The sequence below is a fragment of the Salvelinus namaycush genome, chromosome 38 (assembly GCF_016432855.1).
Source record: "Salvelinus namaycush isolate Seneca chromosome 38, SaNama_1.0, whole genome shotgun sequence".
NCBI classification, from domain to species: Eukaryota; Metazoa; Chordata; class Actinopteri; order Salmoniformes; family Salmonidae; genus Salvelinus; species Salvelinus namaycush.
This window is the reverse complement of record NC_052344.1, coordinates 11089166-11233344: the sequence shown is the minus strand read 5'-3', so window position 1 is coordinate 11233344 and position 144179 is coordinate 11089166. Positions and strand designations below refer to the sequence as shown.

Genomic DNA, 144179 nt, shown 5'->3' with positions numbered 1-144179 from the left:
TGGATGTTCTAGGGGTGACTCTAGTGGATGTTCTAGGGGTGACTCTAGTGGATGTTCTAGGGGTGACTCTAGTGGATGTTCTAGGGGTGACTCTAGTGGACGTTCTAGGGGTGGCTCTAGTGGACGTTCTAGGGGTGGCTCTAGTGGACGTTCTAGGGGTGGCTCTAGTGGACGTTCTAGGGGTGGCTCTAGTGGACGTTCTAGGGTCCGTTCCAGCAGGTATCCCAGGCTGGACTTCCAGGATAAGCATGTCAACCCTTTTCAAACTATGACCAACAGTTCTCCAGACATTCAGAACGCCAACATCACTCCAACTGTTCCTATGGTCAACAACGAACACAGTGAATCCACATCAGTACATACAACAGGTCCTGCGAGAGATTCTACATCACTTGTGCAGACCTTTACTATGACTGCACAGCAGTGTGTTTTTACGGATGTCCGTTCCACGGGAGGTACAGAATCTGGTGTTGTTGACCTAAAAGCAGCCCAGGTAACAAATGCAGACACCCATGGTATACTAGGACCTAGTGTTCCTTCCCAAGCCATAACTCAACAAACAGATCATCTTCCTGGCAATGCTGCTGTGGTTTCTCACAAACAGACCTCTACCACCCCTGAACAGCAACATGCTCCCTCTCCTTCTCTCACTGAGACACCTCAGGAAAAACCTCCTCATAAACATAAGATCTCACTCAAGGAAATACAGCACCGGCCCCAGAGTGGTTTAAGATCTAAAAATGGACCTGTAAATGGGAATAACTCAACACAAGACCCCTCTCAGTCCCAACATTCCATCACAGAGAAGATGGGCATTTTACAAGCAGGCAAAACACAACTACATCTTAACACCAAAGACTACCAGGCGAGGTCCCCTGAGAGGTTTAGTGCTGAGGACTCAACTATACAGCTGGAGATTAAGTCCACCCCCAGGTACATGACCCTGACGGCAGTTGCCACCGCTCCGCCGCCCCCCGTGGCTATTGTCCCTCCAATGGGTCCACAGCAATCCCCAGAGCCCATGGAGACAGAGAATGCAGGCAATGAGCTGCCATTTAAGATTTTGCAGGCCTGGTCCATCAACGAACAACAGGTGGAAAACCTGTGGGAATGAGCTAAAGATGATGCAAGTTCTCTATCTGTCCTAAATGAGACGGTTCAAGTTGAGAGTCTTATGGAGTATGACAAACCTGTAGATGCATCTGCAACAAGTTCAATGGCATCTACAGGAGAGGACAATGATGAGGTCCTTCAGGTCATCACACAGATGGACAAGAGATCACCTTCACCATTTGTCCACACCAACCCTCAGGCAACTGATATTGTATGCATCGGTGGTGCCCAGACAATCGTGGAAGGTAGCTCTAATGTTGCAGATGAGAGAACTCCTGATTTGTCCACAATTGCTGAAGTTCAGTTCAAGTTAAGTGCGCTGCAGAGACTGGTTACTTATCTGGAGAGTGCGACAACAGTCACAGAGGCAAAGGATGGTTGTCTAGAGGCCATATTGGAGTTGTATTGGGGCGGGGATACCTCTAACCTGCTAGAAGCTTTAAAAGGTGAAAGGGCTAAGAAAATCATGCAGGATGTGTCTGCCTGGGCCGCAGAGGATGAGAAGGCAGTGGTTTTCTTTGCAGTCAGTGGTATATCACTGGGGGAAGTGGTTGAGACATTTCCCATTCCAGTACATGTTGACACCTCTTCCCAAGTGGGTTACAGGTCATCATGGTTAAATGTCAACGAGAAGCTGAATGACATTGACAAAGATTCTGGAAGAGCTTGGTCTCTGTGGTTCATACCAGATAAAACAGAGGAGAGTTCCAAAGTGGTTGGGGGTGTCCAGATAGATGACACCTTCCACAGCAAGATGGAGACTGTGGAATTGCCTGCACGACAACCTGTTGTAGCAGAAGCAACAGACTCAGACCTCCCAACAAACACAGACCTCACGATGGACGCAGACCCCCCAACAAACAAAGACCTCCCTACAAACGCAGACTCAGAGATGGAACCCCTTTCCCAAATGATTTTAACCGTCCTCACACCAGAGGATGCTGTGAAACTGCTTGCTGAAACAGAGGCACCAGAGGCAGACCTCAAAACGGTCACAGACCTCACAACAGACTCGGACACAGAACCCCTTTCCCCAATGAATTTGACCGTCCTGACATCTGAGGATGCCATGAGACTGTTTTGCCAGATCGAGAATGGTTCTGATCTCCAACTCGCGTCCCCTGAATCCTGCTCTGAAAACAAAGATAAGACACATACAAAGCAACTAGAGAATATAGAAAGTGGCAGCTTAGATAAGTCCTGCTACTGTCCTTGTATCATTGAAACTGACAATGGGTTTGAAATGGGCCTATGCTCCAGTTGTCAGAGAGAGAAAGGATTGCAGCAGGGTACAAGATGCATAACAATCGCTCACTGCTTTACCATGTCAGATACAAATGATCAGGAGACAAAGGTCCCTAATGACTCTGGGGCGAAGGCGACTGTTGACAATGAATGCAGGGACAAGAAGCAGATGCATTCAACTGAAGAAGAGGGTGATGACAATCAATCCTGTGACAATAAGACACAGGGTGAAATGCAGCAATGTACAGGCGTCATACCGATCATTGACTTTTTTTTCTGGTCAGATACAAGTGAGGATTCAGATCAGGAGACAGAGGAGAGCTATAATGAACAACATGCTCAGATTGAGGCTCATGCTTCTAATGTTAAAAGGACAGAGCCTGAAACGGATGCCAAAGCACCATGTGAGTCAGCCCAAGAATGTACGACCCAAAGCAAAGTCAGTCCTGGTTCTGAGAATAGGGAAAGATGGCAAGAGAAGGACCAAGACTGTAGGACGAGTACATTACCACTTCCCAAGGTTGAAAACCCCTCTAAGTTAAGAGCTAACATCATAGCAGACAACTGGTGTTCACCTATAGAGGACTGTGGTTCACCTGTAGAAAAGTATGACAAAGTTGCTTACTTTGTCACCCAATACAAAACCTGCAAGTCAAAGAAAAAAGTACAACAAAAAATAGAAAAGGAGAAGACCCTCCATCCAACGTCATCTGACAGGCAAAAGCACAAGAAAAGCCATGGGAGAGCAGAGAGGGGAAGGTCACCATCCCAAACCGCTAAGTGCTCTGGGTTGAAGGCAACTGTGGATAATCAATGCAGGGACATGAAGCCACATGCGTCACACAAGAGGAGACATTCAACTGAGAGTGATGAAACTCGATGTAAAGACAAGAAGAGGGGTTCATCAACTGCGAAAGAGCGTGAGGGCTGTCAATCCAGAGACAAGAAGCCACCGAAGAGGAGACATTCAACTGAGAAAGAGAGAGAGGACAATCAAAGTAGGGACAGGATGTCACAGAAGAGGAGAAATTCAACTGAAACTGAAGGCAGGAACTCTAATTCTAAAGAGTTACAGTGCCAGTTGGTGGACAGAGAGAGGGGCAGTGGAAACTCACTCCCGTGCCCTGGGGTGAAAACCCTCCATGTACAGGGATCCTCAACTACCACCGTTCCTCTCAAACTCTTCATAAACATCCCCAAAAAGCCTTCCATAAACTCCTCACCCTCAAAACATCCTGAAGTCCCCATAGTGCCAAAGACTAAAGCCCAGAACAAAATTAGCAGACACCGTTCCCCTGCAAAGTCAGTGTCTCCTGTTGTCAAAGAGCGGCAGAGGAACGGCATCAAACACAAGCAAAAAATTCAATGCCAAAAAGTCAGATTGAAAAAGCTGTACTTACCCAAACATCTTGTCAGGAAAGGTTCTCCACCAAGCCGGAAGAGAGAGAAAGATTCTCCACCAAGCCGGAAGAGAGTGGAAGGTTCTCCACCAAAGCAGAAGAGGGTGGCGGATAGAGGAGAGCCTGGGGGTTTAGGGATAATGGTCTCTAAGAACTCTGACTCATCCAAGAAACTAAAACCTAAGGCAGAGAGTGACTTGACATCCCAACAGAAGTTGACAAAGATTCCGAATGTGTTGAAAAAGAATGAGAAAGGAAAGTTGTCAAAAAGTGAGTGTGAGTACGACTCGCCGCACCCCAAGCCAAAGCTGCCAAGGATTCCGAAGCTTCCGAGGACTCCAGAGGTTTCAAAGGATTGGCATGAGAGAGAGAACAGGAAAGAGACATCTCCCAGTGCTTCACCTGAATCACAAACGCTGAACAAATCTGCAAGAGTGGCACACAAGCCCAAACCTTTTATCAAGCATGCCAGGCCCAATGGTTACAGCCCAGGTTGTCATGCTTGCCATAATCCGGCCAGGATATCACCGCAACATGGCAAGCAACCTTTTGGGGCAAAAGTCTCTGCAAGGCAGCAGGTGTTCTCAGATTGGGAGAGCAGCTTTGTCCCGACTCCAACCCCCCAGACTCGCAGGCGATCAGGGTGTCCTCCAGAGGAAGTGGAAGGTCAACAGGCCAGTCCCCGTTCCAGCTCGGAGACCAGGATCATCCGACCCATTCTAAAACGTGTCGATGCTCCACCAAAACCCAAGCGGAACATCAGCTTTCCTTTGAATCCGAGTAACGTGCACTACTTCAAGCCCTGTGAATATGAAAATTACGTCATGTTCAACAGGTCTTACACAGATCCAGAAGATGCACAGCGTTCTGATCATGAAGAGGAAGATGTTCCTGTGAACTGCCAGAACACAAAGGAACAGCCCCCCGTTATGGAAGAGAAGCGGCAAGATATAGGGGAGCTGAAGCCTAGACCACGCAGTTTATGTGAAAATCGCTTCAAAAGGAAGTGGGAAATGCAGGAGCCTGCTGCCATTTTGATGAAGGAGAGCATTGTTCAGGCAAAGCATTGGACGAAGTCTCTCCATCGTGATCCTCCAAAATAATTCAGACACTCAGGTAAGGACACCAATCACAAGCCACTGGCAAAAGAAAATGGCATGTATTCCCTCAAGTTTTTGTGTAATATGTATAGCTAGCGTTGGCATGAAAAACGAACACACAGAATAACACACTACGGGTCAATATTTAGATACATTTGGTTGGATTTCCTGTCATTGACAAGTTCTTCTGGTTACAGCAAAAAAAAAATGGAGTTGGTTACAACAAGTCAGAGAAGCAGAAGAGGCCAAATGAAATTGAAGGTAAGTCGCAGGCTATGCTAGCCTCACATCGTAGGCTACTTTTACAATTGCACCATAGATTTCCCAGTATTTCAAACTGTTGTATATGTATATTTACTTTTAGAAAAATGTCAGACCTAGACAGTTCGATGTTGGGTTCTGATTGGAATCATCTAGATCAGTAGTTCCCAAACTTTTTATCGTCCCTTACCCTTCAAACATTCAACCTCCAGCTGCGTACCCCCTCTGGCACCAGGGTTAGCACACTCACAAATGTTGTTTTTTGCCATCATTGCCACAAACACAACATACGTTACATTTATTAAACATACGATTGAGTGTGAGTTTGTCACAACCCGGCTCGTGGGAAGTGACAAAGAGCTCTTAAAGGACTAGGGCACAAATAATAATAATAAATTATTTTGCACTTTATTTAGCCATCTTACATATAAACCCTTATTTATTCATCCAAAATTGTGAATAACTCACCACAGGTTAATGAGAAGAGTGTGCTTGAAGGGATGCACATAACTCTGCAATGTTGGGTTGTATTGGAGACAGTCTCAGTCTTAAATCATTTCCCACAGAGTCTGTGCCTGTATTTAGTTTTCATGCTAGTGAGGGCAGAGAATCCACAATCACATAGGTACGTGTTTGCAAAGGGCAGCAGTGTCTTAAGTGTCTTAACAGCGCAATTTGCCACGGCAAGAAACTCTGAGCGCAGCCCTATCCAGAAATCGTCCCCACAGTGAGTGTACGTACATACCCCAACCAGAAGCCATGGATTACAGGCAACATTTGCAATGAGCTAAAGGGTGTAGAGCTGCCGCTTTCAAGAAGCGGGACTCTAACCTGGAAGCTTATAAGAAATCCCGCTATGCCCTTTCACGAACCATCAAACAGGCAAATCGTCAATACAGGACTAAGATCGAATCGTACTACACCGGCTCCGATGCTCGTCGGATGTGGCAGGGCTTGCAAACTATTACAGACTACAAAGGGAAGCACAGCCGAGAGCAGTTCAGTGACACAAGCCTACCAGATGAGCTAAATAACTTCTATGCTCGCTTCGAGGTAAGTAACACTGAAACATGCATGAGAGCATCAGCTGTTCCGGACGACTGTGTGATCACGCTCTCCGCAGCCGATTTGAGTAAGACATTTAAACAGGTCAACGTTCACAAGGCCGCAGGGCCAGACGGATTACCAGTGCGTGTACTCCGAGCATGCGCTGAGCAACTGGCAAGTGTCTTCACTGACATTTCAACCTCTTCCTGTCTGTCTGTCATGCCAACATGTTTCAAGCAGACCACCATAGTCCCTGTGCCCAAGACCACTAAGGTAACCTGCCTAAATGACTACCGACCCGTAGCACTCACGTCGATAGCCATGAAATGCTTTGAAAGGTTGGTCATGGTTCACATCAATACCATTATCCCAGAAACACTAGACCCACTCCAATTTACATACCACACCAACAGATCCACAGATGATGCAATCTTTATTGCACTCCACACTGCCCTTTCCCACCTGGACAAAAGGAACACTTATGTGAGAATGCTATTCATTGACTACAGCTCAGCATTCACCACCATAGTGCCCTCAAAGCTCATCACTAAGCTAAGGGCCCTGGGACTAAACACATCCCTCTGCAACTAGATCCGGGACTTCCTGACGGCCGCCCCCAGGTGGTAAGGGTAGTTAACAACACATCTGCCACGCTGATCCTCAACACGGGGGCCCCTCAGGGGGGTGTGCTCAGTCCCCTCCTGTACTCCCTGTTCACTCATGACTGCATGGCCAGGCACAACTCCAACACCATCAGTAAGTTTACTGATGACACAACAGTGGTAAGCCTGATCACTGACAACGATGAGACAGCCTATAGGGAGGAGGTCAGAGACCTGACCGTGTGGTGCAAGGACAACAACCTCTCCCTCAATGTGATCAAGACAAAGGAGATGATTGTGGACTACAGGAAAAGGAGGACCGAGCACGCCCCCATTCTCATCGACGGGGATGTAGTGGAGCAGGTTGAGAGCATCAAGTTCCTTGGCGTCCACATCACCAACAAACTAACATGGTCCAAGCACATCAAGACAGTCATAAAGAAGGAACGACAAAACCTATTCCCCCTTGGGAGACTGAAAAGATTTGGCATGGGTCCTCAGATCCTCAAAAGATTTTACAGCTGCACCATCGAGAGCATCCTGACGGGTTGCATCACTGCCTAGTATGGCAACTGCTCAGCCTCCAACCGCAAGGCACTACAGAGGGTAGTGCGTACGGCCCAGCTTCCTTCCATCCAGGACCTCTATATCAGGCAGTGTCAGAGGAAGGCCCTAAAAATTGTCAACGACTCCAGCTACCCTAGTCGTAGACTGTTCTCTCTGCTACCACACGGTAAACGTTACCGGAGTGCCAAGTCTAGGTCCAAAAGACTCCTAAATAGCTTCTACCCACAAGCCATAAGACTCCTGAACAGCTAATTAAATGGCTGAAAGAGCTGTGTGTTGTTTTTGTTAATGCAGACAGAAAAGAGCTCCAGCTTCTTAGTCATAGCCTCAATTTTGTCCCGCACATTGAATATAGTTGCGGAATGTCCCTGTAATCCTAGATTCGAATCATTTCGGATAAGAAAAAACATCACCCAGATAGGCCAATCGTGTGAGAAACTCGTCATCATGCAAGCGGTCGGACAAGTGAAAATGGTCAGTAAAGACAACTTTAAGCTTGTCTCTCAATTTAAAAAAGTGTCAATACTTTGCCCCTTGATAACCAGCGCACTTCTGTATGTTATGGGCAGCGACCATGTAACACTTTTACATCATTGCATAATGCAGAAAATACACGAGAGTCCAGGAGCCTTGCTTTAACAAAGTTATCCATTTCAACTGTAGTGTCCAATGTATTTTGGAATTTTGATGCATTACAACCTGTAATTTAAATAGATTTTTATTTGTATTTCATGTAATGGGCATACACAAAATAGTCAAAATTGGTGAAATTAAAAAAATTGATATATATTTTTTTTAATTCAACAAAAAAAAGAAAAGTGGTGGGTGCATATGTATTCACCCCCTTTGCTATGAAACCCCAAAATAAGATCTGGTGCAATCAATTACCTTCAGAAGTCACATAATTCGATGGTCTTAGGTGGACTTTATTTAACTAAGTGTCACATGATCTGTCACATGATCTCATTGTATATATACACCTGTTCTGAAAGGCCCCAGATAATGCAACACCACCAAGCAAGTGGCACTATGATGACCAAGGAACTCTCCAAACAGGTCAGGGACAAAGTTGTGGAGAACAGATCAGGGTTGGGTTATAAAAAAAAAAAGAAATTTGGAACATCCCACGGAGCACCATTTTACATCCATTATTAAAAAATTGAAAGAATATGGCACCACAACAAACCTGCCAAGAGAGGGCCGCCCACAAGGAGGGCATTAATCAGAGAGGCAACAAAGAGACCAAAGATCACCCATAAGGAGATGCAAAGCTCCACAGCGGAGATTGGATTATCTGTCCATAGGACCACTTTAAGACGTACACTCCACAGAGCTTGGCTTTACGGAAGAGTGGCCAGAAAAAAGCCATTGCTTAAAGAAAGAAATAAGCTAACACATTTGGTGTTTGCCAAAAGGCATGTGGGAGACTCCCCAAACATATGGAAGAAGGTACTCTGGTCAGATGAGACTAAAATTGAGCTATTTGCCCAAGGAAAATGCTATGTCTGGCGCAAACCCAACACCTCTCATCATCCCGAGAACGTCATCCACACAGTGAAGCATGGTGGTGGCAGCAACATGCTGTGGGGATGTTTTTCATCGGCAGGGTATGGGAAACTGGTCAGAATTGAAGGAATGATGGATGGTGCTAAATACAGGGAAATTCTTGAGGGAATATTCGGTGTAACCGGATCGGGGTCAGCGATGTCTGCAGAGAGATATCCCAAGGGTTTGGAGTTCAACCTCTATCAGGACGGTCCGCAAGACAGTTTGGTTCCCCAGGACGCCTCGTAAGGCCGTCTTTACAGATTTGATCTCTCGCTCCCATGTTCCTCCAAAATGAGGAGCTCCTGGAGGGTTAAATTTGAATTAGATTTGTTGGTCCATCAGCTGATCCTGGAGGCTGGGTTCCAAGGCTTGGAAGGCTTCCTCCAACCTGGCTTCTCCTGCCTTGATGTTTGTGCCTCTGTCAGCCAGGATCTCGTAGGGTTTCCCCCGTCGGGAGATAAACCACCGTAGGGCCATGAGGGAGGCTTCAGTATCCAAACTCTCCAGTAGGTCCAGGTGGACACACCTAGTTGTCAAACACTTGAATAGAATGCCCCAGTGCTTTCCACTCGACGACCTAGCTTGATCGTCAAGGGGCCAAAGCAATCTACTCCTGTTGACCAGAAGGGTGGTTTGTGGAGGCGCAAGCGAGCAGGGGGTAAATCTGCCATTTTGGGCACAGTGGCTCCGGCCCGCCATCTCTAAACATTCCGAGTTCCGACGAACACCTTATACCTGCAGGACTCCGATGTGAGCCAGGTCAATACAGTGGTCGAATCACTCCAGTAGATGACACTTTGGATTGGCAAGGTGAGCTCGGCTCGCAAGGTAGAGGCCAACTGGGCTCCGGAAAGGGCAGCACTGAGTTCCAGCCTAGGCATTGACAACTGTTTCTTGGGTGCGACCCTGGACCTGGCCATGACAAAGGAGACATGGGTGTGACCTGCCTTATCCTCCACTCTTAGATAGGAAACCGCCCCATAAGCTCGCTCCGAAGCGTCACAGAACACATGCAGTTCCAGGCACGATCCCAGTTGGTCAGCACAAGGTTGGACATAACATCTTGGCATTTGGACTTCAGAGAGCTCCGATAACTCTGTTTCCCAACAGATCCATCGTTCCACTAGGTCAGCCGGGTGGATCGGTTCATCCCAGTCCCTCTTGGTCTGCCACAGGTCCTAGACTAAGACTTTGGCCCGGGTTGTGTATGGCAGGATATACCAAAGTGGGTTGTAATGACTGGCCAGGGTCCGATAGATGGTGCGTAGAGTGGGGGTTTCGGTACTCAGGGCTGAGCGGTGCTTGTACCCAAGGGTATCCGGTATGCAGCTCCATCTCAGTCCTAGAGTGGGCTCTTGTGGCTTAGCCCCAGACTGCGATAGCCATAGTTCACTGCTACTGGACCTGGCTTGTGGCGGGAGGTGCTGGATAACCTCCGCTCTGTTACTCGCCCACTGTCGGACCTCAAATCCCCCTTTGGACAGGAGATTCCGTACTTTATCAAGGAGTGCTTTTGCTTCAGCCGTGGATGGGATGCGCTGTAAGCAGTTATCCACATAGAAGGCATTTTCCACTGAATCCCATACTTCTGGGTCACTGTCTGGGTGCTCCCGTGCGTGTCTCTGCAGAGCATATATGGCACAGCAAGGACTGCAGTTGGTGCCAAATGGAAGTACTTGCCATTCATAGATGGTGGGCTCTGCGTCTCGTTCCATATCTAGCCAGCAGAACCGGTCTTAATGGTCATGTTGAAGGTGGTCAAGGTCACTCTGCAAAGTGAAGAGAAGCATTGATACATTCGCCGTTCTAGATGATGGGTCAGAAAGAACAATCAGTCTCCCAGCGGCCACCCGTCAGCTTAACCTGGAGGGTGGCCGCCGGGAGAATGATTGTTCTTTCTGACGAGTTTCAGAAGAAAGGTCTTTGTTTCTATCTATTTTGAGCCTGTAATCAAACCCACAAATGCTGATGCTCCAGATACTCAACTAGTCTAAAGACGGACAGTTTTATTGCTTCTTTAATCAGCACAACATTTTTCAGCTGTGCTAACATGATTGCAAAAGGGTCTTCTAATGATCAATTAGCCTTTTAAAAATGATAATCTTGGATTAGCTAACACAACGTGCCTTTGGAACACAGGAGTGATGGTTGCTGATAATGGGCCTTTACGCCTATGCAGATATTCCATAAAATAATCAGCTACAACAGTCATTTACAACATTAACAATGTCTACACTGTATTTCTTATCAATTTTATGTTATTTTAATGGAGAAAAAAAGTGTTTTTCTTTCAAAAACAAGAACATTTCTAAGTGACCCCAAACGTTTGAACGTGTGTGTGTGTGTTCACACGTTTTTGCGTATCTTGAATGGGATATGCAAAATTGGTTAACATTGAGCACCTCTGAATCCTAAAAGTTGTGGCATTCAGGTCCAAACATACACTTTCTGACCACTTGCATGTATGGGACGTTTTGTTCAAATCAAAAGGGGTGCAGTCAAAAAGTGATTGCAATCAAATGGAACGACCCATAAAGTAAAGGGAAAGCTTGGGGAAAATGTTGATGTACTATTTCAGAGTGATCCTGTGTACGTTCAATAGACTTTTCAGAGTGATCCTGTGTGCGTTCAATAGACTTTTCAGAGTGATCCTGTGTACGTTCAATAGACTTTTCAGAGTGATCCTGTGTACGTTCAATAGACTTTTCAGAGTGATCCTGTGTGCGTTCAATAGACTTTTCAGAGTGATCCTGTGTGCGTTCAATAGACTTTTCAGAGTGATCCTGTGTGCGTTCAATAGACTTTTCAGAGTGATCCTGTGTACGTTCAATAGACTTTTCAGAGTGATCCTGTGTACGTTCAATAGACTTTTCAGAGTGATCCTGTGTACGTTCAATAGACTTTTCAGAGTGATCCTGTGTACGTTCAATAGACTTTTCAGAGTGATCCTGTGTACGTTCAATAGACTTTTGAACTGAAAAGTTGCCTTACTGATCCTTCATCTGCACTTGGAAAGCCAGTAGCTGGGGGACGGCTATTTCCTACAGTGTTAATGTGAATATTTCTCACCTTCTCACTTGTGCTTGCCTCTTAGGTTCCTCTCTGAATGCAAGCCCCCTTCACGGTCACCATCCAGGTTCCTCTCTGAATGCAAGCCCCCTTCACGGTCACCATCCAACTGACTCTGAATGCAAGCCCCCTTCACGGTAACCATCCAACTGACTCTCTGAATGCAAGTCCCCTTCACGGTAACCATCCAACTGACTCTCTGAATGCAAGTCCCCTTCACGGTAACCATCCAACTGACTCTCTGAATGCAAGTCCCCTTCACGGTAACCATCCAACTGACTCTCTGAATGCAAGTCCCCTTCACGGTAACCATCCAACTGACTCTCTGAATGTAAGCCCCCCTCGTGGTCACCATTCATCCTCCAGCCAGGGGAGAAGAGTTGAGCCAGCGGCCAGGCACCATGGCTTTCCCGTGGACGAAATGAACGAGCGTTGGTCAGGAGATAGATGCGATTCGTAAGCCAATCAGTCGGCCATGACAGGATACAGTAGTTGATGCAACCTGCAAAGACAATGACATCGTGCCTATGCTGTTTTTTAAAACTTGAAACACTACAGACAGTGCCTATATTTAGGCTACATTATGCAGTTTACTTTTCTACATGTTTTAAAATTAATAAATGTCTTATTTCTCTCCCCATAATAGGCTCGGTTATCTGCGGTTGAAACAGTCAGAAGTGTGTATTATATACTATGTACATTGTTACTCTTGACACCTAACATGCTGACCAAACCGCCCGCTTGCGTGGGTACGCCATCCCGTGCAAGTTGATTTTGTTCACCCACACCTGATGCGATCAGGACACGCAGGTTGCAATATCAAAACAAACTTTGATTAGATTAATTTGTGGACGGTCAAAAAGCATTAAATATTTATGGCAATTTAGATAGCTAGCTTGCTTTTGCTAGCTAATTTGTCCTGGTATATAAACATTGGGTTGTTACTTTACCTGAAATGAACAGTTCTTCTACTCTGACAATTAATCCACAGATAAAACGGTAAACCGAATTCGTTTCTCGTCATCTCTCCTTCAGGCTTCTTTTTCTTTGGACTTTATATGGTGGTTGGCAACCAACTTTACAGCATCACTACAACCGACCAGAGTGTGGATATAAGTTAATCTTTCAATCACCCAGGTGGGTATATGCTCTTAAAAACCAATGAGGAGATGGGAGAGGCCGGACTTGCAGCACGTTGAGTGTCGCAAATAGAACCAATTTTCGCGCTCGCTGACGCACAATGATTGAATAACATGTATGTTTACATTTATTTTGCAACGCTCGCGCATGCAAAGAAAGCGGTGTGGTCAGCATGTGATTGGGTGATTGGTGTTTGGTTATTCGTATTCCTATAGTATTATTTGCCTGCATTGTTAGGGCATCATCCTAATGATGGTATTGGAAATGGTATTTTGTTTGTTTACAGCCAGAACCAAAGCTAAAGGGGAGAAACCAGACGAGTTTCTGTTGTCCCATACACAAAACATGTCAATTGTAACAGGTGTTTTTTAACACTGGTGATAAATGTATCATAGATGTCTGACATCAAATGATATTTGTATTGTTATGGCACTGAACTAATATAAATATAGAACATATGTTGTTACCTATCCTCTCAGGCTACCCAGCATCCAATGAAGATCATTGTAGTATTATTTACCCCCACCACCAGGCGAAGACCACATTTGAGACACAGTTACACCACCAGAGGGAAGCAAAGTACAATGTTCCTTTCATTTCAGTCACTTGCTTGTGCAAGGCTTCTCAGTTCTCCTATGTGTTGAGACTTGAGAGACTCACATAGGCGAATGGATCAGAACAGATAACAGAGGGGAATCTTCAGTCATATTTTCAGTTTCTACACAACACTTATTGTATATTTATTGGAGAAAGCCAAACAGAAACTGCTGCCTACAAGGACAAGAGTGGTGGAGGCCTGTTGAGAATGTACACTACCGGTCAAAAGTTTTAGAAAAACCTTTGAATAATTTGGTTTTCTTGAATTTGACTATTTTCTACATTGTAGAATAATAGTAAATACATCAAAACTACAAAAAAACACATGGAGTCAAGTGGTAACCAAAAAAAGTGTTAAACAAATATTCAAATAGTCACCATTTGCCTTGATGACATCTTTGCACACTCTTGGCATTCTCTCAACCAGCTTCATGATGTAGTCACCTGGAATGAATTTCAATTTCAACACTTTTTTTGGTTTGGTGATTCCATATGTGTTATTTCATAGTTTTGATGTCTTCACTATTATTCTACAATGTACAAAATAGTACAAATAAAGAAAAACCCTTGAATGAGTAATTGTTATAAAACTTTTGACCGGTAGTGTATAGTTAAGCAATAAGGCATGGATGGGGGGGTATATGATCCTCGTTGTGTCGTGCCTAAGAACAGCCCTTAGTCATGGTATATTGGCCATATTGTACTCTGATGAAGACAGCTTGCCTGTCGAAACGTTGGTAAATTAAATATTTTTGCATCTGAGCTCCTAGAGTGTGCGGCTCTCCTTTATTTTTAAGTTTTCTACTCCGCTAGCCAGGACCTCGCCTAAATAGGTGTTCTTTTTCTCCTTTATTGGCCATATACCACAAACCCCCGAGATGCCTTATTGCTATTATAAATTGGTTACTGACATAATTGGGCTCCCGAGTGGCTCAGTGGTCTAAGGCACTGCATCTTAGTGCTAGAGGTGTCACTACAGACCCTGGTTCGATTCCAGGCTGTATCACAACCGGCTGTGATTGGGAGTCCTACAAGGTGGTGCACAATTGGCCCAGCGTTGGCTGGGGTAGGCCGTCATTGTAAACTGACTTGCCTAGTTAAATAAAGTTTTTTTTTAAATGATTTGAGCAGTAAAAATATATGTTTTGTCATACTGGTGATATATGATCTGATATCATATACCACGGCTGTCCGCCAAACAGCGTTCAGGGCTCAAACCACCCAGTTTATAATACAAGATGTATCTCTTCAGGAGTTGAAAATTCCTAACCTTACATACAGTACCTAGCCTGTTATTTCCCCGATATTCCTATCCCATGCAACAGACACAATGGACTTTCAGAGGTTAATGACTGGTGAGGTGAGGAGAATGAACATGAGTTTTAGCACTGTGTTGGGAAGGGGCTTTTCCTCTACAGCCCAGTGCCTCTCATCTGACACCTGCTGAAATCAAAACACACAGCTCATTTACAGCCATTCAGAGGACAATGGGATGTTATGACCCCTTGCTGAGAACCTGTCTTCCTGTCACAGAGTCTGAGGAGTAAGAGGGGAGAACTGGGAGGAGGATAGAGGAGAACAGCTAGTATTACATTGGCTGACTCCATAATTCTCTCTCGTGGATTGTGTGAACACTGGCTGGATTTAACCCTCCGATCCCCCAGGCAAGGTCAGCCTCTTCCCAAACTGGGGTAGCAATGCCGTCCGGGGTACGCCTAAAAACAAATGTGATTCACATTTTCAAACAGTCAATTTAGACTTTTCAACAGGGCTATACATTTGGGTGATGTTTTTTTCTTGTCTGAGTAGCCTCGTTTCACTGCCAAAAATAAAATTAAACCATCCAATGTTCAGCGAATAACAATTTTCAGTATTATGCAATGATATGCGAGGCGACCATGTAACGCTTTTACAATAGTGCGCTGGTTATCAATTGACACGTTTTTTTTTTAAATTGAGAGATGAGCTTAAAGTTGTCTTTACTGACCATACTTTTCACCTATCTGACCGCTTGCATGCAGTGGCGGTTCTAGACCATTTCAACTGGGGGGGCCAAGCTGGGGCCAGTTGTACTGTTAGAGTGGCCAGTTACATTAGACGTCATTGTTGTCATATCGTTTTCTTCACTGCATTGCAGGCATTAGCAGGCAAAAGACCATGTTCATAATCATCATCGTTGCCACTGTCTAATAACGGATAGTTATGTAAAAATTATTTCATTCTCCACATTTAGGGGGGCCACAAGGGGGTCCAAAGTTGTTGTCACAGGGGCACTGCCCCCCCCCCCCCCAGAAGCGCTAGTGCTTGCATGATGACGAGTTTCTCACACGACTGGCCTATCTGGGCGATGTTTTTTTCGCGCCTGAATGATCCGAATCTAGGATTACAGGGACTCTCCGCAACTATATTCAATGTGCGGGACAAAATTGAGGCTATGATTAAGAAGTTGGAGCTCTTCTCTGTCTGCATTAACAAGGACAACACACAGGTCTTTCCATCATTGCATGATTTTTTGTGTGCAAATGAACTCAAGATTACGGACAATGTCAAATGTGATATAGCGAAGCACCTGAGTGAGCTGGGTGCGCAGTTACGCAGGTACATTCCCGGAACAGACGACACAAACAACTGGATTTGTTATCCCTTTGATGTCCTGCCTTAAGTCCACTTACCGATATCTGAACAAGAGAGCCTCATTGAAATTGCAACAAGCGGTTCTGTGAAAATGTAATTTAATCAGAAGCTACTACTAGATTTCTGGATAGTGCTGTGCTCAGAATATGCTGCCTTGGCAAATGGCGCTGTTAAGACACTGATGCCCTTTACAACCACGTTTGTATTTATTTTATTTCACCTTTATTTAACCAGGTAGGCAAGTTGAGAACAAGTTCTCATTTACAATTGCGACCTGGCCAAGATAAAGCAAAGCAGTTCGACACATACAACAACACAGAGTTACACATGGAGTAAAACAAACATACAGTTAATAATACAGTAGAAAAATAAGTCTATATACAATGTGAGCAAGTGAGGTGAGATAAGGGAGGTGAAGGGGAAAAAAAGGCCATGGTGGCAAAGTAAATACAATATAGCAAGTAAAACACTGGAATAGTTGATTTGCAGTGGAAGAATGTGCAAAGTAGAGATAGAAATAATGGGGTGCAAAGGAGCAAAATAAATAAATACAGTAGGGAAAGAGGTAGTTGTTTGGGCTAAATTAGAGATGAGCTATGTACAGGTGCAGTAATCTGTGAGCTGCTCTGACAGCTGGTGCTTAAAGCTAGTGAGGGAGATAAGTGTTTCCAGTTTCAGAGATTTTTGTAGTTCGTTCCAGTCATTGGCAGCAGAGAACTGGAAGGAGAGGCGGCCAAAGGAAGAATTGGTTTTGGGGATGACCAGAGAGATATACCTGCTGGAGCGCGTGCTACAGGTGGGTGCTGCTATGGTGACCAGCGAGCTGAGATAAGGGGGGACTTTACCTACCAGGGTCTTGTAGATGACCTGGAGCCAGTGGGTTTGGCGACGAGTATGAAGCAAGGGCCAGCCAACGAGAGTGTACAGGTCGCAGTGGTGGGTAGTGTATGGGGCTTTGGTGACAAAACGGATGGCACTGTGATAGACTGCATCCAATTTATTGAGTAGGGTATTGGAGGCTATTTTGTAAATGACATCACCGAAGTCGAGGATTGGTAGGATGGTCAGTTTTACAAGGGTATGTTTGGCAGCATGAGTGAAGGATGCTTTGTTGCAGAATAGGAAGCCAATTCTAGATTTAACTTTGGATTGGAGATGTTTGATGTGAGTCTGGAAGGAGAGTTTACAGTCTAACCAGACACCTAGGTATTTGTAGTTGTCCACATATTCTAAGTCAGAGCCGTCCAGAGTAGTGATGTTGGACAGGCGGGCAGGTGCAGGCAACGATCGGTTGAAGAGCATGCATTTAGTTTTATTTGTATTTAAGAGCAATTGGAGGACACGGAAGGAGAGTTGTATGGCATTGAAGCTCGCCTGGGGGTTGTTAACAGTGTCCAAAGAATGGCCAGAAATATACAGAATGGTGTCGTCTGCGTAGAGGTGGATCAGAGACTCACCAGCAGCAAGAGCGACATCATTGATGTATACAGAGAAGAGAGTCGGTCCAAGAATTGAACCCTGTGGCACCCCCATAGAGACTGCCAGAGGCCCGGACAACAGACCCTCCGATTTGACACACTGAACTCTATCAGAGAAGTAGTTGGTGAACCAGGTGAGGCAATCATTTGAGAAACCAAGGCTGTCGAGTCTGGACCGACTCTCTTCTCTGTATACATCAATGATGTCGCTCTTGCTGCTGGTGAGTCTCTGAGGATGTGGTGATTGACAGAGTCGAAAGCCTTGGCCAGGTCAATGAATACGGCTGCACAGTATTGTTTCTTTTTTTTCTTTTTTATATACTTTGTTTTTATTGTAGGAACACAAAGAAAGTACAAATAAAGTAAAATTAAAGAACAACAAAAAATATCTGGCAGTTACAGTGCACTTCATACCTTCATCATCATATCATCATATTAGTTACATTGGCATCTTTGAATTAGACCTTTTCCAAGTACGAAACCCATTTTCCCCAGTATTCCTGACCTCTCTCCTGTTGAGTTCTTAAAGCAAAGGTCATACGCTCCATGTGGTGTATTTCTTCTACAATGTCTATCCATTGTGTCACTGTGGGAGGGTCTTTTTGTAGCCATTTCCTAGTGACAGCCTTTTTACTGGCTGCCAGTAGGACCTTCAAGAGGTACTTTTCTCTAGTGTGTAAGTTATCAGGTATTTCACCCAAGTACAAAGAAATGAATGTTTGTTCTATGTCAAATCCCATTATTTTTCCAATGTTAGATCTTATTTCTCCCCAATAAGTTTCGATTGCGGGGCAGGACCAAAAGATATGAGAGTGGTCCGCCCTCAATAGACCGCATTCTCTCCAACAAGGGTGTGGTGAGCCAGTCTGTTTTGATTTCAGTTTAGGTGTTATGAAGAAACGTATAACATTCTTCCAACAGAATTCTCTCCATGATCTTGAGTTGGTGGAGCTTTGTTGAGTCTCTAATATGTTCAACCATGTTTCATCAGTTATTTCAATGTTAAGTTCCTCCTCCCATTTCTTTTTAATATAGTTTGTAGAATGTTTCTTTGAGGATTGAATACCCAAGTAGAGATTTGAAATAGTTTTTTTGTTACTCCCCAAGTTGTATGCGTTAGTGAATACTTGGATTAATTTTGGAGGTGCTCGAGGGTCAGTCACTTTTATCTCCCTTAAGAAATAGTGTCGGACTTGTAGGTATCTGTAAAAATCTTGTTTATCCAAGCCATGTTTTTTACTTAGGTCCTGGAAGTTATCTAGGTTCCCATTCCTTATAATTGTACTGAATGATGTGATGCCTTTCTGCGTCCACTGTTTAAATCTGCTGTCCTGAGTTGCAGGGATGAAGCTGGGGTCGTATGCGGGCCAACTCAGCAGTTTGATCTCTCTGTCTAAATTATTTTGCTTAACTACCCTAAACCATGTCTTCAGAGAGAAATTAATCCGGTTCTTGATATCCGTTTATCCCATTCCCTAAACTGTTTAGGTGGGATTTCTATGGGCAGTGATTGGAACAAATACAATAACCTCGGCAGGATGTTCATTTTGATTGTTATAATTCTACTACTAAGATCTAAGGGAAGTGAGTTCCACCTGTCTAGGTCATCATATATTTTCTTGTTGATGTGATCGTAATTGATGCAATAAAGTTTGGGTGTATCTTTTGGTAGGTATACTCCAAGATATTTAATGGATGAAGAGGTCCAGGTGAAGTTATACCTACTCTTCAGCTCTTCCTGTGGGGTAGAATTATATACTCGGGCTTGGGTCTTGTGTACGTTAAGCACATACCCTGAATATGTTCCAAATGTTTGTAGAACATCCATCAATCTAGGTACACTTGAGCCTGGGTCCTTAAGGAATAACAGAACGTCATCAGCATACATGCATATCTTATGTTCACTGCCTCTTATTGTTAATCCCTCTAAGGTTGGGTCCTGTCTTATTGCCTGTGCTAATGGCCCGAGGTATAAGGAGAAGAGCGTGGGTGAAAGATTACAGCCTGGTCTTGCCCCTCGCTCTAATTTTATCGTTCGTGTCAAATGTCCATTTATCTTTATTCTAGCGGTCGGACATGAATACAGTGTTTTGATGCACTGTATCACTTCTTTGTTGAAACCAAATCTTTCCATAACTTGGAATAGGTAATCCCATCCCACTGAATCAAATGCTTTTTCTGCATCTAGACTGATTAATATTGCACTTGTCTTATTCTGAGTAATGTGGTCCATGACATGTAGTGTTCTCCTTATATTGTCCTGTGTCTGCCTATTTTGTATGAAACCAGTTTGATCTCCGTCAATCAATTCTGGGATTATGTTCTCCATTCTTTTGGCTATTATTGATGCATATAGTTTATAATCTGTGTTAAGAATTGCGATAGGTCTATATGAACTGCATTCTTTCTTATCTTTACCCTCTTTTGGGATTACAGATATGATGGCCTCTCTCCATGACGGTGGGAGACCCCTCTCCCGCAGAGTCCAGTTAAAACAGGCCTTAAGTAGAGGTGCTAATTGTTCTCTGAAGGTCTTGAACCATTCTGGAGGGAAGCCATCAGTGCCAGGAGACTTGTTGACTTTTTGTTGAGATATTGCTTTATTAATTTCTTCGGTGGATATTTCTAAAGTTAGTCTATCATTTTGCTCTGTCCCAATTGAGGGGAGATCAAGTGATTTCAAAAAGTGCTCTATTGTCTGTGCATCTGCCTTCTCTGGTTGCTTGTACAGATTTGTGTAATATGATTTTAATGCATTCTGTATTTCATCTAATTTGCATGTGATCTTTTTTGTTTTGGGGTCTTTTATTTTGAAAATTGTATTCTGTGCTTGTTGTTTGCTGAGTCTCCATGCTAGTAATTTGGTTGCCTTTGAGCCTGCTTCATAATATCGTTGTTTCAGGAACCTAAGCTTTTTCTCTACTTCTTCTCTATAAATCTGGTCAATTTCCTGTTTTACCTTTTGAATCTCTCGTAATATAAGAGGGTCTTTGTATTGACTATGAGATCGTTCTAAGTTTCTTAGGGTTTCCTGTAATTTCAGCAGTTTCTGTGCTTTAATCTTTTTCTTGAGAGATGATGTGGCTCGAATAACCGCCTTAGCTGCATCCCACAATATAGCAGGAGATACTTCCCCATTATCATTATTCTCCAGATAAATGTTAAATTCTGTCTTTATTGATTCCTTGAATGCTGGATCATTCAGCATGCTTGTATTAAGTCTCCATATAGTATTTCTTGGTTTGCTATCAAGGTGTAGAGTGAGGTAAACTCCATTATGATCTGATAAGTCGCTCTGCCCGATCCTACAATCCTTAAGCCTGTGTCTATCTACACTGTACATAAAAAAAGTAGTCTAACCTGGAGTATTCAGTGTGGCGGGCTGAGTAAAAAGTATATTCCTTGTCGGTCTTGTGGGTGTCACGCCGTACATCGAGCAGTCCTAGATCCTGCAGTCTCCTATTGATCTTTTTGGCAACTAGGCTCATTTTCCTATTTTGATTTGTGCTGTCCAATTTTGAGTTTAGAATTGTGTTAAAATACCCTCCACAGATAAGAGTGCCAATGGTTTCTGTGGCAATTAAATCAAACACCTTCCCGTAGAAGACCATGTCACTCCCTGGGGGTGCTTATACATTAAATAATGTAACTTCCTTGTTATCCAGTTTACATTTAACAAGTATAAATCTACCCTCCTTGTCTTTTATTTCTGACATAAACTCAAAATTAACTGAATTTGGGATCAAGATTGCAACTCCCCTTCTACCCATTTTGTAAGAAGAAAAAAAAGTGTTCCTATAACCCATTTTCTTGAGTTTCTCGTGTTCAGGTGGGGATAAGTGAGTTTCCTGACAGAATAGTATGTCAACTCTCTCCCGTTTCATCTTTGCTATTACCTTACTTCTCTTGATGGCACTCTCCAGTCCGTTTACATTGAGACTTATGACCTTAAATTCCCGATAATGCATTGATATAAATATGTGCACCATATCTGCCTGCTTATCATGAACCTAAAAATTAATGAAAAATCAAGAACGATAATAAAGTAAACCAAAGTGGGAAAATACTTTGGTATTTGGACTCCCATGTCAGAGGACTGTCTCTTGCCTCTGGGGTTTGAGGGGATGAGCCTGTCCGCAGGATGGGCCCCTCGCTCAGATATGAAAATGCGTGACGTAGTCACAAACAAGACCTGGTGGAACCGAAAATAACAAGGGCGCCTATTTCGTCGCTCACACATCGGTTAATTACAAGTTAATACTATATCGGTCATGCGTGCATATCATGAATCCTCCCCTTGATATGCCCTTCTGTCGCCCCGTTGTCAATGTGTCATTAATCCTTAGCTAATATATATGTTATTAACGTGACGCTACGTAATGTGTTCATAAAGAACACGTGCTTTTGGCTACTCACCCTTGTTCAGCATTGGGGGAAAATAGGGGAGATATTTTATCTATTGCAATGTCAACCGTAACAACCCAAAGTCTTAACAGCTGCGGTAACTATTTATTCTGTTAAATCCGATTCAGTGTCTTACATCTTCCCGTTGGAAATGCCTGAGTCTCTCTCGGATGTGAACGTCCTCTCGCCGAGATGGTTTCCCTCTTTCTCCATGACCCTGCTTGTCGACAACGATCCATAGGAGAGCCTGCTCGAGACTTTCCGCTGGTGATGTCGCCTTTCTCCTGGCGGTATACTCCACTGGGAAGCCCCTTGACTTCAGGTCCTCAGCCGCCTCGTCTGCATGCTCCTATGTAACCGGGCCATTTTTCAGAAATACCCGCATTTTTGACGGTATGGTGTTTGGAAGCGAATACCCTTCTCTTTAAGTGCTTTCTTAATGGGGGTGTATTCTTTCCTTCTTTTCAGTATCTCTCCCGCGTAGTCATGATCAAAGAACACTCGTTGGCCTTGGAAGTTAACAGGCTTTTTCCAGGTAGCATGTAAGACTTTCTCTTTGACTGAGAATTTTAGGAACCGCACTACTATGGGTCTTGGTGGGGCGCCGCTGGGGGATTTTGAGGCCAGAGCTCGGTGTGCTCTCTCGATTCCCAGGTCAGTGTCGTCGTCAAGTATGTCCTTGAATAGACCCTCCACGAAGTTGGGCATAGAGTCTTTTTCTGCGCCCTCTACTACGTTATAAAGTCTAATGTTGTTTCGACGTGAGAAACCTTCGAGTTCTGTCACTTTTGCCTGTAGTGCGTGTTGGCTTTTCAGTGACTGTTCAAGTATTTCCTTGACTGCGAAGTTCCATGTGTCCGTTTCCCCAATGCGCTGTTCTGGGTCCCCCATTCTTGTAGATATGCTGTGAAGTTCTAATTTGTTTTCTTCTAGTTTCTGGTTAATGTCCTTCTTGAACTCATTTAGTTATTTTCTTATATCTTCTCGAAGTTCCTCTCGTAAGCCTGTGAACGCCTCGCGCAATTCCTCCTTCATCACCTCACGAAATGAGGGTTCTTTTGCTGCTGCTATCTTATTTGCGCTAGCATTAGCCATTTCGGGTTCATCGACGATTATATCCTCTGCTGTCTTGTTACGGGCTGTTGTTGTAGCTCCGCGACCTTTTCCTATTTTCCCCTTTTCCATTTTGCGTAAGTTATTATAATGGTCAGAGTAAATACTTGAATTTGGGGGGGGAAATACCCAACCGATGTGCAGTACGAACAACTAGGCAGCCATTTCCTAAGTTGCGTCACCGGAAGCCCCCACAGTATTGTTTCTTATCGATGGCAGTTAAGATATCGTTTAGGACCTTGAGCGTGGCTGAGGTGCACCCATGACCAGCTCTGAAACCAGATTGCATAGTGGAGAAGGTATGGTGGGATTCGAAATGGTCGGTAATCTGTTTGTTGACTTGGCTTTCGAAGACCTTAGAAAGGCAGGGTAGGATAGATATAGGTCTGTAGCAGTTTGGGTCAAGAGTGTCCCCCTCTTTGAAGAGGGGGATGACCGCAGCTGCTTTCCAATCTTTGGGAATCTCAGACGACACGAAAAAGAGGTTGAAACAGGCTAGTAATAGGGGTGGCAACAATTTCAGCAGATAATTTTAGAAAGAAAGGGTCCAGATTATCTAGCCCGGCTGATTTGTAGGGGTCCAGATTTTGCAGCTCTTTCAGAACATCAGCTGACTGGATTTGGGAGAAGGAGAAATGGGGAAGGCTTGGGCGAGTAGCTGTGGGGGGTGCAGTGCTGTTGACCGGGGTAGGGGTAGCCAGGTGGAAAGCATGGCCAGCCGTAGAAAAATGCTTATTGAAATTCTCAATTATAGTGGATTTATCGGTGGTGACAGTGTTTCCTATCTTCACGTACCTATGTGAGAGTGGATTCTCGGCCCTCACTAGCATGAAAACAAAATACAGGCACAGACTGTGTGTGGAAAATGATTTAAGACACACTCTCTCCAATACAACCCATCATTGCAGTTATGTGCATCCTTTCATGCACACCGTTCTCATTAACCTATGGTGAGTTATTCACCATTTTGGATGAACAAATAAGGTTTTATATGTAAGATGGCTAAATAAAGGACACAATAATTTATTATTATTTGTGCCCTGGTCCTATAAGAGCTCTTTGTCACTTCCCATGAGCCGGGTTGTGACAAAAACTCACACTCATTCTTATGTTTAATGAATGTATTGTATAGTGTGTGTGTGGCAGGCTTACAATGATGGCAAAAACATTTGAGAGTGCGCTGACCCTGGTGCTAGAGGGGGTACGCAGCTGGAGATTGAATGTTTGAAGGGGTGCTGGACTATAAAACGTTTGGGAGCTATTAAGTAGCATATTAAGGTAGACTATTAAGTAAAAAACTGGAGCTGAGGAAAACGATAACAGAAACAAAAGCAAGCTGACCTAATGTATGTTAGGCACATCTCATGAGATAATGTCCATATAACGTTTTTTATTTACTGAATCAATTCAGAGAAAATTAAACATAGGCTTTAGCATGCAATATATTGATTAATATGTAGACTACATACAGTGCACATTTTGCCCCTAATTGACCTAATATATGCATCAGATTTTATTTAAATATCCCGCCCTGCGACGCTTGCCACGCGTCCGCCCTCGCGAGGCAGTAAAGCAAGCACACACACACACACACACACACCCACACCCACACCCACACCGACCGACCGACCGACCGACCGACGGAGCTAGCGTTTCCCACTCTGTTCGGTCAGTATTGTCAGTGCGACCAAGAGCTGACAAACAGCAAGTATTCTCTTCAGTAAATTTAAATATATCTTTGATGAACAGAAAACGAATTTAATCGTGCGTCGGAACTATCATTCTGCCATTTACAAAGACCAAAGAATAGTTTCAAAACCAGTTTAATTCTCGCTATGTAGGTGTCTCGGTTGGAGTACTAGGAACGGGAGCACGTTGATCTGTGATCCAAGATGAGTGGGACCAACGCGGCTTCTGGAGCGGCGCCTTGCCGCTTTGCTCACTACTTTGTGATATGCGGAATAGACACCGAAACTGGGCTGGAACCGGACGAATTAGCCGGTAAGATTACTTTCTTATTTTTTATGAACCTTTTCCCTATGAGGTAACTATGCAAAAACAACGATTTTTTCTAAAAAACGATCTATTTGATTTTAAACTAATACACTTGAATCTTAGTGACACTGTCAATGCATATAATTTATTTGGAACATATTTTACAGTCTGAAGGTAATACATTATGTGCTGTATTTAAAGACAACAACATAAAGACAATACAGTTGCAGCCTGATATCACCTTGTTTACATTCTTGTAGTCTCTGGTAAACTGGGTTAAAGGTATTGGGGACATTTCTTCACATGTTTGTCAGACCTGTTTTTGTGGACTAAAAGAGAGAGCGAGAAAGCAATGGCTATAATGTCATTATTTCAATGGTAAAACGCCAACACTTCTTATGACGCTGGTGTTTCAGTGAAGCACAGTGAAGGATGCAAAAGTGGAGGCTTTTAGGATGTTTTTGTTTACAAAGGCTGCTACTGAGGAAAGTCATTGTTATTTCAGTAATAAAACAGTTAAAACCCCATACCCTTCCTCAGTTAAGAAGAAATTATATTATATCTCTGCATATATTTTAGGTTCAATCAGCGTTGGACTCAGGTCCTCTCTCTGTTTGTGTTTGGCGAGGCTGTGTGTTTGTTCAGTGCAATAGCAAGCTCTAAGTACTCTCTGTTAACCATGCAGGTCCAGTATTGATTTCAGGGTCACCCCTCCAGTTTTGCATCAGTGACTGAACAAAGTGCACAGCCCCCTAAAAACAAAAGCAGAGGCCCTCCATCGATCGCCAGTCTCCACTTGGCTATGTTCAGGGGCCAACTGAGCTGCGTTCAGTCACTCGAACACTACCAAATAGCAGTATTCTGGGGTTGCTGCATGTTTTTAATTAGTTTGCATCCTGTTCATATTGAATTACCTGGCAGATTCAGACTCGTATTCTCCTGTTGAGTTAAAATATTTCCTCTGTGACATAGTCCTTCTATAGAAAGGGAGCTTTCTTTGACATTGAGTGCTCTGCACGTGGTTCTGTTGGATAAGTAGAAAATGTTCCTGTATGGTCACGTCATGCTGCTGTTGCATATGATATCACATGTCTCCATGGCTGAGTCTATGTAACTGGAAGTTCAGAATTACTTAACGGTCTGTGTGTGTTCACAGAACAGCTTTACCTCAAGTGAGTGATCTGTGATTGCTTCTGATTTGAATCCTTTGTCCTTCGGAACAGCTCTTCTAGTACTTTCCAAGCACAAGACTCTAGAATGGGAGAATTCAGGATTCCTTTAGTTGCATGTTTAATCAGACACATTTAGCCTCTCTATGGGGGGCAGGATTTTGGGACAATCAGAGTGCTGAGCGGGGTGATATTTTGGGGCTAATATTTTGATTCTGTGAGGATTAATTTGCACTGGGGTGAGGAGGCATCATGAATGATATGACACAGGCAGTTCAACAGCTATCGGGTTATGACACTGGGATGTTCTTGTCTGTGTTCCTGTCTCGTCTCTAGAAATGTGTGTGTGTGTGTGTTGTCTCTGTGACTAAATTCATGTTGCTGTTTCTCTTTATTTGCTTGTGGTTAAGTCTGCACCAGAACCATTTGTTGCCAGTGTGTGTTGATCTCAGGCTGTGGCGTGTCGTTGATCCTCAGATGTGACACTGCTGAGCATCCACCACACTGAGCCCATATGCCTCCCTGTCTGCTGCCCTCACACTGATCACCCCAACCCTCTGAACATCTGCCTGTGTGTCTGTGTGAAACTGGGGCACAAGTTAACAGTCGGAGGAGTTGAGCCATCAGCTGTTAGGAAAGGACAGGGTGAGAGAAAGAGTTGGAGTGATTCTTTAGTAGAGTGGCCAGAGTGGTAATGTCTGTGTTGCTGTTGATTTAGATCATTCAGAGACTGTATCTCTGGTGTGATGATTAACAAAGCTTTGTGGGACAGAGTTTAAGTTTCTTTAGGGGATTTGATGAATCTGTCTCCAGACATGATTAGATAGTTGAGACGGCACCACCTGTCAAAATCATAACTCTACTGTTCTTAATCCTACATACTACTACTCAGCAAAGTCTCTCAGGAAGTACTATACCTATACTTGGGCATTATGGTACAGTATGTCTATGGGTCTCTGATTTGTGTGTGTGGTTTTGGCGTATGGTATTCTGCCGCAGCATTTTCTCCATTGATCTTTGAGTGCTCTATAGTGGGCTATTCTGGAGGTCCGTTAACGTAGCATTGTTTATCCACAGACACGGTGGGAAAAGTTCTAGTAAAATCCATTACAGGAGCCATTTGTAGACCATTATCTCCTCCCCCTCTCACTCAGCATCCAATCTCCCCAGGGCTTTGTCATCTACCCCAGTGAGCAACTGAACATCCAAACTGACATTCATTTACAATTCAGATCAAGCTGCTCGTCGCCCACTGCTCTCCTCCCCCACGACTCTCCTCAGATTGCCATGATGGATATCATTGACATCAACATGTCGCCACTCGCTGTGAGCTTCTTCTTTATTAGCTATCGCTATAGCAGCCCAAGCCTGGCTTGTATCCTGTTTTACAGTGGCTGGTTTGGTCTGGGCTGTTTTCCGTTTGATCCACATTAGGCTCAGGCCTGGCCTTGCTTATATTGAGCTGTTAATGTGGCTCTGACTCCCATCCTTCCAAACCACTCCCATTCCCTTTGTGTGGCAGTAGGCCTGTTTCCCCAGGCCCATTGTTCTAGGCGCTAGGGCCAGACTTCCTGTGGATTTGACCGGCATTCCCGCCTGCATGTGGGGCTGCTGGGGGGGGGACACTGTCCCAGTGGATGCCATCTCTCTCCCTATTTGTTCATTCAGTGAGCATGGTAGTACCACACTTTTCGTTGGCTTTGACCTCAATGTTTGTCCTCAGAGATGAAACATTTCCAAACTAGAGGAGAGGTGAAGTGTGTGTCACTCCTATTAAAGGGATAGTTCAGGATTTTGGCAATGAAGACAAAAAGCTACTATCCCCGAGTCAGATGAACTCATGGATACCATTTTTATGTCTCTGTATCCAATATGAAGGAAGTTAATAGGTAGCATTGGCTCGCGAAACTAACTAGCTTTAGCGCAACAACTGGAAGTCTAAGGGAACAGCTAGCATGCTACAAGTTCATCTGACTCTTGGGAGGTAGATAAAAGGCTTCATTGCCAAAATCCTTTTCGTATCACTTTAATTGTGGCACTATAATAGAAGTCTTACTCACTGACTGTATCAGAGTCTTGAAGTGGTTTATATATATCCTGGCTGGTGAATAGAGCGACAGAAATGGTTCCACTCTAACAGAGGCCCGCCACCAATGTGTTGTTCGTTCCCTGTATTCTAGGACCAGCTGCATTTTGTGTGTGTGTGGAGCTGAAAAGTGAGAAAGGGTGCGTGCTATTCTGGGAGTTGAGGTTGGCACACCAGCTGTACAGGGAAAGTTATTAGGTCAGTGTTGTATCCTCGTGAGACTCCCCTCTCCTCACCTCACACCCCTCACTCTAACCCCCCACTGATGGGAAAGGCATGCCCGAAGCATCCATAAATATAAAATGAAGTAGTCTTACTGACAAACACACTTAAGATGCAGCCTGTACCAGTGAACAACAGATGTTCAGCTTTCAGTAAGCAATCCTGCAATGATGCTATGTACTCCATCAGGTGAGAATTTACCTTTTTAGTTGATCCTGTCTCTTCGGAAAGGGGAGAGTCTCCATGGCTCCAGTGGTCCCAGACCTCCCCTTTCTCCCCTCTTTTATCCCCGTCCATTCATCCATCATCCCCGTCTCCCTCTTTCATACCGCAGACTCCTCACACCGGTCTTTAATCCTAACCGGCACATTTGATAATGCCTGATTGTGGTTGGGTTAGTGAAATCGTGCGTGTAATTCAACCCCATCCATAAACTGTATTGGCTAATACATGCGCATATTTTCTATGTCTCTAGAACTCTATACGTGTCCCTGGAGTGCAAGAGTGTACACGTGTAGGCTACAAGTGTACTAGTGTTTCTGGTGATATGATCTACACGTTGATAACAGAATGTAGGCCTGTAGGGACTACCTAAACAAACCCAGTGAAGGAGCCTCACAAAGGGATTTGAAGGGCTTTACTGCTGGCCTTGGCCACCTGTCCTCCAGGGGCCAGTCAGTCAGCACAATGCAGCCCTTGGCTAATGCTAATACAACACTGAAATATGCTAATGATGACACGGGCCAGCGCTGATGCACACCCTTGTTGACATATGCTAATGACCATGTAGGAATCTGTTAACCTAAACCATAGGCTAACACTTATGCTAGTTCATATTAATAGGTAAACATTGTGGCTAATACCTTCAGTTCTCTGGTGATGTGACCAAGGAGGTTTCTCTAGACAAAGGAGGGGGGAAGCTAAATGTCCTCCAAAGCAGAGTACTCTTTTAATGGTCACACACTGAATTCTTCCTTCTTCCCACTCTCTCTCTTTTTTCTCTCTTCCGCTCTTGCTCTCGTGCTCCCCCTCTATCTCTCCCTCCCTCTCCCCTTTCTCGCTCTCTCTCTCCACTGTGTAGTGATTTCCTCCATCTCTCTATGCCATCGTCTCCTGTGTGTAATAGTGTGATCTGTAGTCAGGCCAGTTAGCTAGGCAGCAGGCAGGGCTATCTATCTGTAGTCAGGCCAGTTAGCTAGGCAGCAGGCAGGGCTATCTATCTGTAGTCAGGCCAGTTAGCTAGGCAGCAGGCAGGGCTATCTATCTGTAGTCAGGCCAGTTAGCTAAGCAGTAGGCAGGGCTATCTATCTGTGGGCTGTGTTAAGCCTGTTAGTGTAATCCATTCAGACAGCTCCTCCAGGCGACACTGAGCAGTGCTCCACGCTTTAACAATCTCTCTAATCTAACGCAGGCCTCCACACACAAGCGCGCACACGCACGCACATGCAACCACAGCCTCTGCACTCTGCTTCCCTGAACGTTTGACCCTTTTAGACATAAGGGTTACTCAACTCCACTCCCACAGAGTCACCTTGTCTGCTTGTTTTTAGTCTTCACCAAGGAGGTCAGGGGATTCACCTCTATTACCTAGTGATAATACTAGTAGTAACTTAGTAATAACATTTATGCCAAAAACCTGTGAAAATGGCCAGACACTGAAGTTGACGCAGACTGGAATTCAATGGAAAAAAAACGATTTGTTTGTTAGGTATAACGTAGGCTACTCTGTCCTTACAGTGTAGTCTAGCAAGAAGCTTGTTAGATCAATGTCAGGGACACTGTCACCACCATTATTCCCATCGATCAGTGTCGACCTGTCAAGTGTTTTAAGTTAAAGATCAAGATCAGAGGTTAAGAGTTGGAACCGACCCACCTGATCATGATGGATACCCAGCCTCAGGGAGGAGTGGGCGAGAGGTGAGGCTGCTGTTGCTGGGAGCCTGTTGCCATGGTAGCACCGTCGGTCCCCCAAACCCCCCTCCAAACACACAAATACCCCCGACCTGTCTCAAAACGAGCAGTTGATCACTGAGGGCTGTGCACCCCATTTCACACACCCCTCCCCCGTGTGGCCCTTGACCCGGTCTCCAATATGCTCCCTCTCTCCCTAGGCTCGGCAGCAGCAGATGTGGGAGAATGGGGTGTAGTGGGTGAGGGGGAAAGGAAAGGAAAAGGGATACCTAGTCAATCACAACTGAATGCATTCAACCAAAATGTCTTCCGCATGTAACCCAACTGGGACAGGGAGTTGTTGTTTTGGTTAGGCCAACCAGAGGCTTAACGTTATTTATACTGGTGGCCTGTTGGAGAAATCACATTTCTGTGGTTATAAGCTTCTAGCAGATTCTCTTACAGCTTTTGTCGATTTGATTGTTCTGAAGCTAAATTTACTCTCGTGCTGCTTTTCTGTCACATTTTCTTCCACTGTCTTTTTCTTCTATAATAGAATGACTCGCGGTCCAGAATAGGCACCAGGTAGAAATCTAAACGGTTATAGTGAGGTAATGTGTCCTTGTTTTTTTTTTAAGTGCCAACTTTTGTCTATTACGGACCATGTTTAGTAGAGTTTTGTAGTGTTCCAAATAGCTCAGCTGTTTGTATGATCTGGCCTTTATTCATCCTGTGGTAAAACCCCCATTTGTTACATCTCTGAAAGTCAAACAACCTATGTTTGTGAGGCGCTCCGTATATGGAAATGTCACAATCTGACATTTCACTCTCTCTGTTTCTGTCAGTTATGCTACTGTCTATGTGGAAACAGTACTGGCAGAGAAGCCTATTGACTAGTGTTGGGGTCTGAGAATATGAAATATACTTATTCATGTCACTGAGGGGGAGAGGGTAATGTGTAACGTTTACATTATGTCAGGATATGTTATTGTTAGCCATCAGGGATCTTATGGGAGGGATCCTCTGGGAGGAGAAGAGACACAGTCTGGTACCAATCACCATGACAGCCTTGAGTTGGGGAGGAGTGAGCACTTTGGGGTAGAGGTCAGGTCAGATGAAGTGAGGAAGAACAGATATCACTAAGGTTCGGTTTAGCAACAGAGACGCTTTGGCTGTTCAGATGTGTAGGCGGAAACTCGGCCTAGGAGAAAGGGTTAAATATCAGTGCTTGTGTGGAAATGTTTTTGTCTAATGCAGCTGTATTGATCCTCTGGGAAGAATAAACTTGGTTAAGCTTTCATAGGTTCTAATTTTCAGAGTAAAAACACTAACACTAGGAACAGAATTATCTGCCAAAATAGAAGTGAGAGCTACAGGAATGTGCTGAAAATCACTGTAACCAAATACTGTAGCTCTACACTTTTTTTAGGTGACGAGAGCGGAGACTAGTGGAATAACTATACATCATGAAGGTAGCCTCCACAATCCTCATTTGACGTTCAAATAACTGGAGTGTTGTATGATACTCTTTCCTTGGTGGAAAAAACATAGATGTAGTTAAAAATCACTATGGCTGTGATTTTCTATGAATATGTCCCTTCTGGAGGGGATTGAAGCTGGACTTGAATTGACGCTGTAGAATGCCATTGTTATATTGTCAATTTCAAGAAGACTTCCTGTGGTTTTCTACAACGAGTCAGTCTGCACACTCTGCTCAACTATGAGAATCCTGATGTATATTACATACAAGTCAATGTCAGTGAAGCCACAATATATGACAATCAGTGGAGCCTACCCTTGCCTGACTCCTCATTCTTCCTCTGTTCTGTTGTTCGCAACAGACTTTAGTCTGAATCTGACACATTTAAAGTTGTTTGGGTGACGTGGTTTGTGGTGAAAACAAAGTGGTCAACGATTGGATCGTCTATAACCAATCAAAGCCAATTATGTACTTCGAAAGCGCCGCTTCACCCACGTGTGTTCTGGCTCTGGCCCAACCCATTGTTTTCTGGGACCAATCAGACGGCCCGAATGTGTTCGTATTTGAGCGTGGCATAGCGTTTGAACGGAGCAAGGAGTCTGGGTAGCCAGGCAAAGCCTATCCGGTACATGTAGGCTCCTGAGTGGCGCAGCGGTCAAATGCACTAGAGACGACGTCACTACAGACCCTGGTTCGATCCCGGGCTGTATCACAACCGGCCGTGATCGGGAGTCCCATAGGGCGGCACACAATTGTCCCAGCGTCGTCCGGGTTAGGGGAAAGTTTGGCCGGGGTAGGCCGTCATTGTAAATAAGAATTTGTTCTTAGACTTCCCTAGTTAAATAAAGGTTAAATAAAATAAAAAATACTGTAACATAATGGTTTTCCATTCCCATAGACTGTATTGTTTGTGTCATCATCATGGTCAGTTGCCAGGTTTAGTATAAAGTCTTCCATGAACTCTCTGACTTCCTCCTATTGGCTGACTTCTCCATCCCAACAATAGCATGTCCAACAATAGAACCACAACATATATTTAAGGCTCATTATACAACACAATTCATACAAAACATATGCTGCTTGTTCTGGTAGCCTAGTGGTTAGAGTGTTGGGCCAGTAACCGAAAAGTTGCTGGATCGAATCCCCGAGCTGACAAAGTAAAAATCTGTCGTTCTGCCCCTGAACAAGGCAGTTAACCCACTGTTTCCCCCCGGCGCCGACGACGTGGATGTCGATTTAAGGCCCCCGCAACTCTCTGATTCAGAGGGAATGGGTTAAATGCGGAAGACACAATTCAGGTGAATGCATTCAGTTGTACAACTGACTAGCTATCCCCCGTTGCCCAATATGCTGGTTTCAAACAATTCATTTATATTCCTCTATCCATCCCTTTCTCGCCTCCCCCTCAGTCTCTCTGTCAATACAAGGGGCAACAAGTGTTGTTGTTGCTGTGTGTACCCTGGAGAATGGATAGTGGTTATACCCAGTGGTGAAATAGTACAGCCAGGGTTCTGCGGTCTGTGTGCTATGTCCTGTTTGTTTTGCCTCTGCTCTGGAGTGGGCTGACCCAGAGAGGGCACTGTCAGTGTCACTGAAAGACATTTCAAAGAGACCAGGCTTCTGTTGAAATGGCTGACTGGGATTGAGAAAAAGAGCACGGGATAAAGAGAGGGAGAGAGGCAATACAGAGAAATAATGAGAGGGAGAGGGATGTAGAGAAATAGATATGTGATGGGGAGAAAGAATGAGAGGGTTACACACAGGGAGGTGGGGACCCAGGGAGACAGGGAAGAGTCATCTCTTGGTATAATCAAATGATGAAGAAGAGGGAGAGAGAGAATTTATGAAGGGCAGGAGAGGGATAGGAATGTAGAAGAAGAAAGATGCTTCTGGATGAAAGCGAGGGGAAAATCCCTCTCGGATGAAGAGCTGTGTGTGGTTTAGTGCACGCTGGTTCATTTCCATCCATCACAGGATGATAATACTACACCGCCCAGCGTCCCTAGCAACACGGGCCACACCGTCAGCAGAACAGCACCTGGTCTCCTCCTCCTACTCATAGTAACGTTGTGCTGTTATATCGGAGGTACCGGCTGTAAATCTCTTTATGTAACTAACACCCGATAGCCATTTCCCATGACAGATTACAGCACAGGGCAGTGGTAGGCTACAGGGCTGCTGGCGGTGCCTAGCAACAGGACTATCGCCTCGGCGTCCAGTGTGAGGCCATGCTACTGGACAGTCAGGGATTATTCGTGTTGTGTAAATCAGAACATTGAAGAGCTGAAATGTATTAATTACATCATTCCTGTGTGCCAGCCAGACCAGTTGATGAATGAGAAGAGAAGCATGTTTTATAGAGATTGCAATGATCACAGACATGCAATATCTGTGAGCTTGGTGTAGCAGATGTGGTTTTTAGAGCCCTTTTCTCATCTGTGAATCTGTCCAACAAGCATTTTTATGTAACGTCAACATGTATGAATCTGTTTTTTAATATCGGTTTCAATGTGCTTAGTTAGATTATGGATGTTTGGATACATTTGTGAATATATTTGAAGAGCTCCAATGCAGCCGACAGTAATGTTGATTCAACGACTTGATAGAGGCTAAAGCTGAGTCACATTGGCTGTCCAGTCCAGAAGGAAACCAACAACTTCCAAGGCCCTCGGAACATTCCAGAACATCTAGTTGCCATGACAACCCCGGAATATGTATCTAATTGGTTCACAGTATGGTCAATCTGCTAGGGATTAATTGGAAGGCATTCTTTGTTGTGGCTGATGGGGAAACGATCTTTCTGTGTGTGTGTGTGTGTGTGTGTGTGTGTGTGTGTGTGTGTGTGTGTGTGTGTGTGTGTGTGTGTGTGTGTGTGTGTGTGTGTGTGTGTGTGTGTGTGTCTTTCTGGGGATGCTTAGCTGGCCGATAATGTCGACTTTGTTCTTTGACCGAGCTCCAACTCATCCAGCGACCTGTGCCCTGTGATAAGCCTGCTGGGTAAACAATACGTGACCGCAATCAGATAGGACACATTGATCTCTCTCTGTTTCTCTTTCCCTCTCCTTGTCTTGCACAGGACACAGACGCGCGCACGCACACACTGTGGGTGTCGCTACATCCCCAGGCTGTCCCTACATGTCTCATGTTGACAGAGAGAGTAGCAGAGGCTGAGGGCTCTTCAGTGGCCTACAGATACACCGCCATGATACAGACATGTAATAAGTAGCTCCGGGGGGCGGTGTCACTGTGGCCATAAAGCCTGAAAGACTATGGGTAGTCATTGGCTAGGACTGTCTCTTCTCCGTCACACACTGATGATTCATACAGAGTGGCGTTTATGGAAAAGGATGGCGCAGATAGGGACAATGGGCTGGCAATGCAGGACTAGAGCTAACAGAGAACCCTGTATGTTCTAGCCATTCTGTTTCTATGTACAACATACATTATACTTCTCCTGTCTGCTCCATTGAAATATCATTCATTTAATGGTCTGCTCATTAAAGCAGACCATTAAATGGGGGAGCAAGAGAATGAGGCAGGTAGAGTGCACAAGAGGGAAAGGGCAAAGTGGGAAATATTGAAGGAGCATCTAGGCTTGTGATGAAAATGAACATTGAGGAATAGCTTTTTGATTATGTCTTCGTGTAAGCCCCAGTCTTGGTTTGGTATATCCTGTAGTAAACAGTCCGTCAGTAGCAGTGTCTGGTAGCACAGATTAACCTCAGTCACTGGGGTCTATTTTTACTCACGTTGGTTGTGTGTCAAATGGCACCCTATTCCCTAAATATTGCACTACTTTTGACCAGGGCCCATATGACTTTGGTCAAAAGTAGTGCACTTTATTGGAAATAGTGTCATTTGCGATGTAGACGTTCACACTGCTGGAGGACTGTGATTGTATGGCGCCTAAGCTCTTTTCCGTAACAGTCACACTCAGCAGTGTTAGGTTCTAGAGTAAATAACTCACGGACACTAGAGAAGCGTAAGCAAGTAAAATTCTCCCCGAAGGGTCAATACAGCTGTAATTCAGACATAGACATGGCTTCCCTCGTGGTGGTATTCATACCCCACTTTGGGTGGAGTCTTCTCCTTATCGTTAAACATTGCATCATTCTTGCTAAGCAGGGAACTAAGTGACATGAGCCTTGAACTGTTTCTCCCCTTATCAGTGCTGTCACATGCTTTTCCTGCACGCAGCCCCTCCCAAGCTTCATTATGGCCCCCCTCGTGTCTCATGTGTAGCTAATGTTCCTATACTTCTGAGTATAACAATGTTCCAAGTTGAACCCCCAAAGCCAATTGGGGGTTCTGGTCACCCCCAAAGCCAATTCCTCCTTTGGTTGTCTTTCCTTCCAGTTCTCTGCTGCCAATGACTGGAACGAACTGCAAAAATCTCTGAAGCTGGAAACACTTATCTCCCTCACTAACTTTAAGCACCAGTTGTCAGAGCAGCTCACAGATTACTGCACTTGTACATAGCCCATCTATAATTTAGCCCAAACAACTACCCCTTCCCCTACTGTATTTATTTATTTTGCTCCTTTGCACCCCATTATTTCTACTTTGCACATTCTTCCACTGCAAATCAACTATTCCAGTGTTTTACTTGCTGTATTGTATTTACTTCGCCACCATGGCCTTTTTTTGCCTTTACCTCCCTTATCTCACCTCATTTGCTCACATTGTATATAGACTTATTTTTCTACTGTATTATTGACTGTATGTTTTGTTTATTCCATGTGCAACTCTGTGTTGTTGTATGTGTCGAATTGCTATGCTTTATCTTGGCCAGGTCGCAGTTGCAAATGAGAACTTGTTCTCAACTGGCCTACCTGGTTAAATAAAGGTGAAATTAAAAAATAAAAACCCAGACTCCATCAGCAGATAGGGGGGAAAAAAGCTCCAATGGCGTGACAGTATAGATGAGTTTGGTGTGGAGGAGTTTATAATGAGAACGCTTCCATTGAGAAGAGGAAAGTAGGAGGGAGGGGTTGGCTGTGGTCAGATATTTTTCTCCTGCTTCTTAGGCCTATTACAAGATGAAACACATTGCTATGTCCATTTACCATGAATTGCGAGACTTTAGAATGAATCGGTATTTTCCGATCTGAAAAATATACTGGACAAAACCTGACAGACATTCTCAGTTGATTCATTCTGAGTTCAGCTGCTATAGGCTCTCCAAACCACCTGCTCTCCGTTGAGAGGGAATTGGCTAGAGTCTGTAATACTGTTAAAATGAGAATGGATTGGCGTGCCGAGATTGTGAATGGCAGTAGTAGCTACTTGATATGTGGATGGGCAAGTAATCTCCTTCCAGCTGTTAAACATTTATCAGGGCACACACCAATGTCATTGTGTGTTTTCCTGGATGAAACACAAAGCGTAAATCTCTGTTCTCTGAAAGCCTCATTTCCCCACCAGGAAAATAAGTTGTACCTCGCTCTGCTCTTGTTTGCTTTATTTGAGTCGATCTGTTGGCCACACTGACTGAGGTTGTTGCAAAAGGCACTTGGCGTTAGATACCCTGGCTGCGTCTGTGATGATAAAGACAGTAAACGTCAGACTGGCTAAAAGCAATCTGTCCATGTTCTTTGTAGTCAAACTAGTTTATGTGCGTTTTCTGTTTTGTTTCAGTTTCTTTGTGGGCCATGTTTTTGTCTTGTATGCTATAGGTTACATGAAGATGAATGTTACAGTAGATCATAGCAAAGGGCTGTACTGAACTATTCAAAGTGAACATAGATTATTCCCATACATTAAGGTTAGGGGTGGTACTGTCTGTTATCCTTTGATAGTATTCATTCTAGTGCTTGTGTAACATGGATCAAGTCGACCCTCAACACTAACCACTACACCAAATTACTTTCCACCCAGTTCAGGAGCAACTGTTCTCCTCATGGAAGCCTTGTTATAGGGTGCATCTTTTGACCAATGGGTAAAATTGTGTAGATAATCTTGAAAACCAATGGTCCAAACCTTTTGGAGTTGTTACCCTTGTAGGATGGCCAATAATGCTGAGCGATTAACCAACTTTTTATTTTATACATTTTTTTGCTGGGTGGGGTGGGGTTATTACACAACTTATTGACCGATGTCGGTTCAATTACTTGAACTCCAGTTAGTTCAGGTTTTTCTGGGCCCAACGTGCCGTTTTCTCTAGAGAGAAATCAAATAATTTATGAGAGTGGGACGCTGAGCTGAAGGGAGTTGTAGTTTTCATTTAAGCAAATATTCAGTCTAGTTTAGCGCAGAAACGTGGTGATTAACTACTATGACCATAATCCATTGCGTCTGTTTTTTTTCTGGCTCTGACTGAGATGGATACACTTGTACGCCTGCTACATTAGGTTAAATACACACAGACCGCATGAGAGAGGAAAGGAAACCACACATCGACGAGAGGGAGGGATAGAGACAGTTCGTGAAAGTATGCCTTAGCTACTTTGATAAACTATTAAAATGATGGTCGGACAGCTCTGCAGCATGCTTAGGCAGGCCAGCTAAATAGGATGACTGAAGACAGTACAGTATGGGGAGAACAGAGAACGGTGTCTGGCTGTTTGTAGCTACTGCCTGAGCATGAGATGATGATATACAAAATAATCAAGTCCTTAAAAAAACTGAAGTATTTTATTTCATAGGAAATAATTTTTTAAAATTTTATTTAACTAGGCAAGTCTGTTAACAACAAATTCTTATTTACAATGACAGCCTACCCCGGCCAAACCCGGATGAAGTTGGGCCAATTGTGTACCGCCCTATGGGACACCCAATCATGGCCAGGGTCTGTAGTGACACCTCAAGCACTGAGATGCAGTGCCTTAGACCGCTGCGCCACTCGGGAGCAAATGCATTTGTTTTATATATGTATATATTTTTTTAACTGAAATCGACAACCGTGATTATTTTTTAAATAATCGAAACCGAACTGACCTCAAAAAACAATCAATGGAGGCTAGAAGAAAAAAGTGGACAATTGCATTCTGTCAGCTAGGCTGGATTCTGTGCTAGAATTAAGGATAATGGCTACCTGACGGGCTCAGTTTCCCATTGAACTCGCCATCTTTCTTCTCGAATCCGCAGGACATAAAACAATATAGAGGGAAGATGGAGACATGACATGTAGTATTTTAGTATACACTTTTCATATTCATTCGAAAGATTTCTCACAAAAGCAAGCATATCTCTGAAATTATTATTATTTTTAAATATTTATTTGAAATGTCAATGGAGCACTGAGCGCATACCAATCGTTTTATTTTCATAGCTTTTTACATTTAATTCAGCTCGTCATGCTAATTTAGCTTTTTGGGACCCGCGGAAACAACTTTAAAGACGACGACCATAAAATGTAAAATCCTCAAAAGATGTTTACGAGTAACCTGCACTGCTATATCAACAGAGCTCGGTGCTTATTATCGGATGTATTAGGTTACGAAATCCAATTTGATTTTGACATAAGATTAATTATATATTATAGCGACCCCACTGAACATTTCAGAACCCAAATAATCATTTCTTTTTTAACAAAGTGAAACTTCATCACCAAAGCGCGTCCGACCAAGTATGGTGTGAAAACATATAGAGAGTGATAGCAGGAAACTTGTAATGGAGACAGATGGACTGTTGTACGAGATCTGATGGGGCCTTGGTGAACGCAGAGCTCCACGCCATGGTGATTGATGAAAGGTGTCAGTGGCGTTATGATGGGGGAAGTCCAGCTGTATTATCTTACAGCTCTATCTGGTGTGAAGGATGGTGATGGTGGCTTGTTGTGCTGGCTCGTGGAGGATGGTGATGGTGGCTTGTTGTGCTGGCTCATGGAGGATGGTGATGGTGGCTTGTTGTGCTGGCTCGTGGAGGATGGTGATGGTGGCTTGTTGTGCTGGCTCATGGAGGATGGTGATGGTGGCTTGTTGTGCTGGCTCGTGGAGGATGGTGATGCTGGCTCATGGAGGATGGTGATGGTGGCTTGTTGTGCTGGCTCATGGAGGATGGTGATGGTGGCTTGTTGTGCTGGCTCATGGAGGATGGTGATGGTGGCTTGTTGTGCTGGCTCGTGGAGGATGGTGATGCTGGCTCATGGAGGATGGTGATGGTGGCTTGTTGTGCTGACTCATGGAGGATGGTGATGGTGGCTTGTTGTGCTGGCTCATGGAGGATGGTGATGGTGGCTTGTTGTGCTGGCTCATGGAGGATGGTGATGGTGGCTTGTTGTGCTGGCTCATGGAGGATGAAGTGCTGAATTACAACTGGTTCCGGTTCTGATTTTTGAAAGCCTTGAAGTCCATCTCCATCCACCATTGTTTCATCTCTTTTCTCTTTTTTGTCTCTCAGCTTTCCTTCATCTTATCCATCTGTAGTCAAGTTGTACGGTGGATGTTGTCTTTATACTCCACTGTTGAGGCCTCCATCTGTGAGAGCAGCTCTATGTAAAGTGGCATGCTATTTCAGCCTGTTGCAGGATGTTGCAATCCGTGCCAACCGATGAACACAGATTGGTCATTTGCATGTTGGCTTAGAGAGAGAGACACACACACACACACACACACACACACACACACACACACACACACACACACACACACACACACACACACACACACACACACACACACACACACACACACACACACACAGTTGCTCAGGTGTCGTTAGGGCTCAGTGATCTGTTTGGTATGAAGCCATCTGTAGCCGTAAGCATCACCAGATAGTTGTGGACTGTTGACATTAACCAAGGGATTATTTGTCTGTTTTTATAAATATTTAGGGGTGAACAAATGATTTGCCCTTCTCTACCCTACCTTACCCACCACCCACACACTTGTCTATCTCTTTCTTTCTCTCTCTTGCTCTCTGTCCTGTACACTCTCTTGCCTGGCTTCAAGTGAGCACTCAGCTTTGTTGGCCTGAGCTTGTGCACTACAGATCTCACTCTCTCACGCACTTCTACCCTTTGTCACTCTCTGTAATAAAAGTGACCCTTCTCTCTCTCCTTTGTTGTGAAATTACCTTAGCATTGTCTGTTGGTTGTCAATCAACTCACGTGTCCACTCGTCTCAACACACAGGCACCCCTCTCTCCGAGGTGGCCATGGGGCTTCTAATGGGGCGATGCAATTAACATGTGTTTATAGGGTTGAAACGGGATGATGTAACCTCACTTCAACCAGGGCCAATAGTCTCTTCAGAGCGTTGGGATGCTAAACAGGTTGCCGTGGTAACCAAAGGCTTTTAAGCAAGTCATATTATGCCGTAGGGGTAGATGGGTTGTTCGGTAGAGAGAGACCCCACCCCCTCCACCACTATAGTCCCATTCTCACTCTGCTTAGGCCTAATTATATTTAGATCATTTACGTTGGCTGTCAGTGGTTGGCGTTTTGGAAGCATCGAGGCAGCAACATATTTGACCCTTTATGCACAGCCACACACACAAAACACATATTTTTCAATGCACAAGTATAGTAATTTTAAGAAATAGTTTCCTTTCTTCAGAGACCTCACTGAGAGACTACGCACAGCTCTTAGAGACAAATGGATCAAAGATGGCCGCCGCTGGCCTTCAATGTGCCTGTTTGTGTGATCTCAGCCCTTGTTGGGCTGAGAGGGGCTCTTACGAGGCTATAGAGGGCTCTTACATGGCCGTGCTGCGTGGATGTGTGTACAGCACTGTGGGGAGGAACTAGTCTACAGAAGGCTCCGTAATACCACCGTAATTAGTCTGAGGGCCAACCAAGCCAAAGCCTTATCTGTGGATATCAAAGGAGACGGAGAGAGATTCAGATGTTTTGTTTCCCATCTCTCTTCTACGCTCTCCCCCGCTCTCTCTCGGTCTTCCTCCCCCTATCTCAATCTCTAACTGATGACAGTTCCCTCTCCTCAAGTGCCGAGGGCCAATTTGTTCCTTGTCCTTTCATCTCCCTCAGGAATTGAAATGTGCTGCCAGTGGCATTTTTACCACCGTTATTTTTTTTTATTTTGTTCATGATCACTTTATTTAAATAATCTACCATGTGATTACTGGTGTAGAAATATCGCTAACCTTGACATCTGAATCGAAACCTCCCTAACGCCATTATACTGTGTTTACATTTTTTTTAGCCAGAAAGACTGTTTATTTTGTAAGAATGGCATTGCTAGGCTTTTCTTTCAAAAGATCAAGATAAACCTAAGGGAAGGGAAATGTTCATATGGGATGTGGCTAGTTATTTTGGGGTTGTGAAAACGTCAGACAGGCAGAGTTTTCCCCTGGAGGTTTGAGAGCTGGCACTTCTCCCTAGTGTACACTATACTGAACTCTACAGCTGTTTTCTCTCTTCTTTATCTTACTCTCCTTTATTCTCCCTACATCTATCCCTGTCTTTGACGTCTTCATACACACACTCCCTCACTCTGGTCTCCTTTTGCTCTGTGCTCATCCTCTAAGGCTCACACAGTCCCTCACTCTGGTCTCCTTTTGCTCTGTGCTCATCCTCTAAGGCTCACACACTCCCTCACTCTGGTCTCCTTTGCTCTGTGCTCATCCTCTAAGGCTCACACACTCCCTCACTCTGGTCTCCTTTGCTCTGTGCTCGTCCTCTAAGGCTCACACACTCCCTCACTCTGGTCTCCTTTGCTCTGTGCTCGTCCTCTAAGGCTCACACACTCCCTCACTCTGGTCTCCTTTTGCTCTGTGCTCGTCCTCTAAGGCTCACTCACTCCTTTTTTCTTTCTTCACATTCCATCTACCATTTCTCTCACTTGCTCTCTGTATTTTTCAGTCTAACAATCCCACCCTCCCTCTTCAGTGTTCTCTCCTGGCAGGCTCTCTCCTCTCTTTGTCTTTCAACAGGAGGCTGGGTCAGTCAGGCTGTGTACTACTGCAGCTGGCTTTACCCCTGTGGAAATACACATTTGGACGAACCTACATTAACTTTTTATATAACCCTGCGTGATCCTACTGAACCCAGATGACTCTTCTAGAGGAACACCTGGCCACCTGAATACACCTCTGTACCACACAGCTTGGTGGACACTGAGTCAGCTCAGACCAGTCACCAGTCATCGTTTTCATCACTTTGTTATTGCAATACTACCATGAAAACAGCTGTTAGTACTGCCCTCATTCAATTGCTTAATTATAAGTTGCTCCTGCCCTCAAAACATAATTTTGACAGGTAACTACTAGCCGGCCTACTAGTTTTCCCCACAGGCCGGTTTGTTCCCACCCTTTCATCAGGTACCACTTCCAGGATGGGCTGACGTTTTCTGTCTCCTGCTTCATGTTCACTCCCCAGTGCACCTCTGACAAACTCCCTTCTGAGGACTGCCTGTGTGCTAAACCCCTCCTGCAGTGTCTTTTATTTATATCCTTTTATCACTCCTGAAACAGCCTGTACCGCCCCTCGCACGGTGTTACAGCCGACAGCACGCACGCACACCTCCTGCACAGCATGCTGGGAAATCCCAGTTGCATATACCTGCCACCTGGGGCAAGATGCAAAAGCCACATGTCTGTCATTATTCAAAATAGTCTCGGAACTTTGTTTTATAAGGGAAGAAACGGTGTCTGAAACTGTAAACTGAAACTGGCTGAAACTGTGCTGTCACCACCATGTATTACAATGGTGTAGCTGTGGAGTATCAACTTTAAGGTTTCTCTGTTCTGTATCTCCCTTAAAGTAGGGCTGGAATTGCCAGGGACCTCACAATACCATATTATCACAATAACTTTGCCAATACGAGATGTATTGCGATTCTCACGTTTCTATATGTATTGCGATTCGATCCTGTGATTTTTGTTTTAAACATATTGCTCACCATGTCTGCTGCACAGAGCCTTGAGAAAACGAGTGTTGATCTGTCATGGAAATAAGTGCTGAAAACGAATTGGCTCCATATTTTAAAAAGAAGATGGAGAACAAATTAGTTTTGGTGCAGCTACAGCAAACTAGAGCAAAATAATATTGCGACATTGTCAAAACGATCCGAAATATCGTCAAAAATAATATACCGATTATGTAACTATCAATTATTATAAATATATTTTTTCTCCAATACTTTAAAGCGCCATCTTTCTCTCTCCTAAACAAACGGGGCTGATGATGCCGTTGTCATGGGGAAAGAATGTTGGACAGGTTCCACTGTGGTGAACCCAGCTTAGCAGGGATAAAAGATCTGTTGCAGAAGCTTTTCCCCCCTCCTAAATCCCACATCACAAACATGTCATTTTTCCCTCTGTTTTGTTCAGATCCATCAGTTATTACAGGGTGTGGAAATGCATCTTATGTTGATTAATGGGTTGTTATGTCCTTTGTTTTGTGATGATTGTTATTCCTATAGTGTGAAGGTTTTTTGTTTTTTTAAAGCTGCACCTGTACTCCCTTCCTCAGCTACACATCCACATTTAGCATAGGGATCAGCAACTCCTTCTAATTGGCCTATCATAGGATCACGTTACAGTGAGTCATTAAGCTGGGATAACTCAACCTGGCTCAACGAAGGACCCTTGGGAGAGGGGTGCATGCGCCTGAATAAAAATGAGTCATCCATACACCTCCTCTTTCCCCCTTCCTTTCTTTTCTCTCGCCTTCTCCTCACCCTCCTCCCACTAACCCAGGCTCACATTACTCTTTCCCTCTGTTTTACCCCTGTCCTCCCGCTCTCTTCTCTCCTCCTCATGGAGAGAGGGGACAAAGCAGTGGCTGAGGGAATGACAGTGGTGACATCACCGTGCCAGTGTTCTATCCCTTTACTCGAGACAATAGAGTGCTGAATAAGGCCATCAGAGCCAGGCTAATCTGGGCTGTGACACATGACCATTGTGACCACACACACACACACACACACACACACCACACACACACACACACACACACAGGCAAACAAACTGAAAGCAGATGCACACTCACACCAACGTATTCATGCACACACTGTTCTTCTGTCTCACACACACACATTCGGCCCTGCACATCAAGACCCCTCGTGTAAAGATAATTAAGAGATTACAAGGTGACGACCCTGCCCCCTACCTATTTATCTTGTTGCCAGGAGACAGATGCTGTGCTGCTATATATAATTGGCCCGTCAGCGTCCGGGTTTGGCTGGTGTAGGCAGTCATTGTAAATAATAAGTTGTTCTTAACTGACTTGCCTAGTTACATTATACTTTTTTTATTTAACCTTTATTTAACCAGGTTGGCCAGTTGAGAACAAGTTCTCATTTACAACTGCAACCTGGCCAAGATAAAGCAAAGCAGTGCGACACATACAACAACACAGAGTTACACATGGAATAAACAAACATACATTCAATAATACAATAGAAAAAGTCTATATACAGTGTGTGCAGATGAGGTAGGATAACGGAGGTAAGGCAATAAATAGGCAATAGTGGCAGGATAATTACAATATAGCAATTAAACACTGGAGTGATAGATGTGCAGAAGATGAGTGTGCAAGTAGAGATACTGGGGTGCAAAGGAGCAAAATAAATAACAGTATGGGGATGAGGTAGTTGGATGGACTATGTACAGGTGCAGTGATCTGTGAGCTGCTCTGACAGCTGATGTTTAAAGTTAGAGAGGGAGATATGAGTCTCCAGCTTCAGTGATTTTTGCAGTTCGTTCCAGTCATTGGCAGCAGAGAACTGGAAGGAAAGGCGGCCAAAGGAGGAGTTGGCTTTGGGGGTGACCAGTGAAATATACCTGCTGGAGCGCATGCTACGGGTGGGTGCTGCTATGGTGACCAGTGAGCTGAGATAAGGCGGGGCTTTACCAAGCAAAGACTTATATATGACCTGGAGCCAGTGGGTTTGGCGACGAATATGAAGCGAGGGCCAGCCAACGAGAGCATACAGGTTGCAGTGGTGGGTAGTATATGGGGCTTTGGTGACAAAACGGATGGCACTGTGATAGACTGCATCCAATTTGCTGAGTAGAGTGTTGGAGGCTATTTTGTAAATGACATCGCAGAAGTCAAGGATCGGTAGGATAGTCAGTTTTACGAGGGTATGTTTGGCAGCATGAGTGAAGGAGGCTTTGTTGCGAAATAGGAAGCCGGTTCTCGATTCAATTTTGGGAAGGAGAGTTTTACAGTCTAATCAGACAGCTAGGTATTTGTAGTTGTCCACATATTCTGAAGTCAGAACCGTCCAGAGTGGTGATGCTGGACGGGCAGCGATCGGTAAAGGTTAAAAATACACTGCTCAAAAAAATAAAGGGAACACTTAAACAACACAATGTAACTCCAAGTCAATCACACTTCTATGAAATCAAACTGTCCACTTAGGAAGCAACACTGATTGACAATAAATTTCACATGCTGTTGTGCAAATGGAATAGAAAAAAGGTGGAAATTATAGGCAATTACCAAGACACCCCCAAAAAAGGAGTGATTCTGCAGGTGGTGACCACAGACCACTTCTCAGTTCCTATGCTTCCTGGCTGATGTTTTGGTCACTTTTGAATGCTGGCGGTGCTCTCACTCTAGTGGTAGCATGAGACGGAGTCTACAACCCACACAAGTGGCTCAGGTAGTGCAGTTCATCCAGGATGGCACATCAATGCGAGCTGTGGCAAAAAGGTTTGCTGTGTCTGTCAGCGTAGTGTCCAGAGCATGGAGGCGCTACCAGGAGACAGGCCAGTACATCAGGAGACGTGGAGGAGGCCGTAGGAGGGCAACAACCCAGCAGCAGGACCGCTACCTCCGCCTTTGTGCAAGGAGGTGCACTGCCAGAGACCTGCAAAATGACCTCCAGCAGGCCACAAATGTGCATGTGTCTGCTCAAACGGTCAGCAACAGACTCCATGAGGGTGGTATGAGGGCATCTATCCATTCATAGTGCTGGCGCCCGTCTCTGTCAGGGCTGGGTGACGATCAGGACAGACGGTGTTGTCAACCATCCACAAAGCAACTCTGTCTGCTACGATCCCACAGAGCTGATTCAACCCAATGACACACCCATGCATGCATATACAGACATGTGCGCACACACACACACACACTATGGCTACAGCCACATCCGACGGACGCCAACTCTGTCATGGCAACAAAGCCTCTCAATCATTCTCTGTGGCTGCCATCTCCAGCTGCATGTATTGTCTACTATAGTCTCCCTCAGTATAGCACGTATGAACACCCTGCAGCCCAGCCTGCTGAATACAACACATGCATTATACATCGCCGTCTGGAGCTACACTGTGTGTGTATGTGTCTGCGTAGTGATGAGTGTGTATGAGACTTTCTGATTGTATAGATGAGCTGATTGCTGCTGTAATTGGCCAGTGTTGTGTGTGCTGATGCTGAAGGGGGAGATGGGGTCTCCCTCCTAATGAGGGAGAACACGTGGGTGTGTGTCTTTCTCTGGGGGGATTTTAGCTGTAAAAAGTGGTGCATTAATTGGTCTCTGCTTTCAATCATCACACAGTCAACTGGAGTTACAGAGGACTAGCTTGGGAATGGTGGGTGGGGTTTAGTTTATGGATGGAAATAATTACGGCAAATTATAATGTCATGGAGGGAGAATGTGAGAGGTTGGGAGAGACGGAGAGAGGGAGATTGGCTTTTGCTGCCTTTGATAGGCCATGAAATGAATGAGCACACTGGATAGAATAACATTACTTCATACCCTGTCAATAGAATTCAGATCATCACAATTACCGCTAGATAGATGAGAAAATGACACTTTCAGAAATGCCTGAAATAAGGGAGGCTACTTGTCTTGTGTTTTTAAAGGTGTTGTCACTTATGAGAAGGTAATCTGTGTGTGCTCCTCTGCGCTGCTCCATCCAAGTCCTTGATCTGTGGTCGGCTCACTTTGTCTGTTCGGTGTTCTGGTCTGGCTCAGTATAGGGCTGTCACGGTAACCGTATTACCGGCGCACCAGCAGTCACGAGCAGTCACGAGTCATGACCACAGTCAAATTCCCAGGATAGAGGGGGAGACAGCAACTACTGTTAACTCGCACTAGACTAACTTCTTGCTAGTTATTTATCATCTCATCTGGTTACAGAGTACCTGTCTTGACTGAATCATGCCGAGAGAAGCTAGCTAACGAGGCTAATTGAGGCGAGCCATAACGACTTCTCACCATCCTACAGTTATCCTACACATAACCACTCCATTCAGATTATAGTGTAAATAGCAGCCTACCTGTTGGCTTCTGGTCGTTGTTGCTTTTCTTTCTCATTTCACTTTTAATTCTGTCATTTAATTCCATTGATTTAGACATCTCCTAATCTACACAAGCAGAGCAGCAATGCAATTCTCTCTCCACTGGCAGCGCAGCGATCAGAGCGCATGCCTTTATTAGTGATTTATTAGTCACATCATGCATTACTTGTGTTTTTCTAAGTGATTTCTAAGCCATTCCCAAGTTCATAGGCCTATCACAACTAAATAAATCATTGATTTTATTGTGATGGTGAACGCTATATTAAATGGATTTATTTGACTTTTTAAAATGTCGATGTTCCAAAGGCACAACAAACATGTTTATGTTAAGTAACGGTCAATTACTGTGAGCCATAGGTCAGGCTGCTTTGACCACTGTCTGTCATTTCCCAAAATAACAAATATCGTACACACACAGAGTAGGAGACTTGGTTTTAACAACCAGCGCCAGGGCATTGGTTTTGGCTTGAGTTGACTGGTCAGAACTGTCTGGATGTAGGATTTCAATGTATTGTCCCAGGTCTCTCTTTTGTACTCCTGAATTATACATCTATGCATCTCTGTTACACATTCCATTATAGTAGATTATCATGATTGTATTTTAAAATATCATGATTGTATTTTAAAATACCTGCGCATCTCTCATTGTTGTGTGCTATACAGAGACAAAGCACAGGCTGTCCCTAGGAATGTTGCGGAACATCCACTGTCCTTATCTGCCCCCTTTGACCTCCCACCTCTGAACTTCAGTGGACCTGTCACACTGACACCAGGGGGAACACCATGATGAATCTCATGTTTTTTCCCCTTCTTATCGCTCAAAGGTCATACTGTCTCTTATTATCCTCCCCCTTTCCTACTGTTGTGTGTAAAGATGAGAAATTGCTATCTTTTTCATTGCTCATCCTTTCTTAAAGGCCATTTCTCTATCTCCACTAGCTCAGGATGCACTTCATTAAACAGTAGCAATCTTCCTCCTCAGCTGGTTACTCTTTGAGGTAGCAGGTTCCAACACACACACACACACACACACACACACACACACACACACACACACACACACACACACACACACACACACACACACACACTTTTACGGTTATTGTTTTACGGGCCTTGTGCTGTGATATAATGGTCTCCCAGGCAAAATTGCCTAGTTTTATGGACCATAGTGAGATCTGATGAACACTGCCCAACCCTGGATCCGAGAGGTTGATGAACTGCCTGACATTAAAGAGATGGACAGCTATAGACTGCCAACCACTACAGTATAATAGCCAGTAAGATCACTTTCAGTGACTCCATGTGACATAAAGGTATAGTGGAAAACAAGGTGGCACAACAGGAAAAACACTGGTGAACAGGTGTGATTCAATCAGCACTGTGTCCTTTGTGTCTGAGAGAGTGGAAGGACAAAGGGGAGCGTGAGAGAAAGAACAAGAAGCAGAGGGAGGGGATGAAGGGGGAGATATGAGAGAGAAGTCTCGCAATTGCTGGCCTGAGGTTGAGTATATCATGATAAGCTGTAGACCACACTACCTACCGAGAGAGTTCTCATCTGTATTCTTCGTAGCGGTTTACATACCACCTCAGTCTGAGATTGGCACTAAGATCGCATTGAATGAGCTGTATTCCGCCATACGCAAACAAGAAAACGCTCACCCAGAAGTGGTGCTCCTAGAAGCTGGGGACTTTAATCCAGGGAAATTTTAATCAGTTTTACCAAATTTCTATCAGCATGTTAAATGTGCAACCAGAGGGAAAATAACTCTGGACCACCTATACTCCACACACAGAGATGCATACAAAGCTCTCCCTCGCCCTCCATTTGGCAACAATTCCACAATTCTATCCTCCTGATTCCTGCTTACAACCGAAAATTAAAGCAGGAAGCACCAGTGACAAGATCAATAAAAAAGTGGTCAGATGAAGCAGATGCTAAGCTACAGGACTGTTTTGCTAGCTCAGACTGGAATATGTTCCGGGATTCTTCCGATGGCATTGAGAAGTACACCACATCAGCTACTGACTTTATCAATAAGTGCATCGATGATGTCTTCCCCACAGTGACTGTATATACATACCCCAACCAGATGCCATGGATTACAGGCAACATCTGCACTGAGCTAAAGGGTAGAGATGCCTCTTTCAAGGAGCGGGAATCTGACCCGGAAGTTTATAAGAAATCCCGCTATGCCCTCCGACGAACCATCAAACAGGCAAAGCGTCAATACAGGACTAAGATCGAGTCGTACTACACTGGCTCTGACGCTCATCGGATGTGGCAGGGCTTGCAAACCATTATAGACTACAAAGGGAAGCACAGCCGAGAGCTGCCCAGTGACACGAGCATACCAGTGACACGAGCATACCAGACAGTTGAGTTGAACTATTTTTATGCTCGCTTCGAGGCAAATAACACTGAAACATGCATGAGAGCACCAGCTGTATCAGATGACTGTGTGATCACGCTCTCCGCAGCCGATGTGAGTAAGACCTTTAAACAGGTCAACATTCACAAGGCCGCAGGGACAGACGGATTACCAGGACGTGTACTGCGAGCATGCGCTGACCAACTAGCAAGTGTCTTCACTGACATTTTCAACCTCTCCCTGTCTGATTCTGTAATACCAACATGTTTTAAGCAGACTATCATAGTGCCTGTACCCAAGAACACTAAGGTAACCTGCCTAAATGACTACCAACCCGTAGCACTCACGTCTGTAGCCATGAAATGCTTTGTAAGGCTGGTCATGGCTCACAAAAACACCATTATCCCAGAAACCCTAGACCCATTCCAATTTGCATACCGCCCAAACAGATGCACAGATTATGCAATCTCTATTGCACTCCACACTGCCCTTTCCCACCTGGACAAAAGGAACACCTATTTGAGAATGCTATTCATTGACTACAGCTCAGTGATCAACACCATAGTGCCCTCAAAGCTCATCACTAATCTAAGTAACCTGGGACTAAACACCTCCCTCTGCAACTGGATCCTGATCCTCAACACGGGCCCCTCAGGGGTGCATGCTCAGTCCCCTCCTGTACTCCTTGTTCGCTCATGACTGCACTGCCAGGCACAACTCCAACACCATCATTAAATTTGCTGATGACACAACAGTGGTAGGCCTGATCACCGACAACATCGAGCCAGCCTATAGGGAGGAGGTCAGAGACCTGACCGTGTGGTGCCAGGACAACAACCTCTCCCTCAAAGTGATCAAGACAAAGGAGATGATTGTGAACTACAGGAAAAAGAGGAACGCGCATGCCCCCATTTCTCATCGACGGGGCTGTAGTGGAGCAGGTTGAGAGCTTCAAGTTCCTTGGTGTCCACATCACCAACAAACTAACATGGTCCATGCACACCAAGACAGTCGTGAAGCGGGCACGACGAAACATATTTCCCCTCAAGAGACTGAAAAGATTTGTCATGGGTCCTCAGATCCTCAAATGGTTCTACAGCTGCACCATCAAGAGCATCCTGACTGGTTGCATCACTGTCTGGTATGGCAACTGTTTGGCCTCCGACCGCAAGGCACTACAGAGGAAAGTGCGAACGGCCCAATACATCACTGGAGCCAAGCTTCCTGCCATCCAAGACCTCTATACCAGGCGGTGTCAGGGGATGACCCCAAAAATTGTCAGACTCCAGCCACCCTAGTCATAGACTGTTCTTTCTGCTACCCCATGGCAAGCGGTACCGGAGCACCAAGTCTAGGTCCAAGACGCATCTAAACAGCTTCTACCCCCAAGCCATAAGACCCCTGAACATTTTGTCAAATGGCTACCCAGACTACTTGCATTGCCCCCCCCCCCTCTCTCGTCTCCACACCACTCTGTCATCTATGCATAGTCACTTTATTTAACTCTACCTACATGTACATACTACCTCAACTAACCGGTGCCCCCGCACATTGACTCTGTACCAACACCCCCATGTATATAGTTATTTTTACTGCTGCTCTTTCATTAGTTGTTACTTTTATCTCTTATTCTTATTTTTTTGAAAAGGCACTTGTTTATTGGCTCGTAAATAAGCATTTCACTGGAAGGTCCACCTGTTGTATTCGGCGCATGTGCCTAATACAATTAGATTTGATGAGGGGGGGATATGAGAGAGATCTCTCTCTCTCACATATTTCAATGGGAGGAATGGGAGAGGAATATGAGGGAGAGAGGAATGGGGGTAATAGAGAGGGAGGGTGGGGGATGAGGAAATATGGGGGGAATGAGGGAGAGAGGAATGGGGGAATATGAGGGAGAGAGGAATGGAGGGAATGAGGGAGGGAAAGAGTGAGGGTGAATATAAGGGAGAGCGAATGGGGGTAATATGAGGGAGAGGAATGGGGGGAATTTGAGAGAGGAATGGGGGAATGGGGCGATGAGGGAGAGGGGGGGGAATTGAGAGCGAGTGCGAGGAAAGGAATGATGGAGAATTTGAGAGGAATGCGGGAATTTGAGAGAGGAATGAGGGGAATATGAGGGAGAGAGGGGGGAATATATGAGGGGAATATGAGGGAGAGAGGGGGGGAATATATGAGAGGAATGAGGGGAATATGAGGGAGAGAGGGGGGGAATATGAGAGAGTGGGGGAGAGGGATGGAATGGGGAATATGAGAGAGGGGGGATATGGGAGAGAGAGCTCAGTTTATTGGTAGCATACACAGTTTTGCAGATGTTATCGCGGGTGCAGCGAAATGCTTGTGTCTCTAGTCCAACAGTGTAGCAATATCTAGCCATACAGGAACTATACACACAAAATGTTAACATTTTTAATAGAAATTTCTGTTTTGGAATGAGCAGCCAGTTTGGTGGTGTGCTGGGATGGTGTTCCTCAGAGGTAATATAGTCTTGTTGTTCTACCGTCTATCTAGACTGCTGCTCTTCACTTTAAATGGGATTGCTCTGGTGGGGCTAACTGCTTTCCCTATTCTAGGGGTTCACAAGGCAACCAGACACTGTCTGGACTATGGGAGAGGGGGGGGGGGGGATCTCCCTGCTCTCCCTGCTCCCCTGCCTCTGACTTTGAAGAGGAAAATGAAAAGAGGGAATTAAACTTTGAAAACATGTAGTTGATGTGAAGTCCGTATTAATCTGCATGCTGTGTCTAATCCTGTTAGCTGTGGTCACGGTTCCACTTCTCACGTGAAGCAACAGGACACACACAAACACACAATGTATCTGCCAGCGTGTTTGTGCAGATGTGTGTGCTAGGGCTGTCCCGACTAAAAGAAAATCTTGGTCTACTGAAAGTTGTCTGATCATTTTTGAAACGTGTATTTTTCCATATATATATAGACAACCTATGTGTTTTTAATAAAATCAACTGTATGCATTGAGCTTCTTTGATGAAAAAAGACAAATACCTCGAGGGCGCCAGAGATCTAGATAGCCAGAAGAAAAAAACCTTAACATGACCCAACTATTCTCCTCCTGCTCCTGCCATTACTCTCCTGAAGTTGCCGGAAATAGGCTACACGAGGAGTCGGCAACATTTCTCATGTGGAACGCCGATTTATCTTACCATTTCTACCGATCTGCATGCCAGTTATGGTTTTCATATGCAAATTTTCATAACTGTTTCATTTTAATTTATAATAACGTCTTCATACCTCAAAATCATTGTCATGTGGTTAATCAAAATTCTATCCAAATGAAAATTATACAAACCTAAATAAATAGTAACTTCTATTACCATTGCCAACTATGTAAAAATAGTCTACCTAAAGCCAACAAATAAAAACATTGCAGCCTGCAGGTAGAAAATATCCTCATAAAAATAAATATCCTATAAATCGAATTCGCTACATGTGGCCTGCCTGCAACGTACTTGAAACATTGTATCAACTATTAACTCGTGCCCAGCCTGTACGCTATTTGATCAAGGGATAAGAAGCAGTGTTTGACTTGGGCAGGAGCTCACCTGAGCTGAGTACCGGCACCTCTAATTTTCTACTGCTTGAGCTCCTGTTCCTCCTATAGAATATTAGTTACAAGTGTTGTCCAGCTCCTGCACCTATATATAAACAGTACCAGCAATCAAAATGAGCACCGGAACCTATGGCATTCCAAGTCAAGCACTGATGAGAAGTCATAAGGTAGGCCTAATTTAGGACGTTTCCATTGGATCAGAGCATGACATGTTTCCCTTCCACACTGAGTGGTTATCAAAAGAGGGAGAGTTGGAAAGATTTTTCAAATACATTGAGGAACTATTGTCATTCTCAATGGATGTAAAAGCAGACTTTGTTTGCTTGCTATTTTGAGGTGAAGAAAACATTACTTTGAGAAGTTCCACAGCTCATTAGTGGCAGTGCGTTAAATCAGAAAAAACGATCAGATCCTCAAATGGGCACATTTCTATGCGTACATTTGCGCGCAGGCCAGGTAGCCTTTAGGCCTACTTCTATGCGTTCGCATCCTTACTCAACATTGACAGGAGCGCTCCAAACACAAAGACAATGACTAAATTGTCAACTCGTAAATGGAATGAAATAAACAAAGTGTAGCAAATTTGCACTCTGCAAATAATGAGTCCACTCCGACAATGAGAACGGGAAGACTGGAATAATAATATTGAATGCATTAAAATAAATCATCATAATCAAACTAACAAACATTGTAGATTAGAAATGGTATGTCATTTAATACACATATTACTGGTGATATGTAATGGGGAAGTGATATACGCCAACAATCAAACGCAAACAATTCACACAATGAAGTTATGAAACAATGAATATGCACAAATTGGCAGGAGAGTGCATTCTGGAGAGAGAAGTGCATTGTGCATCTGGGCGCATGGTCATTCCAGACATCTGCATTGGCCGTGCAGCATTTACAGTGATATGGCCTCAGCAGAAGTCAGAGCATTCATACTTCTTGTGCTTCGCAGAGCAGCTCAGAGCTGTTGTGAAGGAAGTGTGTTTGTGTTTATACAGGATGGCCCACCCCCTCCAACCGTCAACAAATCGTGTCAATGCGTAGCGCTCCGTATTGTTACACCATTTGGGAGGCGGATGGCGATGAGCTCCATTTGGATCAAACATAAGTTGTCTTTTTCTAGGCCTCCGCAATGGATTAGTTCACTGAGATGGGCGCATATATATATATATATATATATATTTATTTATTTGTTACTGCTCGACTAAAACAATCTCGGTCGACCAACAGCCTAACGACAAAACAATCGACCAGTCAACTAATCGGGATCAGCCCTAGTGTGTGCTATGTTGCTTTATAGCGATGCATCGTCCATGATTGTGTGAGGAGTTAGCCAAAGCGTGGTCCATACTCTCCAAGTGACTTTGCCTCCAACTGGTGGAAACACTCCTCTGCAGAGAGAATGAATGTAGTATTAAACCCTATTATTCAGCATCATTACGTCCAGGCCACCACCACTCAATACACAATTACAATGGCTGATGATATATACTGTATTGTTCCTTTTGTGCTTAAAGCTGATGTTGTATTGGTGCTTTACAGGATATTGTAGTCAGATCATTCAGTCCTACCATTGGAATGAGTTGGTCCAGTATATTGTATTAGTGTTTATGGCACCAATAATGAGTGGTATCATTTCAGACCAGTGTGTATTGATTTAGCCTTGGTTTTCATTGAGCCTGGTCTCCCAGTAGAATTCCATTAGAACCCCGCAACCCATTCCAGCCCGATGGCTAATCAGCTTAATACTGCTGCACATTGATCCTCATGCAATTTCTAATTACAATCACTCACAACTAGCTTTGTATTTGGGACAACAGATCAATTTTGTGTGTGTGCACGTTTCTGCAAGTGTGTATGCATGCGAGGGTGGATCTCTGTGTGTATGTGTGTGTACGTTTCTGTGAGTGTGGATCTGTGTGTACAGTGCCTTGCAGAAGTATTCACCCCCTTTGCTATGAAGCCCCTAAATAAGATTGGGTGCAACCAATTACCTTCAGAAGTCACATAATTAGTTAGATTGCACATAGGTGGACTTTATTTAAGTGTCACATGATCTCAGGTGCACCAATACACCTGTTCTGAAAGGCCCCAGAGTCTGCAACACCACTAAGCAAGGGGCACCACCAAGCAAGCGGCACCAAGACCAAGGAGCTCTCCAAACAGGTCAGGGACAAAGTTGTGGATAAGTACAGATCAGGGTTGGGTTATAAAAAAAAAAAATCAGAAACTTTGAACATCCCACGGAGCACCATTAATTCCATTATTAAGAAATGGAAAGAATTTGGCACCACAACATACCTGCCAAGAGAGGGCCGCCCACCAAAACTCACAGACCAGGCAAGGAGGGCATTAATCAGAGAGGCAACAAAGAGATCAAAGATAACCCTGAAGGAGTTGCAAAGCTCCACAGTGGAGATTGGAGTATCTGTCCATAGGACCACTTTAAGTCGTACACTCCACAGAGCTGGGCTTCACGGAAGAGTGTCCAGAATAAAGCCATTGCTTAAAGAAAAAAAATAAGCAAGCACGTTTGGTGTTCGCCAAAAGGCATGTGGGAGACTCCCGAAACATATGGAAGAAGGTACTCTGGGCAGATGAGACTAAAATTGAGCTTTTTGGCCATCAAGGAAAATGAAGCATGGTGGTGGCAGCATCATGCTGTGGGGATGTTTTTCATCGGCAGGGACTGGGAAACTGGTCAGAATTGAAGGAATGATGGATGGCGCTAAATACAGGGAAATTCTTGAGGGAAACCTGTTTCAGTTTTGCAGAGATTTGAGACTGGGACGGAGGTTTACCTTCCAGCAGGACAATGACCCTAAGCATACTGCTAAAGCAACACTCAAGTGTTTTAAAGGGAAACATTTAAATGTCTTGGAATGACCTAGTCAATGCCCAGACCTCAAGCCAATTGAGAATCTGTGGTATGATTTAAAGATTGCTTTACACCAGCGGAACCCATCCAACTTGAAGGAGCTGGAGCAGTTTTGCCTTGAAGAATGCGCAAAAATCCCAGTGGCTAGATGTGCCAAGCTTATAGAGACATACCCCAAAAGACTTGCAGCTGTAATTGCTGCAAAAGGTGGCTCTACAAAGTTTTTACTTTGGGGGGGTGAATAGTTATGCACACTCAAGTTCAGTTTGTCTTATTTCTTGTTTGTTTCACAAGAAAAATTATGTTACATCTTGAAAGTGGTAGGCATGTTGTGTAAATCTTATAATACAAACCCCCCAAAAATACATTTTAATTACAGGTTGTAAAGCAACAAAATAGGAAAAATGCCAAGGGGGGTGAATACTTTCGCAAGCCATTGTATGTGTGTTTCTGTGTGTGTGTGTGTGTGTGTGTGTGTGTGTGTGTGTGTGTGTGTGTGTGTGTGTGTGTGTGTGTGTGTGTGTGTGTGTGTGTGTGTGTGTGTACGCTACCGTTCAAAAGTTTGGGGTCACTTAGAAATGTCCTTGTTTTTGAAAGAAAAGCACTTTTTTTCATCCATTTTTAAAATAACACCAATTGATCAGAAATACAGTGTAGACATTGATAATGTTGTAAATTACTATTGTAGCTGGAAACGGCAGATTTTTTTATGAAATATCTACATAGGCGTACAGAGGCCTGTTATCAACAACCATCACTCCTGTATTCCAATGGCATGTTGTGTTAGCTAGTCCAAGTTTATCATTTTAAAAGACTAATTGATCATTAGAAAACCCTTTTGCAATGTTAGCACAGCTGAAAACGGTTGTGCTGATTTAAAGAAGCCGTAACACTGGCCTTTAGACTAGTTGAGTATTTGGAGCATCAGCATTTGTGGGTTCGATTACAGGCTCAAAATGGCCAGAGAAAAAGCACTTTCTTCTGAAACTCGTCAGTCTATTCTTGTTCTGAGAAATGAAGGGTATTCCATGTGAGAAATTACCAAGAAACTGAAGATCTCGTACAACGCTGTGTACTACTCCCTCCACAGAACAGCGCGAACTGTCTCTAACCAGAATAGAAAGAGGAGTGGGAGGCCCTGGTGCCCAACTGAGCAAGAGGACAATTACATTAGTGTCTAGTTTGAGAAACAGATGCCTCACAAGTCCCCAACTGGCAGCTTCATTAAATAGTACCCACAAAACACCAGTCTCAACGTCAACAGTGAAGAGGCGACTCCGGGATGCTGGCCTTCTCGGCAGAGTTCCTTTGTCCAGTGTATGTGTTCTTTTGCCCATCTTAATCATTTATTTTTATTGGCCAGTCTGAGATATTGCTTTTTCTTTGCAACTCTGCCTTTTATTTATTTTTTGTTGATATTTTCTTAAAACTGCATCGTTGGTTAAGGGCTTGTAAGTGAGCATTTCATTGTAAGGTCCTGTTGTATTCGGCACATGTGACAAATAGAATTTGACGCTCCAGATACTCAACTAGTCTAAAGAAGGCCAGGTTTATTGCTTCTTTAATCAGAACAACAGTTTTCAGCTGTGCTCACATAATTGTAAAAGGGTTTTCTAATGATCAATTAGCCTTTTAAAATGATAAACTTAGCTAACACAACGTGCCATTGGAACACAGGAGTGATGGTTGCTGATAATGTGCCTCTGTACGCCTATGTAGATATTCCATAAAATAATCTGCCGTTTCCAGCTACAATAGTCATTTACGTCTGCACTGTATTTCTGATCATTTTCATGTTATTTCAATGAACAAAAAATGTTTTTTTCTTTCAGAAACAAGGACATTTCTAAGTGACCCCACACTTTTGAACGGTAGTGTATATGTGTGTACGTTTCTGTGAATGTGGATCTCTGTGTGTGTACATTACTGTGAGTGTGGATCTGTATGTGTGTACATTACTGTGAGTGTGGAGCTCTGTGTATGCGTGTACATTTCTGTGAGTGTGGATCTCTGTGTGTGTATGTTTCTGTGAGTGTGCATGCATGAGCCCTGCATCAGGTAATACCAGACTGTGTGGTGCTGGCAAGATGAATTGCCGTGGGAACAGGGAGATAAGAGAGCTGCCTTGTACCTCCACTGGTCTACACACTGCATCTGTAATGGAGAGACTGTCCTGGACAGAGAGAGCGAGAGAGAGATGCAGTGATATAGATTGCGAGATAAGGCAGGGGTTGGCATTGGGCCTCACGTGTTGCACAGGACGTTGTGCAGACAGCTGTGTGTGTGTGTGTGGGTGGGTGTGTGTGTGTGTGTTTCTCACAGTGTGTTTGTGCGCCCATGAGGACTCTTATCTTCTCTTATCCCAGTTCATCAGGGTCATTCAATATAAACCATCTTCCAGTTCAGTTACAACAGACATATCGAAACAACAGATTTGAAGCTGTTTACAAAGCAGATTCATGCCAGTTTATTCTGTAAATAGAGACTGGGATAAAGAATGTGTCCGCAGCAGAGAAGGACAAGGACATAGAGGGGGAGAGGGAAGGGAGAGCTTGCAGCCTACAAATAGGATGAGTGCTATGGCATTATATAACATAGATATAGAGGTGTTGGGTTGGTGTGTGCCTGCCTGTATGCGTACATGCTGTAGTGTGTGTGTGTGTGATCTCCATGTGAGTGTTGCAGAGTCAGGGTTGGAATAATGATAGTGACCGCTGTAATGACTTGACAGAGCCCTGTGCTGCTGTATGGTTCAGAAAGTGCTAACCTCATTGTCTATCCCACCCACCCAGCCAGTGGATGCATTATGCTGCTGTATTGCTGTGCTATAATAAAAGTCTGGCAGAGAGCGAGAGGCTGTGTCATACTCACCATAATGACCCTTCAGTCTCCTCTGCTTGTGTGTTTGTAGAGCTCGGTTTTCAGGGAAGATCCCTTAAGTGAGAGACCACACAACACACACACACTGGTGGCTCTGCTCTGATCATTCACCTGGTTAGACATGAGAGACAGTCAGAGCTCTGTGGCTTAGTCAGTCAGTCGTCTGGGAGCGGTTTAGTGACTTAGCTAGGGCCTTTAATCGACAAACCAATGACTCGGCTCGGAACAGGAGAGGCTGGGCTGTGCAGTGTGCATGCATGATTTAGGCATGTTTGTGTGAGCGAATGTTTGATAGTGTGAGATTCAAGATGACGTTTCTGGCGTGTGAGTGAATGCACACTGAGTATACCAAACAGGAACACCTTCCTAATATTGAGTTGGTCCCCCCCTTTGCCCTCAGAACAGCCTCAATTCGTCGGGGCATGGACTCTACAAGGTTCCCGAAAGTGTTCCACAGGGATGCTGGCCCTGCTGACTCCAATCTTTCCCACAGTTGTGTCAAGTTGACTGGATGTCCTTTAGGTGGTGGACCATGAAAAAACGTGATATCCAGCAGCGTTGCCGTTCTTGACACAAAACCGATACGCCTGGCACCTACTACCATACCCTGTTCAAAGGCACTTAAATATTTTGTCTGGCCCATTCACCCTCTGAATGGCACACATACACAATCCATGTCACAATTGTATCGAGGCTTAAAAATCCTTCATTAACCTGTCTCCTCCCCTTCATCTACACTGATGGAAGTGGATTTAACAAGTGACATCAATAAGGGATCATATGTTTCACCTGGTCAGTCTGTCATGGATTGTTCTTGATGTTTTGTACACTCGGTGTATCACTGGAATTTATTCAGGGAATATACAGGAAACAGAATTTATCGTGGTGTTTGGTTGAAGCTGTGAGTGCTGCTACACAGCAGGCATTGGGTTGATGGATACTAAAGGTGTTTGCTGGTCTGGGGTTTGTGCAGGCTGCTTCTGCTTTGATGATGCCAGGGAATGTCATCCTAAAGACACGGTCCAGTCTGCTGCTCACTAACTAACCATAAGCCTCTGCGCCATCATATGTCACAGTCACTGAAACATGCTAATGCATTTTCTCTCTGTCCCCAATACTCACCGGCCTCTCCAGCTTGTCTCTTCTCCTTCACTACCACTGATACATATAAGATCTGGATAGATGGATCATGTATTGCTTATACCTAATCAAATGTTGTCTGATCAGTGGTCGTGAAGGAAAGGAAGTGTTTGAGACTATTGGGACTTGCCAGGTTTTTTCCCATGATGCCATGTTCTGTTTTGATGTGTCCGACTACGTTTCATGTTCATGCTTGTCTCATTCATCATGCTTTAATCATTGATTCATTTAGCTTTTGTGTGCTTTTTTTTGCGTTTGGTTTGACATGGGCTGTTTTTTGTTTGTTTCCTCTGTCCCTTTTTTGCATGTGCCTCCACCATAGCTTTGTACCAATGGCTAGAGGCTGACCGCCAAGGCAAGGACCCCGATACAGCAGCCACAGGTAAACTCCACCAACTGTATCCCGTCTAGAGGTGTACAACTCTCTCTCCCTTCAGATACTAACTTGTATAGTGTCTCCTCTCTTCCTTCATCTCTCCCTCCTCCTTTTTAAGACCCTTCCTTACTGAAACGTAGACCTCCACCCCACCACTCTATTTAATTGGGTCCATCATATCTTCCTTGCCTCCATTGTCCACTCTCTTTCTCCCTTTCACCCCCCCTTCTTCTCTCGTATCTATCTTTCCATATCTCTCTCTCTCTTCCGGTCGACCCTTCCCCAGTCGTATGTGGGTCAGGTTCTCAGAGCTTGTTGTTCCAAATCAGTCACTCTCCTCTGAAGCGGGCTGTTTTTAACTTCATCCTCCTCTTCCTCCTTCTCTTTCTCTAATGAAAGCATTTTACCAGGCTATTTCTCTCTTCTTCACTCACTGTTTTTGATAGTGGAGGTTTGGCTTTCTTCTCTCTGTCTCTCTCTCTCTCTCTCTCGTGCTCTCTCATTCTCCCCACCTCTCTCTCTGTCTCTCTCTCTCTCTTTCTTTTTTCTCTCTCTTTCTTTTTCTTTCTTATTTCACATATGTGTCCTGGTTTAACTTTGAGAGACAGAGGGAGGGAGAGAATGAGTAAGAGAGAGTCATTACAGAGGAAAGAGGCTTATGCTTGCTCTGTCCTGTCCACTCCTGTTTGTCTCAGCTAAGGGCCTTAAGAGAGTTTAGGCATCCTTCACTTGCCAGCTCAGATCACTGCACCTCCACACAGGCACTGAAACCAAGAGCTAACCCACTGGCACTGCAACCCACAAGGCACCTAGGCAAGAGATGGCAGGATTGTGTGTCTGTGTGTTTTGAGACAGAGCAATAGAGATACAGAGACAATATAAGAGGGCAGAGTGCTTAACAGCAGCTGAACGTCTTGGCATTGTGTTTACATGCTAAAGACTGTCTGTTTAGCACTGGAAATCTGGAGTCTAGTGTTGGAAATTGGAAACACACACACACACACACACACACACACACACACACACACACACACACACACACACACACACACACACATCCCTCTAGAGGACAGAGGTTATCCAGCTGTGACCTTTGTTTTTTCTCTAGTCTCTACATGACAGAGTGGTAGAGTTTACCAACGCTGCCAAAATGTCAACTTCCATTTCCATTATTCATCTCTTCACACACACACACACACACACACACACACACACACACACACACACACACACACACACACACACACACACACACACAATAACACTAATGCCTAAAGCATTAACCAAATCCCTAGCTCACGTCAGCCATGAATATCCATCAAAGCATTGCAGGTTAAGGCTTGTCTAATATCTCTACTCTTCCATCTCCTTACATTAACCTTGCTGTGTGTCCCCATCTCGCCCCATTGCTCCCCCACACTCCACTTTTCCAGCTTTCTCCCCTGCTGCTGGCTCCCTGCCACTGGTTCTTTCTGCTCCCCCTTGCTTGTGTTTGACCTCTCGGACTCCTGCTGCTGGTTTGTGCCCTGCAATCATCCTCACAACATCTCACCCTTGGACTGTGCGTGCGTGCAACCTCATCCTAACGCTCTTTTGATCTAAAGAGGTTTGATTTCCTACCATTTCCAGCCCTCGCACTCCGGTGACGAACTGTGTGTGTCTGTAATTTCGTTCTTTACTAGTATAGGGGGAGATTGCCATGGTAACTGTCCATGAGATTGTCCCACTACTACAGCAGACTAAATCAACAACATGTACATCTTGTGTTGGAAACACTGTAACCTTCCAACCAAGTTCTTACTAATGGTGATAGACTATTCATCTTACTATCTCTGCAAAACACACTACATTGATCTGAGATAGTTGCATTCGCCATGAAATGATCATTGTGTCACGTTACAAACGATAACTCTGCTCCTCCCTCCGTTCTCCTCATCCTTCCACGACCCTCTGACCTCACTCGCATCATCAAAAGGTGCGGAAACGGTCATCATGATCGACACGACCCCGGCCCATCTAACGGTTCTTTTCACTTATCTGAAATCAATGGGGGTTGGTCTTCCTGTTGTTGCTGTAGTATTGGAGACCTGGTTACCCACAGCTAAATAACTAGTGTGCCTGGATTAGCACTAAGATTTAATGGCCCACTCTGAGACTTCTTAGTATACAGAGTTAAATTCTCCATTGGAAGCAACAGTCAATAGTTGGACAATCATGATTATGGCTTGTTAGTTTTGGTATTCAACTCTGACAAAGAGACAATGTCTGTTGTAACTAGGTCATGTGATTCCATGCTAGGAAGATACAGAGAAGGCACACAGTAGTAGGGTTGCATATTCAGAGGTGGAAACTCTCCGTGGGAATTAACGGGAATATAGGTGAATTAATATTAATACCATTTAAATGTAGATGTTTTTTGCATTGTATATATTTACCATATCATATGGAGACAGAAACATAAACCTTTTTACCTTATCATAAGTAGACATAATTGCAAATGATTAAATCCTTCCAATAGAAAAAAACAAAACAATTTAGTTACAAATTCAACTTTAATTAAATGAGTTGATTCTTCACCTGGGATGATTTCACTGAACAAAAGAAAGGGAATATTGAATGATCCCCAATGATCCATCGCATCTCCCAAAAACGTTTTCAACATACATCGGTAAAATTATAGTCTAGAAGCTAAAGCTTTGGTTGTCTTCCTCTCAGGCTTCCATGTCTTCTACCTGGACCTCCTCAATGTCCACCTCTTGAACATCAGACTCTGAGGCCTGATCTTTTTTTAATGTATTTCATATCTGAAAAATAAAATATACAGGCAGTGAAGCCACTAAGCGACTACACCACACCAGTCATCCAACAGACTCCCATTCAGAGCGACAAACCGAAGCATCCAGGGTCAAACGCCCTGCTCAAGGGCACTTCGACAGATCTCCCACCAGGCCCCAAAAAACAGGAACCCGAACCCTCCAAGACCCCCTCCCCCCAAGAAAAAATATATATATTCTATTAATTCCATTCCCTACCCCCAAATGCACCAACAACCAAGAAAATGAACTAAAGAGGAAAAAGACTAAAAGAAAACAGCAAACAAGGCCTCATCTTCACTGTCCCTTTCCAGCCTTGTTGAGGATGGCTCATTGTCAGGCTCAAAAAGCCAAAAATTTGCCCGGATGGCCACCAATTTTTCAACCATTGTATTGGTCAGCCTGTTGTGTGCTTTGGTGTGTGTGTGTGTTCCCAAACAAGGCCCATTTCCGCTCTGATGCGGCTGATGTTGGTGGGATTTGGAGGATGATGGAGGCAACAGGGGAAAGAGCCTCAGATCCACAAAGTCCCTTCCACCAGGTGGCTGATGAGATATGTTGGCACAACTGCCATATTGCATCTCCATCCCAAAGCCCTTGCTTGGAAGTGTACTTCGCCAGACTGCCAAGAACCTTGCCCTCATCCAGGCCAAGGTGTTGAGACACGGTTTTGATGACACCATAGGCCTTGTTGATCTCTGCACCAGACAGGATGCTCTTGCCAGCATACTTGGGGTCCAACATGTTTGCTGCGGCGTGTATGGGCTTCAGGCAGAAGTCTTAACGCTTTTTGATGTATTTCAGAACTGCAGTTTCCTCTGCTTGGAGCAGCAGTGAAGTGAGCAGGGCAGTACAGATTTCTTCTCTTACAGCTGCAAGCAGAGTCTGAACGTCAGACAGGATGGCATTGTCTCCCTCAATTCGTACAATGGCTACTGCTATAGGTTTCAGGCTGCTTACCACTCTCTCCCAAAATACATAATCCTGGAGGATCCTCTTGATTGGGGTGTCCATATCGGCAGATTGTGATATGGCCTTTTGGAGAGACTCCTTCCCCTCCAGGAGACTGTCAAACATGATGACAACAACATCCTAACGAGTGTTGCTGGGCAGCTTCAATGTGATGCTCTTATTCTTCTCACTTTGCTTGGTGAGGAAGATTGCTCCTATAACTTCATGACCCTTCACATACCTAACCATTTCCTTGGCTCTCTTGTAGAGTGTATCCATTGTTTTCAGTCCCATGATGTCCTTCAGGAGCAGATTCAATGCATGAGCAGCACAGCCAATGGGTGTGATGAGGGCAGGATTCCACTTTAGACCAAGCAGCCTTCATGTTCACAGCATTGTCTTTCATCAGTGCAAATACCTTCTGTGGTCCAAGGTCATTGATGACTGCATTCAGCTCATCTGCAATGTAGAGACCAGTGTGTCTGTTGTCCTTTGTGTCTGTCCTATTGTATAATAAGTGGTTGAGGGGTGGAGATGATGTAGTTAATTAATTATTCCTTGCCCACGAACATTCAACCACCTTTCAGAGATGATTCCAATACAGTCTGAGTTCTCTATGATTTGCTTGACCTTACTTGAACTCTGCAAATGAGTAGATAAAGCATGTCTGGTTGGAGGGGTGTATGCTGGGCGAAGAAGGTTGCTTGTTGTGAGCTCTGAGGGAACTTTATGCACTTGGCCAGATGATTCTGCATCTTTGTTGCATTCTGCACATATGATTTTGCACAGTATTTGCAAATGTACACAGCTTTTCCTTCTACATTAGCTGCAGTGAAATGTCTCCACACATCAGATAGTGCCCTTGGCATGATGAGTAAAAAAACGAATACAATTCCTTGTACAGATAAATAGTTAAGCACTTAGATTAAATAACTGCTTTGTAAGATACAGTTATAGTCGGAAGTTTACATGCACTTAGGTTGGAGTCATTAACACTTGTTTTTCAACCACTCCACAAATTTCTTGTTAACAAACTATAGTTTTGGAAAGTCGGTTAGGACATGTACTTTGCATGACACAAGTAATTTTTCCAACAATTGTTTACAGACAGATTATTTCACTTATAATTCACTGTATCACAATTCCAGTGGGTCAGAAGTTTACATACACTAAGTTGACTGTGCCTTTAAACAGCTTGGAAAATTCCAGAAAATTATGTCATGGCTTAAGAAGCTTCTGATCGGCTAATTTACATCATTTGAGTCAATTGGAGGTGTACCTGTGGATGCATTTCAAGGCCAACCTTCAAACTCCGTCCCTCTTTGCTCGACATCATGGGAAAATCAAAATAAATCAGCCAAGACCTCAGCAAAAAAATCTGGTTCATCTTTGGGAGCAATTTCCAAACGCCTGAAGGTACCACGTTCATCTGTACAAACAATAGTACGCAAGTATAAACACCATGGGACCACGCAGCCATCATACCGCTCAGGAAGGAGACAAGTTTTGTCTCCTAGAGATGAATGTACTTTGGTGCGAAAAATGCAAATCAATCCCAGAACAACAGCAAAGGACCATGTGAAGATGCTGGAGGAAACCGGTACAAAAGTATCTATATACACAGTAAAACGAGTCCTATATCGACATAACTTGAAAGAACACTGCTCCAAAACTGCCATTAAAAAAAGCCAGACTACGGTTTGCAACTGCACATGGGGACGAAGATCGTACTTTTAGAGAAATGTCCTCTGGTCTGATGAAACAAAAATGGAACTGTTTGGCCATAATAACCATCGTTATGCTTGGAGGAAAAAGGGGGAGGCTTGCAAGCCGAAGAACACCATCCCAACCGTGAAGCATGCGGGTGGCAGCATCATGTTTTGGGGGTCGCTTTGCTGCAGGAGGGACTGGTGCACTTCACAAAATAGATGGCACCATGAGGCAGGAAAATTATGTGGATATATTGAAGCAACATCTCAAGACATCAGTCAGGAAGTTAAAGCTTGGTCGCAAATGGGTCTTCGAAATGGACAATGACCCCAAGCATACTTCCAAAGTTGTGGCAAAATGACTTAAGGACAACAAAGTCAAGGTATTGGAGTGGCCATCACAAAGCCCTGACCTCAATCCTATAGATGTGTGGGCAGAACTGAAAAAGCGTGTGCGAGCAAGGAGGCCTACAAACCTGACTCAGTTGCACCAGCTCTGTCAGGAGGAATGGGCCAAAATCTCCCAACTTATTGTGGGAAGCTTGTGTAAGGCTACCCGAAACGTTTGACCCAAGTTAAAGAATTTAAAAGCAATGCTTCCAAATACTAATTGAGTGTATGTAAACTTCTGACCCATTGGGAATGTGATGAAAGAAATAAAATCTGAAATGAATAATTCTCTCTACTATTATTCTGACATTTCACATTCTTAAAAGAAAGTGGTGATCCTAACTGACCTAAAACAGGGAATTTTTACTCTGATTAAATGTCATGAATTGTGAAAAACTGAGTTTAACTGTATTAGGCTAAGGTGTATGTAAACTTCCGACTTCAACTGTACATGTTTTAAAATGAAACGTATGGAAACATTTAGCAGGCTCAAGCTAAAACCCGCATGGTAGCAAAAACTAGCAAGCAGAAATTGTTAACAAGTTTGAAATGATTTAAACACACTTTGCTGTAGGCTACTATTTACTAGTTAACAAAAAACCATGTATGTCATATAAAATATATTCACCCCACCCAGTATTGTAAAGAAAACTTACCAGAAAGCATGTAGTCCTTGACTCTGACAGTGTACTAGGGTGGGCTCAATAGCATCTCATTAGTGTGCAAGATATTGAGAATCAGCTGTACATGTGATGGAAGAATGCACTGTACATGTGATGGAAGAATGCACTGTGCATGCCGAGGGTTGCAATTCCATTGAATTGGGGATAGTTTATCCAAAATATGCCACAAGACCTAGAATTGCCTTATGTGTATCCCACAAAAAAAGGTTCACTGTTATAAGCTAACCTTTTTGATGAATTTAAGCGAAATCCCTGGGCTTAACTTCTCATGGAAAATTTCAGGAATTTACTGTAAAGTTTCTGACCCTTTGCAACCCTACACGGTAGGGAAGGAAATGGATAAGACTCAGATTGCACACATCTTATTACTGCTTAGCTAAGCTAAGCTAATGACACGGTCCCAGCTGCTCCTTGCTCAGGGGACCTGTTGTAGTCAGTGCAGTTGTCTGACACATGAGTCAACATGGTCCTGCTTATACACCATTAGACACGCTGCTGCTGCCCCATTAGATACAAACTGTTACTTGTGTAGCTTTTAGTAGCCTAGCATCAAGGCTGGGGCTTCATGATGATGTAGATGTGTTGTTCATTACACCTTGCTGTTTTCCACATGAGGTTAGCAAAGTGAGTGGAACCAGAACATGGAAGGCTGCCGGCAAGGGGAAATATTTATTGTTTTGTGTGGGTGGGAGAGTGGAGAGCTTCATAGCACAGGTGCTGACAGATAGGAATTTCACCTATGAGAGATCCCAGATTTCTTTTAATATTTTTTTTTAATTTAACCTTTATTTAACCAGGTAGGCCAGTTGAGAACAGTTCTCATTTACAACTGCAACCTGGCCAAGATAAAGCAAAGCAGTGCGACACATACAACAACACAGAGTTACACATGGAATAAACAAACATACATTCAATAATACAATAGAAAAAGTCTATATACAGTGTGTGCAAATGAGGTAGGATAAGGGAGGTAAGGCGATAAATAGGCCATAGTGGCGAGATAATTACAATATAGCAATTAAACACTGGAGTGATAGATGTGCAGAAGATGAATGTGCAAATAGAGATACTGGGGTGCAAAGGAGCAAAATAAATCAAATTAATAACAGTATGGGGATGAGGTAGTTGGATGGGCTATTTACAGATGGGCTATGTACAGGTGCAGGGATCTGTGAGCTACTCTGACAGCTGGTTCTTAAAGTTAGTGAGGGAGATATGAGTCTCCAGATTCAGTGATTTTTGCAGTTTGTTCCAGTCTTTGGCAGCAGAGAACTGGAAGGAAAGGCGGCCAAAGGAGGATTTGGCTTTGGGGGTGACCAGTGAAATATACCTGCTGGAGCGCGTGCTACGGGTGGGTGCTGCTATGGTGACCAGTGAGCTGAGATAAGGCGGGGCTTTACCTAGCAAAGACTTATAAATGACCTGGAGCCAGTTGGTTTGGCGACGAATATGAAGCGAGGGCCAGCCAACGACAGCATACAGGTCGCAGTGGTGGGTAGTATATGGGGCTTTGGTGACAAAACGGATGGCGCTGTGATAGACTGCATCCAATTTGCTGAGTAGAGTGTTGGAGGCTATTTTGTAAATAACATTGCCGAAGTCAAGGATCAGTAGGATAGTCAGTTTTAAGAGGGTATGTTTGGCAGCATGAGTGAAGGATACTTTGTTGCGAAATAGGATGCTGATTCTAGATTTAGTTTTGGATTGGAGATGCTTAATGTGAGTCTGGAAGGAGAGTTTTACAGTCTAACCAGACACCTAGGTATTTGTAGTTGTCCACATATTCTAAGTCAGAACCGTCCAGAGTAGTGATGTTGGACGGGCGGGCAGAATGCTGAGCAACATACAGCTGTGCTCATTCTTGTTTTCTTCCTTGTATTCCCTTATGACAATCTTTGATCCCCCTCTTATGCACACTCACACACACACTTTGACATGCACCAATATCTTTAGTTAGTCAACTTGGTTGTCCATGTAAACCTCTCAACTGGCCCAGAGACTTGACCTCTTTCTTTCTCTCCCTCTCTAGGGGAGAACTTTGAGCAGAGCCCCCTGAAGAGGACGTTCAAGTCTAAAGTCCTGGCCCACTACCCTGAGAACGTGGAGTGGAACCCCTTCGACCAGGATGCTGTCAACATGGTGGGTGAACCATCGCTGAGTTCTGAGCCAAACTGAGTGGTGGATGGATGGATGGATGGATGGATGGATGGATGGATGGATGGATGGATGGATGGATGGATGGATGGATGGATGGATGGATGGAGGGACCATATTGCAGTGTTGAGGGGTGATCAGTTACATATAATCTGATTACAAAAAAATGTGTAATTAGATTACAGACACTTCTGAAAAACTAGATGATTACTTATTGGATGACTTTGTAAGGATGTTTGTGGAAAAAATACATTATGACACCTTTCTGTTTTCTCAGTGATATTCAATTCAGCATTGAAAATCAGGACACGTTTAAATTTGTTCCACATGAGCAAGTCTGACCACAAGTCAGAGACCAATATGATGACACTCCAAATGCGTTTGATGGATCATTTTTGTCTTCATCTAATGCCTATTAAGGGGAAAGTAATCCAAAAGTAAGTGAACGTAATCCGATTACATTACTGAGTTTGGGTAAACCAAAAGTGACTTATTACAATTTTGGACAGGCAACTAGTAAGGGATTACATTTAGAAAGTAACCTACTTATCCCTGAATGAGGGGAATAGGAGGACGATAAACAGGCTCTATTCAATCTAATAGTAGGCAGCAGGGAACCAAACTGGGTTGGAGGAAGGAATGGATGGAGGGAACAGAAGGACGATAAACAATACCCCAACTAGGCATTGAAAGGCCTTTTAGATCATATACAGTGGAAAGGAAGGGCATGCTAGGATTATTCCAACCAATGCTTTAGGAAACCACACACCATTGGAGCAGAGAGGCCCAGGATTAAGACACAATGCAGTGCCTTCTCTCTAGGGTATCCTGGGTAATGGGGCGAAGGCGCCCAAATCCCCTCTGTCTCTATGGATTTACCCAGAGGGTTTTGTAGGCTGCGCTACACGGACTGTGGCTGCTTTTCTGCAGTCTGGGTTTAGATTCAGTTGTTTCGTGTTGATGGGACGAGGGACGAGGGGAAGCATGCCAGGGTGGAAGGGTACGTTAGGGGAGGGAATATCTGATAAGACAAGCTTTATGTTGTCAAATATCTGCATTCATGAGAAAAAAGGGAAAAGTTAAGATGGTGATGATGAAATTGTATTTGTGCTATATAGCATTTTATGAACTAGATGGTTTGCGCCATGGTATATGAGACTGTATACCACGGGCATGACAAAACATGTATTTTTTACTGCTCTAATTACGTTGGTAATCAGTTTATAATAGCAATACGTCTCCTTGGGGGTTTGTGATAGATGACCAATATAACCCATACACTGCAGGAAATGACAAACCAGAAGACTACATTAAACATGTTTTGAATCACTCAAGACCTGTCATGGAAGACACTGCTATAGGTCCCGCTGACCTGTCACTCAATGATCTGGGTCCACTGAAGTATATGTGGTTGAGGGATCATATGTTTGTGGTGTCTGTGTATTTGTGTGTGTGTGTTTGCCTAACCCAGCATATTGAGCCCCAGTAGAGGTAGCTAACATTGATACCTGTCCCTCAAGTCCCTATAGAGGAGGTTCAGGAAGCGCTGGGTGTCGGCTGACCGTTGCCTCTCGTGATGCAAGGTCACTATTTTTCCGTTGGCGTTGGCCATTACATCACACGCTGGCGTCAGAACCGCTGAATTATTCACATCGTGTTCTCAGTTTACGTCGGCATGGAAGCGATGGCCCATTGTGCGGTGTGTTCCAGGTCTGAAATGGAACACCAGTGCAGCTATGAAGGCTCCAATGGCAGAACCATTATGAATCTCAGCCCTCTCCCTGCTTGCCTCAACCCAACCCCATTCATTTCTATGTATAGTGTCTCCATCCCACTCACCATCCATATCCCCTTTCCCACTCTCCATTTCCCTTCTCTCTCATCTCTACTCTCCCTACTCATAGGGTGACCTTAGTGTAATCACACTTCCTGCCCCTGTGGGCCTGGCAACAAAGCCGTTCTGATGATTGCTTTTCATATCCCAATCCTTTTCTCATAAATCCCTCCCTCGATTATTATTTCTTTCTTTCCCACTCACTCTCACTCTCTCTCACACACACACACACACACACACACACACACACACACACACACACACACACACACACACACAGACACAGACTGCTGTTGGCACTGATTTGATTTTCTTGTTAATTGGGCCCTGAGTCAGAAGGTGTGTGTGTGTGAGAGAGAGCTAGTGCCCGAGGATATGCATGAGTGAGGGAGTATGAATGTGTATGTGCTTCAGTTTGTTCAGCTTATTGCTCCATCAGTGCGTCACTCACCCGGAACCCACACAATTCCCGTGTCCGTGTCGGAATAAGGGGAAAGTTTAACAGATGGGAACATTACCTGGGATTCTCCAAGAACACTGTGAAATGTTCTGCTAGGAATTCTGAAATGTCTATCTGAAGTCATTTTGAGCCTAACAGAGCTGAGGCCCAGGTTGATGGCCCCAGACACAGTTACAGTTGACAGGAGGGTGGGATGGCTTTTTGGCCTGGAGCCTTTACTGTAAACAGTCGACCGTTTCTGCTCCCTTTTGTCAGAACAGGAAGAGTTTTGAGGGAGACTTCAATGGAAGTGTTTTCAATGGGATTAGATGAAGCTGCTGTGCTACGGAGTCACTTGTATATGAATGTAATATGTCAGAGCAGTGTTGAGTTGTTGATACTGTATAATGTGTTTCAGAGCAGTGTGGAGTTGTTGATACTGTATAATGTGTTTCAGAGCAGTGTTGAGTTGTTGATACTGTATAATGTGTTTCAGAGCAGTGTGGAGTTGTTGATACTGTATAATGTGTTTCAGAGCAGTGTGGAGTTGTTGATACTGTATAATGTGTTTCAGAGCAGTGTAGAGTTGTTGATACTGTATAATGTGTTTCAGAGCAGTGTGGAGTTGTTGATACTGTATAATGTGTTTCAGAGCAGTGTTGAGTTGTTGATACTGTATAATGTGTTTCAGAACAGTGTTGAGTTGTTGATACTGTATAATGTGTTTCAGAACAGTGTTGAGTTGTTGATACTGTATAATGTGTTTCAGAGCAGTGTTGAGTTGTTGATACTGTATAATGTGTTTCAGAGCAGTGTGGAGTTGTTGATAATGTGTTTCAGAGCAGTGTTGAGTTGTTGATAATGTGTTTCAGAGCAGTGTAGAGTTGTTGATACTGTATAATGTGTTTCAGAGCAGTGTGGAGTTGTTGATACTGTATAATGTGTTTCAGAGCAGTGTGGAGTTGTTGATACTGTATAATGTGTTTCAGAGCAGTGTGGAGTTGTTGATACTGTATAATGTGTTTCAGAGCAGTGTAGAGTTGTTGATACTGTATAATGTGTTTCAGAGCAGTGTAGAGTTGTTGATAATGTGTTTCAGAGCAGTGTGGAGTTGTTGATACTGTATAATGTGTTTCAGAGCAGTGTTGAGTTGTTGATACTGTATAATGTGTTTCAGAGCAGTGTTGAGTTGTTGATACTGTATAATGTGTTTCAGAGCAGTGTTGAGTTGTTGATACTGTATAATGTGTTTCAGAGCAGTGTAGAGTTGTTGATACTGTATAATGTGTTTCAGAGCAGTGTGGAGTTGTTGATACTGTGTTTCAGAACAGTGTTGAGTTGTTGATAATGTGTTTCAGAGCAGTGTGGAGTTGTTGATACTGTATAATGTGTTTCAGAGCAGTGTAGAGTTGTTGATACTGTATAATGTGTTTCAGAGCAGTGTTGAGTTGTTGATACTGTATAATGTGTTTCAGAACAGTGTTGAGTTGTTGATACTGTATAATGTGTTTCAGAGCAGTGTGGAGTTGTTGATAATGTGTTTCAGAGCAGTGTTGAGTTGTTGATACTGTATAATGTGTTTCAGAGCAGTGTTGAGTTGTTGATACTGTATAATGTGTTTCAGAGCAGTGTAGAGTTGTTGATACTGTATAATGTGTTTCAGAGCAGTGTGGAGTTGTTGATAATGTGTTTCAGAGCAGTGTGGAGTTGTTGATAATGTGTTTCAGAGCAGTGTAGAGTTGTTGATACTGTATAATGTGTTTCAGAGCAGTGTAGAGTTGTTGATACTGTATAATGTGTTTCAGAGCAGTGTTGAGTTGTTGATACTGTATAATGTGTTTCAGAGCAGTGTAGAGTTGTTGATAATGTGTTTCAGAGCAGTGTGGAGTTGTTGATACTGTATAATGTGTTTCAGAGCAGTGTAGAGTTGTTGATACTGTATAATGTGTTTCAGAGCAGTGTAGAGTTGTTGATACTGTATAATGTGTTTCAGAGCAGTGTGGAGTTGTTGATACTGTATAATGTGTTTCAGAGCAGTGTAGAGTTGTTGATACTGTATAATGTGTTTCAGAGCAGTGTTGAGTTGTTGATACTGTATAATGTGTTTCAGAGCAGTGTAGAGTTGTTGATACTGTATAATGTGTTTCAGAGCAGTGTTGAGTTGTTGATACTGTATAATGTGTTTCAGAGCAGTGTGGAGTTGTTGATAATGTGTTTCAGAGCAGTGTTGAGTTGTTGATAATGTGTTTCAGAGCAGTGTAGAGTTGTTGATACTGTATAATGTGTTTCAGAGCAGTGTGGAGTTGTTGATACTGTATAATGTGTTTCAGAGCAGTGTGGAGTTGTTGATACTGTATAATGTGTTTCAGAGCAGTGTGGAGTTGTTGATACTGTATAATGTGTTTCAGAGCAGTGTAGAGTTGTTGATACTGTATAATGTGTTTCAGAGCAGTGTAGAGTTGTTGATAATGTGTTTCAGAGCAGTGTGGAGTTGTTGATACTGTATAATGTGTTTCAGAGCAGTGTTGAGTTGTTGATACTGTATAATGTGTTTCAGAGCAGTGTAGAGTTGTTGATACTGTATAATGTGTTTCAGAGCAGTGTGGAGTTGTTGATACTGTATAATGTGTTTCAGAGCAGTGTTGAGTTGTTGATACTGTATAATGTGTTTCAGAGCAGTGTAGAGTTGTTGATAATGTGTTTCAGAGCAGTGTGGAGTTGTTGATACTGTATAATGTGTTTCAGAGCAGTGTTGAGTTGTTGATACTGTATAATGTGTTTCAGAGCAGTGTAGAGTTGTTGATACTGTATAATGTGTTTCAGAGCAGTGTGGAGTTGTTGATACTGTATAATGTGTTTCAGAGCAGTGTGGAGTTGTTGATACTGTATAATGTGTTTCAGAGCAGTGTGGAGTTGTTGATACTGTATAATGTGTTTCAGAGCAGTGTGGAGTTGTTGATACTGTATAATGTGTTTCAGAGCAGTGTGGAGTTGTTGATACTGTATAATGTGTTTCAGAGCAGTGTGGAGTTGTTGATACTGTATAATGTGTTTCAGAGCAGTGTTGTTGTTGATACTGTATAATGTGTTTCAGAGCAGTGTGGAGTTGTTGATACTGTATAATGTGTTTCAGAGCAGTGTGGAGTTGTTGATACTGTATAATGTGTTTCAGAGCAGTGTAGAGTTGTTGATACTGTATAATGTGTTTCAGAGCAGTGTTGAGTTGTTGATACTGTATAATGTGTTTCAGAGCAGTGTGGAGTTGTTGATAATGTGTTTCAGAGCAGTGTGGAGTTGTTGATACTGTATAATGTGTTTCAGAGCAGTGTGGAGTTGTTGATACTGTATAATGTGTTTCAGAGCAGTGTTAGTTTAGGCACATATTCTCCAACATGCATGCAGAGTTGTATTGATTTTGATTGCCTGTTGATGTTTCCCCAGTTTCAACCGGCAGCAGGTCGAAAATGTGCAGGTTAAGACAACAAATCTGGGACCAGCTCCGTTGCTCATTAGCACAGATGGTCCCATTTGTTGCAAAGGGATATTGGAATCCGGTTGTCTTATCCTTATCTTCAACGTAGGTTTGAACTCTCTCCCTCTTTTCCAGGGAGGAATATCTTTTCCTTGATCCGTATGGTTTCATGATATTTCTTGGGATAGAAGGATTTGATTTGGAAGCGTATGGACTCTCATTTGTTCCGGAGAAATTGCAGCGTTTCGGATGTTTTTCATTTGCCTCTCGATTTCCACACAGAACAGACAGTTTGAGGTGGTGTGGGAGTTATCTTGTCAGTAGTGATCAGTTGAAACCAGGATTCACTCACCACTTTTATAATCCATTCTGAACAGAACATTGGCCAACTACAGGCCTGTTTATCTGTGTTAGCGACAGGGGTTAATTTGTGTGTGTGTGTGTGATGATTAATTTTGTATTCAGCTCAGCTCTGCAAATCAACATAATGGAGATAATCAACCATATTTTATTTCATGCTGGCTGCTGTGTTGCTGACTGGGCTGCTATCAAAGCAGATTATGCTGATTTGATTAGGGATGCGACACGCGCACACACACACACACACACACCAACACAGTCTGGTACACACATATTCTGGTACATGCAGTCTCAGTCGTTTCTGATGTAAGGCCTCATTGATTCTGTCAACTATCTCAATTATTAATACCACATTAATAATCATCATTATTATTGTCCCTCTCCCTCTCTCTCGCTCTCTCTCTCCGTAGCTCTGTATGCCCAAAGGCCTGTCGTTCAGGACACAGGCAGACAGCCGCGAGCCCCAGTTCCACTCCTTCCTGATCACACGGGAGGACGGCTCTCGCACCTACGGCTTCGTCCACACCTTCTACGAGGAGGTGACGTCGCCTCAGATCTGCTCGGCCATGCAGACCCTCTACCAGATGCACCAGGCTGAGAACCCTTCCTCCGACTCCCCCTCTTCCTCCTCTTCCTCCAGTATGGACTCTCTGGCTAGCAGCCTCGACGAAGCAGATTCTCCGTCTTCATCCTCGTGCCGGTCGGCGGCGTGCGGCGGCTACGACGCGTCGCGGGACACGCTCTTCGTCTCCAAGGCGTTGTGTCTGATCACGCCCATGCCCTTCATGCACGCCTGCCGCCGTTTCCTGTCCCAGGTGCACCGGGCCGTCACAGCCGCCTCGCCCCCGCCCCTCCCTCTGGAAAGCTACGTGCACAACATCCTGTACGAGGTGCCCCTGCCCCCTCCGGGGCGCTCGCTGAAGTTCCACGGGGTGTACGAGCCCATCGTGTGTCAGCGTCCTGGGCCTGGGGAGCTGCCTCTGGCTGACTTCCCTCTGGGCCAGACCTTCACTCTGCTGGGGGTAGAGAACCTGGTGCAGCTCTTCAACTGTACCCTGCTGGAGATGCAGATTCTGCTGTATTCACAGGGTAAGGGATGCTTATTATACATGCACACACACACTCCTCTCTGCCTCTACATTCCTTGGCAGCAGGTTGTGGAGTGGGGGTTGCTTCTACAGCCAGGTGGTATGGTGATGACAGATACCAGGTTGGGGGATGGTTGGATAAGTCATTCCTCCCTATTCCTCAACACATCCACTCAGCTGGAGCCAATGGAACATGACTGACTGTGTCATTACTGGGGTGTAATCTGTGGTCCAGGCCTGTCCTTGACTCCCTGGCCCAAATGAGTTTAGGATTAGACTACTGTAATCTGGGTGGGGTAGAGAGCTGTTCCTCTCCCTGGGACTGGAGCTATGCGGGTTGACTGACTGGACAGCAGCAGGGTAGTGGCTGGGATTAGGAAGCATGGTCAGTCAAAGGGCAAACGGCCAGACAGACAGTAGTCTGTAGACGTCAGGCCAAGACTGACTGTATCTGCCATAGACTTCACTGTAGATTACAGTAGACTAAACTACAGGATGCCATTATCTGATTGGCTTAAGACTGTTGCAGAGAAAGAGACATCGAGAGAGCTTCTTGTCTGTTGAATGTTTGATTGGGTGGTTCTGGTCCATTGACGTCCTTTGGAGTGGAAAGTAGTCTTGTCTAATGAATTAATGGGTTGTGACTTCCCATTAAGTGGCTCTTGTTTTGTTTTAGAGTTGGTTGGAGTTTAATGTCTCTAATGTAATTATCTGTAATGCATGGGAGTTCATTAGTTGAGTTGATGGCAGTCAAACAAAGGGACTGTCACTAGCACCATGCCATTTCTGTCTGCTTGAGAGAAAACGACAGAGACAGGCCTCTCCCTCCTCCTACCACTCATCCTCATCCACCCCTTCGCTCCCATCCATCCCCACTCATCTATCCTTTGAGAAATGATCTCCCATGTTTAATTTATCAAACCAACTGTCAGAGGGAATCGCTCCTGAAACAAAATAATTAAAAACCTCTTTTTCCGAATGAAAAACATTCCAGTAACGTTTTAATGTTCCTCATTTTTCACGGCGAAGTGTTGGCGGCATGCCATTTAGCTCCTACCCTGCGTCACGGCTGCTAAAAGGCATTCTAATTCCTCTTTAATAAAAACAATGTGCTTGATTTGCCTGGAGGCGCTTTCATGGAAGGGTTGATGCACGGAAACTGCATCTGTAAAATGTTCTGTGGATGGGTCCCAATGCATCCTGTTCCCTATATTGTTGACTACCTTTTACCAGGGCACATTGGGCTCTGGTCAAAACTAGTGCACAATATTGTGAATAGGATGCAGCATGTGTGTTAATGTGACAAGTTTGGCCTTATGTCCTCATTGTCTTATATGATCCATCAACAACCAATGAAATCACAACAGACGGAACCTGCCCAGTGCCCACCATGATCCTCGCTCACTCATTGGCCGAGACACGGGAAGGAAGTGACAAGCAGGCGTTTAGTCCAATCCTGCAGCTCTGTGGAGGGCGTGGGTCTGAGATGTAATTAATAAGATGATTAATCACTCATTTAGATTTGATATTTTAGTCATTCCAGGAGCAACATTTTGAGGCCTCTTCTTGCCGGTGTAGAGAGACTTTGCCATTTTAAAGCAAATGTCCTACAAGTCTACACATTTCTCCATGTAGCTAAGCATTTTGACATGCAGTTGAGAGAAAGGTTGCTGTTTTTAAAACTAAAATCATTGTTTGGGGATCTTTCAATTCTCCCTGACTTTTATTTTGGATGATTGTTAGTTCTCAAAGATTATATAATAAAAAAATATATAGTTCTAATATCTTCTAAACATACATTATATCTGGTTTAAGTTGAAAGCACTTTTCCATCCCGAACTTTAGGCGACCAGAAAAAACGCTTAGGCGGCCTGCCCAAGGATTTCAATAGCAGAAAAATCCCTGCATTCATCCAGAGAGACTTAGTCAGTCAGAGCGTGCAATAATGTGGTTGATCAAAGCATACTGTTCGTATGAAAATGAGGGGACTTTACACCATGTCTCCTTCTCCCCTCTCTCTGTGCTGGGAGTGCACCTGGTTTCTGTTGTTTACCATTGTTGGCTTGTCTCGTCCCTTCTGAGACTGTGTCTGATAGGGACCAGTCCCAATGACTGACAGTTTCACTATGAGTTGCCTCGTGTCATATGTTCAGCCTTGAAACACAGATGCCGATCTTTGTCTCTTCCGTTCGCATTTTCCACCTTGCCCCAGCAGCATTGTGGTCAACTGTATCTGTATTGGACGTTTGCAGATGACAATTCAATGCATTCCCCTACTTATCAAGCAATAACATACAATATTTTACACAACACCCTCCATTGGAAAGCAGTATTGGAGCGTGTTGTGAAAGTTTAATGGCCCTGTGAAATAGAGTTGAACACTCTCGCATAATCTCTGCCTGAAATCACCCCCCCCCCCCGTGTAGTTCAGCTGAGGTCAACATTGGACGGAGAGAATAATATTATTCCCCCATGAGCCTTTGCAGGGTGCTTTTCATGTTTTTCGTGTTGGGGAAAACTGGAGTCTCACATCTGTGACGGGTTGAATATTAAATTGGGAAGAGCTGGTGTCAAATCAGCAAGGATTATGTATTAATGAAGTCTGTTGAGACGCAGTGTATTCATATTCATGTAGGGGCTAAACTTATCTTCACATAATACGATCATAACAGTGGATGAGAGAGGAAAGAAAGTGGGGATAGAGTTGCGTGAGACATGAGTAAAGTACTGTGACTCATCCTCTAATGAGAATCACTCTATCTTTCTCTGCATCACAGAGCAGGCTGTGTCAAGTTAAAACCCTCAACATGCAGAGGCTTGTGAGAGTATATTTGGTTATAAACTAGGTTATCCTGATTTTTGTTCTCTTATGTTCCTTGTTGTGGTTCTATTGCTCTGTTCATTTCAGAGAGAGACTGGTTTCCCACAGGGAATGCCAAAAGGGCATGTTGGCAGCACTTTGAAGTAGTTACCGGTAAAATTATTGCAAGCGTTTCTTTGATAGACTAGCTGAAGGGCAAATTGGTGCATTTATGCAATATAAATACATGGGTATTAGTTTGCTGTGTAGTTTCCTTTATTTTATGCATTGCTTAAGTAAAGTCATGTAAAAGTCCCAAGTTTTCTGCAGCTCTTCTAGGTTTCCCCTCATACATAATTGAGTATTGCAGGGTAAGGGTTTGGCTTGTATACGGTCAGTGTGTTATTGTACGAGTGTGTGGGTGTGCAGTGCACCACAGAGGAGCTAGAAAGTTTACTCAGCAACTCTCACACTCCCCTTTTTAGTTCTGTCTTTCTCTCGGTTTCTCCCACTCTTTCTCACTCCGTCTCGCTCTTTCGCTACCACACTTTCTCTTTGTGTTGGCCTTCATCTCATTTCTCTGTCTCCCTTTTCTTATCTGGGATCCAATCATAGAATGCGTTACTGTGATCCTCAAATCACACTTTCACCGTGTCTCTACATGACTCTCATTCCATTTTCTGCGTGTCCTGTGGCGCAAGTCTTTTGTGAGGGTATTATTACTCCTATCTATCATGTGTCTTTAGTTTTCTCCATAAATATCCTATAAGTAGGAGCCCCTACAGATACCCCTCCCCCCACACATACACCTTTTCACACCGTACCCCCTCCTTCTCTCCATCATTACTAATCATCTCCATGGGAGGCAGGAAGGCAGGTGGGTTATCATTACAATTTCAACTGCAAGCACCCCTGTTCTGTTCCTCATGTTTGTAGCTAGGCCTCAAAATAGCTAGGCCTCAAAATGGAGAATTCGAGGCGCAGACAGTGGCTAATGGACACACACACACAGACAGGTGCTCCTGCAGTGCGCAGGAGCACCTCTAATTGCGGTCAATTAGAGTGTCTGTCCGTCCATCTGTGTGTGAGACGCATGCGTTGGTCTGTGTATTTATGGCAAGATGGTCACTTGCAGACAGACTTTGAGGCAAGGTAGATGCACGCACGCAGTCTCTCTCACACACACACAATATACAAATGCTAGGTCCCCTAGTTCTCTTGTAGAATGTAAATTGGCTAGGTCTTTGTGTAATGCTTTGTCGACCTTGAAAAGTGTAATGCATTTTGAGTGAAAGTACACCTGAGCAGCGGAGAGAGTGCGGGAGAGAGCGAGTGAGGGATGGAGAAAAGGCTAGAGGGAGAGTGGTTGCGTGGATAAATTGGTATAGCGTGCCGTTGATTTATTATGGAGGTCAGTCAGGCTTACGGTCTGATCATTTTATTCATATCTGATGATGGAACTCCTGAACTCAGTACCAAAGCCAGGGTGAGACCACTGGTCCTAATCTTTAATCAGGAACAGGAGACATTGCGGGCCAACACACACACGTACTGCACACACACGCACACGCGCACACACACAGAATGGTGATTTAAATTGAATCCATCAGAACAGAATTTCTTTCATCCCGTATTGCCCCCAGATTCAATTTTGATCTGTTGATTTAAAGTTACTCTCTGCTGCTTCTTCTCTCCTCCCTCTCTAACATCTCCCTTATATTTCCCTTCCACCTTTCCAATCACTCACTCTATCCCTCCTTTTCCTCCACCTCTCCCCCTCCCAAATTCTCTCCCTACCCTCACCCTACCTCTCTCCAGACTACCAGCGGTTGATGACAGTTGCGGAGGGCATCACCACCCTGCTCTTCCCGTTCCAGTGGCAGCATGTCTACGTGCCCATCCTACCCGCCTCACTGCTGCACTTCCTGGATGCCCCCGTGCCCTACCTCATGGGCCTGCAGTCCAAGGAGGGCACCGACCGCTCCAAACTAGAGCTGCCACAGGAGGTGTGTCTCTGTGTCTGTGTGTGAGACTGGGTCTGTTTTTTATTTGTAAGTGTGTGTCTCATGCAATAGGCAGTTACAGTAAGGGCTCATTGTTGCTGAATGCACACTGTCCAATGCCATCCAACCCTGACTCTCCACAATGTGCCTCCCACACACACAGACAGACTACCTGGCTCCTATTCAGACTGAGCGGGAAGTGGAAATGCAGCTTTCAGACTCTTATTGTAGAGGAACGTCTATTGAAAGTTTATTTTAGTCTATTGGAGATACTTCTATTGGTTTTATCACTCGCAGCCCAATGTGTTTGCATAGACCCCTATTGTTCCTGTGTAGAAGGAACTCGAACTGATGTTTCTCTGGAAAGGCTTCGAGCGACCTCCTTAGACAGTGAAAGTGATGGAACCCTCGGTGCACAGCATGTGTGTGTGGGGACAAGATAAGACTCCTAATGGTCTGGAACATCCCAAAGAGATTCCCAGCTTCAGGGCTCTCCCTCCTTCCCTCCCTCCCACTCCCACCGCTCATTAATCTGGCCCATTCCGTATGGATGCTAATTATCAGAGTCAGTGCAGCATCCGACGGCGTTCCCTGGTGCTGCTCCCGCCTCCTCCTCACAATCCAATGTTCTGCCCTTTTGTGTTCCTCCGGATCCTCACCTAAAGGTCACACGGTGCCAAATGTTTTAATTTAGAGATATCTCTATTTCTGAATGATTCTTTGAAGTGAGGAAGGATGACCTAGAAATGGAGGGATGAAAGAAGGGCTGAAAGCAAACGGAAAGAAGGGAAGGATCATAGAGAGGGAGCAACAGCGAGAGGATGTGAATGAATGAAAGACTTGCCTTTTTGAACCCTGGCTCTGTAGAAAGAATTAATCTAATTTCCATTTCAAATGGCAGAACAATAATTTGTCTCCTAATCATATTAGTCATGTTTGCATAGCAAATAGCAAACAAGTACATGCACATGCACGCACTCATGAATACCAACAGTTTAATATCGGTTTGTCCCTCTTGATCCTCCATCCTTTCTTTTTAATGGCTTTTTAATGGCTTTTTAATGGCTTTTAACCCGAAACTAGGCCAACATTGTGTGCCTGTACAATCACCCAGCGGGGTGCGTGCTCCATTTTCCGCATCTCGTAAATCAGGCGGATGGCCTGCAGTCTTCTCCACTACCTAAATAAACCTCCGTTAAGCCAATCCACGTCAGGTCAGATCTGTGCACAGACGGCTGATGCAGCCCTCACAGAGCAATGCACATGAGTCAAACCTGGACGCAGAAATACATGGAGAAGAAAATTTTGAGTTTTGAAATTCACATCTGGAGCCTAGCAAATGCTGTTATAAAACTATAGTCAATTGGTGGTAAACCCAGCGTTTCAGATGCCAGAGAGTAAATGCTAATGTCATGTATTCAGGTGTACAGTAACTCCTAGTCATCCTCTCACAGGGACAGTAGAGCCTGGAAGTATACGCTATAACACAGCATGTGTATACCGTTCAAAAGTTTGGGGTCACTTAGAAATGTCCTTGTTTTTGAAAGATAAACATGTTTTTTGTCCATTTAAAATAACATCAAATTGATCAGAAATACAGTGTAGACATTGTTAATGTTGTAAATGAGTATTGAATCTGGAAACGGCAGATGTTTTATGGAATATCTACATAGGCGTACAGAGGCCTGTTATCAGCAACCATCACTCCTGTGTTCCAATGGCACGTTGTGTTTGCTAATCCGAGTTTATCATTTTAAAAGGCTAATTGATCATTAGAAAACCCTTTTGCAATTATGTTAGCACACAGCTGAAAACTATTCTGATTTAAAGAAGCAATAAAACTGGCCTTCTTTAGACTAGTTGAGTATCTGGAACATCAGCATTTGTGGGTTCGATTACAGGCTCAAAATGGTCAGAAACAAAGACCTTTCTTCTGAAACTCGTCAGTCTATTATTGTTCTGAGAATGAAGGCTTCCATGCGAGAAATTGCCAAGAAACTGAAGATCTCGTAAAACGCTGTGTACTACTCCCTTCACATAACAGCACAAACTGGCTCTAACCAGAATATAAAGAGGAGTGGGAGGCCCTGGTGCACAATTGAGCAAGAGGACAAGTACATTAGTGTCTAATTTGAGAAACCGACGCCTCACAAGTCCTCAACTGGCAGCTTCATTAAATAGTACCCGCAAAACACCAGTCTCACCGTCAACAGTGAAGAGCCGACTCCGGGATGCTGGCCTTCTCGGCAGAGTTCCTCTGTCCAGTGTCTTGTGTTCTTTTGCCCATCTAAATCTTTTCTTTTTATTGGCCAGTATGAGATATGGCTTTTTCTATGCAACTCTACCTAGAAGGCCAGCATCCCGGAGTCGCCTCTTTACTGTTGACGTTGAGATTGGTGTTTTGGGTTTAATACTGACAATCTCTTTATAGTGTCAATCACTTACCCAAAACTCATTCTGTCCATGTCCTGTCCCCAACACACCCCTCTCTGAGTATCTATTCATTGAGCAATAGCTATGTTATAATTGTTGTATAAACTTCCATGTTATTCCAAACCTCTCTCTCCTAACAGGCTAACCTGTGCTTCGTGGACATTGACAACCACTGTATCGAGCTGCCTGAAGACTTCCCCCAGTTCCCTAACAAACCAGAGTTAATCCAGGAGCTCAGCGAAGTCCTCCTCCGCTACGGCATATCCCCAGTGGGGGGCGCTCCTCCAACCTCTGTCCCCACCTCCACCACCACCCCTGGGTCCGTCTCTACCCGTCACCCTGGTCTGAAGAGTCAACAGGCCCTGAGGGAGCTAGAGGACGATGGGAGGAATGGGAACCTAGGAGGGGAGCAGTTAGCTGTGTTGGAGCTTCTCCAAGGGAACGCTACTCTGGAAAGACTCCAGGCTCTGGCTAAGAGAACGGGGGTCCGTGTGGAAGCCCTGAGGGGGGTAGGGGGTGAGGGAGAGGCCCAGGGGGGGAGGACGGCAGTCGAAGAGGAGGAGCTGAGGAACGCTAAGCTGAATGTACAGCTGAGGGAGGTGTTCGCTAGCAGGTTTACCATGATGTTCGCGGACTATGAGGCCTTCGTCATCCATAGCGCTCCGGACCTGGAGTCCTGGCTCACCAACCGAGAGCAGATGCACAACTTTGATAAGGTGAGATGGGTTGACACACACACACACACACACACACACACACACTGTTTACCTTGATGTAACGGGCTGTGTATTGAGGCCTGTGTTGTGTGCTAGTGGAAGTCCCCTGGAGCATTACCATGTTTGTGAGATGCTGGATTAAATTCTTTCCTGAAACCCGTCCACTATGAAAATATTCCATTTGATAAATAAGTAAGACGAACACAGCCGGAGCTGTTAAGACGCGGTATTGGCAATAACAATGTTTGCATTTATAAAATCACGGGGGAAATGCATTCATATCAGCAAACAGACAGAACACAGAGTTGGTTGCTGTGTGTTTATGCTACGTGCTGTGCACCCAGAGATGGGCAGTATTTCTGTTACATGTATTTGAAATATGTATTTCAGTTACTTCTTAGTATTTAGTCATTTGTATTACACTGGGCAGAACTGCACTCCAATGTACATTGCCTTCGGAAAGTATTCAGACCCCTTGACTTTTTCCATTTTGTTATGTTACAGCCTTATTCTAAAATTGATTAAATAAATAAAAATTCTCAGCAATCTACACACAATACCCCATAATGATGTGAAAACAGGTGGATTAAAAATAAAAACTGAAATAGCCTAAGTATTCAGACCCTTTGCTATGACACTCAAAATTGAGCCCAGGTGCATCCTGTTTCCATTGTTCATCTTTGAGATATTTCTACAACTTGATTGGAGTCCACATTCACTTGATTGGACATGATTTGGAAAGGCACACAGCTGTCTATATAAGGTCCCACAGTTGACAGTGCATGTCAGAGTTAAAACTAAGCCATGAGGTCGAAGGAATCCTCCGAGACAGGATTGTGTCGAGGCACAGATCTGGAGAAGGGTACCAAAACAACTCTGCAGCATTGAACGTCCCCAGGCCTCATCATTCTTAAATGGAAGAAGTTTGGATCCACCAAGACTCTCTTCCTAGCGATGGCCGCCCGGCCAAACTGGGCAATCGGGGGAGAAGGGCCTTGGGCATGGAGGTGACCAAGAACCCAATGGTCACTCTGACAGAGCTCCAGAGTTCCTCTGAAGATGGTAGAACCTTTCAGAAGGACAACCATCTTTGCAGCACTCCACCAATCAGGCCAGACAGAAGCCATTCCTCAGTAAAAGGCACATGACAGCCCGCTTCGAGTTTTCCAAAATGCACCTAAAGACACTGACCATGATAAACAAGATTGGCCTGACTGCCAAGCGTCACGTCTGGAGCAAACCTGGCACCATGCCTGCACCATGCCTGAAGCATGGTGGTGGCAGCATCCTGCTGTGGGGATGTTTTTCAGCGGCAGGGACCGGGAGACTAGTCAGGATTGAGGGAAGATGAACGGAGAAAAGTACAGAGATCCTTGATGAAAACCTGCACCAGAGCGCTCAGGACCACAGACTGGGGTGAAGGTTCACCTTCCAACAGGACAATGACCCTAAGCATACAGCCAGTACCAGGCATGACTGGCTTTAGGACAAGTCTCTGAATGTCCTTGGGTGGCCCAGCCAGAGCCCGGACTTGAACCCGATCGAACATCTCTGGAGAGACCTGAAAATAGCTGTGCAGCGACACTCCCCATCCAACCTGACAGAGCTTGAGAGGATCTGTGGAGAAGAATGGGAGAAACTCCCCAAATACAGGTGTGCCAAGCTTGTAGCGTCAAACCCAAGAATACTTGAGGCTGTAGTGGCTGCCAAAGGTGGTTCAACAAAGTACTGAGTGAAGGGTCTGAATACTTATTATGTCAGTGTCATTTCAGTTTTGTCTAAAAAAAAAAATATTTGCAAAAATCTCTAAACCTGTTTTTACTTCATTATGGGGTATTGTGTGTCGATTGTTGAGGGGGAAAACGATTTAATCCATTTTAGAATAAGGCTGAACTACACAATGTGGAAAAAGTCAAAGGGTCTGAATACTTTCTAAAGGCACTGTATTTCGTAACAAGATACTTAATACGTAATTTGAATGGTACTATGTTGTGATAAGAGCATCTTCTAAATTAACTAAATATACATACAAATATACAAATATGAACAATTTCACAGCATGTCTTTTAAGGAACTCTTCCCCGAAACAAGGCCAATAATAATACCCAGTGTGCATTGCAGTTCATTTAGATTCATTTTTACATTTACATGTTGGTCATTTAGAAGACACTCTTATCCAGGGAGACTTACAGTAAGTGCATTCAACTAAGGTAGATGAACAACATAACACAGTCATAGCAAGTAAATGTATTTCTAAATACAAAATACATGTATTTTTAATGAAATACATTTCAAAAGACAAGTATTTTGTAGTTTATTTTGATACATTGGTCTTTATGGTTTTCTGTCCATCCCTGTGTGCACCTAATATCATTTTGTAATTACATTTGTATCTTTCCCTACCTACTAGTATTTGTCTTCATGTCTTTCCCTGCGAGTGCATGCATGTTCATGTATCTGTGTCTGTACTAACATGTCTCCCCTCTCTCCAGGCATCCTTCCTGTCTGACCAGCCGGAGCCCTACCTGCCCTTCCTGTCCCACTTCATCGAGACCCAGATGTTCGCCACCTTCATCGACAACAAGATCATGTCCCAATGGGAGGAGAAGGAGCCGCTGCTCCGCGTGTTTGACGGACGCATCGATAAAGCTCGTCTATACAATGTTAGAGCCCCAAGTCTGCGGTCCTCCAACTACCAGAGGTGCACCATCCTCAAGGAGTCAGGTGAGTCAGAAGAGAGTGGTGAGTGTGTGTGTGTGTGTGTGGGAGCGCGAGAGAGAAAGACCGAGAGGGACAGGTGGAATTGAAGGACAAATCTATAGTCGTTTTAAAATGAGTTTTTGGTAGTTAACAGAGAAATATGGATAGAGGAGAGGGACTAATTGAAAGATTGGTCTTGAATGAGAATGTGCTTTCCTCTGTGCTGTCTGTCTGATCAGCATGCTGTAGATGACTGCTGTCTGCCTGGCTGGCATACCAACGATGCTTTAAGAGGTCACACAGGTCTCACTTTAAATCCATCTCTTTCCACATCCATCCTATTACTTTCCGTCTCATCATCCTCTTCCCCCTCTTGACCTCTATTTCATGTGTTCATTGGAAACAGCAGACTTCTCTCCACTCAGCAGGTGCTCCCCTTGGCCTTTTCTGCCCATTTGTCTTTGTCTCAAAGAAAGCCTCACCCCACAAAGCTCATTCTTCTACGCTCTATTTCGCTTTCTTTCCTTCACGCTCTCTTTTTTCTCTCTCTTTCTCACGCACACACACACACATGCATATATACACACACGCTTCCCCTACCCCACTGAGTCAGTCCCGAGTCTGGCTTCCTCACTTCATTTTGCCTACGCAGCAGCAATCCGAGACTTAACGAGGGCAAGCCAAATGAGTTCTAATTAAGCTTAAAAAAAGACCTGACCAGACACTCTCACAGACAATGAATAGGGGGCGTGCGCGCTACAGGTATACGGGGAGTCAATTCACAGGGTCTGACATTGGCAGATTTTAATGCTGTAAAAGCCTAATTGTTCAGGGAGAGCTCTTTCAGAGGTGGTGGCGCGTGCAGTTCCCCAATTACACACACACAAAAGAAACTCTTTTATTCTGCTTAATTTCCCTCGGTCGCTCCTGTGCTCCTCTCTCTAATGTCTGACAAACAATGAGGACTGAGACTGGATGATAAATTCAGAGGGTTTTGACAGACAAAAAAAGCTCATATCTGCCATGTAAAAAATGACCTCGCCAACACCACGAGCAGGGGTTAATTGACAGATGCCTGTTGGTTTGGGTTGAGTCGTACTGCGTCTGTTCTCTCTACCTTGTGTTCGTTAAAGAAAGAAAGGTTAGCGAAGGAGGTAGGTTGAGAGCAAACATAGAGACCGAAAGAGAGACCGAGAGAGACAGAGCAAGCAGTGAGATGAATTGAACAAACACAATGCTTTGATGTCCTGCTAAGCTTTGTGTAGAGGAGCACAAAAGTGGCAGCTTATTTGTGTGTGTGTGTGTGTGTGTGTGTGTGTGTGTGTGTGTGTGTGTGTGTGTGTGTGTGTGTGTGTGTGTGTGTGTGTGTGTGTGTGTGTGTGTGTGTGTGTGTGTGTGTGTGTGTGTGTGTGTGTGTGTGTGTGTGTGTGTGTGTCTTCATTCAAAGTGAACTCAAAGGTTTAGTTCTAGCATTGTAATAAATGTATTCTCAAGTAGTGGTTATACCAAAAGAAGGCCTTACTCAAATCCCCCTCTCTTGATTTGATCTCCCTCTCCAGCCCAGGCCATCGAACAGCGGCTGCTGAAGATCGACCACACAGCCATCCACCCCCACCTGTTGGATATGAAGATTGGACAGGGCAAATATGAACAAGGCTTCTTCCCCAAGCTGCAGTCTGATGTGCTCTCAGTCGGACCCACCAATAACAAGTGCGTATATGATGCCATTACCGAAGATCCAACCAATGACAGGCATTGTTTCTGGGATTTAAAAAAAATGTTTTGAACATAGAACGGCTATATGAACGTAATACAGTTGAAGTCGGAAGTTTACATACACCTTAGCCAAATACATTTAAACTCTGTTTTTCACAATTCCTGACATTTAATCCTAGTAAAAATTCCCTGTCTTAGGTCAGTTAGGATCACCACTTTATTTTAAGAATGTGAAATGTCAGAATAATAGTAGAGTGATTTATTTAGCTTTTATTTCTTTCATCACGTTCCCAGTGGGTCAGAAGTTTACATACACTCAATTAGTATTTGGTAGCATTGCCTTTTAAATTGTTTAACTTGAGACAAACATTTCGGGTAGCCTTCCACAAGGTTCCCACAATAAGTTCCACCTCCTGACAGAGCTGGTGTAACTGAGTCCGGTTTGTAGGCCTCCTTGCTCCTACACGCTTATTCAGTTCTGCCCACAAATTTTCTATAGGATTGAGGTCAAGGCTTTGTGATGGCCACTCCAATACCTTGACTTTGTTGTCCTTAATCCATTTTGCCACAACTTCGGAAGTACGCTTGGGGTCATTGTCCATTTGGAAGACCCATTTGCGACCAAGCTTTAACTTCCTGACGGATGTCTTGAGATGTTGCTTCAATATATCCACATAATTTTCCTCCTTCATGATGCCATCTATTTTGTGAAGTGCACCAGTCCCTCCTGCAGCAAAGCACCCCTACAACATGATGCTGCCACCCTCGTGCTTCACGGTTGGGATGGTGTTCTTCGGCTTGCAAGCCTCCCCCTTTTTCCTCCAAACATAACGATGGTCATTATGGCCAAACAGTTCTATTTTTGTTTCATCAGACCTGAGGACATTTCTCCAAAAGTACGATCTTCGTCCCCATGTGCAGTTGCAAACCATAGTCTGGCTTTTTTTAATGGCAGTTTTGGAGCAGTGGCTTCTTCCTTGCTGAGTGATCTTTCAAGTTATGTCGATATAGGACTCGTTTTACTGTGGATATAGTACCCGTTTCCTCCAGCATCTTCACAAGGTCCTTTGCTGTTGTTCTGGGATTGATTTGCTGAGCGGTATGATGGCTGCGTGGTCCCATGGTGTTTATACTTGCGTACTATTGTTTGTACAGATGAACGTGGTACCTTCAGGTGTTTGGAAATTGCTCCCAAGGATGAACCAGACCTGTGGAGGTCTACAATTTTTTTGTTGAGGTCTTGGCTGATTTATTTTGATTTTCCCATGATATCAATCAAAGAGGCACTGAGTTTGAAGGTTGGCTTTGAAATGCATCGACAGGTACACCTCCAATTGACTCAAATGATATCAATTAGCCTATCAGAAGCTTCTAAAGCCATGACATAATTTTCTGGAATTTTCCAAGCTGTTTAAATGCACAGTCAACTTAGTGTATGTAAACTTCTGACCCACTGGAATTGTGATACAGTGAACTATAAGTGAAATAGTCTGTCTGTAAACCATTGTTGGAAAAATGACTTGTGTCATGCACAAAGTAGATGTCCTAACCGACTTGACAAAACTATAGTTTGTTAACAAGAAATGTGTAGAGTGGTTGAAAAACTAGTTTTAATGACTCCAACCTAAGTCTATGTAAACTTCTGACTTCAACTGTTTATACGCTACAGTTGTGCTACGGTGATGTAAAGTTAACAAATGTTTATCCTTAATCTTCCATCTGTAGTATGTAGGTGAGTAGAGTCTATATAAATGTTTATGCAGTTAACAGTGTTGTGTCTGTCAGCAGGTGGTCCAATCGTACCGCTACGGCTCAGCGCAGGAAAGACCGTCACAGACAACAAACAGAACACTTGACTCTAGATAACGACCTCAAAGAGGTACGGACACGACACAGACATCCCTCCCTGTTCATCCTCTCTCCTCCTCTGGTTCCATAGCATGCCTTTATGTTCTTTCTTATTTGATTTCTTTTGAGAGCTTGTTCTCCGCTTTGTTCCGTTTTCAAAGCCTGTCCGTCCTCGTCTTAACTGATTTCATGTTTGTTTCTGTAGCTTGTTTTCTCTTTTACTACTTTGTTTTCTTAGTTTCTTTCTATTATTTGAACGTCCTGTGCATTCATGTGCATGGTGCTTTTTTTTTCCTTTTCTCGTTCCTGTCTTTTCTGTGGGTCCTGTGTGTTGGGGTTGGGCCGTACCACCTCTCAGCAGGTAGAGGGGTGTCTAGTCCTGCAGAACTCCATGGCGTTTTGGGAGTGGGACAAGGCGTCTCCCCCGCCTCTCAAACCACCAAAAAAGTCTGCCTCTGAGTGCTGCCTGGTACGTGGAGGAGTGATGGATCCCTCCACTGACCCTCCCACTAACCCCTTAAAAACTACCCCAACCCCCAAGACGACCCCCACTCCACTTCTCCACTCCAGTCCTGCTTCACACATACACACAATCCCTGCTTGCTCACACACAGTGGCTCTGTTTGATAGATCACTCATGTACCTGTTACATTAGTTACAGTCAACAGCACTGAAGAGAGTGAGTCATGGCTCTGCAGAGGATCTTGTTTTCCCTCATCTCTCTCCTCCTCCTACCCTTTTACAGTTCTGTATCTACTGTATGATCTCTGTGGGGAGGAGAGAGATGAGAAAGGAATTACTGAATCGTAACGGATACAAAATCCGGAATCATTTCAGATTCAAGCCAATTTAAGTCAACTAGACTGAACCCACCAGTGTGTCACTGAAATGGGCTTAGCGCCTCAAAACACTGTGGAGAAGTTAACAGAACATTTTATTTTCACTTTGTCTTGTTTTCTCTACGAGCACATAACCCCTCACCACAACCCAATGTTCGTTAAAAGGTATTCAAGACTGTACACAACCCTCACTCCTACCCTTACACAACCTCTTAAAGTTTGACCCAACTGAGAAATGTCCCTCCATCCACCTGTAATGGTTAATATTAGGTGTAGAGTTTTATAGACAGAACTGACTGTTGCTCTGTGTCTGTCTCCATCAGAAGTACATGCAAGAGGCTCGGATCCTGGGGAAGAACCTCCGTCAGCCCAAGCTGTCTGACCTCTCACCTGCCGTCATCGCTCAGACCAACTGGAAGTTTGTAGAGGGACTACTCAAGGAGTGTCGCATGAAGGTGAGTCTGTACAGGTGAAATATATTGTGGTTGCAGTTGCTGTGTGTCTCCAATGTACAGTACCAGTCAAAAGTTTGGACACATTGACACATTCAAGGTTTTTTCTTTATTTTGACTATTTTCTACATTGTAGAATAATAGTGAAGACATCAAAACTATGAAATAACACATATGGAATCATGTAGTAACCAAAATAGATTTTAGATTCTTCAAAGTAGCCACCCTTTGCCTTGACAGCTTTGCACACTCTTGGCATTCTGGTTAGGGATGAGTTGGACCGCAGAGTGAAGGAAAAGCAGCCAACAAGTGCTCAGCATATGTGGGAACTCCTTCAAGACTGTTGGAAAAGCATACCAGGTGAAGCTGGTTGAGAGAATGCCAAGAGTGTGCAAAGTTGTCATCAAGGCAAAGGTTGGCTACTTTGAAGAATCTCAAATATAAAATATATTTGGATTTAACACTTTTTTGGTTACTACATGATTCCATATGTGTAATTTCATGGTTTTGATGTCTTCACTATTATTCTACAATGTAGAAAATAGTCAAAATAAAGAATCAGTAGGTGTGTCCAAACTTTTGACTGGTACTGTATATCGGCGCAATTTTGTGTTTTTAATGTATTCATGTTATGAGCGGATTGGTTCCGGTCTACAAACATGTTGTTTGTATCCTATGTGTAGTGGTCATGTTGTGTTGACCATGTTGCTGTGTCTCCTGTCTCCAGACTAAGCGTATGTTGGTGGAGAAGATGGGCAGGGAGGCGGTGGAGCTGGGTCATGGGGAGGCCAACATCACAGGTTTGGAGGAGAACACTCTCATCGCCTCCCTCTGTGACCTGCTGGAGAGGATCTGGAGCCATGGCCTGCAGGTCAAACAGGTCTGTGCAGACACACACACACGTGCAGACACACGTGCAGACACACACACACACACGTGCAGACACACGTGCAGACACACACACACACACGTGCAGACACACGTGCAGACACACACACACGTGCAGACACACACACACACACACACACACACACGTGCAGACACACACACACACACACGTGCAGACACACACACACACACACGTGCAGACACACACACACATGCAGACACACACACACACACGTGCAGACACACACACACATGCAGACACACACACACACGCACTGAACAGAAACACACATACATGCACACTCTCTCTCTCTCTCTCTCTCTCTCTAATCAGGTTTTATCGTAATGACAACATTGCATTTACAATATAAACCCACTCTCATGCTCAGTGCTCTACTTGGAAGAACCTGCTATAGGTCAGAGAGGTCAGTCTACCAACACTGGTTAATCAGGTCTTATACTCATAACCATATGACCCTATTTCATTAGGCTTATTAACTGGTAATCCTCTATCTATAGTCTAGTAGTATTAGTGAATGTATTAGCTATTGGCAGAGCAGTGTTTCCTGTATTAGGGAGTGTATTGGCTATTAACAGTGTGTGGGTTGACCTCTGACCTCTGGACTGTGACCTCTGTAGGGGAAGTCAGCTCTGTGGTCCCACCTGCTGCACTACCAGGCCAGAGAGGAGAAACTGGAGCAGCAGCAGGCAGAGTCACCAGGTAAGAACACACACACACACACACACACACACACACACACACACACACACACACACACACACACACACACACACACACACACACACACACACACACACACATATATATTATATATATACATACACACATACACACACACACACACACACACACACACACACACACACACACACACACACACACCTTACATGGTCCATTTAATATACAACATTGACATAAAACACATGTGCCTCCTACCCTCAATTCATTCAGTCACACAATATCCATAGCCAATGACCCCATGAAATACTCCATTTGACATTCAACTCATGTGTTAAAATTAATCTACAGACCTTTCACACTCCAGTGGCATCTGATTTCAATTGGAGCGCTGCCAAAGCTGAGATGTGTGTGTGCTTCATTCTCCCTCCCACAGTGTCAAGCGGTCCAGAGAGACGAAAGTCTGAGTCGTCAATAGGGATGCCATCGCTGCGAGCGTCCGTCATACAGGATATGAGGTATGAATTCCCCACCACTGAACCTGTACATTACGATGTTACATAGATAGATGGTATTATCTCACAACTTTATCCATGTAAGTCAACAATTTGTTTTGTTATATGCTGTTATTTTTTATTTTTATTTTAGTTCTTACCTCCTCACCTTCTCTCTCTCACATCCCCACGCCTCCCTCCTTCCCTTTCTCAGGCACATCCAGAGTATGGGGGAGATAAAGACGGATGTGGGCAGAGCGAGGGCCTGGATCCGTCTTTCTCTGGAGAAGAAGCTGCTCTCACAACACCTCAAACGGTTGCTGTCCCGCCAAGCCTTAACCAAGTACGCACGCACCCATAAACACACAATATTATTCACATTGACAGTGTCTAAGCCATGGTTAATATGTATTAAGTGTGTGTTGTGGTGTTTCCAGGAAGCTGTATAAGCGCTACGCCTTCCTGCGCTGTGAGGAGGAGAAGGAGCAGTTCCTGTTTCACCTGCTCTCCCTCAACACTGTCGACTACTTTTGTTTCACCAGTGTCTTCACCACCATCAGTGAGTAGGACTTCAACATAACCACAATTCAACCTCAATATGACCATAATATAGCCACTAATTTACCACAGAACAGTCACATCATAAGATGGTTGACTAATTCTACTTCACTGGTGCCATTACCTCGATCAGTCTGCACACTAGCTAAAACAACTTAACTAGAAGTCAACCACTTTAACTTACCACAAGTCACCCACAGTTAACCTTTCCACTCAACCGCTGGGGAGAGGATGGACGGTAGGCTTTGGAGAGTCCTAATTGGTGTGCTTGCCTTGGCCGATCACTGTTTTCCATGGAGGTTCATGTTAATGTAGATTTATAGGACTTTAACTTGGACCAATGGCAGAGACGGTATTAACCTGAGTAACGCATGAGGCTATGTACATGTAATCAAAGACTGAGAGCAGGATTACATTATTCACATAGCAGTTTGCACTGAAGCAGCACCATTAAAAAAATTCTCTCTTTAACACACTCACACATCATCAATAGCTCTGGGTTAGCTTTCTCTGGAACCCTTGCCTGCCTTTAGGGAAACTGGGATCATTTTTTATAGTCAAATTCATAAATGAATTATTACTCTAAAGCAGTGCAATCCACTGAAATGTCCCTGATTTAGTTTGCCCTAAATATATTTTACTATAAAAATATGAATACATTTATTCTTTCTGTGTTGGAATGAAATACTTTTTTTTTTTTTTTTTGTCCCTGCAGTGATCCCGTACCGCGCTGTCATCATCCCAATCAAGAAGCTGAGCAACGCCATGACAACCTCCAACCCGTGGGTGTGTGTGTCGGGTGAGCTGGGCGACTCGGGCGTCAGGCAGATCACCAAGAACGTCCTGGAGATGACCTTCGATGTGAGTCTGAACTATGACCCTACAGCCAGGGCCCCCACGCCTCCTCTCATGTCTCTGTGACGTTCTGCAGCAAGGTTATATCAGCATTGATTGATGGTTTTGCTGAGAACGTCACTAAGTCGTTGTTCGGTGCCCGCTGGGGTGAAGTGGATGGCTGTTCCCTTTTTGTGGCATGATCTCGCATGGTCTCAAGGCAGAAGACTGTCTAACTCGCTCTCTACCATTCCATACTTACTACTAATCCCCTATCTCCTCATTCACTCGTTCATTTATCCATTCATCTTTGTGTGACTATTTGCTCTGATACCTTCCACCCAGAGCCGGGGTTGATGAGTTAAAAGTTGTAGCTGATTCCACTTGGTAGATATTGGAAGTGTGCTTGAATAGTAGTTAACTCTGTGAGATGCTGCCTGGCACAATGAGCGGATGGACCCAGACTTCTCGTTTTGTCCTCTTTCCTACTTCCTTCCTCACAGGAAGTGCATGTCTCTACCTACTGAGCCTTTTCATAGTCTCTACTGTTCTGAGTGGTGCCGTGTTCACTAGTGTTGGGTGGTAGCTCTTTGTGGCTATGTGAGCAGTTTGGGTGATGGCTAACTATTCAGCATAGCTCCGTGGACCACCTCTCTAGAGGAGCTTTGCTACAATGGTGATGGTTTGGGTACACACCTGGTTTGTAGCCTGGTGAAGGGTAGTCTACTAGAAACCAGCAACCCAAGTCCATCCTCTCCCACTTATGCTGTCCATCATGTCCTAACACGTGTCTTCATCTCCCCCAGTCTGCTTTCAGGCCACACACTCACATCGACGCCATGTTCAAGGTTAGAAACGTCATCTCTCTCTCCCTCCCTTCCTCCCCCTCTCCATCGGACGCAGTTGGATCATCCCAGACTCAATGTTCACTGTGTACCATAGACTCCAGGGTCGTATTCATTCGGAACCAAACGGAAGAAAACTGACTGAAACAGGGGAGGGACTACCTGAAGTTGTCCAATAACAAACACTCCTTTTTCTGTTATCCGTTGCAAAACATTTTGCTGCGTTGTGGCCTAATGAATACGACCCAGCTCTCTCTCTGGGTTGAGAGCTTCATCACCGATGGGTTGGTCTGTGTACCGTCTGTTGGTTATAGTGTATTAATGGTGTTCTAGATGTATGAATAGGTATGTGTTTGTCCTTGAATGCCACTTAATGTAGTTTAACATTACATTAACATTTCCTTGACATGATGCTGATGTTATGCATATCAAATCAAATCAAAGTTTATTTGTCACATGTGCCGAATACAACAGGTGTAGACCTTACAGTGAAATGCTTACTTACAGGCTCTAACCAATAGTGCAAAAAAGGTATTTGGTGAACAATAGGTAAGTAAAGAAATAAAAACAACAGTAAAAAGACAGTGAAAAACAGTAGCAAGGCTATATACAGTAGTGAGGCTATATACAGTAGCGAGGCTATATACAGTAGCGAGGCTACATACAGACACCGGTTAGTCAGGCTGATTGAGGTAGTATGTACATGTAGATATGGTTAAAGTGACTATGCATATATGATGAACAGAGAGTAGCAGTAGCGTAAAGAGGGATTGGTGGGTGGCGGGACACAATGCAGATAGCCCAGTTAGCCAATGTGCGGGAGCATTGGTTGGTCAGGCCAATTGAGGTAGTATGTACATGAATGTATAGTTAAAGTGACTATGCATATGATAAACAGAGAGTAGCAGCAGCGTAAAAGAGGGGTTGGGGGGGGGGCACAATGCAAATAGTCCGGGTAGCCATTTGATTACCTGTTCAGGAGTCTTATGAATTGGGGTAAAAACTGTTGAGAAGCCTTTTTGTCCTAGACTTGGCACTCCGGAACCACTTGCCATGCGGTAGTAGAGAGAACAGTCTATGACTGGGGTGGCTGGGGTCTTTGACAATTTTTAGGGCCTTCCTCTGACATCGCCTGGTGTAGAGGTCCTGAATGGCAGGCAGCTTAGCCCTAGTGATGTACTGGGCCGTACGCACTACCCTCTGTAGTGCCTTGCGGTCGAAGACCGAACAATTGCCATACCAGGCAGTGATGCAACCAGTCAAAATGCTCTCGATGTTGCAGCTATAGAACCTTTTGAGGATCTCAGGACCCAGGACCCTCAGGACCAATGCCAAATCTCACTCAATGCACCAAGCTCACCTTCAACTAAAGGGTTTGGAACGGGGACGCAACTTTCTCCTAAGTGGCATTCAAGGGCATATTGTAGGAATACTCACCTGTCATTGGCTGTATATTGGTCTAATGTAGACTTTTAGTTGATCAATTGGATAGATGAGTAGGACTAGATTCGATAGAGATTATACTGCATAGTTATAGAATTAGCAGTCATACTGTTGTCGTTAACAAATGATTTCTGAATTATCATTGTGAATTAACATAGAAAAAACATGTAATGACATCTTGATGCTGATTCTTCTCTTTCTCTCGCTCTTGTCTTTCTCTCTCGTCTTTCTCTATAGTGTCAAAACCTGGGTAAGCTGACTACAGTCCAGTTGGGTCATGATAACTCTGGGCTGCTGGCTAAATGGTTGGTGGACTGTGTCATGGTCCGCAACGAGATCACAGGACACACCTACAAGTTCCCGTGTGGGCGGTGGCTTGGTAAAGGCGTGGACGACGGCAGTCTGGAGCGTGTTCTGATTGGTGAGCTGGCGTTGCCCAACGCAGATGAGGGTTGTGGGAGAGGGTGTCGCACGCCCGACATGCAGCATTCGCCGGGTCAGACCAGGCGGGTCAGCATCACCTCGATGGGAGGACGCGGATACAGTGAGTAACACCCCTTCATGACATGACATGACATGACATAACATAACCAATACCTGATTTACTGTTGACATAACTATAGATATTCACTTCTTGTCTCTTCTCTCTCTTCGGTTGCAGAGCCCACCTCAGCTCAAATCCAGGAGGCCATCGGCGAGGCAGTGAACAGCATCTGCAAGCACTTCCACAAGCCTGAGAAAGAGGTGTGTGTGTGTGTTAGAGAAAGTGCGAGACCGACCTGAGAGAAGAAAATAACAAGCACCTGCTCCATGTTCTCCATTTAGTCTGTTAATTTGAGTTGAGACAGTGAAGGATCTGTATAATAGGTTTTTGACTGCTGCAGCACTCTCCTCATCTGGCAGGTTAATAGTCTCTCTGAGGTGCTCTGTCTGGGAAGGATGTCAGGACAGAGAGCAGATGCTGTTTCTCTTTCATTATAAACACGATGAACTCATTCTAGTGCTTAACAATCACCCAACCCCCTGTCTGCACGCTCTCTCTTTAAATATACTCTTCTTCTCTCTCTAGAATTACTCTCTCTGTGCTCCCCTCTGGGCTCTCTCTCTCTCGCTCTCTCTCTCTAGTAAGCATTTCATTGGACGATGTATACCATGCATATCCCGTATATACAACTAATGAAAGTGAAACAAGTCTAAACCCCTGGAGAGAGCCGTTAACTCAGCATCTACATTAGTTTCACTGGAGAAATAGTATAGCATTAGCCACAGCTAATGTAAGGGCCTTCGGAGGAAAAAGGCCTTTATAGTGCTGTATAAATGCTCTCCACTGTCACATGCTGGTGAACTCTGTGCGGGGGAATATGAGAACAGTGTTTTTTTAATCTGTTGAGGAGAATAAAGGGAATGTGATGTTGATTTTAAGTGAACATGTTCACTGTTTCTAATTGGTGCTTCAAAAGGGTAGTGTTGCATCATGTTTGTTGTTTGAGAATCAACAATTGGTACCTTTTTTCGTCTCAAAGGTTAATGAAATGATGCGAAAGCTCTCTATCTGAGTATCTCCTTCTCTCCTTCTCTCCAGAGGGGCAGTCTGACCATCCTGCTGTGTGGTGAGGTTGGTCTGGTCGGGGCTCTGGAGCAGTTCTTCCACAACGGCTTCAAGTCCGCCCGCCTCTTCCAGAAGACTGTCTTTGTCTGGGACTTTGTGGGTGAGTGGCCTACCTACACACCGCTGCCTCCGTCTAGTGGAATAACCTAGAAATACCACACCTTTCTCCCTACGTATGATACATTGAGATGGATTGAGGGGTTCTTCTTCTTCTATGCAGGTGCTAAAGTGCACCTGCTATCCATCTTTGTGGTATGATTATAGATCTTTGTGATAGGCTTCCCTCTAGTGGTGAAAACTAGGATATCGCATACTGTACTTCCCCAATGGAAATAAAATAGTCCATTGAAAAAGTCCCTTTGATACTCAAAGTAACCCTGCAGGTAGCTGCTTTAGCTGTCGTATGAAACGGCTGCTTCCTTCCTTTTATTAATATTCATAACACAGCTTTTGGCTGATATGATAAAGGATATGAGCTTATGGTTTCCATGGAGCACTTTACTTGCACAGATCAAAGGTTCAAATACAACAGAGGGAGAAAGAGTGAACCCCTGTAGACTTGACATACTCTTTTAGCTCTAGATCAATCAAATCTATTTATAAACCTCTTTTTAGCAGTTGTTACAAAGTTCTTCTACAGTAGACCCTACCTCCATGTCCCCTCTCCTCTTCCTGTTCTCCTCCTCTGCCCCCACCTCCCTAACATATCTCTTCCTTTCGCCCTCTACAGAGAAGGCGGTGGCTTACATGGAGTCAGCAGACCAGATGGGGGACATGCAGGAGACTGCGCCCCTGGGCCTGACCTGTGTCTCTCTCTGTCACTATGTCAGTGCCATCAACTCCTCGCCCAGGAACATTGGCAAGGACGGCAAGTTCCAGCTGCTTGTCTGCCTGGGGGCCAGGTGAGGGCACAACTCACACGCAGTGAGACAGAGATGGGGCTGCAGGTAGCATAGTGGTTAGAGCATTGGGCCAGTAACCGAAAGGTTGCTGGATCGAATCCCTGAGCTGACAAGGAAAAAAATCTGTTGTTCTACCGCTGAACAAGGTTGTTATAACCCACTGTTCCCCAGTAGGCCGTCGTAAATAAAAATTTGTTCTTAACTGACTTGCCTAGTTAAAGGTTAAATAAAAAAATTGAGCTGTAGTTGTTATTAGCACAAAGCATCCAGAGGGCTGTATTGGGAATCAACATCACACTTCTAAATAGTCTCATTGGTAACATGGAACCAACTGTTTAGCAAACATACTCCTAATAATCTTCTCTCTCTCGCTCCTATCTATCTATCTATCTATCTAGAGATCGTCTGCTGATTCAGTGGCTCCCTCTGTTGGTGGAGTGTCCAGTGATCCAGCGGATGTATGAGGAGTCTGCTCTGCTGCGGGACCGGACCACGGTCAACGATCTCATCGCTGTCCTGCAGACTCTCCACGACTTCCCCATCACCCTGGAGGCCTCGCTCGTCAAGGGCATTGACCTTTAACCCCTACTGCACAGCCTGCTGGGAAACCACCCAGTCCAGGACTACATTGTCCACAAACCCTTGCTCTGTTCCCTTTTGCCCTTTCACTGTCGCCGTCGTTGTCGAGGCCTGCTTCAGCTGATTCACTCTGGGAAAAGTCTTATAGGTAGGGAAGTAAAGATTGAGGACTTTCTAAAGAGACCAGAGACAGTTCACTACCAAAGCAATCGATTCCACTGCTTCAGAACAGAAGCTTGGGCTTTTAATCATTGATGAGTGATGATGCAGTATTATTATTACATAGCTTGTGGTTTTGAAAATATCCTTTTTGATATTTAATAAGAAGGGACTGTTTTTAAAGAAAACCTGTGGGTGTTTCCCTATGTGCTAGATGTGTGTAGCCCACTGTAGGTAGCTCTTCAATGGACACTTTTAGCCTGTGTGATGGAGATCCTATCTTTGCCTGTCTGCTGGATCCTGCTCCAACTTCAGCTAGCGTTAGCATTAGCAAGCATGCCTGTGGGTCATAGTAGGCCAGGAATAAGGAAACCAAAACAGAAAGTGACTGTTTGCCCCTGCTGCCTCTCCATGGTCTCTGCACTGGGAATATCTGTGGGTGAAACTTCATCAGCTGGATGAAGATGACTACCATGGAAAGAAAAACTGGACTCTTCTGCTTTCAGCACTACACTGAGTTGTGTGCAATGCAGATTTTTGATTGGATGTTGGCTCATTCTAGATACACCTACTGTGTTGGACTGGATCTTTGTTCTGCTTTGTGATTGGCTAGCAGATCTTGGTGGACACAAACACTGCGCTGAATTGGAGAGGTCTTTCCTAGGGGGGCAGGGGCTTTTCTAGGGTTGCATGGACATTCCAAACAAATTACAGGCATTGACCTGACCCTATTTCAAACTGTGTGTGTCTATGTACAGAGTGTACAAAACATTAAGGACACCTTCCTAATATTGCGATTCGGGGCACCTCCCCCTTTTGCCCTCAGAACAGCCTCAATTCGTCATGGCATGGACTCTACAAGGAGTCGAAAGCCTCCACAGGGATGCTGGCCCATGTTGACTCCAATGCTTCCCACAGTTGTCAAGTTGGCTGGATGACCTTTGGGTGGTGGACCATTCTTGATACACACAGGAAACTGTTGAGCGTGAAACACCCGGCAGCGTTGCAGTTCTTGACACAAACCAGAGTGCCTGGCACCTACTACCATACCCCGTAAAAATAAACGTAAATATTTTGTCTCGCCATTCACCCTCTGAGTGGCACACATAAACAATCCATATCTCAATTGTCTCAAGACTTAAAAATCATTCTTTAACCGGCCTCTTTAACTAGTCTCCTGCCCTTCATCTACACTGATTTGAAGTGGATTTAACAAGTGACATCAATAAGGGATCATAGCTTTCACCTGGATTCACCTGGTCAGTCTGTCATGGAAAGAGCAGGTGTTCATAATGTTTTGTACACTCAGTGAATGTGTTCTAATGTTATTTTTATATTAGAAATCATAATGGTCAATCTATTCAATTTCATCCTCGTTTCTGTCATGCACTGTGTGTGTGTGTGTGTGTGTGTGTGTGTGAGATTGTTGACTGCAAATGGACACTTACTCTGCATTACTCTGTGTGGTATTGAAATGTTCCATCCCCTTTTTAATGTGATACATGTGAAATACACTGTAATATAAAACAATTACAATAAGAACCTATACATACAACCCCTAATGATGTATTTATCATAAATGCCTCAAACCTTCCTATGATAAGTGGTTATTTTCTGGTGAGTGTTAACTCCTGGGACTATTTCTAGCTGGTTGTATTTTTCAATATAAAATAGATCTCTTGCCACTTTTTCAATCAACCTTGATGAACATGTTCTTATATTTCTGTAACAACAAGTGTAAATAGGGTGTTTATGCATGTGTACTAAAAAGGGTGATCAGAATAGATGTTGACTCAAGTTATTAGGCTAACTATGACCAGACAATAGATTTGAACCCAACCAAAAGGGAAAACTGACAGATTTAGAATCACACTTTTAACTGTGTTTTGACCACAGTACTTTTCCAGTATTAACGCATAAAAGGACAGAAAATGTGTTTTCAATGTTCTGATTTTATGTATTTATTCCTATAAACTGTGGTAGTAATCAAGAAACGTTGAGACACTGGTTGCGACAGGGGCAAAGAGCCGCCTGTGAAATTACATGCTGCATGTTGGTCCATGCGAATTTCCTTCTATAACATTCACAGTTTGGTCCTGCTACTAGGTTCCTACTGTCTTGTGTATCATGGATTCCAACAATCAAAAAACCTATCTACCTGTATCTGTAAGAAGCAACAAACATAGGAGGATGATTGACTCCATAGATGTTTAGCGCATAGCTGTGAGCAAAGTGTCGGTCTACAGTAGTGTAGAGAGAATAGGGTCCCTCTTTGCATCTCCTAAAGTGCTACTGCATGCAGTTGTACTCTGCGACTCGACTGTGTACTTTCTCCTAACACACCACTACAGCTAGACTCATTCAGTAGTCCTGTACTGTACGTTTGTCTTTATGTTACATGAACCTTTGACAAACGCTGTCGCCCGCTGGGTGGAATATCTGTCCTAACATTACTAGGTAGGCAATGCTACTACGGAACCTTTCCTTTCCTACAAGTGCATGTGTAAACTGTATGTCCAGTGGGAGGAGATCATGTAATGAACGGAGTCCTATGTCCATGTAAAAGTAAATGATAACTGTTCTGATATTAATGATGCACTTCATTAAAAACTTGCTCAATATGTTTGATTCGTGTGTGTGTGCACAGCCCTCGGGTAAAATACATGTCCATTGTGATACTGAGATCACCTCTATGGGTGGAGATGAGATATGATCCTCATGAGAATTCAATGACAAACAATACATTTAACTCATTGAGCAACTTCTGATTCCTGTTTCACTACCAAAAACAATGATTGTTACTTACATGGTACAACCTGTTATTTTACGAATGTTTTCTAGCTGAATAACTTTTTCATGTGTTTATTGCATTATTACTACTTGTTTAAAATAGACTAAATTGTCTGTTAAAACGACCTAATGTGCTACACGTACCACACGTAGCCTACCTACAGACATGCTGCCTCTGTATTTTCGGAGTAGTCACGCCTCCTTTCTTCGATTCACAGCGCACAGATTTCAACTGGTTCCACCCCCCATTTCCCGCGTAATTCCCCTCCTTGTATGGGCAATAGAATGCAGACGCAGTCAAAACTACAGTTCCGTATGTAAATTGGTTTGATTGAAGAAAATCAGAAAATGGTGGCGTTGCCAAACGCGCATGCGTAAACATCTCGAATACTCCTAGGGAGTCTTCGCGTCCTCGCTTCCTTCTCAAAACCCATTGGATCAGAGAGCCAGAGGTCTCGCCCCTCTGACATTTTCCTCCAATGGGTTTTGAAAACAAGTTGAGAGAGGACGCGAGCTAAAACAATTGAGATTCTCCCCCAGACACGCAAGTAAAACGGCAACATCCGAACGGTGTGGACGTTAATGGTGTATTCAGTGTTACATGAGTTTAAATAGCTTACTAACGACGTTTTTTATAACTATTACAACTCATTCATCATTGACTATAAATAAAGGTAAGGACATTACTTTGTTTGAAATAGAATTGGCTGTCTGTCAAGCTTCACAGTATGCCTGAAGTTATTCGAGGATGTAGGCTATTTAACATGGTTAAATATCTCTAAAAAGCCATTCAAACGTTTCTTTATTATTCTAAATTGTTTTAAACTTTGAGTTAATTCATGTTTATTTCAGTTTTTTGTCAGCGAATGACACACTGGAAATGGTATTCGTGTTGGGCGCTCATTTCTTCTGCTTGGCATCCAGTGACAATGAATGCTCACATTCTTTGATCAGGACTAGAGTCCAACAAATGTTTTGTTTTTGTGCAACAACACAACAATTCTAACCTACACTATTTTAAATAGTTATGTAATATTCTTTTTTTCAAATAACATAAATACGTTATGTAGACCAGGCTGGTTTCGTTTTCAAGACACCATACCGCCGCATCAACAAAACCTTCAATGCAAACAGTGTAGGCTAGAATACTTGACAAGGAGTTAATCATTTCGTTGTGTTATAACCTTTTTTTATTTTATCAAGTTTCGATTACAATCTGAGTAAAACATTTTGGGTGTGAGTGACATTTGTGTGGTAGGTGGGTGTGTGGCTCAGCGCCAAACATGCTACTGGTCCCCTTCCAATATTGTTCAACCCTGTAACTTGTTTGCATGCATGGACTGTTCAGGTCTTCTAACTTTAAATAATTATCACTTGTGTTAATAAACTTCCTAAAAGTAGGTAGCAACCAGCTTCTCTGAAACGTGCATGTGTTTACAGTCCGGCGGTGGGTTTGGAACCTTCCCACTGCGCACTGACGCACAGTAATTCGGAAAACAAAGACATGGAGAAAGATGCAGTATAGCAGCAGCGGTGTTGAGTGTCACGTGGTAGTAATTGTTTTGGGTGGTTTTACGAACTGGTAGAAGCAGCATTCGTACTCGTAAGGTCAAATTGTGTCTGAATATAGATGCTGTTTATGACGCAGGAGAACTAGAGGGGACTATGCTTTCTCGGTGGGTGGTGATCGATGTACATTCGACACATGCAAGTCTTTTTTTATTTTACTTAAATAATGTAATTTTAAAAACCAGTAGACAATGCAGTGGTTGTTTTCATTTGATCCAATTATTGATGAAAAAACGATTGAAAGCAGTTATTTTGAACGTAGTAAATTTCGCAAGCACATCACCAGTTCAGTGTACAGTCGGCACCATGTCGCCCCGCCTGCATCCTTCGAAGCATGTTGGCTATTGGGCCTATATAAACTCAGCAAAAATAGAAACGTCCTCTCACTGTCAACCGCGTTTATTTTCAGCAAACTTAACATGTGTAAATATTTGTATGAACATAAGACATAAACTGAACAAGTTCCACAAACATGTGACTAAGAGAAATGGAATAAGGTGTCCCTGAACAAAGGGGGGTTCAAAATCAAAAGTAACAGTCAGTATCTGGTGTGGCCACCAGCTGCATTAAGTACTGCAGTGCATCTCTTCCTCGTGGACTGCACCATATTTTCCCGTTCTTGCTGTTACCCCACTCTTCCACCAAGGCACCTGCAAGTTCCTGGACATTTCTGGGGGGTCCAACAGGTCCCAGATGTGCTCAATGGGATTGAGATCCGGGCTCTTCGGTGGCATTATCATGCTGGAGGGTCATGTCAGGATGAGCCTGCAGGAAGGGTACCACATGAGGGAGGAGGATGTCTTCCCTGTAACGTACAGCGTTGAGATTGCCTGCAATGACAACAAGCTCAGTCCGATGATGCTGTGACACACCGCCCCAGACCGTGATGGACCCTCCACCTCCAAATCGATCCCGCTCCAGAGTACAGGCCTCGGTGTAACGCTCATTCCTTCAACGATAAACACGAATCCGACCATCACCCCTGGTGAGACAAAACCGTGACTCGTCAGTGAAGAGCACTTTTTGCCAGTCCTGTGTGGTCCAGCGACAGTGGCTTTGTGCCCATAGGTGATGTTGTTGCCGGTGATGTCTGGTGAGGACCTGCCTTACAACAGGCTGGACGGAGGGCTTGTAAGCCTCTCTCAGCCTATTGTGGACAGTCTGAGCACTGATGGAGGGAATGTGCGTTCCTGGTGTAACTTGGGCAGTTGTTGTTGCCATCCTGTACCTGTCCTGCAGGTGTGATGTTCGGATGTACCGATCCTGTGCAGGTGTTGTTACACGTGGTCTGCCACTGCGAGGACGATCAGCTGTCCGTCCTGTCTCCCTGAGGCACTGTCTTAGGCGTCTCACAGCATGGACATTGCAATTTATTTCCCTGGCCACATCTGCAGTCCTCATGCCCCCTTGCAGCATGTCTAAGGCACGTTCACACAGATGAGCAGGGACCCTGGGCATCTTTCCTTTGGTGTTTTTCAGAGTCAGTAGAAAGGCCTCTTTAGTGTCCTAAGTTTTTATAACTGTGACCTTAATTGCCTATCGTCTATAAGCTGTTAGTGTCTTAACGACCGTTCCACAGGTGCATGTTCATTAATTGTTTATGGTTCATTGAACAAGCATGGGAAACAGTGTTTAAACGCTTTACAATGAAGATCTGTGGAGTTATTTGGATTTTTACGAATTATCTTTGAAAGACAGGGTCCTGAAAAAGGGACGTTTCTTTTTCTTTTTGAATTTACGTCAGAGCTGGTATTATACAATCGTTTGTGCGCTAAAGATTTACGACCGGTCCTGCTGACCACATGTATGGCTTTTACAGTGTATCTTCTTTTTTTAAATGTAGGTAGGCTATTACATTCACAGCGGTTAGCTTAACCTTTTAATGTCTTTGGCAGGATGAAACAAAAAAAGCTTTAATCACGATGTATCAACTCCCTTTTATCCATTTTCACATCATAATCGGATCTGTTACCACGGACAATCGAGCATCACATGGATGCTACCACGTGCCCGCATCCTTGCTATAGGGAGTCGGGACCACATGGCTTTTCGTTGCATCCGCACTGTGGTTGCATAACAGCGTCACGGTACATGGACAGGCTGTCCTGTTCCGGGCTCATTGACGTGATGATAACCTAGTTCTCTCTGTCTGGAACTCTGGGCCATGCAAGCATTAAGGGGGCTCGTCTCCACAGGGATTGTGTGATGCAGGCCTATGACTGTGTTATGTTCATAATAATGCATGAACAGGGCAATAACCAGGGTTTTAGTGAGGTCCTGAAGCTCATTTACTGCTTTTCTATACAATTAAAACCCTTCAAAATGCTATTTGGAGAACAACAAAAATGACTCTGGCCGTTATCATCTTGGCTGCTGTAGGTTGTTTCACCTCAGTCAATCTACAAGCACGGCCTATTAGCTATACAATTGTAATGTTCAGGGAGGAAGTATGATAAATGATTCCCACTGTAGCATCAGATGAAATGGAAACTTATTAAATTTCTATAGAACTGTATTGTTAGCATTTTAATATAGGCCTATAGGGAAGATGTATATTGATCTATTGTAGATGTATATTAATCTTGTAACTTTTTTGATGATAATCTTACAGATTTTCTCAAAAGACCGCCCCACATGAGGCACTGACTCCAAGTTTGGGAACCACTGTACTAACCTCTGAGTGCTGCCTCTGCGTTCTCCTGCACGCGTGCCTCAGCCTCACCACGATCTCTCAGTAGCCTACTTGGTCTCTTTTAAAGCAAAGTTATGACTACTTAGTAAAAAAAAAAAAAATATCCTGTTGAGGTAGGCTCCGTTTAACGGTAGCTTACTTCATCCTTCTAGCTGGTTTGGTCATTCTAGCCAGAACTCTTAAACGTTACCTCAGCTAGCCACCTGACTGACACATCTATAAGAAACGATTTACCAGTTCTGCAGTCTTTCTTCGAGAGTTGTTTTGTTTATTTGGGGGATCTGTAGACGGGAGTCGTGGGAAGGTTTTAAAATGGTCTTTTTTCACATTAGACAAAATGACCGAGGTCCGGACTTCTGTGTCCTCGTATGTAGTTACGGCCATGTGCGTGAATTATGAAGACTGTTATTCCATGCTGTTGTGAACTGAACTCTCCTGAAGAGATGGTTCAGGGACAGGAAACTCTTATGAACAGTCAACCTTTGAATGAAAAGTTAGTCGCCCGACCTGTATACTGTTGAATCAGTGATTAGGCTATCCTCTGCAAGAAATAGACCGATGGGTGTGTCATCATATTTATTGCCAGATTACATATCCATAGATTGTACATAAACATATGTGAGTGTAAGCTATCATTGCTTCATTCCTGTATCTCCTGTATGTCCCAGATGTTTGGCTTCCACAAGCCCAAGATGTACCGGAGCCTAGACGGTTGCTGTATCTGTCGGGCCAAGTCTTCCAGCTCCCGCTTCACCGACAGCAAGCGCTACGAGAGGGACTTTCACAGCTGTTTCGGGTGAGTGGACCACTCCTCTATACACTGGCTCAGACCAAGAGCTCAGACCCTGGGCAGGTCCAGCTCTCAGCTTCTCTCTGGGGGTAGAGAGGTCTGAGGCCTTAAGACTTTCTGTCAGATTTGGACAGTCAAGTCATCGCATTCTTTTTAGGATTTTTGTCCATCCTCATTCTAATGACTATGCGACCCCTTGTTACAGCCATGCACTCTGTAATGCAATTAGATATTCATTCCGTTTTGGAGACCGTTTTTGTTTTAACTCCCAATGCAATAACCTAAATAATTGAGTATTTTACCCATGGAGTTTATCAAACTAGGACATTTTTGTATGAAACCAGAATTTTAAAAGAGTTTTACATCCTCACCTTGTCACTCTGCCTCTCCGCTATTGGCCGGGCCAGTATGCGTCAGTCCATTGCTATGGTAACCGGTGATGTGAGTCAACAGGAGAAGCGTTCTGGCAGAAAATAGCTCTGACCGACTCCCACTGACTAGAGCAGGGATAATAATAGCCACACGCTGAGCTTCAAGGCTGTCATCGTTCATTCTCTCACACACCTCTCTCCATATGAAACTCATCCTCATTCTCGCCCCTATAATGTGTCCCTCCAGGCTGAGTGAGGTGCGTTTTGGGGAGATCTGTAATGCCTGTGTTCTCCTGGTGAAAAGGTGGAAGAAACTCCCAGCCGGATCCATAAAGAACTGGAATCATGTAAGGCCTCTCAGAATCCATCCATACTCCCTGTCCTACTCCCATCCACTCTCAGTATTCCAAATAATAAGTCTTAAGACAACACCATTACAGGGAGTGACTGACACAACACCTGTAGGTGTATAATAACCACTTTTCCATAGATGCAGTACACCCTGTTTGTTTGCCTATCCTGTAGGCCATTCTATACATTCATGCAGTTACCTTGGAAACAGACATCCATCCTGCTCTGATGTCACTCAACCCTTCTCTCCTGTGTCACAGGTTGTTGATGCTAAAGGTTCAGGGTCAAGCTGGAAGACGACAGTGAGGTCCAAGAAGATGAAGAGAGCCAGGCCAAGCCAGATCAGTCGAGTGCAGAAGGAGCTCAAGAGACACAGTAAGCAGCTGATACTCTGTCTCCCGGCTACGCTGCCTTGTGAAGTGCAAACTTTGGTGTTTCAAAAGTAAATGTACCACAACTCTTCTCTCCATTATTTATCCTTCCTAAAGGGCTGTGAAACAAGAGACCTCGATTTTATATTTTTGGACTAATTCCAAAATGAATATTAGATGTATATCTGAACCATGCCTGCTATGTTATGAATAAGTTGAGAAGAGTTTCTGATTGTGCTCTGCCTGGCCCCCACAGACTCTGACGCCCACAGCACCACCTCCAGTGCCTCCCCTGCCCATTCTCCAAGCTACAGCACCCAATCAGACGAGGGCTCGGACGTGGAACTCTCACCAGGTGCCACCCACTCGCCAGTCTTCTCTTTCCTGGACCTCACCTACTGGAAAAGGTAATGGCCGGTCTGGTGGAATCAGGGTCATATTTATCAGGCACCAAAAAGACTGAAACTAATGAGGAATTACATGAACTTGTCCAATGAGAAACACTCGTTTTCTGTTGCAAAATGCCTTGCAACCGTCTGCCCAAATGAATACATCCCATGTTATACTCCACCAGTTTGGGTTCAGATGCTGTATTTCCTCATAATTAATGCATCATTAAAGACAATACTGTGCAGCCGTATTCATCGACCTGGCCAAGGCTTTCGACTCTGTCAATCACCGCATTCTTATCGGCAGACTCAACAGCCTAGGTTTCTCAAATGACTGCCTCGCCTGGTTCAACAACTACTTCTCAGACAGAGTTCAGTGTGTCAAATTGGAGGGCCTGTTGTCCGGACCTATGGCAGTCTCTATGGGGGTGCCACAGGGTTCAATTCTCGGGCCGACTCTCTGTATACATCAATGATGTCGCTCTTGCTGCGGGTGATTCTTTGATCCACCTCTACGCAGACGACACCATTCTGTATATATCTGGCCCTTCTTTGGACACTGTGTTAACTAACCTCCAGACGAGCGTCAATGCCATACAACTCTCCTTCCGTGGCCTCCAACTGCTCTTAAATGCAAGTAAAACTAAATGCATGCTCTTCAACCGATCGCTGCCCGCACCTGCCTGCCCGTCTAGCATCACTACTTTGGACGGTTCTGACTTAGAATATGTGGACAACTACAAATACTTAGGTGTCTGGTTAGACTCTAAACTCTCCTTCCAGACTCACATTAAGCATCTCCAATCCAAAATTAAATCTAGAATCGGCTTCCTATTTCGCAACAAAGCATCCTTCACTCATGCTGCCAAACATACCCTCGTAAAACTGACTATCCTACCGATCCTTGACTTCTGCGATGTAATTTACAAAATAGCCTCCAACACTCTACTCAGCAAATTGGATGCAGTCTATCACAGTGCCATCCCTTTTGTCACCAAAGCCCCATATACTACCCACCACTGCAACCTGTATGCTCTCGTTGGCTGGCCCTCGCTTCATATTCGTCGCCAAACCCACTGGCTCCAGGTCATATATAAGTCTTTGCTTGGTAAAGCCCCGCCTTATCTCAGCTCACTGGTCACCATAGCAGCACCCACCTGTAGCACGCGCTCCAGCAGGTATATTTCACTGGTCACCCCCAAAGCCAAAGCCCCCTTTGGCCGCCTTTCCTTCCAGTTCTCTGCTGCCAATGACTGGAACGAACTGCAAAAATCACTGAAGCTGGAGACTCATATCTCCCTCTTTAACTTTAAACATCAGCTTACAGATCACTACACCTGTACATAGCCCACCCAACTACCTCATCCCCATATTGTTTTTTTCTCCTTTGCACCCCAGTATCTCTACTTACACGTTCATCTTCTGCACATCTGTCACTCCAGTGTTTAATTGCTCAATTGTAATTATTTCGCCACTATGGCCTATTTATTGCCTTATCTTACTACATTTGCACACACTGTATATAGATTTTTCTATTGTGTTATTGACTGTATATTTGTTTATCCCATGTAACGCTGTGTTTGTGTCGCACTTCTTTGCTTTATCTTGGCCAGGTCGCAGTTGTAAATGAGAACTTGTTCTCACATGGCCTACCTGGTTAAATAAATGCAAGATAAAAATTAACTCCTTAGCCCTATTTAATCTTCCTTCATGGTACATTTGTTTTATTTGATTCCCTCTCTCACTATAGTGCTTTGCTGTCTTGACCGTCCTCTGTGGGTTTTAGGCAGAAAGTGTGCTGTGGCATCATCTACAAGGGACGCTTCGGAGAGGTCCTCTTAGACCCCCACCTCTACAAGCCCTGCTGCCAGAAGATACGGCAGCACCAGCCAAAAGAGGAAGGAGAGGAGGAAGCACAGGCGAGCAGAGCGAACGTGATGCGCCACGCCCCACCGAACAGCCCCCCGCCCCCCCAGGTTAAAGACGATTAGGGGAGGGGAAGGAAGAGTGGGGATTTGATGTCATAATGTCACATGACACTCTAAAGAAGTCAGATGGATACCGTTGGGATTTTATGACGTCCTGGAGCGGCTGGACTACTTATCAAATGTTGTGTTCTGTACCCGGATGCAGTGAGGTTTGTTCTATTATATCTGTTAACAAATATTGATTCTTTCTCTCTGAGTGCTATGAGATTGTGAATATTCACAATTTGTTTTCAATATGAAATGCTGGATTCACAAACGCTGTATGAGCAATGGAGACCTCTGGAACTGTACATTTTGTAGTAGGATAGAGCCATATCCATTAGGATAGAGCCATATCCATTAGGATAGAGCCATATCCATTAGGATAGAGAACAGCCTTCCACACTGCCTTCTCCTGTCTTGTACCTCACACATATATGTGCGTGCAAACACACACACCTCGGTCCTGGTCCCTTCCTGAAAGGATGCATTCTCTTTTTTTCTCTCTATTCTTTCCCTTACGCCACATGGTCACTGATCAGACACCTAATATTGTTAGGGTAAAGCTGTAGAAAATGCCATTTGACAAATTATGTCAGAGGTTTGAAAAGTGGGAAGAAATGATGCAATTTTAAAGAGTTTGTCTAGAGCCTTATTCTTCTGTAAAGGGACACGTGTACACAACCAATGTCATATCCACCCTTGATTGTGCGCCAGGTGTACTCTGTTGAGGTATTGATACTATACTCTTTCCAGTGCACGTTTAATATGTAAGGCCAGTGATCTTGTTCAGTGTCTTTGGATGTACGTACAGAGCATATTCAAACGTTTAAAGGGAGCCTGTAGTGTGCCCTCTAAGCAGTGATCCTGATGCAAGTGCTCTCGATCGCCAGTCCTCACCTGACCCAATATAAGCTAAAACCCACAAACTGACCTTGGAGCAGCACTTTTTGAGCACTTCCTATCTCAGTCTACGGACAGTATAATTTAGTTTCCTAGCCCCTTAGAGCATATCTGAAGGTGATGGTATAGTGGACACTTATTTATTCCTTTCAAATCTCTGAACACAAACAGGGTTCTGGGAAGGGGCTAAGATGCTGAATGGAACTAGGCCTATGATGTCAAAAGACTAGCTGAGTGGGCCAACCAAAAAGATTCCCTGGTTTTCTCCTATTGAGAGATTTGATGCCTTGTAATTGTACTTTAGGTTTGACGCTTTCCAAGAACTGTTCAAGTCCTGCAGGACTCGGTTGTACAAATCCATCTACATCTTTAGCATGATGACCTTAGGGGTGAAATAATAACACTATTTTTGTCTGTCACTTTGCCTCTGTTTGGTGCAAAATACTGTACAGTTCTGAATATATTTTTGAATATAAATGGACAAGACTACAACGTAGTGAATAGGCCACCAACATTTAGTTCTTAGTACATGTCCCAAAACTGTCATGGCTGGTTCTATACAATTGTCAGTACAAGGTAACTTTAATCTAAACCCCTCCCTCATCCCTCATGTAGGCTACTTCTGTCTTCACTTTTATTTCAAGAAATGTGTTTTCTTGTTCTGTACCTCATGCATATTCACTACTGTTCATATAATTTAAATGTTATTCAAAACACGGTAAGATTTATTTGACACTGACATTGTCTTAGCATTTTATTCTATAGTGAAATAGACTCAAGCCTGTATTTACATTGCATCCCGGGGGGGGGGGGGGGGGGGTATTGCAGAGCTCTGTCAATGCATGCGTGCAGCCTAATTGTGGACATTCAGTCAATGTATTTGTATCTAGATGTGCAAGCTCACATGCCAAATGAACGCAAACTCATTATTCCGTAAGCTATCATGTTCAATATACAGTATTTTATTCTCTGCTTATGGTTAATATTAGCACTGAGTGTACAAAACACTTCCTATTTCCATGACACAGACAGACCAGGTGAAAGCTATGATCCCTTATTGATGTCATCTGTTAAATCCACTTCAATCAGTGTAGATGAAGGGGAGGAGACAGGTTAAATAAGGATTTTTAAGACTAGAGACAATTGAAACATGGATTGGGTATGTGTGCCATTCAGGGAGTGAATGGGCAAGGCAAAATATTTAAGTGCCTTTGAACGGGATATGGTAGTAGGTGTGAGATGCACCGGTTTGAGTGTCAAGAACTGCAACGCTGCTGGGTTTTTCACGCTCACCCGTTTCCTGTGTGTATCAAGAATGGTCATCCAGCCAACTTGACACAACTGTGCGAAACATTGGAGTCAACATGGGCCAGCATCCCTGTGGAACGCTTTCGACTCCTTGTAGAGTCCATGCCCTGACGAATTGAGGCTGTTCTGAGGGCAAAAGGAGCAACTCAATATTAGGAAGGCGTTCCTAATGGTTTCTACACTCAATGTATGACGACAGCTATTTCAACATACAGATTGGTCACCATGGTTTGATCAAAGCTTTACTACGCAACCAAATTTGTAATGTATTTATGTATAAAGGCATCAGACATGGACTCAAGTTTGTTTAATGTTCCTTTAATCTTCAGGATTGATTGAATGTTAGGGGAAGTGGTCATTTCTCTTTGTTAATTTATTTGTATGTGTTTTATCATTTTTTGGTTATTGTTGACTATTTTTATTACTTTCTCCTGTAACCTACCATAACCTTTGTTCTATTAAAGTTCAGGGGGCTTGTACTATTGAATTCACATTATGTAAATGTTGCCATATACTGTGATATGGATTGTATCAAAACTATACTATTACTCATAGCTTGGTTTATGTAAACTAACTAGGCGTAATTCTCCTGAGATCTCCTATACGGCTGTAGAATGTGCTTATTTTATGTGGTAGTGCTACTCACATGTGGTAGATATGCACTGTTATTTATCTGTCTTGGAAAGTTCCAATTCTTTCTCAAAACTAATTTTGTATTTTTATACACCATTTAAACTTGTTCATTAAATGTAGTTTTGCTTTTGAGTATCAGTCTCTCTCTTTTTTCTCTATCTCTGGAATATGCCTAATTGTTTTGGCCAGATATGTATCTTTACACAAAAGCCATGAATCTTCTTGAAGCTTTGTCCCTTTTAATACAAGGATACAATAGCATGGCTGAAAAGTATAACTAACTATAATGCCATTGAAAGATGACTAGTTCAATGATTGTACTTCGACTATACTGTCTGAATCCAGCCATCATGAAGATGGTCTACATTAGACACAAAAGAGTACTATCATACTGTATTATAAAGGCATGTGTGGCCCTTGGTGGTGATTTGGGGAAAAGCTTGTCGGGAAAATTAAAAACCCAATTATGACCACCTGGAAAGAGGCAGGGCCATTCCTAGTATAAAGGGTGCACACCTGCATTCATTAGGCATCTTCCCACCAACCAAACCAGTTCAACAGAGTCCTAAAGATGCTTGTGTAGTAATGAGTGTTGTGTGTAGCCTAAATGTATATATTTTTTGTATTTAACTATGTTTTTATCTAAGAGTTCTAATTGGAGGTGATATTTAAAGCCTGTATCATTACTACAGCCTGAGTGATTAATACTGATTTGTTGCTAATTTTGTAGCAAGCGTGTAGAATCTTTCAGTTCAAGTATATTTCCTTTTTATTGCCCACGTGAAGATGCCCTGTTTTGACATGGTTTGTGTTTTATAGTAAAACCATCTGTCATCATCCTCAAACAAACCATGTTTTTTCTGGTCATAAAACTATTTGAATAATGATGTATTGTGTGAAATCCAGTCTTTATAAAGTAGGCTAATCTCTATAGTACACTTTAAAATGTGCAGTTTTATCACATCACAATGCCACAGATGTATCAAGTTGAGGGAGTGTGCAATTGGCATGCTGACTGCAGGAATGTCCACCAGAGCCGTTGCCAGAGAATTTAATGTTCATTTCTCTACCATAAGCTGCCTCCAACGTCGTTTTAGAGAATTTGGCAGTACTTCCAACCGGCCTCACAACTGCAGACCACATGTAATCACGCCAGCCCAGGACCTCCACATCTGGCTTTTTCGTCTGTTGGGGTGGTGCTGAGGAATATTTTTGTCTGTAATAAAGCCCTTTTGTGGGGAAAGACTCGTTCTGATTGCCTGGGCCTGGCTCCCCAGTGGGTGGGCCTGGATGCCAATTGGGTGGGCCTATGCCCAGTCATATGAAATCCATAGATTAGGCCTAATGAATTTATTTAAATTGACTGATTTCCTGATATGAACTGTAACTCAGTAAAATCTTTGAAATTGTTGCATGTTGCTTTCATATTTTTGTTCAGTTTACATGGACATACTTTTTTTTATAACTACCTTATCTCTGTACCCCACACATACAATTATCTGTAAAGTCCCTCAGTCGAGCAGTACATTTCAAACACAGATTCAACCACAAAGACCAGAGAGGTTTTCCAATGTCTCACAAAGAAGGGCAACCATTGATAGATGGGTACAAATAAAACAAGCAGTTATTCAATATCCCTTTGAGCATGGTGTTATTAAGTTATTAATTACACATTGGGTGGTGTATCAATACCCAGTCACTACAAAGATACAGGCGTCCTTCCTAACTCAGTTGCAGGAGAGGAAGGAAACTGTTTAGGGATTTCACCATGAGGCCAATTTTAAAACAGTTAAATGGCTGTGATCGGCAAAAACTGAGGATGGATCAAAATTGTAGTTACTCCACAATACAAACTAACCTAAATGACAGTGAAAAGGAAAAACAGGCCAAATATACGAGTTGCTAACCAAAACAACGTTGATGTTCCTGTGGCCTAGTTACAGTTTTGACTTAAATTTGCTTGAAAATCCATGGCAAGATTTGAAAATGGCTGTCAAGCCATGATCAACAACCAACTTGACAGAGCTTGAAGAATTTTAAAAAGAAAATTGTGCAAATATTGTACAATCCAGGTATGAAAAGCTCTTAGACTTACCCTGAAAGACAGCTGTAATCACGGCCAAAAGTGACTCTAACATGTATTGACTTGGGGTTGTGAATACTTATAGACATGTCTGCATTTCATTTTCAATAAATTTGGTAAAATTTCTAAATATATGTGTTGGGTGACATTTTTATGTAATCCATTTTGAATTCAGGCTGAAACACAACAACATATGGAATAAATCAAGGGGATGAATACTGTCAGAAGGCAATGCATGAACACTTCATAAGACATGAAAACAATGTTAAGAATTACAGGAAAATTGGCTTTAAAACTGATTACTTTATACTCTTCTAAACGTCAACCAAAAATAATAGGACAGAACTGACTGAAGCATCCTATTAACTTTTCATAGGAATCAAAATCCTCTTGTAGCCTCACTCTAGATTAGAACTAAAGTTATTTGTTCAATTCCACCATTTCCTTGTAGTCCTTCATTTTCTTCATTTCATGCACTCGTGTTATTTACACACTTACGTTTCTTTTGTCTTTATATGCCTCTATTTAGTCAAAAAAATCTAGTTATTTTTTTGATTTTCCTCTGTGACAATATATTTTTTATTGATTCAATGGCAGTTCTTATTTTGAACCGATTTCTAGGCCTTTTCTGTTTCGGAAGCTGTCCCTATAATGTATATGGTCCCAACACTGAGTTATAGACTATAAAGTGTCTTTGGCCGTAAGTTCTATGTTTTCCTCTATAAGTCTTTGCTCGGTAAAGCCCCGTCTTATCTCAGCTCACTGGTCACCATAGCAGCACCCACCCGTAGCACGCCCTCCAGCAGGTATATTTCACTGGTCACCCCCAAAGCCAATTCCTCCTTTGGCCGCCTTTCCTTCCAGTTCTCTACTACCAATGACTGGGACGAATTGCAAAAATCACTGAAGCTGGAGACTCATATCTCCCTCTCTAACTTTAAGCACCAGCTGTCAGAGCAGCTCACAGATCACTGCACCTGTACATAGCCCATCTGTAAATAGCCCACCCAACTACCTCATCCCCATACTGTTATTTTTGTTTTTGTTGCTCCTTTGCACCCTAGTATCTCTACTTGCACATTCATCTTCTGCACATCTATCACTCCAGTGTTTAATTGCTAAATTGTAATTATTTCGCCACTATGGCCTATTTATTGCCTTATCTCCCTTATCTTACCTCATTTGCACACACTGTATATAGATTTTTCTATTGTGTTATTGACTGTATGTTTGTTTATTCCATGTGCAACTCTGTGTTATTGTTTGTGTCGCACTGCTTTGCTTTATCTTGGCCAGGTCGCAGTTGTAAATGAGAATTTATTCTCAACTGGCCAACCTGGTTAAATAAAGGTGAAATAAAAAAATTGGTTATAATTGTTCTACTTCCATTACTCAATTTTGACATTTAACAAACTAAACATTAAAATTATAAAAACCCAAACCGGTTCGTGGATGAATTACCGGTGTAGCCCACTAGGTATATAGTAAATAAAAAATATACAGTTTATACGATTTACCGCCCAACCCTAAATTAGGATTGGAGGTGGATGCGCTTGCAAAGCAGGTGCTATATGACGTCACGTCGATTTTCTGTGCCCCAGCAGTCCAAATGTGAGAATTCGATTAATGCCCCGGAACCCCCCCGGAACCGAGTTTGTTTGTTTACGTTTTGGAACCAGTCCCAGGCATGAGCCAGGTCCCCCATTTTGGCCGACAGCGAAGTGGGCTCAAAATAAAAGTGATGTAGGTTAAGCAGATGGAGAAGGCTTAATGAGCAGGATTCTGTTTTCACATGCAAAAGTAATTTATTTTGTTGTTGTTGCATAAACGCGTTTGATAAAAAGGCTTTATCTGCCTTTCCACATAAAACAAAATGGAAAATTCTAACATATATTTTATGGAAAATATATTTCTGTTTCTGAACTATGTATGCTGCCTTCTTGACAACAAGACCGAGCGGCACAGATTACTGATCGATTTGAGAGGTCGCTCCTCCCTCCCCGCTTTTGCCCATTTATGTCACGGGCCATAGCCCGCTGCAATTAGGCCTAATCGAACTCCCTCAATATTTGGGCGTAGAAAGGTAGGCCTATATAAAGGTATGAGTTCGCACTCGTTTCCCTCTGTAAAATAACATGACTGTTTGGACGGGTTAGAGAGGGCTACCAGTACTTTATTTGGCGTTTGGATAGCAAGCGTCGGGACTTGCAGCAACAGCATTTTCAACATACACAACCAGCCACGAGGTTAGTCAGCTGTTTTCTTTACGTGGCACTTGTTTTTGTCAAGGATGACGACATGGGTTTTCAATTTATAATGTTTACAGATTTTTCAAGAACTCCATACTAGTTGTATAATGGGTTAAGAAATGCAGTATTCGAGTTGCTGTTAATTCTTATACTGTTGGTTTGGGATGTGTTTGTGGCATCTGTACTCCGTAGAGAGAGTAGGCTTTTGAAGAAGAGATGCGGGCACGGCGGGTCTGAAGAATGTGATACCGAGTAAGATGGAAGCCTTTTATAAGATTCCATAGAATGAACATCCACGCCTGATTCCCAAACAACATTTAAAAAAATACACAACTTTAAGCATGAGATGAATCGCGTCGCCGACACTAAATGCGCACACATTGGGTATGTGTTTGGGAATAATTTTAAATAATAACCATTGTTTAACGTTGTCGCGTGCTATGTGATGTCTACCTGCTGTTTCACGGTTCTCTAATTAATAAAATCCATCAACACCGTACGTAATCACACCGGCTGTGCAATGGCCAAAAATGCACTATCACGGGTTTGGCAATCACCCAGAGGCGGTTGAGGCTAGCGCGTTACTAGAATATTAGCACATTTATGGAAACTCATAGTGATGGGGGGAGAGGAGACATCCTTTCCACTAGAAATTAAATTGGCCCATTAAAGCAACATCTGATATTGATGACGCAAGAAGATCACACATTTCATGGCTAACATTTTCATCCTATGGACACCAGTCATGACCATTACCTGTTCTGTCTTGAACCCCCTCCAGTGAGGATCTGAACATGGTGCAGCTGTCTCCATCCCCAGCCCGGGATGTGTCTCCTTCACCTGAGTGCTCCGAGAAGGGGAGGCAGGGGAGCCCGAAGGCATGTAGCCCCAAGATGGGCTCCTCTGGTGGGCTGGGTCCTCTCCAGCTAGCCCTGGCAGCCTCCACCACCATCTACCAGGGCTACGAGAGTTACATCGAGGATGGCCTCATCTGCCTCAAGCACAAGATCCGCAACCTGGAGAAAAAGAAGGTAGGATGGATGACTTGACATGATTAGGGGTTTGGTGGGTGTTTCAGTAGGAGGAGACGTTACCGTTCCTTTCAGGGTTTCCTGCATGTTACCGTAAAATGAAGACATTGTAAGTGTTTGTATCCACAGATTAAATTGGAAGACTACAGGAAGCGTTTGAAACATGGGGAATCACTCAATCAAGACCAGATAGTAAGAACACGATTTCTAATTGTGGTAATAAAAGCAGTACATTTCTTTCAACCAGATGATTGAGATGTTGCCTTTTGGACTCTTTCAATGTCAGGATGCAGTGGAGAAGTATGATGAAGTGATCCACAACCTGCAGTTTGCCCAGGAGCTGCACAAGACCCTTGGGGGCCTAACACAGGAAGTAAGGATCTCTGTTAGCCATTGCTTATCATAGTGCTGCTGTGTGTATGAATGGGGATGGGCAGAGCAGCACCACATGCATTCTCCTTGGTAGACCAGGTGTAGTTTCTTATGCATAGTCAGAATAACACTTCTCTGTTCATTTCAAGCGTCTGATAATAGGTCAATGAGGGTAGAAAGGCTATGACATATTGGATTGGAGTCCAGCCTCGTCAATGGATTGTACACGGGTGGCTTTAGCCCATTACAGAGCTGAGTTGGAACACTGCTGTTCCATTCTGCTGCTTGATTGCTTTCATGGTTAGTTTTGACTTTCCCTGCTTCTAAGTGCATGGTCAGATACAGTGTCAGTAATGTAGAACTATTAGCTGGTCAACAGATCACTTTTTTGTTGTTGTCCAGACTCATGATGAATCATCTTGTATTTTTACAAGACAACATAATGGACTTTCTTGCACCCATTTAGACATTTGAAATCCACAACAGCCAGTCGATTGGTCTAGTGATCAGGCCTAGGTGTAGGAGTATTTTTGGGATTGGTCCATAGAATCCATCTAACCACCCCCCTTTAGCTGCTAAAAGCCCAGAAGAAGGCGTTGAGGAAGGAGCAGATGGCCAAGCAGGAGGTAGAGAAGAGGAGGCTGTGTGTAGTGCTGCAGGTTAAGTTCCTCCTGCAGACCCTGCTGCAGCACGAGCACATCAGGGAGGACCTCCTCTCTGCCCGCAAGCTCCAGGTTGCAGAGCTACAAAGCCTGCTTGAGCTCGCTGAACTACTGGGGGTGAAGAGGGACAACAATGTGAGGTACTGGGGAATAGATGTGCGCACCACACACCCCACACACACATTCTGTTGGAGTTGAGGGACAACAGCATAAGTTATTATGAAACGCAATCTCGCACGTCTGTGTTGATTGAAGACTAGTCTGATCCCTTTCTACTGTGTCCCAGTTTGGAGGAGCAGATGGAGAGCGCAGCCCTGGTCTACCTGGACCTGCTGGAGGGGAATAATAAACCAATAGCTGGAACCACCTGTGAGTTTAAACACTACCTCACCTGTACCTTTTTAAACACCTGCACAGATACTCCATTTACTATGACTGGTATCCTCAACTTTATCTGCCATTTGCTGAACTACTTTAGCTGCCGTGTTTAAAATGCATGCCTTTAAATGTTTCCAGACAAGGTCCTGAAGGCTAAGTTGGCGAAGCTGATGGATTGTGGGTACTTTGATTGTGTACCGCCGCCTCCGAGCAAGAGTCCCAAGGAAGTAGAGGTTCCCATGACCAAGAAGACGGTGTCTCAAACAGCCAGCCTCTCTAGTAAGTCTACAACAGTGCAAATATTCTTATTCAAAAGCCACTTATCAGGCTGGGTATAGAACAATGAATGTATACAACATTTTGTCATTTAGCTGGATGTTATTTTGCCTTGCAGCCCTAATGACGTCAAACAAAAAAGACGTGCCTAGCAGAGAGGTAAGAACCTCTAACATTTACTGCAAGTTGTGTGCCACTACTTTTTCAACGTTCAACCAGCGTTCTCCTTAAGCTATTTACCTGCATGCACTGTGGATATCGTACTGTTGTGGTGATAGTCTGTGGGTGATGCCAGTTTCTTAACAGACACTACCTGCCTGACACAGACCCCAATGGGTGTCGAGACACTCCCGTTACTCAGAACTGGAAGGCTGAGTTCCAGGCCATGAAGGAACAGGAGCCACCAGACTCGTGGGATATGGAGTCGGACTCCACTCAGCCTGTAATCCAGAAACCATGGAGAGGGGCGGCTGTGTTCATCTCTAAAGTGCCGGTTACTACCAAGAAACAAAATGCTGAACCCAAACAGGTGAGATATTCTTATACCTAAACTCTCAGGGCAGTTGGAACTTGAGACTAGTTGTGACCTCTAATAATGGTCAAGGTTAACACTGGGATTGGGCTAGCTGATCTTAGTTCAGATCAATCATACAACTCAATGACTCTGTTTCCCCAGAGAAGAGCGAAGTCCAAAAGGGAGCGGGACGCCACAGCTGTGAGTAGACTCTTGCGTCTCTTACGTTTGATGGACCTGTCCATATTACGCCATCACATTGTAATTTCCATCAGGCACTTCGTGTGGACACCCCTGTGGAGGTGTTCAACTCCCAGTCTTCCTTGCCCAAGGACCCCATCCTGCGCAAGCAGCAGCTGGAGGACCTGATGACCAAGATCAGAGGCTCCTTCAGCTTCATGCAGGTACAGTACTGCTCAGAGATCACTTCCAGGTGAAAAGTCATGGATCATTTCCTATGTTCCACCTGGGTCGGGTTTACCACGGGGCACTGCGTGAAAAATAAAATGTTCTTATTGGTTAAGTCCATGTAGTCCCTCAATGTTTTGTTGGGTGTCTAATAAATACAATGCTGGATTAATCCCCTGTCTCCAGGATTCTCTTCTGGATGGAGAAGGATCACCCACTAACGGCCATCCTAGACTGGGCCGGCGTGCCTCTGGATCCTCCTCTCCACTCGGTAGCCTACCACAACAAAGTTGTCATTTAAGTGGCTGACTTCTAGCAGAACAGTCAATACTTAACAGATGTTTTACCTCTTATTCTTAACAGTACAGAGGGAGTCAAGGAGAAGCCCAGTGGACCATCTACCCAAAACACTGCATGTAAGATCTGGAGAAGTGTGTGAAATGGCACCATATTCTAGTGCACTAATTTTGACCAGGGCTCTGTTAAGCTTTTGACTGCTGGAGTAAGTATTTTAAGTTGAATATTTTTGTCCTCTCTCAGTCCACTCCATTGCCTTCTAAACTCCTCCCTGTTGATGACGAACCCAATCTGACCAATGGAGACGGGGGTTGTCTAGAGAGCTGTGAGCTGGACCTAACTACAGAGGACCTAGCTCACGTCATAACCATTGTAAGAACACCCCTATCTGTTAAATGAGACCCATTAAAACAATGACATTTTCTTCTTTTAGTTCCACAATTGTTATAAAGCACAATGGTTGTCCTCTCCAGGATCCATGTCTGCTGCTGTCTGAGAGTGAGACTGCCTGCCCCTCTCCTCCTCCCTTCTACCGTGGGGAGTCCTCCATCTCCATCACCCTGGACGAGAAGACCTCTGCTCGGGTAAAACGACTCATTCCCTGAACATGTAGGATCGGCAAGTCTAAAGTGCATACTATTCTGGTTTTGTTTGTCTCCCTTGACAGTGTTCCCTATCTGTACCCAGACTACCATCTCTGAATCTGGGAAGCAATCCCCCTGTAACGGGGTGGTGCCTCCTTGTACCCCAACCCCCACCCAGGGGCAGTCGTTTTCTACCCCTCCCAGCAGACGTACACTCAGCATGGTCCCCTTCCAGACCATGCATTCGGTAAGTCTACCCTACCACACTTAACGTGTTCATAGAATGGGCAACAGGCTTTAGTCTGAATACCCATAAAATGCACTCCTAGGTAGTCTGAGGGACATTTTAGTATGAGTCTTGGGTCTGTTTTGTCTCTGAAGGTATTCAAGGTGAACGCCCCCTTACTTCCGACTGGAGACTTTAAATCCGATATTATCCCCTATTCGGACTCCAACAACCTGTGCTATGTCACCACCAGCACCCAGACCCCACCGGAGTTTGCTCCGTCGGAGGACGAACACCTACAGTCGGGTATGCCAGAGTTGTGTTCATTAGGGCAGGGAATAGGGAACGTTTTGCAACGGAAAACTCAAATTCGTTTATTGGGCAAGACCAGGGGTGTATTCGATACGCAAGAAATACGTTTCTATTGGACATTCAGTTGGGTCCCTTCCTGTTGTCGTTTGGTTCTTATATTGGTAAACGGTTTGCATTGCAAGACGTAATGAATACACCCCTTGTTTGTCTGTATTCTTCTTAATGAATATGACAGTCTACTCTTATTTATCTCCCTTGGGCAGTGAACCAGTCTGAATGTCTGGTGGGTAGTGGTGGGCAGATCTTCCTGTCCCCTAGCCAATCCTGTGGCACCATGGGCCGTTCTGACCAATCATACTACAAAGGATCTGTTAGAGGTATTGCAAGTGGTGGCAAGGGACTGGCACACTCCTACTTTCGCTCTTCTGGTGGGCACAGAGGTATTTATCCTCTTATCTTGTCTTCTCCCATCCCTCAATCCCATCTTTCATCCTTTCCCTCTCCTATCTTGTTCTGCTTATGCATGTCTCCTACTGATTCAGATTGAGCTTCTAAACCTTAAATGGATTGGATCAAGTGAACTCCATTCCCTTGCCTCACAAGTTTCCACATGACATTATCATAATATTACAAGGTTTTGCGTTAGCCTTCACAATCCAATTTGTCTGTCCCCATTCCCCTTGGGTTTGATGGGTTTCGGGCTGGTCTGCGCTCCCCAGGAGGAAGCTTCATCCCCCAGGCTCACTTGTACGGCGCTCGGGTAAGACACTACACACAGATTCGGGAAGCAATCAGATATTTTATTTACATTAGTATAGATTGCTGAAGTGATATGTTTTAGAGGTTTTGACTTGTCTAGTGGTGTGTTCTTCACCATTAGGACACTGGCTACCAGCACAGCTACAGGCGTGGTGGAGGCAATGCAGGACAAAGGCACAATGGTGGTAAGTTCACGTCATTCTTCTGGCTTGATACATCTGATTGGTTGGGTATTTTGGGGGCTTAGTTAACTGGCAGTTGATTGGTCCTCCGCAACAGGTTGGAGTGACTCCTCCCAGGTGAGCAGCCCAGACCGGGAGGGCAACTACTCCCTGGTGGACTCCGCCCACGGCGACTCGCTGCAGGGTGTTGGCATGGACCTCACCCCCCAGGTGACCCCTCATGCCCCCCACACCCTGATGCACGTACCCATGTACCCGCTCCCCCAGCATCCCCAGCTCCTCCGCGTGGCCTTCACAGCAGCCCGCACAGCCAACTACACCCCGGGCACCCTGGACCAGCCCATCGCCTTTGACCAGCTCCACAGCAACCTGGGGGAAATGTTCAACACCAATGTGGGTCGTTTCACCTGCCCAGCCAACGGCACCTACGTCTTCCTCTTCCACATCCTCAAGCTGGCGGTCAACGTGCCGCTCTACGTCAACCTGATGCGCAACGACGAGGTGATGGTGTCTGCGTACGCCAACGACGGGGCTCCGGACCACGAGACGGCCAGCAACCACTCCATCCTGCAGCTGTACCAGGGAGACCAGGTGTGGCTGCGGCTGCACCGCGGCTCCATCTATGGCAGCAGCTGGAAGTACAGCACTTTCTCTGGCTTCCTGCTCTACCAGGACTGAGCTACTGTGGCCTCTTGAGCCAACATGGAGGATACAGGTGGAGGAGAGAATATTGCTTTGCACTTAAAAGGAGAAACTGACATTTTCCATTTCATGTGGTCAGACTGCATACCCACCCAGTGCTGGGTTCATTGCCTACCCCAGTCCTTGAGTGTATGGGGTGTGTTCAATATTCAAACCTTTTAGGATCACCCTTTTGTTTACCCTGTAAATTGCAACCACTAATTACTTCTGGGTCACTAAGGGGTTGAGGGGAAGAATTCCTGCTGGCTTGACCTTTCATGACCCATAATGTGAGCATTTTCCCATGAATGTGGTTTTTGGTTGTGGTGCTTAGAGACCGACACTCCATTTTCTGACTAAAACTGTTAGATTGTGAATAGTTGTGAATAGCTGCCTCTACTATACACTACTGCTGCTGTATTGGGTGTCACACTTATAGTTCTAGTAGCAGGTCCGCTTTAGTTACAATGTGTCAGGTCTCTAAGACCTTAAATTAAATGTTATGAATTGGTGGCTTTTTCTTTGTTTTCTGAATGACTGGGTAAATTCATTGAATGGCTAATGTATGGTTGGCGAAATATGAATTATAATGGACTGTACTTGACAATGCTAAGCACTTTAAATGCATTCTATGCTACCTTGCTGTGTGGGGTGATCGGGTTAAAATGGTTGGGTGGGGGGGTATTGTCTGATTCTGAACACTAAAGGCCATATTGTCTATGGAGATGTGATCCCTCAATGTGCCTGAATAAAACAACGTTTCAGCAGTTGATAAGAGTTGCCTTCTGTTTTTGCATGGCACTACCTCTTCACTTGTAGGGGTTGGTCCATTCATTTAGTTAGCAGTAGGCTATGGCATTGTATCTCAATTGATAAATGCATTTTAGATGCTGTACAGTTCTACTCAACGACATGCATCTTGAAATGTACAGTCCATGCGGAAAGGCGAGTACATTTTTCCAAAGGATAAATTGTCATCTCTGCATGGTTTGTCAAATGATGTCACTCTTCACATTAGCACCTCAGCCTACAGATCAGTGAATTTATTAGTCTGAGTAGGTGGCTATTCCTACAGGTATAATTACACTGTTAAATGAATGTAAAATCTTAGGCTAGTGACAGAGGGATACTAGCAAATGGTAAGAAATACCACACAAGTGTGTAACGTCACTACCATATCCCATGCACACAAAGTACAATAGCTTTGAACTCTTTCAGTACAGCAGAGAAAGAGGCCAAGTGACCGAGACAACAGGTCCCAAAATCTGTCGTCTGCAACAGATGGATTTTTTTATTTTATGCTCACCAAGCAACAAGTTATTGTATGGCAGTCAATGATTGTTAAATTTGGAGTTGTGCCTGTTCACACATGTATCTGCCCTCTCATTGGCTAGAATGGTCCCACCTCTCGACTGCCTTCCCTTTTTTTATGACACTTTCCGTTGTTAGAGCGGCCACTTGAGTATCTGGTTAATACACTGCTCAAAAAAATAAAGGGAACACTTAAACAACACAATGTAACTCCAAGTCAATCACACTTCTGTGAAATCAAACTGTCCACTTAGGAAGCAACACTGATTGACAAATTTCACATGCTGTTGTGCAAATGGAATAGACAAAAGGTGGAAATTTTAGGCAATTAGCAAGACACCCCCAATAAAGGAGTGATTCTGCAGGTGGTGACCACAGACCACTTCTCAGTTCCTATGCTTCCTGGCTGATGTTCTGGTCACTTTTGAATGCTGGCGGTGCTTTCACTCTAGTGGTAGCATGAGACGGAGTCTACAACCCACACAAGTGGCTCAGGTAGTGCAGCTCATCCAGGATGGCACATCAATGCGAGCTGTGGCAAGAAGGTTTGCTGTGTCTGTCAGCGTAGTGTCCAGAGCATGGAGGCGCTACCAGGAGACAGGCCAGTACATCAGGAGACGTGGAGGAGGCCGTAGGAGGGCAACAACCCAGCAGCAGGACCGCTACCTCTGCCTTTGTGCAAGGAGGGGCACTGCCAGAGCCCTGCAAAATGACCTCCAGCAGGCCACAAATGTGCATGTTCTTTTATAGATGCTCTTCTTTTTTGACACCACACTTCACAAAGCAAGTCCTGCAGGCTCTAATCCTATCTTGATTATTGCCCAGTTATATGGTCAGGTGCTGCAAAGAAGGACCTAGAAAACCTGCAGCTGGCCCAGAACAGAGGCACGTCTTGCTCTTCACTGTAATCAGAGGGTTAATATCAATACTATGCATGCCAGTCTCTCTTGGCTAAAGGTAGAGGAGACATTGACTGCATCACTTTTCTTTCAATTGGGAGTGTTATATTCCAAATTGTTTGCATAGTCAACTTACACACAGCTCTGACACACTTACCCCACCAGACATGCCACCAGGGATCTTTTCACAGTCCCCAAATCCAGAACAAATTCAAGAAAACGTACAGTATTATATAGAGCCATCATTGCAAGGAACTCCGTTCCATCTCAGAAGTGGGCAGCAAATCTGGTTTAAAAAAACAGATAAAGCAACACCTAATTGCACAATACTGCTCCCCTATTTGACTTAGATATTTTGTGTGTATATACTAATATGTAGGCTGTGTGACGTTTTAAATGTATGTACACTGTGGCACAAATGTGTTTACATCCCTGTTATTGAGCATTTCCCATGATAATCCATCCACCTGACAGGTGTGGCATATCAATAAAATGATTAAACGGCATGATCATTACACAGGTACAGCTGTGTAATTTCTTGACCATAAGTCATTAAACCGGTACACCTGTGTACATAAATCGCTTCCAACGCCGTTTTAGAGAGTTTGGCAGTACATCCAACCGGACTCACAACTGCAGACCACGTGTATGGCGTTGTGTGGGAAAGTGGTTTGCTGATGTCAACGTAGTGAACAGTGTCCCATGGTCGCGGTGGGATTATGGTATGGGCAGGCATAAACTACGGACAACAAACACAATTGCATTTAATCGATGGCAGTGTTAATGCACAGACATACCGTGACGAAATCCTGAGGCCCATTCTTCCGCTGTAATCACCTCACGTTTCAGCAGGCTAATGCTCTGCCCCATGTCGCAAGGATCTGTACACAATTCCTGGAGGGTGACAATGTTGGAGTTCTTCCATGGCCTGCATACTCCCCAGACAGGTCACCCATCGAGTATGGTACGTACAGGTTGTCTACATTACAACCAGAAACACAATGAATATGATTATATGGTGTGTAATAGTAACCCCCCCACCACCACCATTCTGTTTTACAGGCATGTATATATCGGTTCCCCAAGGACCACGCTGTCATCAAATGTTTTATTGTTTTTAATGTATTTTAATGTTTTTATTGACTCTTAAGTTCCAATGAGTCCAATGAGGACTAAAATATCAAAATAAAATGTTTTGTGAAGGCTACCCATGTTTTCGATCAACTTTATTTGTACTAAATAGATTGTTATAGTACTACTTGATGACAACTAAGTGTACTTCTACTTGCTAAAATGGCCCCACTAAAAGTATAGTAAGTGTAGCCTACTTATAAGTGGGGCTGAGCGTTGACTGGAAGCTCAACGTTAAATTGCATTAAATTCTACTCCAGGCAGAAATGAGTGTTTGAATCAGGAAAGTTCTCTCGAACTCTACAAGTCAGGATAGAATGTTGAATAAAGGCTGAGAGAATGATGCAGGAAATTTGCTGTGAAACAGGGGCATAAAGGAAATGTGCAGTTCTATAGCTCATCTCATGCTGTTCTACACATTTTGCGTTTAGAGAATTTAGCATTTTTAAAGCTAAAAACTACGTGTTGACTGTGATATGGGCACAGGATTATTTGTCTTGTTTGCTAAATGCAGACCAGCCAACTACTGCATTGGCAGTGGGACGCATTTGACACTTCTCACGAGAGCTCTGAGACTTCTTATCTAACGCTTTGAAAAGTACTACTTTTATTTAACTAATTCGTCCATTGTATAGTCGGCGCGTAAACTTTTCTGTGCTCCAAATCATTTTGAAATCTGCGCCTGCAATTTAACATCATTTTCTTGTCTTGCCACAGCACTGTGAACCACGGCATATGATTGGTCTAGTTATGTAAGGGATTGGATGCATGTTTTAAAGAAATGCCCCTCAAGATTGGAGTTGAATTGAGATCAAGAACGTTATCTGCTCAGTTGATAAAACTGAAAATAGTATATCTGTTTTTATGTACAATATTGTCAACAAAGTTAGGTTGTTTTTACTCCCGTCCCTATTGCATAAGGCAGCCTTTTGACAGCATGTACTAAAGTCGATTTAGTGACTTGCATTTAGGCTGTGACAACGAAAAGGCAGCAGACAGACCTACAGTATGTTTTACCAGGGACGTTTGGTAGGGTGACCTGATTTGTAGCTATGTAAATTTTGTCCAACAGACTGTGAACCCTAATGTGTACGTTTGATTCTAGGGGGTCAATAAATAAAGGTATTTGGGTTGGGTGTAGTGGTGTATTTTAATGTCCTCTTGTCTCAAGGAGATATCTATTTATTTTAGTATGATCAGTGGAACAATTCTCATTCTTAACAATGGGCTAAAATAAAGGGTAAATGCTCCTCAGTTTCATCAGCTGTCCGTGTGGCTGGTCTCAGACAATCCCGCAGGTGAAGAAGCCAGTTGTGGAGGTCCTGGACTGGCATGGTTATACGTTGTGGTTGGCGGTTGAACATAATGCCAAATGATCTAAAGGACCGACTGGACCTATGCATAGAGGACCCACGCCGAGAGGACCTGCATCCAGACCACAGCACCACCCTCCACACCCCAACCAATCAACTAAACCACACAAACAACATTGGATGCTTTATGGAACACAAAGCATTCACTATCTCAACCTGGGATATGCAAGGCCTGAGGTCATCTGCCTTTGGCATAAAGAACAGGAAGCTGGATTTCACAAAAGAAATCATAAATACATACATTGTCATCCTACAAGAAACATGGTATAGAGGAGACTGGTTTCCCTCTCTAGGTTAGAGAGCTGATATTTTCATCCACCAAACTACCAGGTGTGAAACAGGGAAGGGGGGGTATGCTAATTTGGTATAGAGCAGACCTAACTCTTAAATTAATCAAAACAGGAACATTTTACATTTGGTTAAACATTCAAAAGGAATTTATCTTAACAGAGATTTTCCTGTGTGCTACCCAACTATGTAAACCTGTATGTGGGACAATTTGAGGAAGCACTCCTTTACAAAACAGACACCCCCTACTTTCTAAAGTCCTCGTATGGAAGAGATATATAGATGTCTTTGTGCTCTTGGAAGGAAGTCAGCAGGAACTCAATTAATTCCCAACTCTACTAAACGAGAGCTCTGAATACCTCAAATTCACCATGCAGACTGATGAGAGAAAAATAAACTATCTGGATTTATGGATTATCAAAGAGAATGACGCAATACGGGCAGACTAATACACAAAGCCCACAGATCGCAATACCTTGCTATGTGCGGATAGTATGCATCCCCTCTAGAATGTTCTACCATATAGCCAGTCATGCAGGGTTAAACCATTCTGTGGCCACCAGACAGATTTTGACAGCAATGCTAAAATATCTCAAAAACTAAGAAGAATTACTAAAAACTTGGAAGAAAAACAACGCAACAGTCTTTTGCACTAAGTACACCAAGGGTTCGGAGAAAATGAAAGCAATCCTGAAAAAGCACGGGCATATTCTGCAATCAGACAAAATCGCACACCTCTTCAAGGAACCCCCTTATGGTGGTCTATAAGCATGGTCGCAATATTGGAGATAACTTGGTGAGATCTGACAAGCCCCCTGAGCCCACTCAGACACTCTTGACACCCATTCCAAATGGGAACGACACGTGGTTCATGCGCACAGTGCAATAGCACTATTAAAAACATCCTTCAGACACCCACATACAGGTTGAAAAATCCCTGTTAGGGGTGGTATCTCATGCAAGACCAAGGGAGTAATCTATCTCATCACCTGTTCATGTGGGAAAGCCTATGTAGGACAAGTGAAAATACAATTAAAACAACGCAAAGCTGAACACCGCAGCTCAATCAGGTGTAAAGAACATTGACTATCCAGTAGCAGCTCACTTTGTTGAAGCTAACCATCCTATCTCCTCCCTCAAATACACAGGCATTGAGCATGTTGCTCTACCAAGGAGAGGAGGTAACGTCGAGATCCTACTATTACAAAGGGAGGCTTACTGAATATCTAAAAACATTGACCCCTAGTGGTCTGAATATTGACTTTGATCTCATGCCCTTCTTATGAACAATTCTTTATTTTATGAACAAGTCTTATAAATGTATATATTCTTTCTACAGCTTATTAGCGTACACCTAATATGTTCCCTCTGTTGATGATACTTATTATGCATTAAGGTTGAACCAAAAGATGACATGTAACAAATAGGAAATGAAATACGAAACAAATATGTGAAATTGAATTAAACAATGTGTATGTTGATGCTAATATTATGTACAATATTCAATTCTGATTCTAATAATAACAATAGCCTAATATATTTAATATGCCATAAACTATTGTTTTTGAACAGTTTCACTAATTCATTCTAATTAACTTAATCATTATGACACACTATTGTCATCGGTAGCACTAATTGCACTGTTTGTCTACATAACCTGGTTCAAGTATTCATGACATTACCCTGTAGAAGGCACAGTGATGCCGAAACGTTGGTAAATACCTAATAAATGACTGGGAGTTTATATAAGGAGTGTGCGACTCTTTATTTTGATAGATTATTCGCCGTTAGTCAGCACCTCCACACAAACTAATTTTTCTGGGTGTGCGCCAGCTCATGTTTTTTTGTTCTACCTATATCCCCCCACTTTAATCCCCAAACTTTAATGAAGACAGCTTCTCCATCCTGGAGGGGTAATCAATAATTTCCAGACCCAGGGACATGTACTAGTCTGTAGCGACCTAAATGCCAGAACCGGACAAGAACCTGACAGCCACAGCACACGGGGACAAACACCTGCCTGGAGGTGACAGCATTCCCTCCCCCATATGCCCCCCTAGGCACAACTATGACAACATAACCAACAAAAACAGGTCACAACTCCTGCAGCTCTGTTGCACGCTGGGTATGTACATATCAATGGTAGGCTTCAAGGGGACTCCTATGGTTGGTACACCAATAGCTCATCTCTTGGCAGTAGTACTGTAGACTACTTTATCACTGACCTCAGTGATCTCAACCCTGACCTCAGATCACAGCAAAATCACAGTCTACTTGAACAGATCAATACTCAATCATGAGGCAAAGCCTAATGAACTGAATAATATTAAGAAATGCTATTAATGGAAGGAATGTAGTGTGGAAACCTACCAAAAAAACTATTAGGCAACAACAAATTCAATCCCTTTTAGACAACTTCCTGGACAAAACGTTCCACTGTAATAGTGAAGGTGTAAACTTGGCAGTTGAAAATCTAAACCGTATATTTGACCTCTCAGCTTTCCTATCAAATCTAAAAATGTCAAACAGAAAACCGAAGAAAATGAACAATGACAAATGGTTTGATGAAGAATACAAAAACCTAAGAAAGAAATTGAGAACCTAAAACATGGAGACCCAGAAAACCTGAGTCTATGCCTTCACTGTGGTGAATCACTAAAACAATACAGAAATACACTATGGAAAATGAAGCAACAGCACGTCAGAAATCAGCTCAATGTAATTGAAGAATCCATAGACTAACCACTTCTGGGAAAATTGGAAAACACTAAACAAACAACACAAAGAGATATCTATCCAAAATGGAGTTGTATGGGTAAGTCTTTTTGGCCCTATAACAAAGAACAAACAGTAAAAACATACATGATCAAATACAAATATTAGAATCAACTATTAAAGACTTACCAGAACCCACTGGATTCTGCAATTACATTGAATGAACTACAGGACAAAATATAAACGCTCCAACCCAAACAGGCCTGTGGTGTTGATGGTATCCTCAATGAAATGATAAAATATACAGACAACAAATTCACATTGACTATACTTAAACTCTTTAACATCATCCTTAGCTCTGGCATCTTCCCCACTTATTGGAACATAGGACTGATCATTATCCGCAAAAGTGGAGAGAAATTTTGATCCCAATAACTACCGTGGGATAAGCGTCAACAGCAACCTTGAGAAAATCCTCTGCATTATCATTAACAGCAGACTCGTACATTTCCTCAGTGAAAAGAATGTACTGAGCAACTGTCAAATTGGCTTTTTACCAAATTACCATACGACAGACCACGTATTCACCCTGCACACCCCAATTGACAAAACAAACAAACCAAAACAAAGGCAAAGTCTTTTCATTCTTTGTTGATTTCAAAAAAGCCTTTGACTCAATTTGGCATGAGGGTCTGCTATACAAATTGATGGAAAGTGGTGTTGGGGAAAAACACAAGACATTATAAAATCCATGTACACAAACAACAAGTGTGCTATTAAAATTGGCAAAAAACACACATTTCTTCCCACAGGGCCGTGGGGTGAGACAGAGATGCAACTTAAGCCCCACCCTCTTCAACATATATATCAACGAATTGGCGAGGACACTAGAACAGTCTGCAGCACCCGGCCTCACCCTACTAGAATCTGAAGTCAAATGTCTACTATTTGCTGATGATCTGGTGCTTCTGTCACCAACCAAGGAGGGCCTACAGCAGCACCTAGATCTTCTGCACAGATTCTGCCAGACCTGGGCCCTGACAGTAAATCTCAGTAAGACAAAAATAATGGTGTTCCAGAAAAGGTCCAGTAGCCAGGACCACAAAGATACATTTAATCTAGACACCTTTGCCCTAGAGCAAACAAAAAAACTATACAGTGCATACCTTGGCCTAAACATCAGCGCCACAGGTAACTTCCACAAAGCTGTGAACGAGCTGAAAGACAAGGCAAGAAGGGCCTTCTATGCTATCAAAAAGGAACATAAAATTCGACATACCTATTAGGATCTAAAAAATACTTGAATCAGTTATAGAACCCATTGCCCTTTTATGGTTGTGAGGTCTGGAGAAGACTCCCCTGAGCAAGCTGGTCCTGGGGCTCTGTTCACAAACAGACCTCACAGAGCCCCAGGACAGCAACACAATTAGACCCAACCAATCATGAGAAAACAAAAATAGTATTACTTGACACATTGGAAAGAATTAACAAAGAAACAGAGCAAACAATAATTCTATTTGGCCCCAAACAGTGAGTACACAGTGGCAGAATACCTGACCACTGTGACTGACCCAAACTTAAGGAAAGCTTTGACTATGTACAGACATAGAAAGGCCGCCGTAGGCAGACCTGGCTCTCAAGAGAAGACAGGCTATGTGCACACTGCCTACAAAATGAGGTGGGAACTGAGCTGCACTTCCTAACCTCCTGCCAAATGTATGACCATATTAGAGACACATATTTCCCTCGGATAACACAGATCCACAAAGAATTTGAAAACAAATCCAATTTTGATAAACTCCCATATCTACTGGGTGAAATACCACAGTGTGCCATCACAGCAGCAAGATTTGTGACCTGTCGCCACAAGAAAAGGGCAAAAAGTGAAGAACAAACACCATTGTAAATACAACCAATATTTATGTTTATTTATTTTCCCTTTTGTACTTGAACTATTTGCATATCATTACAACACTGTATATAGACATACAATGACATTTGAAATGTCTTTATTATTTTGAAACTTTTGTAAGCATAATGTTTACTGTTCATTTTTATTGTTTATTTCACTTTGTATATTATCTACTTCGCTTTATTTGTCAATGTTAACATATGTTTCACATGCCAATAAAGCCATTGCATTGAATTGAAATGAACATTCAATTCTCTGGCAACAGCTCTGGTGGACAAAATTGTGCACAAAATTGGAGAGAAATAAGCTTTTTGTGCATATGAAACATGTCTGCAATCTTTTATTTCAGCTCATGAAACACAGGACCAACGCTACATGTTGCATTGACATTTTTGTTGAGTATATTTTTGCAGCCATTCATGGGCAGCTTTGAATAAGTCATACAAAAAAGCATTGGATATGAAATGCTCCAGGAATCAAATATATTTTTTGACATTTTAGTATTGTGGACATGCAAGGCAACTCATAAACACATCACATTTTCTAGAGCAAGAGCCTTCAACCAGTAGGCATAAACCACCTGAATATTGATATCCATTAGATTTCTCTTGAAGGTTTGGTGATTTTGAGAGATTAATTGTTATAACGAGAACATTTTCAAACACCCAGCATTTGGGAAACATAGATCAGGGGTGGCCAACCCTCCTGAAGAGTAAGCAGGATTTTATTCCAGCCCTTTTTAAAGTGATAGTTCACCCAAATTACAAAATGTTTGTGTCTTTACCTTGAAAGCAGTCTATGGACAAGGAGACTGCAATCTATGATTTGGTTACCCACTGCCATCAACCATTATAATGTCCTGGACAAAATCTTGGTGTAGTGGAAACACTCCCTGCCACATGTTGCATACAACATTCCACCTGAGAACAGGGATTAATCCCTGCGTCCAACCTTCCCACCGTTTCTAGCATTGGCCTGTCTCCCTATCTCATTTCATTACTGTCTGAATAAAGTGTCAAAACACATTTTTTTGCATACTTCACCTTTCATCCACCAAAAACTGCAAAGTAACAAGTCGTCCAATTTTGAGTGTTCATTTAATGTTCAAAGCATTCTGAATACACCTGACCTGTGTTTTTATTTTTTATTTTTTCCACCCTGGTCATAGGCCTAAGCCATGTCAAAATACGTAAAATTGCAGGAAATTAGCTTTAAAATAGTAACGTTTCCCCCTCTCTTGTGCCAGGGGGCAAGGAAATTCACATAGCAAATCTCTCCAAGCTTTCTTCAAAAGTTGGCAGCTCTGCAAAATGAACAAACAAAGTAGGCAGCAGCATATATTTTAATCTTTATTTAACTAGGCAAGTCTGTTCATTACAAATTCCTATTTTCAATGACAGCCTAGAAACAGTTGGTTAACTGCCTTGTTCAGCGGTAGAACAACAGATTTTTTCCTTGTCAGCTCAGGGATTCAATCTAGCAACATTTCGGGTTACTAGTCCTACGCTCTAACCACTAGGCTACCTGCCACAGCCATAGAAGCACAGTGACATGCCTCAATGCAGTCATATTGGTTCGTTATTGGGGTGTGGCTTTCAGTTGGCTTTTTTTGGCCACCCATCCTGTGAGTTAATCTGCTCTGTTATATTTCATCAAATCGGACTAACGCAGTGCACTGCTTGCTATGAATTCTATATGATGGTGTTTGCATGTTTATGTAAAAAGACTAATGTCCTGTTTGGAACACTGACAAGTAAAGAGCAGTTTTTGTTGTTGTTGCTAAATCTGATTTGGTGGGCCTGGCTCACCAGTGGGCCCACCCTGGCCTACGCCTCTGGTTAAGAAACATAATGTAAAATCTAAGGTTACCACAAATGATTGTGACAGAAGGGATGTTTTCAGTCATGACCACTCCAGCTCTTAAGGTGGCAGTAAAAACTAATCTCTGCACTGTCTATACCTATTACAGAGAAAAGAAGAAAGAAGGGTTATCGTAAATCGCCACTATTTACATTGCTTTGCGTCCACCGCCTGCTGATTGCCGGTAAAATGGGGCAGGGCTAGGGCAGCTCCATAACGCTTTGCCGAATTTGAAGCAGTTCATAAATGTGATTGTGAAACATAGCAATTACCGTTCGATTAGACACTATGGATCCCAATCGGATAATTCAAGCACTGAAAGGGACGATAGATCCCAACCTCCGGATAGCGGCTGAAAACGAACTCAATCAGGTGGGTGGATGGCCAAAATAACTTTGTTGTTTTTGTTATCCGGTCAGCATGAACCAATTTCCAGAAAGGGTTGTCCGTGTTTATGATTTGGATCGCAATAAGGCCGTGTTTCGGCATCAATGATTTGTCGTTCTATAACTTATATGTGCATCTCTCTGTTTATTGTTTAGGACACGAAACAGTAGATTGACATTTAATGTAACTTCCGACACAAACTGTTGCACCGGAGAACAATAGAATTGTGAGGCAGTGTACGCACACTGTGCAGCAGTCCAGAGATGTGGCTGTTCGTGAAACAATGTAGCTAGCAAGTGTCCGATTGGATTGTAATTGTAGACATAATGCGCGAGTTGAAACATTGTAACAATTGCAGCAATTTCAGCTAGCGATAGTAAAAGTTTACAATTTTGATGGGATTTGACCGGTGAATTCGCCGAATCGCTCTTTCATCCAAAACCAAATCTAAATGCGATAGACAAATGTATCTTGTCAAACCATCTTAAAGGGTCAAATTGCAATTGCTACATCTATTTTTCGACTATAAATTCATGATATGTACCCATTGATTCTTGAAGAATCTCACGAGTTTAGTTCCACTGTCTTACCCCATCAGAATCCAAAAGATAAACTTGTTTCACTCTGTTTGTAAACAAAGGGAAACTTAAACAAACTCTATAGCCTCGTGTTTATTTCATGGGTGGTCAGGCCTTGCATCCATAGCTCTGTCTACGAATTTAAGAGTAGTTCCTTTTCTCCAGCCACATCCTCAGCTTTTTACTGAATTAGGGGCGGGCAGAACGCTGTGTTAGTTTCAACTGCTCATTGCCCTAATGAAAGATGGGTAACATAAGACTTGTAGCATATGCAGGACTAGGTCATGATTGCATCACTGAAAATAACTACATCTGCCATAGGCCTGCACTACCTTGACTTTGCATAATGTCCACTTCAGTAGGTTTACACTAATCAGGACAAATGATTGGTGTGTCTGTGTGAAATGCCTGTCAGTGATGCAACCAAGTGAATTTGGGGGCATTTGCTGGAGACAGAATGCTGACTGTTCTGCAGCAGAGGAGGAGGGATAGAGGGAGATAAAGTGAGGGAAAGAGAAAGCGTTCGGTACAAAATATTCCTCCTGTTTAAATTGTTGGTTGCTGGTTATATCTTTGACAGACCATGGCTCTTTTTTACTACCTTAAATCTGATAACTGGTCCGGCAAGGTTGATGTGAGAGCGAGCCAATAAGCTACATACTTCACCTGCTCTGTATTTTCCTTGTTCTTCAGTTAGTATTGACCTCAACAAACAACCTGGGAATCCACCTCCTTACACTCCGCTGTGTCATCATATAATTGTTTTGACCACTGTGCTCACGGTGTGCTGTAGATGTGAAACTGACCGCTGAAGTAATCAGGCGCTTGACTGTATGTGGTCCGATTTGGGTTGAGCTCATTTTAAAGCAGTCTTATTTTGTGTGTTCCAGTCGTACAAGATCATCAACTTCGCCCCCACTCTGCTCCAGATCATTGTGTCCGAACAGGTGGAGTTCCCTGTTCGCCAAGCAGGTAAGAACCCTGCCCCAGAACATTACATAAAGACCTGCATCTGGCTGTTTTTAAAACATCACTGGACCACTGCAACAACTATAAACAACACTGATTAATAGCCTCACTTTGGGCCGGTGTCCCGGGACATAGATTAAGCCTAGTCCTGGACAAAATATCACTTTCAATGAAGATTCTTCATCAAGCATGCTTTTTAGCTGCCACATGAATTAATGAATTGTAAGGTAGAATTGTGTCAGTCTTGCCAGTCTGAGTGATGTATATCTCTGTGCGCCAGCGGCCATCTACCTAAAGAACATGGTGAGCCAGTACTGGCAGGACCGCGAGCCCTCTCTAGGGGAGGTGGTGTTCCCCTTCAACATCCACGAGAACGACCGCACGCAGATCAGAGACCACATCGTGGAGGGCATTATCCAGTGTCCCGAGTCCATCCGGTGGGTCCTGCTGTCCTAACCTTCTTTACCTCCCTTAACCCACTAACCCTTACCTCTTAGCCTGATACTCAGGGCAGGTGGTGCCCTGCTCCGGTGCTCTGCTCTACCTAGAGCCTTTGAAATCGCGTCACTTGACTGTATAGGTCATCTGTGACTAGAAGTGCCCAATGAAGAGCGATGGGAGGATCATTTAGTGATGGCATGTTCTAGAAAGAATACAATGCTGATCTATGTGTGTGTATTCTCTCTCCCAGGGCCCAGTTGACAGTGTGTTTGCGAACCATCATAAAGCACGACTTCCCCGGGCGCTGGACGGCCATAGTGGATAAGATCGGCCTGTATCTGCAGTCTCAGAACAGTGGCAGCTGGTACGGCAGCCTGCTGGCCCTCTACCAGCTGGTCAAGACCTACGAGTGAGTCAACCAACCGGCGCTGTTTGTCCCACCTGAGGGTCACTGACTAGTGATCAAGTCATAACGACGCTGTGTTTTGAGACACCATTTTTAGTCCTAGTTTAGTAGTTCTAGTGTATAAGCCGAGTGATATAAATGATTATTCCATTTACACTTTTCAGTCATTGCACCCAGCCTGTTGTCGATGATATCACGTCTGTGTGCTGTCTCCTGCTGATGTGCTGTGTCTGTGTGTGTGTCTGTGTCTGTGTGTGTCAGGTATAAGAAGGCGGAGGAGAGGGACCCGTTGCTAGCAGCCATGCAGATCTTCCTGCCCCGTATACAGCAGCTCGTCACCCAGCTACTGCCTGACGGCACCATCTTCTCTGTCCTCATACAGAAACAGATCCTCAAGATCTTCCACGCACTCGTACAGGTGAGAGAAGGGACTGTGTGACTGACTGACTGTGCACGCTCAAGTATCTGTGACTGACTGCATGTGGCGTGCGTACGTTTGTGTGATACTAATACCAGTGTGTCTCTATTCTGCTCCTGCAGTACTCCCTGCCTCTCCAGCTGATTAATAACACAGTCATTACCCATTGGATGGAGATCCTCAGAGCTGTTATGGACAGAGATGTCCCCCCAGTAAGTTTTATTTCATCCTTCTTCGTTGTGTCGACCTGCCTGCCTTCTGCAAATTCTTCGACCTACGTTTTTTTTTTATTGAAGGGGAGTAGCGAACCTCTGTGTGTGTGTGTGTGTGTGTGTGGTTGCTAGGAGACGTTGGAGGTGGATGAGGACGACCGTCCTGACTTGGTGTGGTGGAAGAGTAAGAAGTGGGCCCTACACATCATCACCAGACTGTTCGAGAGGTGAGGGGGCACGGGAGATGTATTTGTGTGTTGATGAATTTGGATGTAGGTAGATGTTGATGTGAATATGTTTGTGTGTTTGTGGATCGTAGCCTTTTTCTTCAGTCTAACCGTGCTGTTCTACACTTGTGTGGTAGGTACGGAAGCCCAGGCAACGTGACAAAGGAGTACTTTGAGTTTGCAGACTTTTTCTTGAAGACGTACGCTGTAGGGATCCAACAGGTAAGAGTTCGTAACACTCTAAATATGACATCAAACCTTGAATGTATATATATATATATATACATGTCTGTTGTCCACATCTACCAATGTTGATGTATGTGTGTACATGAGTAGCAGCAGACTTCTGTTAAGTCTGACCCCGTACGATCTGTTGTGACCTCGTCTCTGGGTGGTCTCCTTCAGGTCCTGTTGAAGGTGCTGGACCAACACCGACAGAAGCAGTATGTCACGCCTCACGTCCTCCAGAAGTCTCTTAACTACCTGAACCAGGGCCTGTCTCACTCCCTCACCTGGAAACACATGAAGCCGCACATGCAGGCGGGTCATACAGACACCACTACACCTGTATCCCTGTGACACGTTAATAATAATGGATTTTATTTATATATATATAGCGCTTCTCCATCACAAATGTGGGATTATGTGTGTAATTACACTTTGTTATACCATTGTTATGTTTGTTATAAGGTTGTGACAATACACTTTGGATTGAGTTACAGTATGTGGCAGGTGATGATCAAATTTAACTTTGATCCATCTTCATGTCGGCATTTAAATCAGCTGTTTTATATACTTAGTAATTGAGCTAATCTGAATACTGCTATGCTTCTAAAAACTATGTTACAATTCCACTTCTAGTAGTTAGTAGTTAACCTGAACGTGTGTGTACTGTGTGTTCCACAGACCATCAGCCAGGAGGTGATCTTCCCTCTAATGTGTTACAAAGACGAGGATGAGAAACTGTGGCAGGAGGATCCATACGAGTACATCCGCATGAAGTTCAGTGAGTACACACACGTTCTATAACTCAATCAGTTAGTAGTTACGGAGGTAATGGGACATTGTATGGTCAGTATACATAATGACATGTCAGATTGAAAATGTATGGCTTCCATAGAATAGACATACAGTAAATTGTGAGCTTGGCTGGGTTTCTTTCTCTGTTCCAGATGTGTATGATGACCATGCCCTCCCTGCCACCGCCGCCCAGAGCCTCCTGTGTAAAGCAGCCCGCAAGAGAAAGGAGGTGAGTGGAGAACCACACTAGAACCTAACAAAAACTACCCAACAGTCCTAAATAGCTTACTTTCCTCATTTCCTTTCCTTAACTGAGTCTTCTCTGATATGACTTGCATCACTGCTCTGCCCCCCCCCCCCCTTCCCAGGTTCTTCCCCAGATGATGGAGTTCTGCCACCAGATCATGATGGAGCCCTCTGCTGACCCCCGCAGGAAGGATGGGGCGCTGCACGTCATCGGCTCACTGGCCGAACTCCTACTGAAGGTCAGCAGTGTGTGTGTCTCTGTACTTTCCCCTCTTGTTTTATTACCTGTTTAGTCTATCTGTGACTGAGTCTTCTCTTCCTGTTGTCGTCCTGTAGAAGAGGATGTACAGGGAGCAGATGGAGCTGATGTTACAGAACTATGTGTTCCCTCTACTCAACTCCCCTCTGGGATACCTCCGGGCTAGGGTGAGACACACACACACACACACACACCGCGCTTTCACTCCAAGGCCCCTCTAACCCAACTCTTCTCATGGAGCTGAGAATGGGTGTGTAAGAACATGTGAGTGTGTTTGCAGTTCTTCAGTCTTTAAAATGGCTCCTTCCCTCTTTATACCTAGAGTCCTGTTGGGTGCTACATTCCATACAGTCCATCCATGTGAGTCAGAATGGTCTCAGTCCTGTTTTATATAGACTAAACATCCCCCTTCCTGCATTTCTTTACCCC

The 144179-nt window shown here is 43.9% G+C and overlaps 5 protein-coding genes across 12 annotated transcripts in view; all 5 read left to right on the top strand.

Annotated features, from left to right (window-relative positions):
- Positions 1-3720: 3720 nt before the first annotated feature.
- On the top strand, positions 3721-13965 carry LOC120032232. The gene is made up of 3 exons (XM_038978224.1): positions 3721-4874; positions 5056-5119; positions 11978-13965. Exon 1 carries the CDS (start codon positions 3899-3901, stop codon positions 4859-4861), a length of 963 nt encoding a protein of 320 aa, XP_038834152.1. The 5' UTR covers positions 3721-3898; the 3' UTR covers positions 4862-4874; positions 5056-5119; positions 11978-13965.
- A 10970-nt stretch (positions 13966-24935) lies between these two features.
- On the top strand, positions 24936-102790 carry LOC120032292 (DENN domain-containing protein 5B-like). Of its 7 annotated transcripts, none has more exons than XM_038978309.1 (22): positions 24936-25319; positions 61486-61545; positions 70115-70224; positions 76755-77433; positions 82051-82238; positions 84809-85384; positions 87877-88108; positions 89644-89794; positions 91586-91679; positions 92811-92942; positions 93667-93819; positions 94467-94548; positions 94964-95045; positions 95236-95364; positions 95459-95580; positions 96295-96440; positions 97220-97261; positions 98939-99245; positions 99363-99445; positions 100284-100410; positions 101041-101212; positions 101611-102790. In XM_038978309.1, the coding sequence occupies exons 1-22, from the start codon at positions 25211-25213 to the stop codon at positions 101792-101794; spliced, it is 3960 nt and encodes a 1319-aa protein (XP_038834237.1). In that variant the 5' UTR covers positions 24936-25210; the 3' UTR covers positions 101795-102790. The 7 variants fall into 7 exon arrangements, with proteins under 7 accessions (XP_038834237.1, XP_038834241.1, XP_038834238.1 ...); XM_038978310.1 differs by having other exon boundaries at positions 24937-25319; positions 91589-91679; XM_038978313.1 differs by lacking the exon at positions 61486-61545.
- A 1998-nt stretch (positions 102791-104788) lies between these two features.
- Positions 104789-114953, top strand: LOC120031964 (SIN3-HDAC complex-associated factor-like). Its single transcript, XM_038977843.1, has 6 exons — positions 104789-105414; positions 109670-109797; positions 110410-110509; positions 110774-110888; positions 111141-111291; positions 113060-114953. The coding sequence occupies exons 2-6, from the start codon at positions 109670-109672 to the stop codon at positions 113262-113264; spliced, it is 699 nt and encodes a 232-aa protein (XP_038833771.1). The 5' UTR covers positions 104789-105414; the 3' UTR covers positions 113265-114953.
- A 6257-nt stretch (positions 114954-121210) lies between these two features.
- Positions 121211-127752, top strand: LOC120031824 (caprin-2-like). Its single transcript, XM_038977644.1, has 20 exons — positions 121211-121447; positions 121577-121639; positions 121734-121820; positions 122392-122621; positions 122768-122850; positions 122998-123138; positions 123254-123294; positions 123431-123664; positions 123812-123910; positions 123952-124053; positions 124244-124328; positions 124421-124473; positions 124598-124726; positions 124828-124938; positions 125042-125185; positions 125320-125470; positions 125740-125854; positions 126158-126236; positions 126357-126420; positions 126515-127752. The coding sequence occupies exons 1-20, from the start codon at positions 121211-121213 to the stop codon at positions 127093-127095; spliced, it is 2829 nt and encodes a 942-aa protein (XP_038833572.1). The 3' UTR covers positions 127096-127752.
- Positions 127753-138792: 11040 nt separating this feature from the next.
- Positions 138793-144179, top strand: part of LOC120032226 (importin-8-like) — an 18399-nt gene continuing 13012 nt past the window's right edge. For both annotated transcript variants that reach the window (XM_038978218.1, XM_038978217.1), the window contains exons 1-13: positions 138793-138959; positions 140443-140524; positions 140802-140958; positions 141213-141371; positions 141630-141786; positions 141909-141998; positions 142131-142225; positions 142363-142447; positions 142631-142765; positions 143132-143231; positions 143398-143474; positions 143614-143730; positions 143828-143917. In XM_038978218.1, the coding sequence (XP_038834146.1) occupies positions 138876-138959; positions 140443-140524; positions 140802-140958; positions 141213-141371; positions 141630-141786; positions 141909-141998; positions 142131-142225; positions 142363-142447; positions 142631-142765; positions 143132-143231; positions 143398-143474; positions 143614-143730; positions 143828-143917 (1428 nt within the window). In that variant the 5' untranslated portion in view covers positions 138793-138875. The remainder of the gene's footprint in view (positions 138960-140442; positions 140525-140801; positions 140959-141212; positions 141372-141629; positions 141787-141908; positions 141999-142130; positions 142226-142362; positions 142448-142630; positions 142766-143131; positions 143232-143397; positions 143475-143613; positions 143731-143827; positions 143918-144179) is intronic.

Excerpts from the sequence above, each read along its gene's own strand:
- LOC120032232 (XM_038978224.1), top strand. The coding sequence starts at position 3,899 with ATGGTCTCTAAGAACTCTGACTCATCCAAGAAACTAAAACCTAAGGCA.
- LOC120032292 (XM_038978309.1), top strand. The coding sequence starts at position 25,211 with ATGAGTGGGACCAACGCGGCTTCTGGAGCGGCGCCTTGCCGCTTTGCT. Across the intron at positions 85,385-87,876 it reads AGATGCACAACTTTGATAAG|GCATCCTTCCTGTCTGACCA; the intron begins GTGAGATGGGTT and ends CCCTCTCTCCAG. Across the intron at positions 95,046-95,235 it reads TCCGTCATACAGGATATGAG|GCACATCCAGAGTATGGGGG; the intron begins GTATGAATTCCC and ends TCCCTTTCTCAG.
- LOC120031964 (XM_038977843.1), top strand. The coding sequence starts at position 109,670 with ATGTTTGGCTTCCACAAGCCCAAGATGTACCGGAGCCTAGACGGTTGC. Across the intron at positions 109,798-110,409 it reads GACTTTCACAGCTGTTTCGG|GCTGAGTGAGGTGCGTTTTG; the intron begins GTGAGTGGACCA and ends GTGTCCCTCCAG. Across the intron at positions 110,510-110,773 it reads CCATAAAGAACTGGAATCAT|GTTGTTGATGCTAAAGGTTC; the intron begins GTAAGGCCTCTC and ends CCTGTGTCACAG.
- LOC120031824 (XM_038977644.1), top strand. The coding sequence starts at position 121,211 with ATGGTGCAGCTGTCTCCATCCCCAGCCCGGGATGTGTCTCCTTCACCT. Across the intron at positions 124,727-124,827 it reads TAGCTCACGTCATAACCATT|GATCCATGTCTGCTGCTGTC; the intron begins GTAAGAACACCC and ends TGTCCTCTCCAG. Across the intron at positions 125,855-126,157 it reads TACAAAGGATCTGTTAGAGG|TGGGTTTGATGGGTTTCGGG; the intron begins TATTGCAAGTGG and ends CCCCATTCCCCT.